Source organism: Taudactylus pleione, unplaced genomic scaffold (genome assembly GCF_031769625.1).
Source record: "Taudactylus pleione unplaced genomic scaffold, aTauple2 ptg002048l, whole genome shotgun sequence".
In the NCBI taxonomy this organism is placed as follows: domain Eukaryota; kingdom Metazoa; phylum Chordata; class Amphibia; order Anura; family Myobatrachidae; genus Taudactylus; species Taudactylus pleione.
In genome coordinates this window covers 1-128,075 of record NW_028286443.1, presented here as the reverse complement: position 1 = coordinate 128,075, position 128,075 = coordinate 1, and the positions used below count along the sequence as shown (strand labels likewise).

The 128,075-nt window shown below is 47.8% G+C and overlaps 1 protein-coding gene and 1 long non-coding RNA gene across 2 annotated transcripts; one reads left to right on the top strand and one right to left on the bottom strand.

Annotated features, from left to right (window-relative positions):
* Positions 1-19,889: 19,889 nt before the first annotated feature.
* On the bottom strand, positions 19,890-78,195 carry INCA1 (inhibitor of CDK, cyclin A1 interacting protein 1). The gene is made up of 7 exons (XM_088465624.1): positions 78,131-78,195; positions 45,827-45,898; positions 44,083-44,199; positions 43,952-43,979; positions 31,281-31,474; positions 26,870-27,056; positions 19,890-20,409 (listed from the first exon to the last, which is right to left on the bottom strand). The coding sequence occupies exons 2-7, from the start codon at positions 45,868-45,870 to the stop codon at positions 20,305-20,307; spliced, it is 675 nt and encodes a 224-aa protein (XP_088321750.1). The 5' UTR covers positions 45,871-45,898; positions 78,131-78,195; the 3' UTR covers positions 19,890-20,304.
* A 168-nt stretch (positions 78,196-78,363) lies between these two features.
* Positions 78,364-100,848, top strand: LOC148435705 (uncharacterized). The gene is made up of 4 exons (XR_015876573.1): positions 78,364-78,564; positions 79,869-80,356; positions 92,452-92,590; positions 100,768-100,848. It is a non-coding gene; the product is annotated as an uncharacterized LOC148435705 (long non-coding RNA).
* The last annotated feature ends 27,227 nt before the right edge of the window (positions 100,849-128,075 follow it).

The window sequence follows — 128,075 nt, the reverse complement described above, 5'->3', positions numbered from 1 at the left end:
GATATAGGGGTATATACAGGGATGGTGGGTGGATGTGTACACATATAGAGGGGAGGTATATACAGATATAGAGGTATATACAGGGATGGTGGGTGGATGTGTACACACATATAGAGGGGAGGTATATACAGATATAGGTGTATATACAGGGATGGTGGGTGGATGTGTAGACACATATAGAGGGGAGGTATATACAGACATAGGGGTATATACAGGGATGGTGGGTGGATGTGTACACACATATAGAGGGGAGGTATATACAGATATAGGGGTATATACAGGGATGGTGGGTGGATGTGTACACACATATAGAGGGGAGGTATATACAGATATAGAAGTATATACAGGGATGGTGGGTGGATGTGTACACACATATGTAGAGGGGAGGTATATACAGATATAGGGGTATATACAGGGATGGTGGGTGGATGTGTACACACATATAGAGGGGAGGTATATACAGATATAGGGGTATATACAGGGATGGTGGGTGGATGTGTACACACATATAGAGGGGAGGTATATACAGATATAGAAGTATATACAGGGATGGTGGGTGGATGTGTACACATATATATATAGAGGGGAGGTACATACAGATATAGGGGTATATACAGGGATGGTGGGTGGATGTGTACACACATATAGAGGGGAGGTATATACAGATATAGGGGTATATACAGGGATGGTGGGTGGATGTGTACACACATATAGAGGGGAGGTATATACAGATATAGGGGTATATACAGGGATGGTGGGTGGATGTGTACACACATATAGAGGGGCGGTATATACAGATATAGGGGTATATACAGGGATGGTGGGTGGATGTGAACACACATATAGAGGGGAGGTATATACAGATATAGGGGTATATACAGGGATGGTGGGTGGATGTGTACACATATAGAGGGGAGGTATATACAGATATAGGGGTATATACAGGGATGGTGGGTGGTTGTATACACATATAGAGGGGAGGTATATACAGATATAGGGGTATATACAGGGATGGTGGGTGGATGTGTACACACATATAGAGGGGAGGTATATACAGATATAGGGGTATATACAGGGATGGTGGGTGAATGTCTACATACATATATAGAGGGGAGGTATATACAGATATAGGGGTATATACAGGGATGGTGGGTGGATGTGTACACACATATAGAGGGGGGGTAAATACAGATATAGGGGTATATACAGGGATGGTGGGTGGATGTGTACACACATATAGAGGGGAGGTATATATAGATATAGAGGTATATACAGGGATGGTGGGTGGATGTGTACACACATATAGCTGGGAGCGGATATATAGATATAGGGGTATATACAGGGATGGTGGGTGGATGTGTACACACATATAGAGGGGAGGTAAATACAGATATAGGGGTATATACAGGGATGGTGGGTGGATGTGTACACCCATATAGATGGGAGGTATATACAGATATAGGGGTATATACAGGGATGGTGGGTGGATGTGTACACATAGAGGGGGGTATATACAGGGATGGTGGATGGATGTGTACACACATATAGATGGGAGGTATATATAGATATAGGGGTATATACAGGGATGGTGGGTGGATGTGTACACATAGAGGGGGGTATATACAGGGATGGTGAGTGGATGTGTTCACACATATACATGGGAGGTATATACAGATATAGGGGTATATACAGGGATGGTGGGTGGATGTGTACATACATATAGAGGGGAGGTATATACAGATATAGGGGTATATACAGGGATGGTGGGTGGATGTGTACACACATATAGAGGGGAGGTATATACAGATATAGGGGTATTTACAGGGATGGTGGGTGGATGTGTACACATATATATAGAGGGGAGGTACATACAGATATAGGGGTATATACAGGGATGGTGGGTGGATGTGTACACACATATAGAGGGGAGGTATATACAGATATAGGGGTATATACAGGGATGGTGGGTGGATGTGTACACACATATAGAGGGGAGGTATATACAGATATAGGGGTATATACAGGGATGGTGGGTGGATGTGTACACACATATAGAGGGGCGGTATATACAGATATAGGGGTATATACAGGGATGGTGGGTGGATGTGTACACACATATAGAGGGGAGGTATATACAGATATAGGGGTATATACAGGGATGGTGGGTGGATGTGTACACATATAGAGGGGAGGTATATACAGATATAGGGGTATATACAGGGATGGTGGGTGGTTGTATACACATATAGAGGGGAGGTATATACAGATATAGGGGTATATACAGGGATGGTGGGTGGATGTGTACACACATATAGAGGGGAGGTATATACAGATATAGGGGTATATACAGGGATGGTGGGTGAATGTCTACATACATATATAGAGGGGAGGTATATACAGATATAGGGGTATATACAGGGATGGTGGGTGGATGTGTACACACATATAGAGGGGGGGTAAATACAGATATAGGGGTATATACAGGGATGGTGGGTGGATGTGTACACACATATAGAGGGGAGGTATATATAGATATAGAGGTATATACAGGGATGGTGGGTGGATGTGTACACACATATAGCTGGGAGCGGATATATAGATATAGGGGTATATACAGGGATGGTGGGTGGATGTGTACACACATATAGAGGGGAGGTAAATACAGATATAGGGGTATATACAGGGATGGTGGGTGGATGTGTACACCCATATAGATGGGAGGTATATACAGATATAGGGGTATATACAGGGATGGTGGGTGGATGTGTACACATTGAGGGGGGTATATACAGGGATGGTGGATGGATGTGTACACACATATAGATGGGAGGTATATATAGATATAGGGGTATATACAGGGATGGTGGGTGGATGTGTACACATAGAGGGGGGTATATACAGGGATGGTGAGTGGATGTGTTCACACATATACATGGGAGGTATATACAGATATAGGGGTATATACAGGGATGGTGGATGTGTACACATATAGAGGGGAGGTATATACAGATATAGGGGTATATACAGGGATGGTGGGTGGATGTGTACATACATATAGAGGGGAGGTATATACAGATATAGGGGTATATACAGGGATGGTGGGTGGATGTGTACACACATATAGAGGGGAGGTATATACAGATATAGGGGTATTTACAGGGATGGTGGGTGGATGTGAACACACATATAGAGGGGAGGTATGCACAGATATAGGGGTATATACAGGGATGGTGGGTGGATGTGTACACACATATAGAGGGGCGGTATGTACAGATATAGGGGTATATACAGGGATGGTGGGTGGATGTGTCCACACATATAGAGGGGAGGTATATACAGGGATGATGGGTGGATGTGTACACACATATATAGAGGGGAGGTAAAAACAGATATAGGGGTATATACAGGGATGGTGGGTGGATGTGTACACACATATAGAGGGGAGGTATATACACATATAGGGGTATATACAGGGATGGTGGGTGGATGTGTACACACATATAGAGGGGAGGTATATACAGATATAGGGGTATATACAGGGATGGTGGGTGGATGTGTACACACATATAGAGGGGAGGTATATACAGATATAGGGGTATATACAGGGATGGTGGGTGGATGTGTACACACATATAGAGGGGAGGTATATACAGGGATGGTGGGTGGATGTGTACACACATATAGAGGGGAGGTATATACAGATATAGGGGTATATACAGGGATGGTGGGTGGATGTGTACACATATATAGAGGGGAGGTAAATACAGATATAGGGGTATATACAGGGATGGTGGGTGGATGTGTACACACATATAGAGGGGAGGTATATACAGTTATAGGGGTACATACAGTGATGGTGGGTGGATGTGTACACATATATAGAGGGGAGGTATATACAGATATAGGGGTATGTACAGGGATGGTGGGTGGATGTGTACACACATATAGAGGGGAGGTATATACAGATATAGGGGTATATACAGGGATGGTGGGTGGATGTGTACACATATAGAGGGGAGGGATATACAGATATAGGGGTATATACAGGGATGGTGGGTGGATGTGTACACACATATAGAGGGGAGGTATATACAGATATAGGGGTATATACAGGGATGATGGGTGGATGTGTACACACATATAGAGGGGAGGTATATACAGATATAGGGGTATATACAGGGATGGTGGGTGGATGTGTACACACATATAGAGGGGCGGTATATACAGATATAGGGGTATATACAGGGATGGTGGGTGGATGTGTACACACATATAGAGGGGAGGTATATACAGATATAGGGGTATATACAGGGATGGTGGGTGGATGTGTACACACATATAGAGTGGAGGTATGTACAGATATAGGGGTATATACAGGGGTGGTGGGTGGTTGTATACACATATAGAGGGGAGGTATATACAGATATAGGGGTATATACAGGGATGGTGGGTGGATGTGTACACACATATAGAGGGGAGGTATATACAGATATAGGGGTATATACAGGGATGGTGGGTGGATGTGTACACACATATAGAGGGGAGGTATATATAGATATAGGGGTATATACAGGGATGGTGGGTGGATGTGTACACATATATAGAGGGGAGGTATATACAGATATAGGGGTATATACAGGGATGGTGGGTGGATGTGTACACACATATAGAGGGGCGGTATGTACAGATATAGGGGTATATACAGGGATGGTGGGTGGATGTGTACACACATATAGAGGGGAGGAATATACAGATATAGGGGTATATACAGGGATGGTGGGTGGATGTGTACACACATATAGAGGGGAGGAATATACAGATATAGGGGTATATACAGGGATGGTGGGTGGATGTATACACATATATAGAGGGGAGGTATATACAGATATAGGGGTATATACAGGGATGGTGGGTGGATGTGTACACACATATAGAGGGGAGGAATATACAGATATAGGGGTATATACAGGGATGGTGGGTGGATGTGTACACACATATAGAGGGGAGGAATATACAGATATAGGGGTATATACAGGGATGGTGGGTGGATGTATACACATATATAGAGGGGAGGTATATACAGATATAGGGGTATATACAGGGGTGGTGGGTGGATGTGTACACATATATAGAGGGGAGGTATATACAGATATAGGGGTATATACAGGGATGGTGGGTGGATGTGTACACATATATAGAGGGGAGGTATATACAGATATAGGGGTATATACAGGGATGGTGGGTGGATGTGTACACACATATAGAGGGGAGGTATATACAGATATAGGGGTATATACAGGGATGGTGGGTGGATGTGTACACACATATAGAGGGGAGGTATATACAGATATAGGGGTATATACAGGGATGGTGGGTGGATGTGTACACATATATAGAGGGGAGGTATATACAGATATAGGGGTATATACAGGGATGGTGGGTGGATGTGTACACACATATAGAGGGGCGGTATGTACAGATATAGGGGTATATACAGGGATGGTGGGTGGATGTGTACACACATATAGAGGGGAGGAATATACAGATATAGGGGTATATACAGGGATGGTGGGTGGATGTGTAGACATATATAGAGGGGAGGTATATACAGATATAGGGGTATATACAGGGGTGGTGGGTGGATGTGTACACATATATAGAGGGGAGGTATATACAGATATAGGGGTATATGCAGGGATGGTGGGTGGATGTGTACACATAGAGGGGAGGTATATACAGATATAGGGGTATATACAGGGATGGTGGGTGGATGTGTACACACATATAGAGGGGAGGTATATACAGATATAGGGGTATATACAGGGATGGTGGGTGGATGTGTACACACATATAGAGGGGAGGTATATACAGATATAGGGGTATATACAGGGGTGGTGGGTGGATGTGTACACACATATAGAGGGGAGGTATATACAGATATAGGGGTATATACAGGGATGGTGGGTGGATGTGTACACACATATAGAGGGGAGGTATATACAGATATAGGGGTATATACAGGGATGGTGGGTGGATGTGTACACATATAGAGGGGAGGTATATACAGATATAGGGGTATATACAGGGATGGTGGGTGGATGTGTACACACATATAGAGGGGAGGTATATACAGATATAGGGGTATATACAGGGATGGTGGGTGGATGTGTACACACATATAGAGGGGAGGTACATACAGATATAGGGGTATATACAGGGATGGTGGGTGGATGTATACACATATATAGAGGGGAGGTATATACAGATATAGGGGTATATACAGGGATGGTGGGTGGATGTATACACATATATAGAGGGGAGGTATATACAGATATAGGGGTATATACAGGGATGGTGGGTGGATGTGTACACACATATAGAGGGGAGGTATATACAGGTATAGGGGTATATACAGGGATGGTGGGTGGATGTATACACATATAGAGGGGAGGTATATACAGATATAGGGTTATATACAGGGATGGTGGGTGGATGTATACAGATATAGAGGGGAGGTATATACAGATATAGGGGTATATACACGGATGGTGGGTGGATGTATACACACATATAGAGGGGAGGTATATACAGATATAGGGGTATATACAGGGATGGTGGGTGGATGTGTACACACATATAGAGGGGAGGTATATACAGATATAGGGGTATATACAGGGATGGTGGGTGGATGTGTACACACATATAGAGGGGAGGTATATACAGATATAGGGGTATATACAGGGATGGTGGGTGGATGTGTACACACATATAGAGGGGAGGTACATACAGATATAGGGGTATATACAGGGATGGTGGGTGGATGTGTACACACATATAGAGGGGAGGTATATACAGATATAGGGGTATATACAGGGATGGTGGGTGGTTGTATACACATATAGAGGGGAGGGATATACAGATATAGGGGTATATACAGGGATGGTGGGTGGATGTGTACACACATATAGAGGGGAGGTATATACAGATATAGAGGTATATACAGGGGTGGTGGGTGGTTGTATACACATATAGAGGGGAGGGATATACAGATATAGGGGTATATACAGGGATGGTGGGTGGATGTGTACACACATATAGAGGGGAGGTATATACAGATATAGGGGTATATACAGGGATGGTGGGTGGATGTATACACACATATAGAGGGGAAGTACATACAGATATAGGGGTATATACAGGGATGGTGGGTGGATGTGTACACACATATAGAGGGGAGGTATATACAGATATAGGGGTATATACAGGGATGGTGGGTGGATGTGTACACACATATAGAGGGGAGGGATATACAGATATAGGGGTATATACAGGGATGGTGGGTGGATGTGTACACACATATAGAGGGGAGGTATATACAGATATAGGGGTATATACAGGGATGGTGGGTGAATGTGTACACACATATAGAGGGGAGGTATATACAGATATAGGGGTATATACAGGGATGGTGGGTGGATGTGTACACACATATAGAGGGGAGGTATATACAGATATAGGGGTATATACAGGGATGGTGGGTGGATGTATACACATATAGAGGGGAGGTATATACAGATATAGGGGTATATACAGGGATGGTGGGTGGATGTGTACACACATATAGAGGGGAGGTATATACAGATATAGGGGTATATACAGGGATGGTGGGTGGATGTATACACACATATAGAGGGGAGGTATATACAGATATAGGGGTATATACAGGGATGGTGGGTGAATGTATACACACATATAGAGGGGAGGTATATACAGATATAGGGGTATATACAGGGATGGTGGGTGGATGTATACACACATATAGAGGGGAGGTATATACAGATATAGGGGTATATACAGGGATGGTGGGTGGATGTGTACACACATATAGAGGGGAGGTATATACAGATATAGGGGTATATACAGGGATGGTGGGTGGATGTGTACACACATATAGAGGGGAGGTATATACAGATATAGGGGTATATACAGGGATGGTGGGTGGATGTGTACACACATATAGAGGGGAGGGATAAACAGATATAGGGGTATATACAGGGATGGTGGGTGGATGTGTACACACATATAGAGGGGAGGTATATACAGATATAGGGGTATATACAGGGATGGTGGGTGGATGTATACACACATATAGAGGGGAAGTAAATACAGATATAGGGGTATATACAGGGATGGTGGGTGGATGTGTACACACATATAGAGGGGAGGTATATACAGATATAGGGGTATATACAGGGATGGTGGGTGGATGTGTACACACATATAGAGGGGAGGTACATACAGATATAGGGGTATATACAGGGATGGTGGGTGATGTGTACACACATATAGAGGGGAGGGATATACAGATATAGGGGTATATACAGGGATGGTGGGTGGATGTGTACACACATATAGAGGGGAGGTATATACAGATATAGGGGTATATACAGGGATGGTGGGTGGATGTATACACACTATAGAGGGGAGGTATATACAGATATAGGGGTATATACAGGGGTGGTGGGTGGTTGTATACACATATAGAGGGGAGGTATATACAGATATAGGGGTATATACAGGGATGGTGGGTGGATGTGTACACACATATAGAGGGGAGGTATATACAGATATAGGGGTATATACAGGGATGGTGGGTGGATGTGTACACATATATAGAGGGGAGGTATATACAGATATAGGGGTATATACAGGGATGGTGGGTGGATGTGTACACACATATAGAGGGGCGGTATGTACAGATATAGGGGTATATACAGGGATGGTGGGTGGATGTGTACACACATATAGAGGGGAGGAATATACAGATATAGGGGTATATACAGGGATGGTGGGTGGATGTATACACATATATAGAGGGGAGGTATATACAGATATAGGGGTATATACAGGGGTGGTGGGTGGATGTGTACACATATATAGAGGGGAGGTATATACAGATATAGGGGTATATGCAGGGATGGTGGGTGGATGTGTACACATATATAGAGGGGAGGTATATACAGATATAGGGGTATATACAGGGATGGTGGGTGGATGTGTACACACATATAGAGGGGAGGTATATACAGATATAGGGGTATATACAGGGATGGTGGGTGGATGTGTACACACATATAGAGGGGAGGTATATACAGATATAGGGGTATATACAGGGATGGTGGGTGGATGTGTACACACATATAGAGGGGAGGTATATACAGATATAGGGGTATATACAGAGATGGTGGGTGGATGTATACACACATATAGAGGGGAGGTATATACAGATATAGGGGTATATACAGGGATGGTGGGTGGATGTGTACACACATATAGAGGGGAGGTATATACAGATATAGGGGTATATACAGAGATGGTGGGTGGATGTATACACATATAGAGGGGAGGTATATACAGATATAGGGGTATATACAGAGATGGTGGGTGGATGTGTACACACATATAGAGGGGAGGTATATACAGATATAGGGGTATATACAGAGATGGTGGGTGGATGTGTACACACATATAGAGGGGAGGTATATACAGATATAGGGGTATATACAGAGATGGTGGGTGGATGTGTACACACATATAGAGGGGAGGTATATACAGATATAGGGGTATATACAGAGATGGTGGGTGGATGTGTACACACATATAGAGGGGAGGTATATACAGATATAGGGGTATATACAGAGATGGTGGGTGGATGTGTACACACATATAGAGGGGAGGTATATACAGATATAGGGGTATATACAGAGATGGTGGGTGGATGTGTACACACATATAGAGGGGAGGTATATACAGATATAGGGGTATATACAGGGATGGTGGGTGGATGTGTACACACATATAGAGGGGAGGTATATACAGATATAGGGGTATATACAGAGATGGTGGGTGGATGTATACACACATATAGAGGGGAGGTATATACAGATATAGGGGTATATACAGGGATGGTGGGTGGATGTGTACACACATATAGAGGGGAGGTATATACAGATATAGGGGTATATACAGAGATGGTGGGTGGATGTATACACACATATAGAGGGGAGGTATATACAGATATAGGGGTATATACAGAGATGGTGGGTGGATGTATACACATATAGAGGGGAGGTATATACAGATATAGGGGTATATACAGAGATGGTGGGTGGATGTGTACACACATATAGAGGGGAGGTATATACAGATATAGGGGTATATACAGAGATGGTGGGTGGATGTGTACACATATAGAGGGGAGGTATATACAGATATAGGGGTATATACAGAGATGGTGGGTGGATGTATACACACATAGAGGGGAGGTATATACAGATATAGGGGTATATACAGGGATGGTGGGTGGATGTGTACACACATATAGAGGGGAGGTATATACAGATATAGGGGTATATACAGAGATGGTGGGTGGATGTATACACATATAGAGGGGAGGTATATACAGATATAGGGGTATATACAGAGATGGTGGGTGGATGTGTACACACATATAGAGGGGAGGTATATACAGATATAGGGGTATATACAGGGATGGTGGGTGGATGTGTACACACATATAGAGGGGAGGTATATACAGATATAGGGGTATATACAGAGATGGTGGGTGGATGTATACACACATATAGAGGGGAGGTATATACAGATATAGGGGTATATACAGAGATGGTGGGTGGATGTATACACATATAGAGGGGAGGTATATACAGATATAGGGGTATATACACAGAGATGGTGGGTGGATGTGTACACACATATAGAGGGGAGGTATATACAGATATAGGGGTATATACAGAGATGGTGGGTGGATGTGTACACATATAGAGGGGAGGTATATACAGATATAGGGGTATATACAGAGATGGTGGGTGGATGTATACACATATAGAGGGGAGGTATATACAGATATAGGGGTATATACAGAGATGGTGGGTGGATGTGTACACACATATAGAGGGGAGGTATATACAGATATAGGGGTATATACAGGGATGGTGGGTGGATGTGTACACACATATAGAGGGGAGGTATATACAGATATAGGGGTATATACAGAGATGGTGGGTGGATGTATACACACATATAGAGGGGAGGTATATACAGATATAGGGGTATATACAGAGATGGTGGGTGGATGTATACACATATAGAGGGGAGGTATATACAGATATAGGGGTATATACAGAGATGGTGGGTGGATGTGTACACACATATAGAGGGGAGGTATATACAGATATAGGGGTATATACAGAGATGGTGGGTGGATGTGTACACATATAGAGGGGAGGTATATACAGATATAGGGGTATATACAGAGATGGTGGGTGGATGTATACACATATAGAGGGGAGGTATATACAGATATAGGGGTATATACAGAGATGGTGGGTGGATGTGTACACACATATAGAGGGGAGGTATATACAGATATAGGGGTATATACAGGGATGGTGGGTGGATGTGTACACACATATAGAGGGGAGGTATATACAGATATAGGGGTATATACAGAGATGGTGGGTGGATGTATACACACATATAGAGGGGAGGTATATACAGATATAGGGGTATATACAGAGATGGTGGGTGGATGTATACACATATAGAGGGGAGGTATATACAGATATAGGGGTATATACAGAGATGGTGGGTGGATGTGTACACACATATAGAGGGGAGGTATATACAGATATAGGGGTATATACAGAGATGGTGGGTGGATGTGTACACATATAGAGGGGAGGTATATACAGATATAGGGGTATATACAGAGATGGTGGGTGGATGTATACACATATAGAGGGGAGGTATATACAGATATAGGGGTATATACAGAGATGGTGGGTGGATGTGTACACACATATAGAGGGGAGGTATATACAGATATAGGGGTATATACAGGGATGGTGGGTGGATGTGTACACACACATAGAGGGGAGGTATATACAGATATAGGGGTATATACAGAGATGGTGGGTGGATGTATACACACATATAGAGGGGAGGTATATACAGATATAGGGGTATATACAGAGATGGTGGGTGGATGTATACACATATAGAGGGGAGGTATATACAGATATAGGGGTATATACAGAGATGGTGGGTGGATGTGTACACACATATAGAGGGGAGGTATATACAGATATAGGGGTATATACAGAGATGGTGGGTGGATGTGTACACATATAGAGGGGAGGTATATACAGATATAGGGGTATATACAGAGATGGTGGGTGGATGTATACACATATAGAGGGGAGGTATATACAGATATAGGGGTATATACAGAGATGGTGGGTGGATGTGTACACACATATAGAGGGGAGGTATATACAGATATAGGGGTATATACAGGGATGGTGGGTGGATGTGTACACACACATAGAGGGGAGGTATATACAGATATAGGGGTATACAGCCGCGGTGACAGATCAGAGACACATGACGCCCCCGGCCCCTCACTCACCTCCCCGGGACCCTCCAGCCGCCATCTTATCACCGAGCCCCCCTCTTCTTACGTCACCGCGCACACAGCGGGAGGGGCTATGACGTCGCCGCGCACTGAACACCCGGAAGAGTCCGAGTGAAGATGACAGGAGGTACACCCGGGTGACGTCATCAGGGGGTGTGACACGTGACAACACGGAGCCAATAGTACACAGTGTCACATTTATTTCTAACCAGGGGCTTCAGCATGGCTAATGGGGTGTGACATGGCTTATTCTACCCCAGGGGGTGTGACATGGCTTATTCTACCCCAGGGGGTGTGACATGGCTTATTCTACCCCAGGGGGTGTGACATGGCTATTCTACCCCAGGGGGTGTGACATGGCTTATTCTACCCCAGGGGGTGTGACATGGCTATTCTACCCCAGGGGGTGTGACATGGCTTATTCTACCCCAGGGGGTGTGACATGGCTTATTCTACCCCAGGGGGTGTGACATGGCTATTCTACCCCAGGGGGTGTGACATGGCTTATTCTACCCCAGGGGGTGTGACATGGCTATTCTACCCCAGGGGGTGTGACATGGCTTATTCTACCCCAGGGGGTGTGACATGGCTATTCTACCCCAGGGGGTGTGACATGGCTTATTCTACCCCAGGGGGTGTGACATGGCTTATTCTACCCCAGGGGGTGTGACATGGCTTATTCTACCCCAGGGGGTGTGACATGGCTTATTCTACCCCAGGGGGTGTGACATGGCTTATTCTACCCCAGGGGGTGTGACATGGCTTATTCTACCCCAGGGGGTGTGACATGGCTATTCTACCCCAGGGGGTGTGACATGGCTATTCTACCCCAGGAGGTGTGACATGGCTTATTCTACCCCAGGAGGTGTGACATGGCTTATTCTACCCCAGGGGGTGTGACATGACTATTCTACCCCAGGGGGTGTGACATGGCTATTCTACCCCAGGGGGTGTGACATGACTATTCTACCCCAGGGGGTGTGACATGACTATTCTACCCCAGGGGGTGTGACATGACTATTCTACCCCAGGGGGTGTGACATGGCTTATTCTACCCCAGGGGGTGTGACATGACTATTCTACCCCAGGGGGTGTGACATGGCTTATTCTACCCCAGGGGGTGTGACATGACTATTCTACCCCAGGGGGTGTGACATGACTATTCTACCCCAGGGGGTGTGACATGGCTTATTCTACCCCAGGGGGTGTGACATGACTATTCTACCCCAGGGGGTGTGACATGGCTTATTCTACCCCAGGGGGTGTGACATGGCTTATTCTACCCCAGGGGGTGTGACATGGCTATTCTACCCCAGGAGGTGTGACATGGCTATTCTACCCCAGGAGGTGTGACATGGCTTATTCTACCCCAGGGGGTGTGACATGGCTATTCTACCCCAGGGGGTGTGACATGGCTTATTCTACCCCAGGGGGTGTGACATGGCTTATTCTACCCCAGGGGGTGTGACATGGCTATTCTACCCCAGGGGGTGTGACATGGCTTATTCTACCCCAGGGGGTGTGACATGGCTTATTCTACCCCAGGGGGTGTGACATGGCTATTCTACCCCAGGGGGTGTGACATGGCTTATTCTACCCCAGGGGGTGTGACATGGCTATTCTACCCCAGGGGGTGTGACATGGCTTATTCTACCCCAGGGGGTGTGACATGGCTATTCTACCCCAGGGGGTGTGACATGGCTTATTCTACCCCAGGGGGTGTGACATGGCTTATTCTACCCCAGGGGGTGTGACATGGCTTATTCTACCCCAGGGGGTGTGACATGGCTTATTCTACCCCAGGGGGTGTGACATGGCTTATTCTACCCCAGGGGGTGTGACATGGCTTATTCTACCCCAGGGGGTGTGACATGGCTATTCTACCCCAGGGGGTGTGACATGGCTATTCTACCCCAGGAGGTGTGACATGGCTTATTCTACCCCAGGAGGTGTGACATGGCTTATTCTACCCCAGGGGGTGTGACATGACTATTCTACCCCAGGGGGTGTGACATGGCTATTCTACCCCAGGGGGTGTGACATGACTATTCTACCCCAGGGGGTGTGACATGACTATTCTACCCCAGGGGGTGTGACATGACTATTCTACCCCAGGGGGTGTGACATGGCTTATTCTACCCCAGGGGGTGTGACATGACTATTCTACCCCAGGGGGTGTGACATGGCTTATTCTACCCCAGGGGGTGTGACATGACTATTCTACCCCAGGGGGTGTGACATGACTATTCTACCCCAGGGGGTGTGACATGACTATTCTACCCCAGGGGGTGTGACATGGCTTATTCTACCCCAGGGGGTGTGACATGACTATTCTACCCCAGGGGGTGTGACATGGCTTATTCTACCCCAGGGGGTGTGACATGGCTATTCTACCCCAGGAGGTGTGACATGGCTATTCTACCCCAGGAGGTGTGACATGGCTTATTCTACCCCAGGGGGTGTGACATGGCTATTCTACCCCAGGGGGTGTGACATGACTATTCTACCCCAGGGGGTGTGACATGGCTATTCTACCCCAGGGGGTGTGACATGGCTATTCTACCCCAGGGGGTGTGACATGGCTATTCTACCCCAGGGGGTGTGACATGGCTTATTCTACCCCAGGGGGTGTGACATGGCTATTCTACCCCAGGGGGTGTGACATGGCTATTCTACCCCAGGGGGTGTGACATGGCTATTCTACCCCAGGGGGTGTGACATGGCTTATTCTACCCCAGGGGGTGTGACATGGCTTATTCTACCCCAGGGGGTGTGACATGGCTATTCTACCCCAGGGGGTGTGACATGACTATTCTACCCCAGGGGGTGTGACATGGCTATTCTACCCCAGGAGGTGTGACATGACTATTCTACCCCAGGAGGTGTGACATGGCTTATTCTACCCCTGGAGGTGTGACATGGCTTATTCTACCCCAGGGGGTGTGACATGGCTTATACTACCCCAGGAGGTGTGACATGGCTTATTCTACCCCAGGAGGTGTGACATGGCTTATTCTACCCCTGGAGGTGTGACATGGCTATTCTACCCCAGGGGGTGTGACATGGCTATTCTACCCCAGGAGGTGTGACATGGCTTATTCTACCCCAGGAGGTGTGACATGGCTTATTCTACCCCTGGAGGTGTGACATGGCTATTCTACCCCAGGGGGTGTGACATGGCTATTCTACCCCAGGGGGTGTGACATGGCTTATTCTACCCCAGGGGGTGTGACATGGCTATTCTACCCCAGGGGGTGTGACATGGCTTATTCTACCCCAGGAGGTGTGACATGGCTATTCTACCCCAGGGGGTGTGACATGGCTTATTCTACCCCAGGGGGTGTGACATGGCTATTCTACCGCAGGGGGTGTGACATGGCTATTCTACCCCAGGGGGTGTGACATGGCTTATTCTACCCCAGGGGGTGTGACATGGCTTATTCTACCCCAGGGGGTGTGACATGGCTATTCTACCCCAGGGGGTGTGACATGGCTATTCTACCCCAGGGGGTGTGACATGACTATTCTACCCCAGGGGGTGTGACATGGCTATTCTACCCCAGGAGGTGTGACATGACTATTCTACCCCAGGGGGTGTGACATGACTTATTCTACCCCAGGAGGTGTGACATGGCTATTCTACCCCAGGGGGTGTGACATGACTTATTCTACCCCAGGAGGTGTGACATGGCTATTCTACCCCAGGAGGTGTGACATGGCTCTTCTACCCCAGGAGGTGTGACATGGCTTATTCTACCCCAGGGGGTGTGACATGACTATTCTACCCCAGGGGGTGTGACATGACTATTCTACCCCAGGGGGTGTGACATGGCTTATTCTACCCCAGGGGGTGTGACATGGCTATTCTACCCCAGGGGGTGTGACATGGCTATTCTACCCCAGGAGGTGTGACATGACTATTCTACCCCAGGAGGTGTGACATGGCTTATTCTACCCCAGGAGGTGTGACATGGCTTATTCTACCCCAGGAGGTGTGACATGACTATTCTACCCCAGGAGGTGTGACATGGCTCTTCTACCCCAGGAGGTGTGACATGGCTTATTCTACCCCAGGAGGTGTGACATGGCTTATTCTACCCCAGGAGGTGTGACATGACTATTCTACCCCAGGAGATGTAACATGACTATTCTACCCCAGGAGATGTAACATGACTAATCTACCCCAGGAAGTGTAACATTGCTAATCTACCGCGGGAGGAATAACACGGGTTATCTGTCCCACGAGGCATAACATGGTACCCCGGGAAGTATAACATGAGTTATCTGTCCCTGGAGATATAACATGGCTAAAATACCCCAAGAGATATAACATGGCTAACCAGCATCGGGAGGTATAACATGGCTAACCAGCCGCAGGAGGTATAACATGGCTAATCAGCCCCAGGAGGTATAACATGGCTAATCAGCCCCAGGAATTCTAAAGTGACTAATCTACCCCAGGAGGTATAACATGGTAATCAGCCCTGGGAGGTATAACATGGCTAATCAGCCCCAGGAGGTATAAAGTGACTAATCTACCCCAGGAGGTATAACATGGGTTGTCTGTCCCAGGAGGTATAATAGGGCTAATATACCTCAGGAGGTATAACATGGGTTGTCTGTCCCAGGAGTTATAATATGGCTAATCTACTTCAGGAGGTATAACCTGAGTTATATGTCCCTGGAGATATAATTTAGCTAATATACCACAAGATATATAACATGGCTAACCAGCATTGGGAGGTATAACATAACATGGCTAATCAGCCCTGGGAGGTATAACCTGGCTAATTAGCCCCAGGAGGTTTAACATGGTTAGTCTACCCGAGGAAGTATAACAAGAATTATCTGTCCCTGGAGATATAACATGGCTAATATACCCCAAGAGATATAACATGGCTAACCAGCATCGGGAGGTATAACATGGCTAACCAGCATCGGGAGATATAACATGGCTAAATCTACCCTGGAAGGTATAACATGGCTAATCAGCCCCAGGAGGTGTAACGTGGCTAATCAGCCCTGGGAGGTGTAACATGGCTAATCAGCCCTGGGAGGTATATCATGGGTTATCTGTCCGAGGAATTATAACATGAGTTATCTGTCCCTGGAGATATAACATGGCTAATATACCCCAAGAGATATAACATGGCTAATCAGCCCCAGGAGGTGTAACGTGGCTAAATCTACCCTGGAAGGTATAACATGGGTTATCTGTCCCAGGTGGTTAACATGAGTTATCTGTCCCTGGAGATATAACTTGGCTAATATACCCCAAGAGATATAACAAGGTTAACCAGCCCCGGGAGATATAACATGGCTAATAAACTCCATGAGGTATAACATGGCTAATAAACCCCATGAGGTATAACATGGCTAATAAACCCCATGAGGTATAACCTGGCTAATAAACCCCATGAGGTATAACATGGCTAATAAACCCCATGAGGTATAACCTGGCTAATAAACCCCATGAGGTATAACATGGCTAATATACCCCAAGAGATATAACATGGCTAACCAGCATCGGGAGGTATAACATGGCTAATAAACCCCATGAGGTATAACCTGGCTAATAAACCCCATGAGGTATAACATGGCTAATAAACCCCATGAGGTATAACCTGGCTAATAAACCCCATGAGGTATAACATGGCTAATAAACCCCATGAGGTATAACCTGGCTAATAAACCCCATGAGGTATAACATGGCTAATATACCCCAAGAGATATAACATGGCTAACCAGCATCGGGAGGTATAACATGGCTAACCAGCATCGGGAGATATAACATGGCTAAATCTACCCTGGAAGGTATAACATGGCTAATCAGCCCCAGGAGGTGTAACGTGGCTAATCAGCCCTGGGAGGTGTAACATGGCTAATCAGCCCTGGGAGGTATATCATGGGTTATCTGTCCGAGGAATTATAACATGAGATATCTGTCCCTGGAGATATAACATGGCTAATATACCCCAAGAGATATAACAAGGTTAACCAGCCCCGGGAGATATAACATGGCTAATAAACTCCATGAGGTATAACATGGCTAATAAACCCCATGAGGTATAACATGGCTAATAAACCCCATGAGGTATAACCTGGCTAATAAACCCCATGAGGTATAACATGGCTAATAAACCCCATGAGGTATAACCTGGCTAATAAACCCCATGAGGTATAACATGGCTAATATACCCCAAGAGATATAACATGGCTAACCAGCATCGGGAGGTATAACATGGCTAATAAACCCCATGAGGTATAACCTGGCTAATAAACCCCATGAGGTATAACATGGCTAATAAACCCCATGAGGTATAACCTGGCTAATAAACCCCATGAGGTATAACATGGCTAATAAACCCCATGAGGTATAACCTGGCTAATAAATCCCATGAGGTATAACATGGCTAATATACCCCAAGAGATATAACATGGCTAACCAGCATCGGGAGGTATAACATGGCTAACCAGCATCGGGAGATATAACATGGCTAAATCTACCCTGGAAGGTATAACATGGCTAATCAGCCCCAGGAGGTGTAACGTGGCTAATCAGCCCTGGGAGGTGTAACATGGCTAATCAGCCCTGGGAGGTATATCATGGGTTATCTGTCCGAGGAATTATAACATGAGTTATCTGTCCCTGGAGATATAACATGGCTAATATACCCCAAGAGATATAACATGGCTAATCAGCCCCAGGAGGTGTAACGTGGCTAAATCTACCCTGATTTATGGGTTATCTGTCCCAGGTGGTTAACATGAGTTATCTGTCCCTGGAGATATAACTTGGCTAATATACCCCAAGAGATATAACAAGGTTAACCAGCCCCGGGAGATATAACATGGCTAATAAACTCCATGAGGTATAACATGGCTAATAAACCCCATGAGGTATAACATGGCTAATAAACCCCATGAGGTATAACCTGGCTAATAAACCCCATGAGGTATAACATGGCTAATAAACCCCATGAGGTATAACCTGGCTAATAAACCCCATGAGGTATAACATGGCTAATAAACCCCATGAGGTATAACATGGCTAATAAACCCCATGAGGTATAACCTGGCTAATAAACCCCATGAGGTATAACCTGGCTAATAAACCCCATGAGGTATAACCTGGCTAATAAACCCCATGAGGTATAACATGGCTAATAAACCCCATGAGGTATAACATGGCTAATAAACCCCATGAGGTATAACATGGCTAATAAACCCCATGAGGTATAACATGGCTAATAAACCCCATGAGGTATAACCTGGCTAATAAACCCCATGAGGTATAACATGGCTAATAAACCCCATGAGGTATAACATGGCTAATAAACCCCATGAGGTATAATATGGCTAATCAGACCAGGGAGTTATAACATGGTCAGTCTGTCCCGGGAGGTATAAAATGGCCAATCTACCTGGGGAGATATAACATGACTAATCTACTCTGGGAGGTATAACATGACTTATTAACCCTGGGTTATAACATTGCTAACCTACAATTGGGGTATAACATGTATAATGTACCCTGGGGATAAAACATGGCTAATCTACCCAAAGAGGTATATCATGGCCCATCTACCCTGAGCACATGACATGGCTAATTTACCTGGGAGGGAAGTACAACATGGCTAACCTACCATGGCGAGGGGGTATAACACAGCATAAATACACCTGGGTGGTATAACATATCTAATCTACCCCCAGGGGGTGTATTTCCTCTGAACGATTCTGGATTATAACAGAACTACCAATAAAACCACACGTATGCATTAAACAGCAGGTAACATGTTCAGTGTCCTCGGCTATTCCTCATAGAAGAGGCCTCTGGCCACACTGTGCTCCTCCAGGTCACTGTCCAGGTAACACGACGAGACATCATCTGCGGGGCTCATCCAGGGGAACACCACCTGCGTGTGTGACAGAGCGTCATCAGGTGTAATTACATCCACAGTCGCTGCATCCCACCAACATCCTACAGATAACGGTCTATTATTATATGTGCTGTATGTACTAATGCACTGATCCCGCCCAGCAGCACATGGAACACGCCTCATCACCTGCTTGGCATGACACAGTGCGGATTGCAGGACACGGCTCTGTGTGGGATAGTCTGTTACATTTTCTGAGTGTCAATGTGCTGGTAAGGTCTGCAATAGCGCTATAATCAGAGGTCGGTGGCATCACATCAGGATAATGACGTGCGTTGTCATAGGACCACGGAATGCCCATACTGCTACACAAAGGAAAGTATCAGGAGTCCAGATCTCTTTTATAGAATCATTCTCATTTTACCTAACCAAAGACCACAGGGAAATACTTAGTGGCTGATTCTTAGTTGGACGCAGCCGTGTCCGCGGTCTGCGTCTTTTGCCGGTCGCATGTCTGCGACATTATGCTAGAAAGCCGAGACGCCCACTGTCAGCGCCTGTAAGCATTTTTAGGCGCCGTCATCGGTCGCACCATTGAGACGCAGTGCCTCCATCCAAGTATGGCCTTTTATGTGAGCGGTTCTGTGTGCGCGACAGTCACTAAGCCACCTCCCTGTCACCGCGCAGGAACGCCCAATACATCTTCAAAGCATTTTCTGAGAATGTGCGTCTATGCCTCTGTGCGCACGATCTGGACGCAGTGCGACTAGGACGCTTTGCACAGAAGGAAGAAAATGGCTCCGTGTCCGACATGGTCGCCGCGACTGACTTAGAATTAGACCCTTCGGGGTGGATTTAATAACACTTCTAGAAATGACAAGTGGTGTTGCCCATAGCAACAGAGTATCAGGGCTCATTTATTGGAAGTGTAAATAAGCAAGTTCAAACCTGTGAAACTAATATTAGTCGGTCCAATTGGAGATATCTGATGCTTATACAATATTAGGCCCTCATTCAGAGCCGCTCGCTAGCAGCAGTACGCTCGTTCCGAGCGATGTTTGCATATCTGCTCATGCGTACGGTTTTTAGTACGCATGCGCGAACCAGTCAGTGCGGCCGAAAATCGTTTGTACGCTATATAGCGAGTGCCTGCTATTTTGAGTGACAGAATGAGGCGTCTGTGGGTGGTAACAGGGGAAGGTGCTTGAAAACGGGGAGTGGAATTCGAACGCAGGCGTGCTTAAAGGTCAAAGCGGGCGTTTTATGGGTGTGCATAATCAATACAGCAGCATCATTGACCACGTCACTTGGTTTTTTTTAACTCAGAACTGCTCGCAAAATAGCGGTTGAAAAAACCAACCACAAGAATAGCGAGCAGTTCATACGCTGTTCGATGTACTCGATTAATCTAATAAATAGCGGACATGACGTATGGTGCGAGCGGCCAGGGGGCGTTTTTATCAAATAAACGAGCGTATATTTTGCTCGCTTGTTCAGACTTAGAGGTGTGAACAGACTGCAATTTGCGAACGGATCATTTGAATAGCCACCCCTTGTTTTTGAACGAACGACCACAAATAGCGAACGGCTCTGAATCAGACCCTTAGTTACCTATCCAATCAGCATTCTCTATACATTATCTGCATATTTCCCATCCACAGTCACTGGTTGTGATTTCCTATGGCAGAGATGCGCAGAATGGGCCTTATTCAGTGGTGGCGCGCTAGTGCACTGCTTATGGTAAATTCCCGATGGTCGGTAACCCGTGCATGCGCCAGACCCGTACAGCGTATGCTCAGTATGAGTCTGCGATGTTGGACGGAGTTGGGCAGCAGGGCGTGTCGCCGTCGTTGGGGGGAGTGGGGAGGCCAGGATCTCTGTCGGCTGATGGAGATTTCCTGGCCTATTTTACTCGTCAGTGGCGGCCGGCCTGCGTGACCCCATGGTCACTCAGCCGGCCGATAGGATCGCAGATGATCCGATGCTGTGCCATTGGACACAGGGCCTGATTCAGACCCGCTCGCGAGCGGGTCGATGGTGGCCCAGTGCACATGCGCACGACGGAGCCGGCTCCGTCATGCGCATGCGCGAGACCCGGATAGTGCCGGCCAAACCGTCGCTTTGCGTCTCATACCAAAGGGGGCGTGCTGTCGATGTTGAGTGACAGCTCGCCCCCTTTGGAGTGGATGCCCAAACGGAGGCGTTCCCATCACGAGTGATGTCAGTGGGAGAGATTTTGGCTCTGTGAGAGCCGAAATCTCTCTGGGGCTTGCGGCAACGAGACCCTACCACAAGGGTCTCGTCGCAAGCCCCGATGGTCGCGATGGTCTTGACCATCGCGACCATCTTCCTGGCCGCTCGCTATAGCTGTGGGTGGTCACCCACAGCTATGCGAGCGGCCAGGAGGCCATGTCTTTGGTTCCTTTAATTTTAGTTTTAGATTTAACTCTGATTTCATCAAACACAGCATTAAACCCTTTCTGGCTGGGAACCCGCCTCTAGATATGATATTTTCCTATATTATCTATGCACTTCCCATCACCAGTGATTGATAATTATATCCCAGGCCAGCGACGCTTTTACCTTTCACTGGGCCCAGATGATCTAAGGCCGTGGTCCGAGCGGCGTCATCTCTCTCCGTTACGATGTATCATTAGAAATCCAAAGTCACGGTACTTACGTTACCCGTCAAAAATGTTTCAGAAAACAGAAATGTTTCCAGTAATTATTGAAATATACAGAGTTTACTATCGTTACTGAAATGAAAGTATATAGAACAAATAAACAATTGTCGATAAAAAAAAAATTCACAGAATCATTTTGTTTAGAAAAAAATGTCATCTATATGTCTGACCCTTGACAGCAGCCGCCTTTCGCAGATATAACCGCGAGCACCCCCGAGGCGTTCTTTCTTTCTGCAGTGGACATCATGTATTGTCTGGGAAGTTCTTCCTGACACTGCTGCAGAAGCTGCCACAGATGTGCTGATCCTGCTGTCGGTGGCTTTGCTATCACCCTGCTGCCCAGTTCTTCCCAAACCAGCTGGATGGGTGTAAGTCTGAAGACAGGGCGGCCAGTCCGTGATTGCCGTCTTGTTCTTCTACTCCGTGGCTGGTTCTGACGAAGCCTGGAGGGAAGGTTTTTGGGTAATTATCTTGCTGTAGGATGAACTCATGACCATCTAGGTGTAGACCAGAGGGCACTGCCCGGCGCTGTAGAATGCTGTGATAAGCTTCTTGATTTATGGTGCCAGTCACTCTGCACCAGTCGCACCACTTAGGATCCAGCAATAGAGCCCCAGACCATCACGCTTCCTCCGCCACGTCTGACAGTTGAGGTATTGAGGTGCCGTCCTTTCGCCTGCTCAATGGCGAACAAAATCTCTGCGTGATGACCCAAAGACTGCACGTCTTGATTACTCAGTCTATAAGACCGTCTTCCAGTCCTCAGTAGCCCACGGGCGTTGCGTCATGGCTCAGGCAGCCTCTTTATCAGCGTTGCAAGCTCCTATCCCCATTACTTGTTCCTTGAAACAGGCCTGAAATTCACATTATTTTTCCATATATTGCTAAGCTATTTCTTTTTTTTTTAACCTCTAGCAGATATTACCGCTTACCTATGTACTATTTCAGGTTATTCAATGGACTTGAATACTTGAATTGTTTAAATTTTACTAAAAAGCTGTAAAAATGGGAGCGGTCTAAAAGTTTTGACTGCTTGTGTGCATTTCATGTTATTCCATTATACCTTGTATAAAGTGATACTTAATAGTAGTACAATTGAAGGTTTAATATATATTTGTTTGCACTATACACTGCCCAGTACGATATTAGTAGAGCCCTTATATGTTGATATCCATGGACCCATGGTCATGTGCTGTGGACTACTATAAAATGGCGCTCCTTTTTACTCATTATAACAGTCCCCACAAAACATCATTACTAATGTTGTTTTGTGAAATTCCAGAAACTGGTGCCTCATCCGAATGGAACGATGAGGTTGATCTTCCTCTCTCACCTCCCTTAATGCACAGCACCTCTGTCCAATTCCCTCCAGAATTCACTTCAAGCTGCTTATCCTCCCCTACAAAACCCTCTTCCCCTTCATACATCGCTACATACATCCCAGCCTGACCTCTCCGCCCCCCCTCTGACCTATGCCTCTCATTACCTCCCTCTCTCCCACCTCCAAGTCTGCTGCTGTTGTGCTGCCCCCCACCGATGGAACTCCCTGCCTCACCTGACTAGACCCTCCCCAACCTACAATATTTTAAGCGCTCCCTCAAAACCTACCTTTTCCGTCTTACCTACCCAACGCTCCCCTAGGCCGCTCCCGATTACACCCTCTGCATTGTTATCTTGCCACGTTCACCTGTGCCTAATTGCCCTACTGTCTACACCTGCCCCATCGCTTCTACATTGTAAGCTATCATGAGCGGGGCCCTCAGTATGTTACATGTTATGTTTACCCTGCTCGTACCTTTTGTTTTATGCTGCAGTATTAATTTGCTACAGTCAGCTTATTCGTGTGTACTTGTTCTGTGCTACTTGTCACTGTTCCTGTGCAACTCACCCTTGCTTTTGTACTACTCATCTTGTCACTTTGCTTCACTTTGCACTTGTGCGTGTATATATCTTGACGTGTATATATCTTGACTGCCCAGCGATGTGGGTTTTTACGGTGCCGCTGAAGCAAACGATATTGATGATGAAGGCTCTGGCAAAACGCGTAGGGTGTCTCTTCCGTGTGAGGCTCTGTCTGAATGCTATATAGACTCTATATACTGTTATATGGGTCTGTGTTGGCACATTTCTTTCAGGAACCAGAGATCTCTTAGACTTCAGATGGATCTCCAGCTCCAAGTATAGGGCTGGTGCAGATAAAAGTGATAACAGCCGAGACCCTACTGGGGGGGCTGTGGTCACATAGACGCACTTGCAAGAGATTATCACTGATACTAAATATTTAATTGTAATATTTGTGTATAAGGGCTGTGTAATAATGGTAAATCAATAAAATGTTATGTGTCTGTATCCCGGATACTTTCCTTTGGTGCAGCATCAGTGGAATATTCTGGTGTGTGTGTCCCCATAAACAAAGATAGAAGATAATAAAGTATAAAATTAATATTTCAGGTTCTTCATAGTTGCTCAGTGCAGGTCTCAGGGTCTCATTCAGACCCGGTCGCAAGCGCCGATGCGCTCGCAACCGGGTCGATGGTCCCCACAGAGTATGTGCACGACGGAGCCGTGCGCAAGACCCGGCTAGCGACGGGCGCTCCGTCGCTAGGGGTCTCGTAACAGACGGGGCGAGCTGTCGATGTTGAGTGACAGCTCGCCCTGTTTGCTGGGCGGGCCGGGGGCGTGCCCGGTCAAACGGAGGCGTTCCAGTCGGAACACTTGCCATTTGGGGGCGGCCCCACTGACATCATTGATGATGTCAGTGGGGAACTTCCTGCTCAAACAGAGCAGGAAGTTCCCTGGGGCTTACGAGAGCCCAGACCCAACCTTAGGGTCTGGTCGTAAGCCCCGATGGTGGCGATGGTGATGACCATCGCAACCATCACCCTGGTCAGTCACTGAGCTGTGGGTGGTAACCCACAGCCTAGCGATCGACCAGAAGGCGGCACTTAAAAAAGTAAGTGGCCGACCTCATTCAGAGCGATCGCTTGCAGCAAGCGATCGACTCTGAATGAGGTCCTCAATCCTTATGCCCTATGGATTTTCCCATAAAACTAAAGCAAGGTGAGGATGAGACACGGGTGTAGTGGCCATTACTGCACCACTGATGGTGCGATGACCTTTACCCTCCCACTGACACCAGTAACATGAATCCTCCGGCTCAGTGTGTGACTCCTTCCTCCACCCTCATACGTGACATGTGATTGCTGGCTCCCTGCAGCCTCCTGAGACCCAAACAAGGCCCTCTCCTGCCACCGCTGTGCCCCTCTTACAGAGAAACCAGGGGCATATCTCTGGTATCCTGTTTCATCATCACCGCTAATTATGGTGGTATCGGGGCAATAAGGCGACTTTGCCGTAGCACGCTGGGGTGACCCCCGGGTAGTTAGCGGTGATGAGGAAACTGTCAGGAAATGCGCTGTCCCTGCAATGGAGGACCACATAAGGAATGTGTGGGTTGGCAGCATGCGCTGTGAAATTGGGCGTTTCAGGGCGGCAACAATGCAAATTTATGGAAGCGCCCTGTCTTGCAGGAATGTCGTTGGCGGGTATCTAATGCTTTGTGCGATACTGAGCCGCGCGTACCGGGAAGGGGAGCCTGATGCTGACGGATCTCTCGCACCTAGTACAGGGCTGGTAGCCGCAGAAAGTGCAAATGAAAATGTCTTTGTAGCGGGTTATTTTCTACTTGCCTTGGTGGAGGTGCCCCATGAAAGCTGTCTCGGTGGTAACATCTATAACAGAGATACTGCGGACCCCAGTGCAGCCTTCAGTGCATCACCCAGATATAAACCAGAAACTCCTGTGAGAACACTCACCCCAAAGGGTCCTTGCTGGGGCGAGGTGCTGAAAACTCTTCTGGCATCCTCTCTATAGCTGCCTGTAATGTCCAGGAAACCGGGCAAATCTTCCTGCTGGTGGTGACTGCTGTCCGCATCTGTCTGCACCTCTTCCTTAATCCTAAAGTCAGAGATCGCATACCCTCCCCACTTCATAGACTTCAACCTGTGAGAGAGAGCAAAGTGTGGGGCTGGGACGATGGACAACACTGAGGGGTAGTTTGCTGTATGGAATCTAGCTGTATGATGGTCTCTACTTGTATCTAAGTTTGTAGTTGTACCATTTTGTATAGCTGTGTAATGGTGTGTATGGTAATACCGATGGTGCACTGTGGGCCTCAATCAGAGATGTACACAAACTCGATGATTTCCATACATTTCCAATGGTGGGTAGCATGCGCATGGCCCGTTCAAAAGGGTCCTGCGCCGTTGCATGCTGTGGGGCTAAGGAGCTTATGCCACAATCCGAATGCCCCAGTGACGGCCTCAGTCCTGGAAAATGGGGGCATCCAGCAGTGATGAATAACAATCATAGTAGCCGCAATGGTAGAGGGGATGCGGTTAATATACCGACACCCGGTATGCCGACTGCCGGGATCCCGACATCGGCATCCCCATCAGCGCGGGAAGACCGGCGACGGAATCTCGACATGGGCCCGTATTCAATTTGGAGCGAAAAGCCGGAATTGGCGAAAAAGTTTCGCCGATGACGTCATTTCGCCAGGCGGAAAAGTATCGCCGTATTCAATTTGAAAGGCTTTCCGCCTAGGCGAAAAGTCAATGCAACGTACTAGGCGGAAAAGTTGGTCCCATGAATGGGAGGTGTAAAAAAGTGCAGAATTGGGGTTTTGGGGTGCAACATTGTGGGAACCCCCGTGCAGCCTTCAGACAGTCCCCCAAAGGTAAACTGCGTCAAAAAAATGTTTTCAAAAAAACTTAAGAACACCCCGAAAAATCACTTTCAATTTGGGGGTGAAAATTTTTTTTTGGGGGGGGACAAAGTTAAAAACTAGTGAAATAGACTCCAGGGGTGTCCCCAAGTATGCCCCAAGTGTTTTTTTTCATTGCAGGTGTTTGCGGCAGGTGGATGTTTCACGTTTTTTTAAACTTAACTTTACCAACCTTTAAATATGCTGACCCCCATTTTCAAGTACCCCAAATTTGCTGGGATAAGTTACTTTCTGCAAAAAAACCTCCTGTATACTATTCTGCATCACGTATACAAAAACGCTATTTAGCAGCTATTGAGCCCGTTTAAAAACACCAAATTCCTTCAGCAAGCCAAATCGGGGGGTACCATAGGGAACCCCCGTGTCAAAGCATCTTTTGGGGGGTGTCAGGCTGATTTCCCCAAATCTGACAGGACTTTCTGCTTGTTTCAGTTTTGCCGGGTCCCGTTTTCGCTTATTTTCAAATTGAATACGGGGATAGATACGCGGGCACGTGCGCGATACTTTTCCGCATGCGAAGTAGGCGAAAAGTCCGGGAGGTGGAAAAGTATCGCAGGTCCGCTCAAATTGAATACGGCTCATGGCTGGAGATGTCGAAATCCCATATGTACAGTCAGGTGCATAAATATTGGGACATTGACAGAATTTTCATATTTTGGCCTCTAGTCACCACCACAATGGCTTTGAAATGAAACAAACAAGATGTTCTTTACTGCAGACTTTCAGATTTAATTTGAGGGTAATTACATCCAAATCAGGTAAACGGTGTAGGAATTACAACGGTTTCTATATGTGCCTCCCACTTTTTAAGGGGCCAAAAGTAATGGGACAAACTAAACAATCCTAAATCTAACTCTCACTTTTTAATACTTTGTTGCAAATCCTTTGCAGGCAATTACAGTCTGAAGTCTGGAACGCATAGACATCACCAGACGCTGGGTTTCATCCCTGGTGATGCTCTGCCAGGCCTCTACTGCAAATGTCTTCAGTTCCTGCTTGTTCTGGGGGCATTTTCCCTTCAGTTTTGTCTTCATCAAGTGAAATGCATGCTCAATCCGATTCAGGTCAGGGGATTGACTTGGCCATTGCATAACATTCCACTTTTTAGCCTTAAAAAACTCCTTGGTTGCTTTTGCAGTATGCTTCGGGTCATTGTCCATCTGCACTGTGAAGCGCCGTCCAATGAGTTCTGAAGCATTTGACTGAATATGAGCATATATTGCCCGAAACACTGTTGTTTGGCAAACACTAATCTGGTCTTCCTGTTTTTGAGGCTCACCAATGGTTTACATCTTGTGGTGAACCCTCTATATTCACTCTTGTGAAGTCTTCTCTTGATTGTTGACTTTGACACATATACATCTACCTCCTGGAGAGTGTTCTTGATTTGGCCAACTGTTGTGAAGGGGTTTTTCTTCACGAGGGAAATAATTCTTCTGTCATCCACCACAGTTGTTTTCCGTGGTCTTCCGGGTCTTTTGGTGTTGCTGAGCTCTCCGGTGCGTTCTTTCTTTTTAAGAATGTTCCAAACAGTTGATTTGGCCACACCTAATGTTTTTGCTATCTCTCTGATAGGTTTGTTTTTATTTTTCAGCCTAATGATGGCTTGCTTCACAGATAGTGACAGCTCTTTGGATCTCATATTGAGAGTCGACAGCAACTGATTCCAAATGCAAATGTCACACCTAGAATCAACTCGACCTTTTACCTGCTTAATTGATAATGAAATAACGAGGGAATAGCCCACACCTGTCCATGAAATAGCTTTTGAGTTGATAGTCCCATTACTTTTGGCCCCTTAAAAAGTGGGAGGCACATATAGAAACCGTTGTAATTCCTACACCGTTCACCTGATTTGGATGTAATTACCCTCAAACTAAATCTGAAAGACTGCACTTAAAGCACATCCTGTTTGTTTCATTTCAAAGCCATTGTGGTGGTGAATAGAGGCCAAAATATGAAAACTCTGTCAATGTCCCAATATTTCTGCACATGACTGTATGTATAGCGGGGCCGGGTAAGTGTTAACCACAGGGGGGAGGGTTAGGTCTAGGCGTCCTGGGGGGAGTTAAGGTTAGGCAGCGGGAGGGGGGAGGTTAGGGTTAGGCTCCAGACAGGGGGGTTAGGGTTCGGCACCACAGGGGGGAGGTTAGGCACTAAGAGGGGAGGGTTAGGTTTAGGCACTTACCGGGAGGGTTAGTATCAGGGTGCAGGAAACGAGGGTTAGGGGATAAATAGAGCAGGGGAACAGTACTTACCGTTCCCCTGGCGGGACTGTAAGCATCGGGATGCCACTGTCAGTATATTGACAGCCGGCATCCCAACTGTCGGGATATCATACCCAACCCTGGTAGAGATAAAATGTAGGTAGAACATTTCCCTGCAAGGTTCTGGTATGTTTCCAAAGCAGGCAGTAGCATTATGGACTGTCCACTCCACCTAAAAATCTCTCCCAGATCCCACGGATCATCCAAAACTGTAGGAAAGGAAGGAGACGTTTAACCCAGATGCTCAGAAATAGACCAAGCCAGAGATTTAGGCTAATATGGTTGTGCCAGGTAAGTGGCACAAACCCCAGGTGCATGCCACATCCAGCCGTCGTCTCGGCTTGTTGCGTAAAGGGCATCCGTTTCAGGCTGAGCCACTTAAGGTGGGTACACACTTGAACGATATCAGCCCGATTTGCTAATTGGAACGACAAATCGGGCATATTGTGCAGTGTGTATGCCCGATTGTGCGCTCCCGCGGGTCGCATTGCGACGTCCTGTGACTGAACTCGCTGCGCGCCCGATCTCACACATGCGGTGCAGTGCATATTAAACGAAGGACATAACAGCACATCGTTCCGTCGTTCGTTAAATCTTCTAGTGTGTACCGGCAATCTTGCATGGTCCGGGGCAAAGGTAAATCTCCCCGATCATTGGCAAGTGTGTACTCGCCCTTAGACTAGTGTCTACTGGTGAGAGGTCTCCAGGGTTAGAACTGGGACCATTCCCTTTATCGAGCATGAGAGATACACAAGAGACAAAAAGTCAGCTACAGAGGACGCAGTATGGGAAAATTAACCCTGAAATGTCAGACCCATAACCCAACAGTAAGTGTGTGATTTTACACCCCACAATGACTTCCCTGCAGCGGCAGATACCGGTGAAAGGAATGGGAGTGTCTGTATTGGCAGGGCTTCAGTGGAGAAAAGCCCACCAATCAGCAGGCACTGTGCTGCCTCGTATTGGAACCTCACACCATTGTCAAGAATGGTCATCTTCTGACCTCCCTGTGCCTACTGTAGATGGTCTATAGCCAAGCTGAACCTACATGCGCACCCTCACCAAACAACCTCATAGGCCCAGGCTGCCATAGGCTGACGGCAACTCTAGAGATGATTCTGTGGTTTCCCCGATGGTTATGCAGCTAGAGTATGAGAATGAACCGTGACTGACTGATCTATGCTGCTCTGCTTCTGCCAGAGCTCCTGGATGTGATGCTGCACTGACATAACTCTCGTCTCATTCACAAGCTTCTTCTTCCGTTTCTTCCCCCGGCACAATTCTGATGGAGGCGGCAGGGTCTCCAGGCCGGGCGCATTCAGGCTGCCCACTTCCGCATCCGCCTTCCATACCGGATAGCTGGAAATCTTAATGGGGGAGAGACAGAGATAAGGAACGGAATAAGTCAATGTAGAGAACTTTCTTCTCCCGTGACAAATCGTTCTGTTCCGTGTGGGCATTTATATTTATCTACTCTAATTATTTCAGTTTTACTTTTATTTATTTTTTTATCATTTGTGATGAAGATTCTCAGTGTTAAATATAACATATGAAAAGGGATAAAGAACCAAATAGCATGTCGGGGGTGGTCACTTTGTGTTGAAGGTATGGAAGATATTAGAAGGCTCACTTTTTGTCATAAGGCATACCGTGCTGCGGGTGGAGGTAACATGAGCTACTATGGCCTTCTTAGAAGTTAGGTCACTGGCTAATAATTCGAAGTCTATGGTGCATGTCACAGTCAGCATCGTGTATCACAGCAGCGTAACACTTATATAGAACCCATGACAATCACTTTGAGCAGTTAGCGCAGTGCTACGATTGTCGGAGATTCTAACCGCACAGGTGTCGCTAGCTAGACAGCCGCTGAAACCACACCCCCTCTGCGCTTGTAGGGCCTAATTCAGAGGTGGACGCAAGTGGTGTCAGTGCAGCGTTTTCGGTAGCAGTGGATCTGAGAAGATAGGTAAATGCAGCAGGTGCCATCTTTAGTAATAAGACGTCGACCTCCAGCATATGAAGAAAACCCAAGAGCGCTCTTCCGGTCCATACCCCTTCCAGTGGGATTGAAGATTCCCTCGTGAGATTCTGGAATCCAGGATTTTCTCAACAACAAATTCCTGACAACCCTGGACAAGAACCGGTGAAGGTCTGGCTGAACATCTAGGAGCAAACCTAGAGGAGAAAAACACCGGCTTCAAGAGTGAACAATGAAATGTGTTGTTAATCCTGAGGGTTCTGGGTAATTTTAAACGAAAGGCCACATGATTAACCTGCGAAATGATTCTGAATGGGCCAATGAACTTGGGACCCAAATTCTGTGATCTCTGGTTAATGTTCCTGGAGGACAGCCAAACCAAATCTCCCACCTTGAAGAACCTTGGAACGACCTGATGCTTGGAGAAGAGAGAGGTGCACCTTCTCTCAGACCGACCATAACCTTAAACAAATGAAGATGATGGAATCCTGGTAGACGCAATCTCAGAGCAATTTACTCTATGATGAGTCCCAAAATTGCAGAAAAACGGAGAAACGGAGGAGGAAGAATGGCAGGAGTTATTGAAGGCAAACTCAGCGAAAGGCAATAGAAAATCCCAGTCATTTTGATACTTGGATACAAAACAGCGGACGTACTGCTCCAAAGACTGATTAGCCTGCTCCGTCTGTCTGTTGGATTGCGGATGGTAGCCTGATGACAGGCTGACATTGATACCCAGGTCAGCACAAAAACATCTCCAAAAATGGGCAATAAATTGAATCCCTCTATCAGAAACAATATCTAACGGAAGCCCATGAAGTCTAAAGACATGTTGAATAAAAAGTACTGACAACTCCTTTGCTGAAGGTAATTTTGCTAGAGTACACAAAATAAGCCATCTTAGAGAATCGGTCAACAATGGTCCATATGACCAAACATCGAGAAGATGAAGGAAGCTCATCCACGAAATCCATAGCAATATGGGTCCAAGGTTATAAGGGAGTAGGCAGAGGACATAGCAGACCTGAAGGAGAGACTTATTCCTGGAGCAAACATCACAAGCCAACACAAACTCACGAACATCCCAAGACATGGACTGCCACCAAGCAGAACGGAAAAGAAAATCAAGAGTTCTAGAGATGACCAGATGACCAACAGACTTGGACAAGTCAAAGTCCTTCAGGACTGCTTTACGAAACTTCTCAGGCACAAAGAGCACAAAGAGAAATCCCGGTGGCTTTTCAGGAGGAGCTTCAGATTGACCGTCCCGGAGAGCGTCTTCCAAAGTTCTAGTCAAGGCTAGATGAATACGGGAAGCCGGAACAAGGGTTTCCACCGAAACAGCAGAAGAGTGGGTAGTGAGAAAACTACGTGAGAGGGCATCTGCCTTCAGATTCTTGGACCCAGGTCGAAAGGAGATGATATAGTTGAAACGGGAGAAGAGGGCCCATTGTGCCTGCCTAGCATTCAGCCTCTTGGTGGCTTCTATATAGGACAGATTATTATGGTCTGTCAAGACTGATATTACATGATTAGCCCCCTCTAACCAGTACCTCCAGTCCTCAAAGGCCCACTTAATAACCAAGAGTTCCCAATTTCCAACATCACAATTTCTGCCGTATCGAAGTTTTGGGAAAAGAAGGCACATGGATGTAACTTGCCATCTTTAAGATACTTCTGAGAAACGATGGCATCCACTCCAATCTCGGAGGCATCCACCTTGACCACAAAGGGAAGATCCGGATTAGGATGTCGCAGAACAGGAGCAGAAACTAAAGCATTCTTGAGCAGACTGAAAGCTTGATTGGTGTTAGTTGGTCAATTAGCAACATCAGTCCCTTTCTTGGTCAATTCGACACTGGGTGAGTCAATGGAAGAGACGGACTTAACAAATCTGCGGTAATAATTCGCAAAGCCAAAAAAACGCTGAATAGCTTTCAGCGAAGTGGGTCACTCACAATAAAGAACGGCCTTCACCTTGTTTGGATACATGGAGAATCCTTAAGAGGAAATGATGTAACCCAAGAAGGAGACCTCCTCCACTTCGAATTCGCATTTCTCCAACTTGGAGTACAATTTGTTTTCCAAGAGCCTGCCTCACATGCTGAAGATGCTGCTGTAGGGACTTAGAATAAATAAGTATATCGTGTAAGTAGACCACCGCAAAGACTCCAAGAAAATCCCTGAGTACCTCTTTAACGAAGTCTTGGAAGACGGCTGGGGCGTTGGAGAGACTGAATGGCATGACAAGGTTTTTGTAATGCCCTGAATGGGTGTTGAATGCCGTCTTCCACTTGTCTCCTTCTCTGATCCGATTATGGCCCCCCCTTTAATCGATTTTAGAAAATATAGAAGCCTCCTGAAGCTGATCAAAGACAGCGGAAATGAGCGGCAAGGGATATGAAGTTTTTATGGTTACCTCGTTTAACCCTCGGAAATGAATGCAGGGACGGAGTGAGACATCCTTTTTCTGGACACCGGAGACTTGGAGGGCCAGATAAATCCCTTCTCCAGGGCCTTTTGGATGTATTCCTGCATCGCTTTACTCTCAGGAATGGACAGGGCGTATAACCTGCCTTTGGGAAGTTTTTAACCAGGTAAGAGATCAATTGCACAGTCATATGATTGATGAGGTGGCAGAATGTCGGCCATTTAAAAAAAAATAAAATACTTCAGCTAGATTACGATATGGAGTGGGGATTGATCATATGGACTCAGACTGGAGAGCAGCAGCAAGATGAATTGGTCGAGAGAGACACTGAGAGAGACAGGAGGATCCCCACCAAAGTTTTTCTCCCATTTGCCAATGAATCACAGGGTTATGTTTTTTAAACCACGGCAATCCGAGCACCACCGGAGCCAGTGGGCACTGAAGTAAGGAGAAAGGTCAACTCTTCGAGATGTAAGACACCAACAGACAAATCGTATAGGAGGGGTATGGAAGCAGACTGGATTCTTGGACAGATTATCGCCATCGAGACCAATAACAGAAACTGGATGTGGTAAGGGCTCAGGAGTTAACCCCAATGTGTTTAAAAAAGGCCATACCCATAAAATTATCTGCGGCTTCGCTGTCCAGGAAGGCAGGAATGGGGATATGAGCATCTTGCAATTGAATTACTGTGGAGACAAGGGGGTATATTTACTAAAGTGCAGGTTTTTACAAGTGGAGATGTTGCCCATAGCAACCAATCAGATTCTACTTTTCATTTATCTAGCACCTTCTAGAAGATAATAGCTAGAGTCTGATTGATTGCTATGGGCAACATCTCCACTTTTAAAAACCCACACTTTAGTAAATATACCCCACGGACTGAATTTTCTGGAGAGATGGATGCAAGGCTTAGATGTAACTCTCCTAATACACCTAGACCTTGCCTTTTCCCAATTTAACAGGACAAACCTGGGCTACATGTCCTTTTACGCCACAGTATAGGCAAAGACCACATGAACGTCTCCAGCGCTTCTCCTCTGATGGAAGGCGAAAGGCCCATAATTGCATTGGCTCTTCCAGTTCAGGTGAAGACATCCAAACTGGAGATCGTGGAGCCAGAGATGGCAAGTTCTTCTCTACTCTGTGCTCCTGGAGTCGTCAGTCGATGCAAATGGCCAGGTTGATAAGGCCATCCAAGTCCCATGGAGAAGGATATTGAACCAGGATATCCTTAAATTGATCAGAGAGACCCCAACGAAACTGACTCCGGAAAGCCGAATCATTCCATCCAGAATCGACAGCCCATTTTCGGAACTCTGTACAATAATCCTCAGCTGTCCTGTTCTCCTGCTTCAGGGACTGGAGGCTAGCCTCTGCCATAGTTGACTTGTCCAGATCGTCGTAAAGCAGCCTAAGTGCTGTGAAGAAGGCATCCACGGTCTGAAGCGCAGCATTAGTGGATGTGAGACCGAAGGCCCAAGTCTGAGGGTCTCCCTGTAACATGGAAATAACAATCCAGACTCGTTGAATCTCCGTTCCAGAGGATCTGAGCCAGAGTCTGAAGAAGAGTTTACAACTCTCTTTGAAATTAAGAAAGTCTTTTCGGTTACCCGAAAACCGATCGAGCAAATTTAATTTGGGCTCAACCACAGCTGCTTGGGTAGGAACAACCCGAGTCTCTTCTACACGTAGGTTCCTGCACCTTTTGGGTAAGAATCTGAATCTGGGCTGCCAAGACTTGAGCAGGATTGTGGGAAGGCTCCATGACTGGCAAGGACCCAAATGAGAACAATACCCCAAATGTCTATGGTCTCTTTTTTGGCCAGTGATAATGTTAAGAAACGGGGGTATCTCAAAAGCAGAAATCTAGCAAGAGCCTTGAGGGCTGATGATGCTTGATTAGATGCGACCTTAGGGCCGTGCAGCAGCCTTGAGGGCTATTGAAGAACAAAATCCAGCAACAGCATTGCGAGCTGGTAATACTTGGCTTGATGCAGCCGTGAGACAGCCTTGAGGGCTGGTGATGCTTGGCGAGATGCGGCTTTTGGGCCGTGTTGCAGCGGGGTTGACACAAGCGATAGGACGCTGAGGTATGGCCAGTGTGGGTGGTGGCCATTAGAGCTGCTGCTATACTCGAGGTGGGCATGATGACTGCTGTGCCCGAGGTCTCCAAGATAACTGCCCAAAATGTATCCAAAATGACTGCCTTGCCCAATCTGCTGCCTTCCAGGCCTGAGGATAACTCTACTGCCCTAGCCTAGGGGCCTAAGAGCGTAGTTATCTTTTCCCTGACCCTGGGTGCATCTTGAGCCTGATCCAGCAGTACCTGTCTCTATACCACAGATATCAGTAATGTTTGTGGCTTCAACTCACTCGGAAGGCTCCAGTGATTCTGACGTTGCTGTTATCCCTTCCACACCATCAGCACTGTGCATTGGTGATGGATTCTGACATGACTTGGAATGTTGGTCTCTCCAGTCTGTAATTGGGATTCCATGCTCCATCCAGATGTCACTGTATCTTAGATGTCTGTGATTCCAACAAGGATCCAATTACCAGTACACAATCCTGAGTTCCTGCCATACCATTACCAGTCTGCAATCCACAGTTCCTGCTCTCCTGTTACCAGCAGTGGTGGTTGCAAGGCAGGGAGCCCCAGCCCTTACCAAAGCTGCCAGCTCACATTGGCTAGTTTTGGCCAATGGGAGCTAGCTGACACGAGTCTGGGGGAGGGCTAAGCCATTACACCTGTCGATCACACCAATTTAATTTTATTGTTTAAACAGCACATCCCCTAGCAGTTTTGGTAAAGGCTGCAGCTCCCACCTTGCAACTGCCACTGTTTACCAGTCTGCAATTCCGAGTTATTGGCATCCTTTTACCAGTATGCAATCCTCCATTACTGGCATACTGTTTTCATATACAATCCTGAGTTCCGGCATTCTGTTACCAGTATGCAATCCTGAGTTCTTGACATCCAGTTACCAGTATTCAACATTTAGTTCCTGGAATTATGTTGCCGATATTTTTTTCTGAGTTTGCTACCTTTCCACAATCTTGAGTTCTTGGCACCTTTGTGCCAGTGTGAAATCCTGAGATTTTGGCATCCGGCTACCAGTGTACAATATTAAGTTCCTGGCACTTTGCTATCTGTGTGTAATTCTAAATTCATGACATCCTGTCACAAGTGCATAATTCTGAGTCCCTGGTATCCTGCTTCCAGAATGCAATCCAGAGTTCTTGAATCCCTGCTAACAATATGCATTCCATGGTTTTATCACTCTGCTACCCATATGTAATCCTGAGTTCTTGACATTCTGCTACCTGTGTGCAATCATGCGTTCCTGACACACTACTTTGTAATTCTTACATGTTGCTATTGTGTACAATCTTGAGTTCTCGCCTGAGTCCTTGGCATCTTTTTATGTGTAGTATCCTGAGCTCTTCAGCTTCTGCTGCCAGTATGCTATGCTGTGTTCTTGCAACTTCTATCAGTGTGCAATCATGAGTTAATGAGACCAAGTCATATGCAGTCCAAGTCTGTACAAGATAGTGAGATAAACCAAGGAGAACAAAACAAATATTGTAGGTTCTCAGTTAGTTTTTAGATTAATCTATGTTGTTTTATTAGATTAAAAAATCTTGCAATGATATAATGAACATCCTCATCATACAAGTACTGTAGTTTGCAGCGGTTAGCTTACAGAGGTGTTGTAAAACCTCTATAATAGTTAGATTAAAGGAAAGAAGGATAAGCAGCACTATGAACTATTGTATAGATATAAAAAGACACTACTGTAAATGGTAGCTAGTGAAAGATAAAAATAAAATTATGATTTTAATAAGCAATTTATCTCATGCATCAAGTCGCAGCAATTTCCCGCGGACTTTGGAGTAATAGTCGCGGAATTTAATAGGAGATGATTTAGAAGGTACTGATGTAATTCATCCATCAGGAGGGTGCAAACTAAAACCTGTGAAAATTAGCCAAAATCAGGGCATTGGGAGGTAGAAGTCGAGCGAGTTGGACATCTTTCGTTCTATACGAGCCTTGTATGTGCATATTCAAGTTTGATAGGTTTGAGAAGGAATTAGGCGAGGTGAGGAAGGCTAAGAGGCTTATTTGTGGAGTATTCCAAAAACATAAAACAAGTTTTTATTGTGACTTAGAGATTAGATTATGTATATGTATTACATTTTTACTTAAGTAAACATTAGTGTGTTTATTCACATTTTGCATTCTTTATTTTTCTAAACAACATATAGATCACACTTTATTTAAAAATAAGTTATGCTTAACTTGAAAATCTAACAGCAATATTACATGCATTACTCTTCAACTGGTAGATTTAATAAATGAAGCTAATACATCGAACATGTTTTACGTCACTCACTCACCAGGCATTTCTCTGAGCACATTTCTTGGGAGTCAATGTCAAACAACATAAAGGGGAGGCTGATGAAGGCTGGCGCTTTACTTTAGAAAAATGGTTTTACGGTCTCTTAGGAATCACTGTGTAAGATCCCAAGAACCACTCTGGCGAGGTCTTCTGCCAATAGCAACCACCCGCTGTTCCCTTAGAACACAACACATTTACCGGTACTTAGGCGGCCCCTTGGTCTTAAAACTCGGGATAGTAGGGGCTTACATGGCTACCCTAAGGCCACAGGATGTTATGCGACTGATAGTGGATCGGACAAGGTGAGGTACCTTCAACAAGGTCTTCAAGGCAAAGCTTGAAGAATTTGAGGAGCGTCTTTGAAAGCCGAGATGTGGCTGGAAGCCGGTTGGAATATAAGTTGTGAGATGCGGCCTAGAAGGCCGGGGTGTGAACTTGAGGTCGAGGTGCAGCTTGGACAGCCGAGATGCGGCTAGAGAGTGCCGAGATGTAGACAGGCTGAGATGCAGCCTTGAGAGCCGAGGTGAGGCCAATGAGCAGGTAGATATTCAGACTGTGATGCGGCCTTGAGGGCCGAGGTGCGGCTAGGACAGACGAGATGTGGCTTTGAGAGCCGAGGTGTAAATTGGCTGTGATGCAGTCTAGTGGGCAGGGGTGTGGCTGGTACAGCCGGGATGCAGCTTTGTGAGCCAAGGTGTTAACAGGCTAATGATGCAGCCTTGAGGGCCGGGGTGTGGCTGGAACAGCCGGGATGCGGTTTAAGGATCTCATTCAGAGTCGGTGGTAGCGGCCGCACGGTCGTAGGGGAAAAGGGGCCGGATATGCAAATGATGCACTCGCAAGTTGCGTCCTTAAGATCGGATCGTTAGCTGGCCGACCAAGGGGAGGATGCGGCCGTAAGACAAAAAATACGCCCCCTTCTCGTACGCATTACACGTCATGTCCGGGCATATAAGGATTAATCGAGACCATCGGAGCTGGTCGTAGAGCTTAAGGTTGACCATACCCTCTCTTAAGCACTACGATCAGGTCAGTGTACAAACCACCCATGTCACGTGTGCCATGACACTACTTTGTTAATTATGCACTCCCATAAAACACTGGCCTCATTCAGAGCCGCTCGTTAGCGGCAGTACGCTCGTTCCGAGCGATGTTTGCACATCTGCGCATGCGTACGGTTTTTAGTACGCATGCGCGAACCAGTCAGTGCGGCCAAAAATCGTTTGTACGCTATATAGCGAGTGCCTGCTATTTTGAGTGACAGAATGAGGCGTATGTGGGTGGTAACAGGGGAAGGTGCTTGAAAATGGGGAGTGGAGATCCGAACGCAGGCGTGCTTAAAGGTCAAAACGGGCGTATTATGGGTGTGCATAATTAATACAGCAGCGTCATTGACCACGTCACTGGGTTATTTTATAGCCAGAACTGCTCGCAAATTTGTGGTAGCAAACACCAACCACAAGAATAGCGAGCAGTTCATACGCTGGTCGATGTACTCGATTAATCTAATAAATAGCGGACATGACGTATGGTGCGAGCGGCCAGGGGGCGTTTTTAACAAATAAACGAGCGTATTTTTTGCTCGCTCGTTCAGACTTAGAGGTGTGAACAGACTGCAATTTGCGAACGGATCATTTGAATAGCCACCCCTTGTTTTTGAACGAACGACCGCAAATAGCGAACGGCTCTGAATGAGGGCCTCTGTTCGCATAATTAGGCACGCCTGCGTCCGGATCTCCACTCCCCCGTTTTCAAGCACCTTCCCCTATTACCACCCACAAACGCCTCAATCTGTCACTCAAACTACCGACCTGGCTGTGTTCAAGGAGAGAGAAATTTCTGATCGTAGCAGTTAGTTTGCACACGAGCATTGCGAACTTAACGCATGCGCAGTTTAGCGAACATCGGTGGCGTACGACCGTGCGGCCGCTACGACCGACTCTGAATGAGGTCCTTTGAGCCGAGGTGTTGACAGGCTGTGAGATGGAAACTGATGGCCGAATAAGCGGCGAGGCCACAAGAACAGCACAACGTGGAGAACTCCGTAGATAGCAGTATATTACTCTCAATGGAGGAAATAGAGATAAGACAAGAGTCAACGAGGCAATGGCAGAACTGACAGACGAGTAGGAACATGACTGACAGGAATCGGAAGGACACGTATAAACACGCTATAGCCGGCAAGCCAGTGATGAACCAGCAGGCTTAAGACAGGGCAGGTGATTAATGAAATCCACAGGTGAGGAGGAAAGATCATCCAGTATTCCCAGTATCACGTGCCACAGTCCAGCGTCCCAATCTCCTAGCAACTAAAAGGTACCATTCCAGTACGGCGTGTACGTTGCACAGGAGCAGAATTCCGGGCATGTGACTGGCGAGAAGGAGGGACCACCGGAGAACAGGTAAGTAACAAGGCGAGCTGGCGACTTGTGACAAATAATAAAACAACTCTATTTGAAAAATGTTTATTAAACTTCAAACACAACAAAAGTGATTTTTTTTTTTTTTGTAAAGAAATATCCTCTGGGCTGGTTTCTATAAGCTGTGAATGTGTTGAAAGAAGACACATATGTCAGCTAATAGGCCTCGAATGTCAGATGCCGTCAGTCTCGAGGACCGTCAGTTGTTTTGCAAATTCTTCTGGTGCATTTCCAGCAGACTAGACCATCGGGCATATTGTATCATTAACATTAGGAACATCGGGGGGACAACTTGTGTTTTGCCTAGATGGTTATTGTGCTTAGTTTGAAAAAATTGCACCCTGTTACATTCCCCCTGTAGCGTTAATACATATAGATCTCGAGTAAACCGTCATAGATATCAGTAGCCAGATTATTTTGTCAGACGTGACTCTATGAGAGCATACTGTACATGGCAGGAATACGTCATTTGTGCTGAATAACTTTGGATAGACAGAAACTTGTGTGCCATATACTCTACAAGCGAATAAAAGTAAAAAGTCACCTCCGTTATTTCATTGAGTAGCAGAATTTCCACAGTGGGCTCACAGCATTGGGATCCTATTCAGGCTTCGTGCGCATGCGCAAGACCTGGATAGCGACGGGCAATCCGTCGCTCCGGGTCTCGCACCAAAGGGGGCGAGCTGTCGATGGTGAGTGACAGCTTGTCCCCTTTGGTAGGCGGGCCGGGGGCATGGCCGGCCAAACGGAGGCGTTCCCGAAGGAACGCCTAACTTTTGGGGGCGGCCCCACTGACATCACAAGCGATGTCAGTGGGAGAGCTTCCGGCTCAATTTGAGCCGAAATCTCTCTGGGGCTTGCGGCCACGAGACCCTACCACAAGGGTCTCATCGCAAGCCCGATGGTCGCGATGGTCTTGACCATCGCGACCATCATCATGGCCGCTCGCTATAGCTGTGGGTGGTCACCCACAGCTATGCGAGCGGCCAGGAGGCCATTCTAAAAAAAACAAACGCCCGGCCCTGATTCAGAGCAAGCGCTCTGTCAGAGCGTCCGGCTCTGAATCAGGCCCTTAGTGCAGGAGCTCTTTATTGCGCCTATCTTGCACGGCTCTCACTGTTTGCCTTGTGATGCAGTATACATACGTAACGCGTTTCTCTGCTTGCTGCCGGCAGTTTCCTCAGAGAGATCCCAAAGTGGTGAGGTCTCATTGGAAAATATGTGACTCTTGGATAAGTAGGTAACGGTACTGCAAAACCTTTGAGCAGGGACTGAATCAGCAAGGGGTTCCGACAGGTGATATTTTGTTTTCCTCCATATGGTGATTTCATAAGGTAAGCTGTAAAGTCTATCTGGAATGCACCTTTACCTAAGCCCACACTCCCTGCTCTGGACTGACATATTGGGGCGGAATCTGGGGTAAATGCAGACAGATGTGCTCTCTGCTTACCGTTTATATATATGCAAAACACTGCAGGAATAACCTGTTTTATTAACGCACACTCAGACATACTTACTGTACTCATCCCTGCTAAAATTACATGTTAATTAAACAATTAAGCATCCGGTTTCACATAAATCATGAGATAGACGGAATATGGAAAACGGACTTTATAATGTATTTGGAAGGTGTAAAGCTCCTCATATTGTAAGGATGACTGGTGGTCAGTATCTACACCCCCTCCAGTCATATTAAAAAGTCAATGGGATGATATATGTTCTGCACAGTCTCACCCTTGTAAATGCATGTTCTCCTCCTCTTGGAGCCTTGTATAATCATCTTGCAATATTGCTGCACCATGGAACCTTGTTCCCGCACGCACCCAGCACCATTCAGCAAGTCATGCACCAAACTGTCCACTTTACACCAGCTCCTCCCATCAGAAGATGCGGTCTTTTCTGTCTCCTGTCTTGGCACTCTCATCCATGTCCCGCATGTCAAAGGATCCACAGGGGAGACAATGGGGGTGTAGGTGGGACTTGGAGGACCCAGACACCAACAGCAAAGCTTTTCAATCCCAGGATGCTCCGGTCCTTCCCCCTATACCCCGCCCACAGCCTGAGAGCAACTCAGTTTTGTTAGTAAAATACATGAAAATAAAAGCTGTTGAAACAGTGACCCAGCTCTTGCCGTACACCAATGAAACTGAGTTGCCCTCAGGCGGTGGGCGGAGTATAGGGGGAAGGACCGTATCATCCTGGGATTGAAACGCTTTGCTGTTGGTGTCCAATGCTCCAAGTCCCACCTACACCCTATCATCTCCCCTGTGGAGCCCTATGGACCCTGAAGTAGAAATTATTATCCTTTTATATGGAGCCACAAGTGGTCTACAGCGCCTTACATAGTGCATAAACAGAAGCAGTGCAAGCAAAACAATAGAAAAAAGTACAAAAGACTAATACTTCTAAGCATTGCAGAGCATGAGATACAAACTATATAACCACATGCAGTCATAATACCCTTAAAAGCAGCATCGGAGGCTCAATGATGGGGCAGTGGGGGGAGATGATGGTGTAAGTGAGGGCAGGAAAAGCACATGAGGGAAGAGGGCCCTGCTCGTGACAGCTTACAATCTTGAGGGAAACACTAACAACGTATTCAATAGACTTACCGCTCCGGAGACCCCAGTTTTGTAAACACTGGAAATAAGAAAACGACTCGTTATTTTACCTGGGATAAGTTAGAGAAAAAGAGGTGACAGGGTTGAGGTGCAGAGGACAGCGGGGGGTGGAGGTATCTTACCTCGGTTGTCTTATCAGTCGCTCCCAGAAATCACGCCCATAGCGCTCTTCAGGCGGAGGTAATGGAGGACTGGAGATAATGGGCTGCGGGAGAAATCGTTTAACTATCTGAGATCGTCTGCAGGAAGGAATACAAGGCAAGGTATGTAGCCATCACTTCGTTACCTATAGACAATTAGCATTCATCATGAAACCCTAAAGATTCCTGGAATGCAGTAGAGCGAGTGTAACACTTATAGCAGAGTGAGTGTAACACTTATAGGACTGATGTGTGCGTAGACCTAAGCCAGTGTTTTATCTTATCTCACAAAACCGATCTATAACTTTGGGTTGTGAGCATATTCCCCCCTGGTCCTGCACTGTGCCGAAATCTGCCCAGCCATACCATGCCCACATCTCTCCTTCTACCCGGGCTGTTTGTCTTCACTGTGGGGAATATCAATAAAGGTTCCCGTTTCGGAGCCCCTTGTTGGGAAGAAATCCAGTGGCACTTCCCCACTAGTTTCTTAAATACAGCCTGCAATATATATGTATCTGTTTTGAACGTGAACCATTCTCTGAAGGAGCTTTGACCATTGTCTGGGTACCATGCCCACAAAAGGACCCTGTCCTCTGTCACCACAAGCAACGGGACTTTCTGCCAGAGCAGTCAACCACCATGGTCAGGACTTGCCGGTCAGCCTGGAGCTCGCAGAGACATTTAGCTAAACTAGGAGGACAGCCCTGCCCCCCCCCATATCTCGTGCATTATGAATCAGTTGTTGTGTAAGGTCCGTGCTCATAGTAAAGGCCACATGTCGCGTTGCAGAGCCATCCACGGCAGAGGGTCCCAGAATACATGAGAAACTGAACCAGGCCCTAGTCCGGCATCGGGGATAATGGGGTACCAATCAGCACAGGAAGAGTATTCAGTTCCCTCCCATACCCACTACTAGGATCCCCAAAAGCAAGGGGGAGGGTTGCAGTTTCTGTTGGACTGGTCAAGAGATGCCCATTTGATAATGGTATCCGGTCATTAGGTCTACAGTAAAAATGTAGACAGTATTTAGGTAGACAATACAAGTTAGCCAGGCAATAGGTCACCAGGGTTTGAAGGTCGACGCACAAATTGTCGACACAGAAATGGTCGACATTTTTTTTTTCAGGGTTAGGCACTTACTCTGACGGTTAAGCAGTAGAAGGGACGGTTAGGGTAAGGCACCTACCCTGACGGTTAGGCACCAGGAGGGACGGTTAGGGTGAAGATTAGAAAAAAAAAAAATGTGTGTCGACCTAATGACCCTGTCAACCTAATTTACCAGTCGACTTTTAGTGTATCAACCTATATGTGTCTTTTAGACTGACGTGCTTACTGTAGGATAGTGTGATTAGTAGTATCTATTGGTATATATCACATAGCCCTAGGCAATTCCAATTTTCTGTTGTCAAAAAGGGATTACGCTTAAGGCCTTACAAGAGTGGACTCGGAAATGTGGACACAAATCCAGACATCTTGTGCTAGTGTTTCCAACTTGGCATAAATCCATACAACTGCATGCTCCTGAACCGAGTACTGTTGAGCACAACACGTTTCATGGGAAGGGGACTGATAGAGCTCAAAACCATGATTAGCTGGTTCTAGAAATCATTACCCGTGTTCTGACCACTGGCCTCACACATGACCAATTGTTGCCCCATTTTTTTTTATCCAGGCAAGTTTTTACCACCATTAGCAGCAATAACAATTCTATATTTCAATAACTTACTTTGCAAATGATATTATATTTTCACTGCCAAATTCATCATCCATCTTCACAATTCAAAATTTCCAAATATTTCTACAGAGAAAAAGAACAAACGAAAACATTGTCACCAATGTCACAATGTGTCTCCTATTGATCGGCTTCATAGGAACAGTTTTACTCCATTGCAAACCTTGTTGTGAATCCAACAATGGGGGCGATTAATTTAACGCAATGTTGAATAGCCGCGGGAGGGAGCTCCCGAAGCTATTTAATACACCACGCTGTTTGGGCGCGCTAAGGATTTTTTCTCGCACCCCCTGGAGATGCGAGAAGAAATCCGACCAAAGTGCCGGGCGCGCCGCTGTTTTTCTGCATAGCGCGGCGCTAACAGCCGCGCGCCCGGCACTTTGGTCAGAGAATGACGGTTAACGCACCTTGACACCCTTGCTAAGGCGTGATAACCGGCATTCTCTGACCACACAGTGCACTGAATTAAATAGCTCTGGGAGCTCGCTCCCGGCGCTATTCAATTTGCGCTGAATTGAATCGCCCCCCAAAGACTTCATATAACTGCTATGTATTAAGGGGTCACTCACAGACAACCTTTTACACATGCACTTTCATCTCCCAAATTTTTCTTGGAAATTTTATTTTTAAAAAGTTACCATTAGGGAGATGCAACAGTCAGACCCCCTTTATGCTCTTTGTACCCGGTTTTCCTGCACAGCTGTCCACTCTAACTGCATACAGTATTGTAGTCATTGGTCTACTTCATTGCTAACAGGTGGAAGGCAGTGGCAAATGCAGGATTTCTAGAGGGGGGTTTCCAAATGCCTGATTTTAGAGTGAGTGTGGCCAGTCCATGAAGAGGGTAGAATTTGCACTTATCCAGCTTTAATAAGCATCATACATAGTGTATTGTGTGTAATAATTCCAGCATATACAGGACCAGAGATCACAGTAACTCATTATATGTGTCATACATAGTGTATTGTGTGTCATTATTCCAGCATATACAGGACCAGCGATCACAGTAACCCATTATATGTGTCATACATAGTGTATTGTGTGTCATAATTCCAGCATATACAGGACCAGCGATCACAGTAACCCATTATATGTGTCATACATAGTGTATTGTGTGTCATAATTCCAGCATATACAGGACCAATGATCACAGTAACCCATTATATGTGTCATACATAGTGTATTGTGTGTCATAATTCCAGCATACACAGGACCAGTGATCACAGTAACCATTATATGTGTCATACATAGTGTATTGTGTGTCATAATTCTACCATATACAGGACCAGTGATCACAGTAACCCATTATATGTGTCATACATAGTGTATTGTGTGTCATAATTCCAGCATATACAGGACCAGTGATCACAGTAACCCATTATATGTGTCATACATAGTGTATTGTGTGTCATAATTCCAGCATATACAGGACCAGTGATCACAGTAAGCCATTATATGTGTCATACATAGTGTATTGTGTGTCATAATTCCAGCATATACAGGACCAGAGATCACAGTAACCCATTATATGTGTCATACATAGTGTATTGTGTGTCATAATTCCAGCATATACAAGACCAGCGATCACAGTAACCCATTATATGTGTCATACATAGTGTATTGTGTGTCATTATTCCAGCATATACAGGACCAGCGATCACAGTAACCCATTATATGTGTCATACATAGTGTATTGTGTGTCATAATTCCAGCATATACAAGACCAGCGATCACAGTAACCCATTATATGTGTCATACATAGTGTATTGTGTGTCATAATTCCAGCATATACAGGACCAATGATCACAGTAACCCATTATATGTGTCATACAAAGTGTATTGTGTGTCATAATTCTACCATATACAGGACCAGTGATCACAGTAACCCATTATATGTGTCATACATAGTGTATTGTGTGTCATAATTCCAGCATGTACAGGACCAGAGATCACAGTAACCCATTATATGTGTCATACATAGTGTATTGTGTGTCATAATTCCAGCATATACAGGACCAGTGATCACAGTAACCATTATATGTCTCATACATAGTGTATTGTGTGTCATAATTCCAGCATATACAGGACCAGTGATCACAGTAACCCATTATATGTGTCATATATAGTGTATTGTGTGTCATAATTCCAGCATATACAGGACCAGCGATTACAGTAACCCATTATATGTGTCATACATAGTGTATTGTGTGTCATAATTCCAGCATACACAGAACCAGTGATCACAGTAACCATTATATGTGTCATACATAGTGTATTGTGTGTCATAATTCCAGCATATACAGGACCAGTGATCACAGTAACCCATTATATGTGTCATATATAGTGTATTGTGTGTCATAATTCCAGCATATACAGGACCAGCGATTACAGTAACCCATTATATGTGTCATACATAGTGTATTGTGTGTCATAATTCCAGCATACACAGAACCAGTGATCACAGTAACCCATTATATGTGTCATACATAGTGTATTGTGTGTCATAATTCCAGCATATACAGGACCAGCGATTACAGTAACCCATTATATGTGTCATACATAGTGTATTGTGTGTCATAATTCCAGCATATACAGGACCAGTGATCACAGTAACCCATTATATGTGTCATACATAGTGTATTGTGTGTCATAATTCCAGCATACACAGAACCAGTGATCACAGTAACCCATTATATGTGTCATACATAGTGTATTGTGTGTCATAATTCCAGCATATACAGGACCAGTGACCACAGTAACCCATTATATGTGTCATACATAGTGTATTGTGTGTCATAATTCCAGCATATACAGGACCAGCGATCACAGTAACCATTATATGTGTCATACATAGTGTATTGTGTGTCATAATTCCAGCATATACAGGACCAGTGACCACAGTAACCCATTATATATGTCATACATAGTGTATTGTGTGTCATAATTCCACCTTATACAGGACCAGTGACCACAGTAACCCATTATATGTGTCATACATAGTGTATTGTGTGTCATAATTCCACCTTATACAGGGCCAGCGATCACAGTAACCCATTATATGTGTCATACATAGTGTATTGTGTGTCATAATTCCAGCATATACAGGACCAGTGATCACAGTAACCCATTATATGTGTCATACATAGTGTATTGTGTCATAATTCCAGCATATACAGGACCAGGGATCACAGTAACCATTATATGTGTCATAATTGCAGCATATACAGAACCAGCAATCACAGTAACCATTATATGTGTCATACATAGTGTATTGTGTATCATAATTCCAGCATATACAGGACCAGCAATCACAGTAACCCATTATATGTGTCATACATAGTGTATTGTGTGTCATAATTCCAGCATATACAGGACCAGAGATCACAGTAACCCATTATATGTGTCATACATAGTGTATTGTGTGTCATAATTCCACCTTATACAGGACCAGTGATCACAGTAACCCATTATATGTGTCATACATAGTGTATTGTGTGTCATAATTCCACCTTATACAGGGCCAGCGATCACAGTAACCCATTATATGTGTCATACATAGTGTATTGTGTGTCATAATTCCACCATATACAGGACCAGTGATCACAGTAACCCATTATATGTGTCATACATAGTGTATTGTGTGTCATAATTCCAGCATATACAGGACCAGTGATCACAGTAACCCATTATATGTGTCATACATAGTGTATTGTGTGTCATAATTCCAGCATATACAGGACCAGTGATCACAGTAACCCATTATATGTGTCATATATAGTGTATTGTGTGTCATAATTCCAGCATATACAGGACCAGTGATCACAGTAACCCATTATATGTGTCATACATAGTGTATTGTGTGTCATAATTCCAGCATATACAGGACCAGTGATCACAGTAACCCATTATATGTGTCATACATAGTGTATTGTGTGTCATAATTCCAGCATATACAGGACCAGTGATCACAGTAACCCATTATATGTGTCATACATAGTGTATTGTGTGTCATAATTCCAGCATATACAGGACCAGTGATCACAGTAACCCATTATATGTGTCATACATAGTGTATTGTGTGTCATAATTCCAGCATATACAGGACCAGGGATCACAGTAACCATTATATGTGTCATAATTGCAGCATATACAGAACCAGCAATCACAGTAACCCATTATATGTGTCATACATAGTGTATTGTGTGTCATAATTCCAGCATATACAGGACCAGCAATCACAGTAACCCATTATATGTGTCATACATAGTGTATTGTGTGTCATAATTCCAGCATATACAGGACCAGAGATCACAGTAACCCATTATATGTGTCATACATAGTGTATTGTGTGTCATAATTCCACCATATACAGGACCAGTGATCACAGTAACCCATTATATGTGTCATACATAGTGTATTGTGTGTCATAATTCCAGCATATACAGGACCAGCAATCACAGTAACCCATTATATGTGTCATACATAGTGTATTGTGTGTCATAATTCCAGCATATACAGGACCAGAGATCACAGTAACCCATTATATGTGTCATACATAGTGTATTGTGTGTCATAATTCCACCATATACAGGACCAGTGATCACAGTAACCCATTATATGTGTCATACATAGTGTATTGTGTGTCATAATTCCAGCATATACAGGACCAGCAATCACAGTAACCCATTATATGTGTCATACATAGTGTATTGTGTGTCATAATTCCAGCATATACAGGACCAGAGATCACAGTAACCCATTATATGTGTCATACATAGTGTATTGTGTGTCATAATTCCACCATATACAGGACCAGTGATCACAGTAACCCATTATGTGTCATACATAGTGTATTGTGTGTCATAATTCCAGCATATACAGGACCAGCAATCACAGTAACCCATTATATGTGTCATACATAGTGTATTGTGTGTCATAATTCCAGCATATACAGGACCAGAGATCACAGTAACCCATTATATGTGTCATACATAGTGTATTGTGTGTCATAATTCCAGCATATACAGGACCAGAGATCACAGTAACCCATTATATGTGTCATACATAGTGTATTGTGTGTCATAATTCCACCATATACAGGACCAGTGATCACAGTAACCCATTATATGTGTCATACATAGTGTATTGTGTGTCATAATTCCAGCATATACAGGACCAGCAATCACAGTAACCCATTATATGTGTCATACATAGTGTATTGTGTGTCATAATTCCAGCATATACAGGACCAGTGATCACAGTAACCCATTATATGTGTCATACATAGTGTATTGTGTGTCATAATTCCACCATATACAGGACCAGTGATCACAGTAACCCATTATATGTGTCATACATAGTGTATTGTGTGTCATAATTCCAGCATATACAGGACCAGCAATCACAGTAACCCATTATATGTGTCATACATAGTGTATTGTGTGTCATAATTCCACCATATACAGGACCAGAGATCACAGTAACCCATTATATGTGTCATACATAGTGTATTGTGTGTCATAATTCCAGCATATACAGGACCAGTGATCACAGTAACCCATTATATGTGTCATACATAGTGTATTGTGTGTCATAATTCCAGCATATACAGGACCAGTGATCACAGTAACCCATTATATGTGTCATACATAGTGTATTGTGTGTCATAATTCCAGCATATACAGGACCAGTGATCACAGTAACCCATTATATGTGTCATACATAGTGTATTGTGTGTCATAATTCCAGCATATACAGGACCAGGGATCACAGTAACCATTATATGTGTCATAATTGCAGCATATACAGAACCAGCAATCACAGTAACCCATTATATGTGTCATACATAGTGTATTGTGTGTCATAATTCCAGCATATACAGGACCAGCAATCACAGTAACCCATTATATGTGTCATACATAGTGTATTGTGTGTCATAATTCCAGCATATACAGGACCAGAGATCACAGTAACCCATTATATGTGTCATACATAGTGTATTGTGTGTCATAATTCCACCATATACAGGACCAGTGATCACAGTAACCCATTATATGTGTCATACATAGTGTATTGTGTGTCATAATTCCAGCATATACAGGACCAGCAATCACAGTAACCCATTATATGTGTCATACATAGTGTATTGTGTGTCATAATTCCAGCATATACAGGACCAGAGATCACAGTAACCCATTATATGTGTCATACATAGTGTATTGTGTGTCATAATTCCACCATATACAGGACCAGTGATCACAGTAACCCATTATATGTGTCATACATAGTGTATTGTGTGTCATAATTCCAGCATATACAGGACCAGCAATCACAGTAACCCATTATATGTGTCATACATAGTGTATTGTGTGTCATAATTCCAGCATATACAGGACCAGAGATCACAGTAACCCATTATATGTGTCATACATAGTGTATTGTGTGTCATAATTCCACCATATACAGGACCAGTGATCACAGTAACCCATTATGTGTCATACATAGTGTATTGTGTGTCATAATTCCAGCATATACAGGACCAGCAATCACAGTAACCCATTATATGTGTCATACATAGTGTATTGTGTGTCATAATTCCAGCATATACAGGACCAGAGATCACAGTAACCCATTATATGTGTCATACATAGTGTATTGTGTGTCATAATTCCAGCATATACAGGACCAGAGATCACAGTAACCCATTATATGTGTCATACATAGTGTATTGTGTGTCATAATTCCACCATATACAGGACCAGTGATCACAGTAACCCATTATATGTGTCATACATAGTGTATTGTGTGTCATAATTCCAGCATATACAGGACCAGCAATCACAGTAACCCATTATATGTGTCATACATAGTGTATTGTGTGTCATAATTCCAGCATATACAGGACCAGTGATCACAGTAACCCATTATATGTGTCATACATAGTGTATTGTGTGTCATAATTCCACCATATACAGGACCAGAGATCACAGTAACCCATTATATGTGTCATACATAGTGTATTGTGTGTCATAATTCCACCATATACAGGACCAGCGATCACAGTAACCCATTATATGTGTCATACATAGTGTATTGTGTGTCATAATTCCAGCATATACAGGACCAGCAATCACAGTAACCCATTATATGTGTCATACATAGTGTATTGTGTGTCATAATTCCACCATATACAGGACCAGAGATCACAGTAACCCATTATATGTGTCATACATAGTGTATTGTGTGTCATAATTCCACCATATACAGGACCAGCGATCACAGTAACCCATTATATGTGTCATACATAGTGTATTGTGTGTCATAATTTCAGCATATACAGGACCAGCGATCACAGTAACCCATTATATGTGTCATACATAGTGTATTGTGTGTCATAATTCCACCATATACAGGACCAGTGATCACAGTAACTCATTTTTTCAGATGTAAGCACCATTTCAGGGCATTGGAGCAAGTCCGGGAGCCTGGAGGAGCAGCAGAAGAACCTAGCACTGCCCTGGACAAATATGTACATATTGGGCTCTATAGCAGCACATACCTAACAGTGAATGTTTTCCAGATCTTCTAGTTGGTGCACAGCTTATTTATTACTGGCTTATACATGTTAGAAGATCCACAGGTGGTGCTAATTATTTCATTTGTGATACTGAAAAGAACATGCAGCACTAGTAACAATCTATTATATTACTATTTCTATTGTGGTCATGGTGTGGGCTGGGGAGGGGGGTTTCCAGGCAGATGGAAACCCCCCCTGCGTTTACCTATAGAAGGGGAACCGCGGATGTTAAGAGCGGTTTATAAAAGTCCCGAAACACGTTTGCTTTAACATCATTGGAAGTTGGAACGTATGCCTTCTGCTGGTTCTGGTCTTTTATCACTTTTGACCACTGCGGATATTGTACAAGTGTGTCGAATGTTTTTTTTATCCTGCAAGTCTGTTATCACTTTGTCTTTATAATAAAATCTAGATTACACAGGTCTGATGGTCCTTTGTCCTGGGGGGGATAGTGAGTGGGGCACAAGCACTGGCTGGAAAAAAACACCAAAATGTGAGCACACTTGGTGGCCTTTTTTTTTTTTTATCACTAAATATTTGTGGTATATTCCATGAAAAACACCCATTTTTGGGGTATACCTGGAAGTATTATCAACGTACGAAAGAGGGACCACGGCTGAGATCACCGATATGTCCTGTTGTCCCTCCGTTTGCATCAGCAGCCTCAACCAGGAAAGGTTTTTTTGCTTTGAACAAAAAATAAACGCTAGGGAGCAGATTCAGATTTGTATGGTATTTTGCAGCCGCAGGTAAGCGCCTGTGCAATAGCGTACAACTAAAATGCAAATTCAGCAGGAACGCCTGTAGAAAATAGAGGCTTCCTGTAATGCATCTATGCAGCTTCGGATTGATGGTCGCAGCCCTCGACTGGTCTGAGTAAGCTGAAGGCGGTGACCAGTTCCTATGGCCAGTCTGAGTAAGCTGAAGGCGGTGACCAGTTCCTATGGCCAGTCTGAGTAAGCTGAAGGCAGTGACCAGTTCCTGTGGCCAGTCTGAGTAAGCTGAAGGCGGTGACCAGTTCCTGTGGCCAGTCTGAGTAAGCTGAAGGCGGTGACCAGTTCCTGTGGCCAGTCTGAGTAAGCTGAAGGCGGTGACCAGTTCCTGTGGCCAGTCTGAGTAAGCTGAAGGCGGTGACCAGTTCCTGTGGCCAGTCTGAGTAAGCTGAAGGCGGTGACCAGTTCCTCTGGCCAGTCTGAGTAAGCTGAAGGCGGTGACCAGTTCCTGTGGCCAGTCTGAGTAAGCTGAAGGGGGTGACCAATTCCTACGGCCAGTCTGGAGTAAGCTGAAGGTGGTGACCAGTTCCTATGGCCAGTCTGAGTAAGCTGAAGGGGGTGACCAATTCCTATGGCCAGTCTGAGTAAGCTGAAGGCGGTGACCAGTTCCTATGGCCAGTCTGAGTCAGCTGAAGGCAGTGACCAGTTCCTATGGCCAGTCTGAGTAAGCTGAAGGCGGTGACCAATTCCTATGGCCAGTCTGAGTAAGCTGAAGGCGGTGACCAATTCCTATGGCCAGTCTGAGTAAGCTGAAGCCGGTGTCCAGTTCCTATGGCCAGACTGAGTAAGCTGAAGGCAGTGACCAGTTCCTATGGCCAGTCTGAGTAAGCTGAAGCCGGTGACCAGTTCCTATGGCCAGACTGAGTAAGCTGAAGCAGTGACCAGTTCCTGTGGCCAGTCTGAGTAAGCTGAAGGGGGTGACCAATTCCTATGGCCAGTCTGAGTCAGCTGAAGGCAGTGACCAGTTCCTATGGCTAGTCTGAGTAAGCTGAAGGCAGTGACCAGTTCCTGTGGCCAGTCTGAGTAAGCTGAAGTGAGACTGGCCATAGGAACTGGTCACCATGGTCCAGGAAGTCTATGTCGGAAGATACAGACCCTGGGCTCGGTCATCCTACAAAACGGGCTGGTCCTGGTGTCTGCCCACTAAATACGGATAAGTTGGGGACTGCGAGCATACACACGGGACTCATTCTGCACATGCGCAGCCTGGGTCTTGCTCATGCTCAGAACCCCAAGCTTCGGATTTGTACATAAATGATCGGGTTTGCGTACAAATCCAAATCAAGCCCTAAATCACAAGTTGTCAATATTTTAAGATGCTTGAAACTGTAATTATACCCGTACAACTGCTGAGGCTGGATATATACGCAAAACGTTCAAGCTACATTTTCCGCTACCAATCCAAAACCAGTCCCAAACTGAGCAGTTCTAGAATGACCATTTTCGCTGTCACACGTGGAAGGTTCTACACGACCGAAGCAGCAGACTATTCTAAACACGCACTTTTTAAATTTCTGTTGCATCATTCAGTTGCTTGTTGAGCCTTTAAAATCAGCACCAACTAGGGGCGTATTAAGAGGACGCCCATGTGCAGTCTCCTGCCGAACCCCCTCCTCCTTAGCCGGCATCAATAGAGTAGACTCTGGAGCTGTTCCAACGTCTTTGACGCATGCGGAGATCGCCAGGATATTGGGGGGGGGGTGGAGGTGACCATTTTCCCAGCGATTTTTCTACTGTGCGTGTGCACATTGCCAGCAAAATTGGACTCCACGACAGTTTCCTGGGGATTTCCACAGCGCTGCTGACGCAGTACTCCGGAGAGGTACAGTGCATCCGGAAAGTATTCACAGCGCTTCACTTTCTCCACATTTTGTTATGTTACAGCCTTATTCCAAAATAGAATTAATTTTTTGCCCTCAAAATTCTACACACAATACCCCATAATGGCGTGTAAAAAGTTTTATTGAGATTTTTGCAAATTTAATTAAAAAAAAAAAAATCACATATACAGAAGTATTCACAGCCTTTGCTCAATACTTTGTTTATGCACCCTTGGCAGCAATTACAGCCTCAAGCCTTTATGAACATGATGCCACAAGCTTGGCACACATCTTTAGGCAGTTTCGCCATTCCTCTTTGCAGCACCTCTCAAGCTCCATCAGGTTGGATGGGAATAGTCGGTGCACAGCCATTTTCACATCTCTCCAGAGATATTCAATCGGATTAATGTCTGGGTTCTGGCTGGGCCACTCAAGGACATTGAGTTGTCCTGAAGCCACTCCTTTGAAATTTTGGCTGTGTGCTTAGGGTCGTTGTCCTGCTGAAAGATGAACCGTAGCCCCAGTCGGTGGTCAAGAGTGCTCTGGAGCAGGTTTTCATCCAGGATGTCTCTGTACATTGCTGCATTCATCTTTCCCTCTATCCTGACTAGTCTCCCAGTTCCTGCCGCTGAAAAACATCCCCACAGCATGATGCTGCCACCCACCATGTAGGGATGGTATTGGCCTGGTGATGAGCGGTGCCTGGTTTCCACCAAACATAACGCCTGGAATTGACGCCAAAGAGTTCAATTTTTGTCTCATCAGACCAGAGAATTTTGTTTCTCATGGTCTGAGAGTCCTTCAGGTGCATTTAGGCAAACTCCAGGCAGGCTGCCATGTGTTTTTTACTAAGGATTGGCTTCCGTCTGGCCACTCTACCATACAGGCCTGATTGGTGGATTGCTGCAGAGATGGTTGTCCTTCTGGAAGGTTCTCCTCTCTCCACAGAGGAATGCTGTAGCTCTGACAGAGTGACCATCGGGTTCTTGGGCACCTCACTGACTAGGGCCCTTCTCCCGATTGCTCAGTTTAGACGGCCGGCCAACTATAGGAAGAGTCCTGGTGGTTCCGAACTTCTTCCATTTACAGATGATGAAGGCCACAGTGCTCATTGGGACCTTCAAAGCAGCAGATATTTTTCTGTACCTTTCCCCAGATTTGTTCCTCGAGACAATTCCTTGGACTTCATTCTTGGTTTGTGCTCTGACATGCACTGTCAAGTGTGGGACCTTATATAGACAGGTGTATGCCTTTCAAAATCATGTCCAAACAACTGAATTTACCACAGGTAGACTCCAATTAAGCTGTAGGAACATCTCAAGCATGATCAGTGGAAACAGGATGCACCTGAGCTCAATTTTGAATACTTATGTACATGTGATTTCTTAGTGGTTTTTTTAATTAAATTTGCAAAAAATCTCAAAAAAACTTTTTACACGTTGTCATTATGGGGTAATGGGGGAGATGTATGAAGCCCCAGAAACGGTATCAGCGCACGTTATGTGCGCTGATACCGCTTCTCCTCAATGTATGATCGGGGGTCTGGCCGGTAAATGACAGGGGCGCTATGCGCCCGTCATTATCGGCGCTGCTATCTACAAGATAGCAGTGCCGACAGTAGGGCCATGTACGAACGGTCATAACGCATGACTGTTCGGCCGGCAGCTACAACCTGGCGCTAGCCTATCCCCACAGCAGGGACAGCGCTGTCCCTGCTGCGGCGGCTGCCGGCTCCACGCGAGGATCTCGCGATACTTGCGAGATCCCGCGCGTGCTCAGTGGAGCCGGCCGGGACAGAGACACATCGCATCAGCACTAGGCTGATGCGCTGCTGTCTCTAGCAGGTAGCGCCAGAGGGGGGAGTTAACGCTCCCCCTCTCCGGCCAATGAGATGTTCTTACATCTCATCGGTAGTGCTTCCTGCTTTGCCTCGGTAAAGAGGCGAAGCGGGAAGTGTTATAGCAGCACAATAAGTGCCGCTATAATACATCTACCCCATTGTGTTTAGTATATTGAAGACAAAAATTTATTTATTCCATTTTGGAATAAGGCTGTAACATAACAAAATGTGGAAAAAGTGAAGCGCTGTGAACTTTCAGGATGCACTGTAAGCACTGAAGGACATGCGTGCACCCAATATAGATTTGCCACTGGCACCCACGCCTCAGTCAGGGAGAAAGTGGAGGCAGGGCTTTGGACTCTTCATCATGACCCTCTGATTTTGCTTAATCAAATTCTTCCACGGGTGTGGTACATTATGTAGACATTAATTCGATCGACATTGAACATGTCGACATATTCATAAAGTTGACACTTCTAAAAAGTATTTGTTCTGCGATTCTATCGCTAACCATAACAGTGACATTAGTCCTAATGGAAATGTCGACACTTCCTGTTCCATAGAAACCTATGGGGGACGTGGCTGCTGTAGACAATGGAGGAACGGCAGCATATACTGGAGATACCTGCCGTGGTCTTTCCTTCACACATTCGGGGAAGCCTTAATATTTGCCGCCTTCACCCGAAAATATTCTGTAAATATTATTTGACAAATAGGCACCTAAGAACCCCTCCGTGGGCCTGATTTAGAGGTGGGCGCGCTGACTATGTCGGATGTAGTGGAGCAGTTCTGTTCTACTGCGCCCCGATTGTGTCTGTGCAGAGTCGCAGTTCTAATTTCAGGCGCACGCAGGCGGAGTGTAGTAAAAAAATGTAGGCGGGCGTTCCTGGGCAGTGACAGGGAGGTGGCTTAGCGCACGCATATGGGAGCGCCGCAGGCTTGTCGGCGAAAGTGGCTGCATACACAGATGCTCATCCGCTCACATGGGGGCCCGTAGGGCTGGTTCAAGTTTCAATGGTGTTACAAATGGTGGCGCCCAATTACTTACCAAATCGGTATTACAGCGTGTACAGACGCGGACAGAGGGTGTCTCAGTCTTTGCAAATTCAGACGCATGAATATATACGAGGGAAGGATTGTGTATTGACATTTGCATAAATTTGCAGACGGGCGCTCGTCAATAGACAATTGTGCGCCCACCTTTGAATCGTCCCTTGTCTTTTTTTTTTGCACCGTTAAGGTCTCAGAGTAATAAAGGATTTATTATTTCCCTAGAGCATGCTTTTTTTTTTTTTTTAGAGCCTCAGTTCATTTTACACCTTTTTTCCCCCATTCGCATTCTTTATAGTGTGCGGTTAGATGAGCGTTGTCTAATTCGCACTCCACTAGTCTGACTCGTGAGGATTCACTTAAACGGAGTCCCTTTCAGTATCAGCGTTTGATGGGATACGGTCTACCCTGTGCGCTTTCTTTCGCTCAGATGGCCCTTTAGACATTCTGTCTGCATTTCCTGACGGTAAGTTTTAGCTTTAAACCCCATCACACGTACAGTAAATGCTGTGACAGCTTTTTCTCTGCTCGGCTTTGCAAAAAAACTCTAAATGGCTACTTTCTTTTCACACTCATCTTATTCCAGATGCTCTTTATTTAAAGTCTGTTTTGTTCATATAACTTTTAAAGGAATACAGCTCTGTTAGAGGTAATAACGGTCCATTGCAGTCCCTATCCTGACGCCTGCAAATGCAGCTATCATTACTATCAGCGCACATTTACACCGTCCCCTTACCTGGTGCAACAGATATCTGCATATAAATATCTGCATACGACCAACTCGCAATGGGATCTACACGCCGAGGACGAGCCCTCAACTTACCCCATGTGTTAAAGTCCATTTAGCCACATGTGCAAATGCATCTGCAAAACGACACTTGCATGCACCGAGAAAAACGACACTGCAACTGAACAATTTCTGTCTCTCCAAAAGACAAAGGCCCTCATTCAGAGCCACTCACTAGCGGCAGTACGCTCGTTCCGAGCGATGTTCGCACATTTGTGCATGCGTACGGTTTTTAGTACGCATGCGCGAACCAGTCAGTGCGGCCGAAAATCGTTTGTACGCTATATAGCGAGTGCCTGCTATTTTGAGTGACAGAATGAGGCGTCTGTGGGTGGTAACAGGGGAAGGTGCTTGAAAACGGGGGAGTGGAATTCGAACGCAGGCGTGCTTAAAGGTCAAAACGGGCGTTTTAAGGGAGTGCATAATTAATACAGCAGCGTCATTGACCACGTCACTTGGTTTTTTTTAACTCAGAACTGCTCGCAAAATAGCGGTTGAAAAAACCAACCACAAGAATAGCGAGCAGTTCATACGCTGTATGATGTACTCGATTAATCTAATAAATAGCGGACATGACGTATGGTGCGAACGGCCAAGGGGCGTTTTTATGAAATAAACGAGCGTATGTTTTGCTCGCTTGTTCAGACTTAGAGGTGTGAACAGACTGCAATGTGTGAACGGATCATTTGAATAACCACCCCTTGTTTTTGAACGAACGACCGCAAATAGCGAACGGCTCTGAATCAGGCCCAAAATGTCCACTTGACACTCACAATTGTAATACTTCTTAAATCTTCATAGAAACCTTTCCCTGGGGTTGTCTAGAGAATTTGCTGGTACATTCTCTCCGTTTGCAATCCAAAAGATCCACTATTGCTACTGCAGAGATTTCAGTTGCTGTGATCCACATTGTGTTTGATAACAGGGGAAGCAGCAAAACGGGGTATAAACAGATTCATAATCGGTTGTTGAAAGGATACACGTACGTTTTCCAGTAGATAACCACACTCTGTGACTGGCTGTAAAGTAGGGAAAAAAAAGAATAGATACAAAGAAGTGATCTCATCGTAATGGTTAATGTGGACGAGTTCTGCCCAGAACAACCGTTCCTCCCAATCTTGACTAATAAAACAAAAATTTCTCCAGTTGACTGGGGGTGATAAACTATAGAAAAAGTTGCATCGAACATTAAAGCCTTTGCATAGGACCCTCCAGAACTGAGGGTCTCATTCTGAGCCGCTCGTAAGCGGCCGTACCCCCTTTCCGAGCGATGTTCGCACATCTGCGCATGCGTACGGTTTGTAATACTCATGTGCGAACCAGTCAGTGCGGCCGAAAATCGTTTGTTCGCTATATAGCGAATGCCTGCTATTTTGAGTGACAGGAGGAGGCGTATGTGGGTGGTAACAGGGAAAGCTGCTTGAAAACGGGGAGTGGAATTCAGAACGCAGGCGTGCTTAAAGGTCAAAACGGGCGTTTTATGGGTGTGCATAATTAATACAGCAGCGTCATCGACCACGTCACTTGGTTGTTTTATAGTCAGAACTGCTCGCAATATAGCGGTAGGAAAAACCAACCACAAGAATAGCGAGCAGTTCATACGCTGTTCGATGTACTCGATTAATCTAATAAATAGCGGACATGACGTATGATGCGAGCGGCCAGGGGGTGTATTTTTCAATAAACGACCGCAAGTTTTGTTCGCTCGTTCAGACATAGAGGCGGCAACAGACCGCAAAGAGCGAACGGGTTCATTTGAATAGCCACCCCCTTTTTCTGAGCGAGCGCTAATAGCGTCCGGCTCTGAATCAGACCATGAATTCCTAGAGCAGAGACATATTTTTTTTTTTTTTTTAGGAGTCTATTACACTTTTTTTTTTTTTTTATGAAAATCAGCAGTGATACAATGTAAAACAAACAAAAAAAACCCCATTAGCGGTCCAAACAGAAGAACTGTGAACAAGGACAGAGGGAGAGAGAAGAACGAGAAACAGGGGTGATGGGCACCAGAATAACAACATTCAGAGCCTATTTCAGGAGGTCATCCATGTAAGCAAAATATACCCTTGACGCAATGGATTAACAAAAAGGAGAAGACCAGAGACCTCAGAGAGCAACAGATTTTTAAAACAGTCCACCACAACCCAAATGGCGTTGACCCTTTTGCACTGGGATAAATCCTGATGATTTCCATTGAGATAGTAGTAAAGGTTACAGAGGACGCTGTTGAGGTGTCTTATGCTGGGCGCGGAGAATACAGGCTGCAATTATTTCCTGCACATGGCGGAAAAGTGGAAGCCACCAGTGGTCCCTGGAAATGAGAACTTGGAAATTTTCCTGACTCAAACATGAATTGCAAAGTGAGAATAGTGAGTCCAATGTTATCTGTAAATTGCTATGTACTTTGCCATCTGTAAACCTTCTTGAAACTGTTCTCATCTGTGTATTGGGCCATAATTAAAGAAAAAAAACATTTTGGAAAATAATTTGCAAACTCTAGTCACTGCAATATTATAAGTCCAATAAATTCCAGTTAATCCACAACCCTGTGTACCTTTTCCTGGTTGGGCTGCAGACCTGTACCTGAGACAATGTAACCAAGGAAGGACATAAGACGTCGTTCAAATACACATTTCTCTAGGTTACATAATTGGTGGTAAGATCTAAGAGTGGTGGGAGCCTCCTATCGCCAAGTTATAGGACAGCGAATTTATAAGAGTAATCTCGAAAAAAAATGTGGGTAAAACAACTGGTTCATTGCAAAACCCAAACGTCATGACTAAGTTTTCATGGTGACCATCAAGGGAGTTAGATGAAGGACAAATGGAAGGCCATCTTCAATCAATAGCTTCCCACAAGACACAGTCGGAAAAAAAAAACAACAGAAATCATGGGTATAGAGTAACAGTAAGGCGATAGATTTATGTCCACAATAATCTATAAATGAGCAAAGACCCCATCTTTCTTATTGGCAAAGGAGAAACCTGCTCCAGCTGGAGTGGAGGATATATGGATGGACGAGTCCTAAACCTTCCATGATGTATGCAGACATAACTTGGGTGTCTGGTAGACAGAAAGGATACATATACACGTGTGGGGGGGTATATGCTAGGAAGACATACTATGGGGCACTTCCACTAATGATGTGGGGAGTAATTCTTCCGCTGTATGTTTGCAAAAGACGTCTTGGGAGGCGGCATCCTGTGAAGGGTAGAAGTGGGTTGCGTGAGGTGACAGACAATGAAAGCTGGCTGGGAGGAGTGACCCTAAGGAGGCATTGTGAAGAACAATGAGGACCCCAGACATTAATAAGTGTAGTTTTACACTCAGGACTGGACAGAGCATTTGCAGCCAGGAAAGACCCAGAACCAAGGGGTTAATGGCTCAAGGCAAAACATAAAAAGATGAGCTCATGTAAAACACCAATTTGTTGGGTCAATGGGGCAGTCCGAATTTTGAAAAGTGTCATTGGTTATCCTACTGCCATTGATGGCAGTCAGTAAAATCGGTACACCCAAAGACATAAAATTCCCTGTTAGCAGCTGAATCCCCCCAAAAAAGTCAGCCAGATAAGTAAAACCCTTGCACAATGGAATAGTAACCATAAGAGAAAAGTTAGCTGAGAAGGGAGAGTAGATGAATGAACCCATCTTGGTCCTGGCTGTACTGCTTATGGCCTGGTGTTGTCCAGATACTTGGGATAGGAAGACAGCAAGTGCCTACACTTGGCATATTATAGACTTACGGTGTTCTTAAAATATCTTTCACATTCTTCCAAGGAAAGGCTGCATGGGTTCTAACTCTGGAAGCAAAGGTGCTTGAAAGTGCAGGGTCATTTTCATAGTGGAATGGCGAGATTGCAGTTTCCAGAGGGTGCACTCTCTGAAGCAGATGTCCACCATTACATAAGGAGATCAGATCGTCTATGGAAAGTGGAAATTGATGTGAGGCCAACGTGCCCTTAACCAATCTGTAACTCTGACGTGGAACTGTGCAACATATACTGTAGGCTCACTGTTGGGGACCTTGCCACAAGAGGCAACAGTTTTTTTAAGATCCTGTGGGAAAGCCTCTGGAAAAGTACTGTTGTGCAACAGGGAATCTTCGCATTCCCAGGGAAGCGAGACCCACGCCAGAGCTTGCTCGGTCAAGATAAAGACAATATAAGCCACTTTGGACTTTTCGAAAGGGTAATTTCCTGATAGCAATACACTATCAATTTAGGCAGGTTAGGGATACACAGCTGGAATTAAAGAAGCTAAATTAACAAAGAATCCTGGAGTGTTCAAACAAGTGAAGACACTGCACAAGTTGGCATTGGTTCACCTCTCGTTTCTCACTTCTTACGGTCATAGGCTGTAAAAGGTCTTGCATAGAATTACCAGTACTATCCATTAGGCAGGTCAGAGTCAGCCATTAATTTCATGCTAGGAAGTTGAAGATCCTATACGGTCAGCTAGGATAGCCATTACAGGTGCAAAGTTGAACATGCCACTTGCAAACAACAGGGACTCCCACAAGGAATTGTCCGCTTCACTGCAAGTGATACGAAGGTCACAGTTCAGGTCCCCAGTGTGACATGTGAATGGTCAGGATGATCAGGTACAGAAGCAAAGCTTCAGGAAAGAGAATTAGGTCAAGGGTAAGGTAGACTAGAAACTGAACAGCAATAAAGCAAAGGGACACTGGAGTAAAGGAGGCCTAAAACCATGGCACCATGTTGTATTCAGAGCTGCATAATATACGCTAGGCAAGGTGGGGGGGGGTGGTAGGTACTATAAACGGCACACAGCCTTCTGAGTCAGCCTCTTGTCAGGGGTTAGGTACGGGATACCGGCAGTAAGAATCCCGACGCCGGCATCCCAACAGGGTTAGGATGCCGCCACCTGTTGGTCAGTATCCTAATCCTCCATTTCTCCCCAACCCTCCCCCCTTAGTGCCTAACCCTGACCCTCCCCCTTTGGTGCCTAACCCTGACCCTCCCCCTAGTGCCTAACCCTTGCCCTAATCCCAGTACTTACAGTCAAGATGCCAGCGCCGGGATTCTGACAGGTGTCGGGGATTCCAGCGCCGGCATCCTAAGCGCCAGTATCCAGACTGTCAGGATTATAAAAACATCCCCTTGTCAGGCCTTCTGCCTGTCAAACAATGGCTTCAGTGGCCTCCATCCTTGGTTGCCAACAGACGTGCTCATGCACCCGTTCTCTACCAGAACAGGTAGACTACCAGTGCCTGCTATCACCACATTTCTACACACGCACACAGTGGTCAAAGTGGGAATTCAGGAGTGGCGGTACGGAAAATGCAAATCTGATTGAATGACATTCGTTTTACAAAGCTACAATTATGATCCTGCTACTTTACATGTCTAGTGTACCGCATACCTCTAGTACTGCAAGCTTATAAAGGAAGGACCATCTTTACCGTGCTTCATGAAATTGCATGTGATCATCCTGTAGGACATCACAGATTCCGTAGTGCCCCTGACATAGTCATACACGTATGACATACAGTAAAACAGCAAGCATAATTAATAACAGGTATATGGTATAATAAATGCCTGAATGCAATTACTAGTATTGCAGAAAAAAATGAATCATAAGACAGGACAGACAAATTGTACTGAGTGGAGAGACATGAGACGTAGGGCCAGATTCAATCTGCTTACAGCAGGCTTGTACTCCAGGCTTCAATGCAAGCCCATTAGCGGTAAGCCCGCAGCTAACGTGCACTATCCCATAGATTCAGGGCTAAGTGCTCGAAGGTATGGGCTACCGCATGTACGGTGGCCACGGTGAGTGCACAAAGCCCTACTTACCGTGGATTTTTGTTCTCACCCCAGGAGGGAGCAACAGACATCAGCGGTAAGTGCAGCCTGAGGCGGCCCTGGATGGCCTAATTGGCCGGGCAGTTCTGTCTCCCGGCACTCTGCTAGACCGGGATACTGACAGACGGGGGAGTGCCGCGAGGCCAGGCCCCCGTGACTCGTGCCACACCCCTGTGAAACTTAACCGAGACTGCCAGGGCTGATCTAGAGCTCCCGTCTGTCCTTACCGGATACAATAATAAACTGTGAAATGCGACAGTGGGTACACTTACTGGATGTATAGAGGGAAAGGGATGGAGAAGACCATGATAATGAGGATGGAAGGTGAATGGTGGGGGACAGACATGGAGAGCCAGTCCAGAGGAAGAAATTAATATATTGGCGCTGTATGAATAATAAAATAATAAAGTGCAAAAAATCCGCTCCACAGACTAAAAGCACCTCTGATCCCGCCATGTGCTCGATTTATGCAAAATGATCGAGATATCTGCTGGAGCTCACATCGAGCGGATATTCTACTATGCAGAGGCAGCTACCACGTACACAGCTAGGCATGTATCTAAGAGATACAAAGCCACATTAGCGGCACTTTGTAAATGACATCCACCATTGGCTGCAGCAGCTTGTCACACGGAAGGCAGCCAGTTGGCCGATCATATGGTGAGTGAATTAGCAGAGGATGCACGTATAGGGCCTGATTCACTAACGATTGCAACTGCGAATGCAATAGCGATTACGCACAGTTGAACTGCGATCGCTATACTGCTGCCGCAGCACTACACGAGGTAGTCAACTTTACCTTACACACATCCATGTTTAGCAAGACTGCGAAAACATTGGTACAATCGAGTACCATCGCAGCCTCACTCACACTTGCACAACAGGCGTTACTCAGAGATTGCTAGCTCCAGCGCGCGCTACGAGTCCTCAGGCTGCAGTGGCTAATTTATGCATGCCCCTGCAATGGCGGTCAGACGCACTGGAATGCCTGCGTTATACCAACCCCCCCCCCCCTCCCACAAATGGCACTTCCTGTCAATTACTCTGCTATGGGTCTGCGTAGTCACTGCGGTCGCAGCCCAATCTCAGTGGCCAGCTCGCACACTGCGATGCATACGCAGAACACAACAATCGGCCGATTGCGTGCGTAATCGCAGTTTCAAACGGTAATGAATCATTCCCATAGTCAGCATACTGTATAGGCATTATTTTACTGCGCAAGACTGTGGGAGATGTAATGGGTATGTAATACCGACAGTCAGGATGCCTCCTGTCAAAATAGGGACAGTGGCACCCCGATGGTCGGTATCCCAACAGGGGTAGGGTAAGTATACTAACCCTCTCTTCTTGTATCCTAACCCTCCCCACCCCTCTCTCTTAGTGCCTAACCCTCCCCCTTAGTCCCCTAACCGGCACTCAGTGGTGCCTAATGCTGCCCATCCACTTAACGATGGCGGGGGACAACGGCACGATTACGATGCCGTCGTCTTCTGCGGGGTGAACTGCATACACTAACGTTCAGTGGGCCCTTCAGAGCCGGACGCTCTGACCAGAGCGCTCGCTCTGAATCAGGGCCCCTCCTACCTAAAAATGGAGCGGCCCTCCTGGACGCTCGCATAGCTGTGGGTTACCACCCACAGCTATAGCAAGCGTCCATGATGGTCGCGATGAGACCCTGCGGTAAGGTCTCGCTGCCGCAAGCCCAGGAGTGATTTTGGCTCTATCAGAGCCAAAATCACTCCCACTGACATCACTAGTGATGTCAGTGGGGCCGGACCCAGACGGTAGGCGTTCCCATTGGAACGCCTCCGTCTGGCAGCCACGCCCCCAGCACGCCCACCAAAGGGGGCGTGCCGCCACTCACCATCGACAGCACGCCCCCTTTGGTGCGAGACCCCGAGCGACGGATTCCCCGTCGCTCGCGCATGCGCACGACGGAGCTCCCTCCGTCGTGCGCATGCGCACTTCGGCACCATCGACCCGCTTGCGAGCGTGTCAGAATCAGGCCCAGTGTATGCAGATCAATCATCCCCGAACATGGCAACCTGACGGCGGTCGTCACGTTGACCGTCATGCTCGGGCGATGATTGATGTTAAAAACGACCAGCGGGCGCGCGCATCGCTGGTCGTTTTTAACCTTTTGCTGCCCGATTTGCGGGCGATTACCAAGCGATAACGACGGTCGTTATCGCTCCATCGCTAGGTTTAATCGCCTAGTGGATGGGCAGCTTAACTCTAACCTCCCCCCCAAAACCTAATCCTGCTATACTGCCTAAACCTAAAGGTGCCCACACACATACCGATCTGCCCACGATCAGCCGATGTGCACGATTTGTGTACGATTTCCCTTGAAACTCTCCCTCTGCACACGATTTGGTGTCCAATCTTCATACGATCTCTCCTGCATCCAGATTTTCACAGTGCATCGCCTCCTAGATTGTCAGATCAGCCCTACTGCACAGCAGATCTGAAGATGCGATGTGCGACCAGCGGGGACGCGCATCGCATCGTGAGTGGGGACTCACGATTTGGCCATATTTTACACGATCTGTCGTTCCAATGCGTCGGAATCGGCCAGATCGTGTAAAATATCGCTATGTGTGTGGGCACCTTTACACTCCCCCCCCCACCTGCACGGCTAACAGCTAATATGCCCCGGTATACTGTACCTCGTTCGGGATGGCGTTTGCCTAGATTCCGGCATCGGGATTAAGATAGGCGTCTTAAGTCCCGTGTCGGGCTTGATTTAGACCGGCAGGATCTCATACGCCGGTCTGCTAACTACATCCCGGTGGAGATATAAAGGACGGAAAAGAGGTTACACTCAGAGTCTGCCAGCTTCCTGTTGCCCCAATACTGTCTCCAGGGACGGACTTGGGCACTAGATCAGCCCTGGCAATCCCGGTCAAGTCACACGGGGGCCTGGCCTCGGAGAATGCCCAGTCTCTCAGTATCCTGGCCTAGCAGAGCACCGGGAGGCAGAGCAGCTCGGCCAGGTTTTAAGACCGGGCCGGCCCATCACCATTAGGCTATCCAGTGCCGTCACAGGTTGGCAGTGCTCCAATGCCGCCACCCCTTCCCTCCCTAGAGCTCATACCATGAACTCCAGCAAATGGGTGGGTGCAGGACGGGGGCAGCTCTGTAGTCGGGCAAGTGAAATACGCCCTGTACAGCCACACTCAAGCCAGCCCTGAGGCACTTGCCAGTCTGGCTCTGACTGTCCCTGGTAGTCCTATGTGTAGGCTGACCACAACCCTACTTTATGTAGTTTTTATTATTTGGAGAATATGTTTCACCAGCTCAGTGATCTAACCCAAGTGTCTAATTGTATAATGTCTTGTCACCTACTCACACCCAGTCCTCGCCCCATCTGTCTCCTCACACGTAGGTCCTGATTCAGAGACAAATGGTAATGCAATCGCAGCTGCATTCTCTCACAGATCTCAGCTGCTAAAATATGCTGCCTTCCAAAGCACAGCCCAGTATAAGGATGCCCACTGCTGACTTCTCATATCCATACGAGGACGTGCAGCAGCGTAAACATCGGTGCCATCGAGGCACATTGTCCAGTCACGCAGCATGTAAGGCCGGTCTGACCAGCCGCAAACACTGCAGCTCTCCTGACATCCAGAGAGCTCTCATGCTGCGAGGGAGATAGCAATGGCTAATTTATGCACGCCCATGGAAAAGCATTTAAATGGTCTGACACGCCTGCGTTTGCCAAGCCACCTCCTGTTACCATCCCCAATCACTGGCTGCCTGTCACTGACTTTGCGTGGTTCCTATGTACGAAAGTCATCGCAATGCAATCGATCCAACTGTGAAAATATCGGCTATGCATAAATCACTGTATCAGGCCCTCAGTGTGCTCCCAGCCTCCCTGTCCTCAACCCATCCACCAGTCTCCTCATACCCTGTCCTCTCCCAGCCTCCCCTCTACGTACATCCTGTCCTTTCCTCAGGCTCCCATCTCATCTGTCCTCTCCCAGCCTCCCTTCTACTCACACCCTGTCACGTCCGCTGCAGAACGTATCCCCCTCACACCCGGTCATATCCAAGCCTCCCCTCTCCTCACTTTTGTCCTCTCCCCAGCCTCCTCACACCCTGTCCTCTACCGACCTCCCCTCTCCTCACACCCTGTTCTCTCCCGGCCTCCCCTGTCCTCTACCGACCTCCCCTCTCCTCACACCCTGTTCTCTCCCGGCCTCCCCTCTCCGCACACCTTGTCCTCCCCTCTCCTCACACCCTGTCCTCTCCCAACCTCTCTTCACATCCTGTCCTCCCAGCCTCCCCTCACACAGCCTCTCTTCTCCTCACATCCTACCCTCTCCCAGTCTCTCTTCTCTTCACACCCTGTCCTCTCCCGGCCTTCCCGCTTCGCACATCCTTTCCTCTCCTCACACCCTGTCCTTTCCCGGCCTCCCATCTCCTCAGACCCTGTCCTCTCCCGGCCTCCCCTCACACCGTGTCCTCTCCCAGCCTCTCTTCTCCTCACACCCTGTCCTCTCCCGCTCCCACACCCTTTCCTCTCACAGCCTCCCCTCTCCTCACACCCTGTCCTCTCCCGGCCTCCCCTCACACCCTGTCCTCTCCCGGCCTCCCCTCTCCTCACACCCTGTCCTCTCCCGGCCTCCCCTCTCCTCACACCCTGCCCTCTCCCGGCCTCCCCTCTCCTCACACCCTGTCCTCTCCCGGCCTCTCCTCAGACCCTGTCCTCTCCCAGCCTCCCTTCTCCTCACACCCAGTCCTCTCCCAGCTTCCCTTCTCCGCACACCCTGTCCTCCCCTCACACCCTGTCCTCTCCCTACCTCCCCTCACACCCTGTCCTCTCCCAGCCTCCCCTCTCCTCACACCCTGTCCTCTCCCAGCCTCTCTTCTCCTCACACCGTCCTCCCCTCACAGCCTCTCTTCTCCTCACACCCTGCCCTCTCTCTGCCTCCCCTCACACTCTGACCTCTCCCGGCCTCCCTCCCCTCACACCCTGTCCTCTCCCGGCCTCCCCTCTCCTCACACCCTGTCCTCTCCCGGCCTCCCCTCTCCTCACACCCTGTCCTCTCTCAGCCTCCCCTCTCCTCACACCCTGTCCTCTCCCAGCCTCCCCTCTCCTCACACCCTGTCCTCTCCTCTCCTCACACCCTGCCCTCAGGCTCTCCCGGCCTCCCCTCTCCTCACACCCTGTCCTCTCCTCTCCTCACACCCTGTCCTCTCTCAGCCTCCCCTCTCCTCACACCCTCTCCTCACACCCTGTCCTCTCCTCTCCTCACACCCTGCCCTCAGGCTCTCCCGGCCTCCCCTCTCCTCACACCATGTCCTCTCCTCTCCTCACACCCTGTCCTCTCCTCTCCTCACACCCTGTCCTCTCCTCTCCTCACACCCTCCCCTGTCCTCTCCTCACACCCTGCCCTCAGGCTCTCCCGGCCTCCCCTCTCCTCACACCCTGTCCTCTCCCAGCCTCCCCTCTCCCGCGTCCTCACACCCTGTCCTCTCCCAGCCTCCCCTCTCCCGCGTCCTCACACCCCGTCCTCTCCTCTCCTCACACCCTGTCCTCTCCCGGCCTCCCCTCTCCTCACACCCTGTCCTCTCCTCTCCTCACACCCTGCCCTCAGGCTCTCCCGGCCTCCCCTCTCCTCACACCCTGTCCTCTCCCAGCCTCCCCTCTCCTCACACCCTGTCCTCTCCCGGCCTCCCCTCACACCCTGTCCTCTCCCGGCCTCCCCTCTCCTCACACCCTGTCCTCTCCCGGCCTCCCCTCCCCTCACACCCTGTCCTCTCCCGGCCTCCCCTCTCCTCACACCCTGTCCTCTCCCGGCCTCCCCTCTCCTCACACCCTGTCCTCTCCCGGCCTCCCCTCCCCTCACACCCTGTCCTCTCCCGGCCTCCCCTCTCCTCACACCCTGTCCTCTCCCGGCCTCCCCTCTCCTCACACCCTGTCCTCTCCCGGCCTCCCCTCCCCTCACACCCTGTCCTCTCCCGGCCTCCCCTCTCCTCACACCCTGTCCTCTCCCGGCCTCCCCTCTCCTCACACCCTGTCCTCTCCCGGCCTCCCCTCTCCTCACACCCTGTCCTCTCCTCTCCTCACACCCTGTCCTCTCCTCTCCTCACACCCTGCCCTCAGGCTCTCCCGGCCTCCCCTCTCCTCACACCCTGTCCTCTCCCGGCCTCCCCTCTCCTCACACCCTGTCCTCTCCCGGCCTCCCCTCCCCTCACACCCTGTCCTCTCCCGGCCTCCCCTCCCCTCACACCCTGTCCTCTCCCGGCCTCCCCTCTCCTCACACCCTGTCCTCTCCCGGCCTCCCCTCCCCTCACACCCTGTCCTCTCCCGGCCTCCCCTCTCCTCACACCCTGTCCTCTCCCGGCCTCCCCTCTCCTCACACCCTGTCCTCTCCCGGCCTCCCCTCTCCTCACACCCTGTCCTCTCCCGGCCTCCCCCTCCCCTCACACCCTGTCCTCTCCCGGCCTCCCCTCTCCTCACACCCTGTCCTCTCCCGGCCTCCCCTCACACCCTGTCCTCTCCCGGCCTCCCCTCTCCTCACACCCTGTCCTCTCCCGGCCTCCCCTCTCCTCACACCCTGTCCTCTCCCGGCCTCCCCTCCCCTCACACCCTGTCCTCTCCCGGCCTCCCCTCCCCTCACACCCTGTCCTCTCCCGGCCTCCCCTCCCCTCACACCCTGTCCTCTCCCGGCCTCCCCTCCCCTCACACCCTGTCCTCTCCCGGCCTCCCCTCCCCTCACACCCTGTCCTCTCCCGGCCTCCCCTCTCCTCACACCCTGTCCTCTCCCGGCCTCCCCTCTCCTCACACCCTGTCCTCTCCCGGCCTCCCCTCCCCTCACACCCTGTCCTCTCCCGGCCTCCCCTCCCCTCACACCCTGTCCTCTCCCGGCCTCCCCTCTCCTCACACCCTGTCCTCTCCCGGCCTCCCCTCTCCTCACACCCTGTCCTCTCCTCTCCTCACACCCATGCCCTCAGGCTCTCCCGGCCTCCCCTCTCCTCACACCCTGTCCTCTCCCGGCCTCCCCTCTCCTCACACCCTGTCCTCTCCCGGCCTCCACTCTCCTCACACCCTGTCCTCTCCCGGCCTCCCCTCTCCTCACACCCTGTCCTCTCCTCTCCTCACACCCTGCCCTCAGGCTCTCCCGGCCTCCCCTCTCCTCACACCCTGTCCTCTCCCGGCCTCCCCTCTCCTCACACCCTGTCCTCTCCCGGCCTCCCCTCCCCTCACACCCTGTCCTCTCCCGGCCTCCCCTCTCCTCACACCCTGTCCTCTCCTGGCCTACCCTCCCCTCACACCCTGTCCTCTCCCGGCCTCCCCTCTCCTCACACCCTGTCCTCTCCCGGCCTCCCCTCTCCTCACACCCTGTCCTCTCCTCTCCTCACACCCTGCCCTCTCCTCTCCTCACACCCTGCCCTCAGGCTCTCCCGGCCTCCCCTCCCCTCACACCCTGTCCTCTCCCGGCCTCCCCTCTCCTCACACCCTGTCCTCTCCCGGCCTCCCCTCCCCTCACACCCTGTCCTCTCCCGGCCTCCCCTCTCCTCACACCCTGTCCTCTCCTGGCCTACCCTCCCCTCACACCCTGTCCTCTCCCGGCCTCCCCTCTCCTCACACCCTGTCCTCTCCCGGCCTCCCCTCTCCTCACACCCTGTCCTCTCCTCTCCTCACACCCTGCCCTCTCCTCTCCTCACACCCTGTCCTCTCCTCTCCTCACACCCTGCCCTCAGGCTCTCCCGGCCTCCCCTCTCCTCACACCCTGTCCTCTCCCGGCCTCCCCTCTCCTCACACCCTGTCCTCTCCCAGCCTCCCCTCTCCTCACACCCTGTCCTCTCCCGGCCTCCCCTCACACCCTGTCCTCTCCCGGCCTCCCCTCTCCTCACACCCTGTCCTCTCCCGGCCTCCCCTCCCCTCACACCCTGTCCTCTCCCGGCCTCCCCTCTCCTCACACCCTGTCCTCTCCCGGCCTCCCCTCTCCTCACACCCTGTCCTCTCCCGGCCTCCCCTCCCCTCACACCCTGTCCTCTCCCGGCCTCCCCTCTCCTCACACCCTGTCCTCTCCCGGCCTCCCCTCTCCTCACACCCTGTCCTCTCCCGGCCTCCCCTCCCCTCACACCCTGTCCTCTCCCGGCCTCCCCTCTCCTCACACCCTGTCCTCTCCCGGCCTCCCCTCTCCTCACACCCTGTCCTCTCCCGGCCTCCCCTCTCCTCACACCCTGTCCTCTCCTCTCCTCACACCCTGTCCTCTCCTCTCCTCACACCCTGCCCTCAGGCTCTCCCGGCCTCCCCTCTCCTCACACCCCTGTCCTCTCCCGGCCTCCCCTCTCCTCACACCCTGTCCTCTCCCGGCCTCCCCTCCCCTCACACCCTGTCCTCTCCCGGCCTCCCCTCTCCTCACACCCTGTCCTCTCCCGGCCTCCCCTCTCCTCACACCCTGTCCTCTCCCGGCCTCCCCTCCCCTCACACCCTGTCCTCTCCCGGCCTCCCCTCTCCTCACACCCTGTCCTCTCCCGGCCTCCCCTCTCCTCACACCCTGTCCTCTCCCGGCCTCCCCTCCCCTCACACCCTGTCCTCTCCCGGCCTCCCCTCTCCTCTCCCGGCCTCCCCTCTCCTCACACCCTGTCCTCTCCCGGCCTCCCCTCTCCTCACACCCTGTCCTCTCCTCTCCTCACACCCTGTCCTCTCCTCTCCTCACACCCTGCCCTCAGGCTCTCCCGGCCTCCCCTCTCCTCACACCCTGTCCTCTCCTCACACCCTGTCCTCTCCCGGCCTCCCCTCCCCTCACACCCTGTCCTCTCCCGGCCTCCCCTCCCCTCACACCCTGTCCTCTCCCGGCCTCCCCTCTCCTCACACCCTGTCCTCTCCCGGCCTCCCCTCCCCTCACACCCTGTCCTCTCCCGGCCTCCCCTCTCCTCACACCCTGTCCTCTCCCGGCCTCCCCTCTCCTCACACCCTGTCCTCTCCCGGCCTCCCCTCTCCTCACACCCTGTCCTCTCCCGGCCTCCCCTCCCCTCACACCCTGTCCTCTCCCGGCCTCCCCTCTCCTCACACCCTGTCCTCTCCCGGCCTCCCCTCCCCTCACACCCTGTCCTCTCCCGGCCTCCCCTCTCCTCACACCCTGTCCTCTCCCGGCCTCCCCTCTCCTCACACCCTGTCCTCTCCCGGCCTCCCCTCCCCTCACACCCTGTCCTCTCCCGGCCTCCCCCTCACACCCTGTCCTCTCCCGGCCTCCCCTCCCCTCACACCCTGTCCCTCTCCCGGCCTCCCCTCCCCTCACACCCTGTCCTCTCCCGGCCTCCCCTCCCCTCACACCCTGTCCTCTCCCGGCCTCCCCTCCCCTCACACCCTGTCCTCTCCCGGCCTCCCCTCCCCCTCACACCCTGTCCTCTCCCGGCCTCCCCCTCCCCTCACACCCTGTCCTCTCCCGGCCTCCCCTCCCCTCACACCCTGTCCTCTCCCGGCCTCCCCTCCCCTCACACCCTGTCCTCTCCCGGCCTCCCCTCCCCTCACACCCTGTCCTCTCCCGGCCTCCCCTCCCCTCACACCCTGTCCTCTCCCGGCCTCCCCTCCCACCCCTGTCCTCTCCCGGCCTCCCCTCCCCTCACACCCTGTCCTCTCCCGGCCTCCCCTCCCCTCACACCCTGTCCTCTCCTCCCCTCACACCCTGTCCTCTCCCGGCCTCCCCTCCCCTCACACCCTGTCCTCTCCCGGCCTCCCCTCCCCTCACACCCTGTCCTCTCCCGGCCTCCCCTCCCCTCACACCCTGTCCTCTCCCGGCCTCCCCTCTCCTCACACCCTGTCCTCTCCCGGCCTCCCCTCTCCTCACACCCTGTCCTCTCCCGGCCTCCCCTCCCCTCACACCCTGTCCTCTCCCGGCCTCCCCTCCCCTCACACCCTGTCCTCTCCCGGCCTCCCCTCCCCTCACACCCTGTCCTCTCCCGGCCTCCCCTCCCCTCACACCCTGTCCCTCTCCCGGCCTCCCCTCCCCTCACACCCTGTCCTCTCCCGGCCTCCCCTCTCCTCACACCCTGTCCTCTCCCGGCCTCCCCTCCCCTCACACCCTGTCCTCTCCCGGCCTCCCCTCTCCTCACACCCTGTCCTCTCCTCTCCTCACACCCTGTCCTCTCCTCTCCTCACACCCTGCCCTCTCCTCACACCCTGCCCTCAGGCTCTCCCGGCCTCCCCTCTCCTCACACCCTGTCCTCTCCCGGCCTCCCCTCTCCTCACACCCTGTCCTCTCCCAGCCTCCCCTCTCCTCACACCCTGTCCTCTCCCGGCCTCCCCCTCACACCCTGTCCTCTCCCGGCCTCCCCTCTCCTCACACCCTGTCCTCTCCCGGCCTCCCCTCCCCTCACACCCTGTCCTCCTCCCGGCCTCCCCTCTCCTCACACCCTGTCCTCTCCCGGCCTCCCCTCTCCTCACACCCTGTCCTCTCCCGGCCTCCCCTCCCCTCACACCCTGTCCTCTCCCGGCCTCCCCTCTCCTCACACCCTGTCCTCTCCCGGCCTCCCCTCTCCTCACACCCTGTCCTCTCCCGGCCTCCCCTCCCCTCACACCGTCCTCTCCCGGCCTCCCCCTCTCCTCACACCCTGTCCTCTCCCCGGCCTCCCCTCTCCTCACACCCTGTCCTCTCCCGGCCTCCCCTCTCCTCACACCCTGTCCTCTCCTCTCCTCACACCCTGTCCTCTCCTCTCCTCACACCCTGCCCTCAGGCTCTCCCAGCCTCCCCTCTCCTCACACCCTGTCCTCTCCCGGCCTCCCCTCTCCTCACACCCTGTCCTCTCCCGGCCTCCCCTCTCCTCACACCCTGTCCTCTCCCGGCCTCCCCTCCCCTCACACCCTGTCCTCTCCCGGCCTCCCCCTCACACCCTGTCCTCTCCCGGCCTCCCCTCCCCTCACACCCTGTCCTCTCCCGGCCTCCCCTCCCCTCACACCCTGTCCTCTCCCGGCCTCCCCTCCCCTCACACCCTGTCCTCTCCCGGCCTCCCCTCTCCTCACACCCTGTCCTCTCCCGGCCTCCCCTCCCCTCACACCCTGTCCTCTCCCGGCCTCCCCTCTCCTCACACCCTGTCCTCTCCTCTCCTCACACCCTGTCCTCTCCTCTCCTCACACCCTGCCCTCAGGCTCTCCCGGCCTCCCCTCTCCTCACACCCTGTCCTCTCCCGGCCTCCCCTCTCCTCACACCCTGTCCTCTCCCAGCCTCCCCTCTCCTCACACCCTGTCCTCTCCCGGCCTCCCCTCACACCCTGTCCTCTCCCGGCCTCCCCTCTCCTCACACCCTGTCCTCTCCCGGCCTCCCCTCCCCTCACACCCTGTCCTCTCCCGGCCTCCCCTCTCCTCACACCCTGTCCTCTCCCGGCCTCCCCTCACACCCTGTCCTCTCCCGGCCTCCCCTCCCCTCACACCCTGTCCTCCCCTCTCCTCACACCCTGTCCTCTCCCGGCCTCCCCTCTCCTCACACCCTGTCCTCTCCCGGCCTCACCTCCCCTCACACCCTGTCCTCTCCCGGCCTCCCCTCTCCTCACACCCTGTCCTCTCCCGGCCTCCCCTCTCCTCACACCCTGTCCTCTCCCGGCCTCCCCTCTCCTCACACCCTGTCCTCTCCTCTCCTCACACCCTGTCCTCTCCTCTCCTCACACCCTGCCCTCAGGCTCTCCCGGCCTCCCCTCTCCTCACACCCTGTCCTCTCCCGGCCTCCCCTCTCCTCACACCCTGTCCTCTCCCGGCCTCCCCTCCCCTCACACCCTGTCCTCTCCCGGCCTCCCCTCCCCTCACACCCTGTCCTCTCCCGGCCTCCCCTCTCCTCACACCCTGTCCTCTCCCGGCCTCCCCTCCCCTCACACCCTGTCCTCTCCCGGCCTCCCCTCTCCTCACACCCTGTCCTCTCCCGGCCTCCCCTCTCCTCACACCCTGTCCTCTCCCGGCCTCCCCTCCCCTCACACCCTGTCCTCTCCCGGCCTCCCCTCTCCTCACACCCTGTCCTCTCCCGGCCTCCCCTCCCCTCACACCCTGTCCTCTCCCGGCCTCCCCTCTCCTCACACCCTGTCCTCTCCCGGCCTCCCCTCTCCTCACACCCTGTCCTCTCCCGGCCTCCCCTCCCCTCACACCCTGTCCTCTCCCGGCCTCCCCTCCCCTCACACCCTGTCCTCTCCCGGCCTCCCCTCCCCTCACACCCTGTCCTCTCCCGGCCTCCCCTCTCCTCACACCCTGTCCTCTCCCGGCCTCCCCTCTCCTCACACCCTGTCCTCTCCCGGCCTCCCCTCCCCTCACACCCTGTCCTCTCCCGGCCTCCCTCTCCTCACACCCTGTCCTCTCCCGGCCTCTCCTCAGACCCTGTCCTCTCCCAGCCTCCCTTCTCCTCACACCCTGTCCTCCCCTCACACCCTGTCCTCTCCCAGCCTCCCCTCTCCTCACACCCTGTCCTCTCCCAGCCTCCCCTCACCCTGTCCTCTCCCAGCCTCTCTTCTCCTCACACCGTCCTCCCCTCACAGCCTCTCTTCTCCTCACACCCTGCCCTCTCTCTGCCTCCCCTCACACCCTGTCCTCTCCCGGCCTCCCCTCTCCTCACACCCTCTCCTCACACCCTGCCCTCAGGCTCTCCCGACCTCCCCTCTCCCGGCCTCTCGTCTGTCTCATCACCTTCTTCTCTTCGGTCTTTTCCTGCCACTGAGCTCTCTCTCCCTCCCGCTTTATTTTTGACTCAGATGACGCAACGGTGGGCGGGGTATAACGGTGACAGACAGATGACGCAATGGTGGGCGGGGTATAACAGTGACAGACAGATGACGCAACGGTGGGCGGGGTATTAGGCTTGAGTGACAGGTGGCGAGGCGGTGGGCGGGGTTATCAGTATTATTGACAGGAATATTGAGAGTGTGGATACGTTCTGGGCGTGGTCCCAGGATGGTTACGTGATGACGGCGGTCAGTGGGCGGGGTTTCCCGGCTCGGTGATGGCGGCTCCCGCCGGGTTAAGCAGCTGATGAGACGAGGAGGAGCCGCCGGGCCTAAGATCAGGAGGAGGCCCCAATTCCCGGGAGATCGGCCCAGGCCCCGTCTCCGGACCGAGCAACGGTACGTGGGGGCCCCTCTCTGCCCATGTACCCCTCACCCGGGTGTAGGGACTGCTGATCCCCTCTATCCTCAACTCACACCCGGGTGTAGGGAGAAATTCTCCTCTAATACCCTATATAGTCTGTATATCCTGGTGTAGGGAGTGTTACTCCTCACTAATACCCTATACTCCCCTTATACCCTGGTGTAGGGAGTGTTACTCCTCACTAATACCCTATGCTCCCCTCATACCCTGTATACCCGGGTGTAGGGAGCGTTACTCCCCACTAATACCCTATGCTCCCCTCATACCCTGTATACCCGGGTGTAGGGAGTGTTACTCCCCACTAATACCCTATGCTCACCTCATATCCTGTATACCCAGGTGTAGGGAGCGTTATTCCCCACTAATACCCTATACTCACCTCATACCCAGTATACCCGGGTGTAGGGAGCACTACTCCCTTTATACTCATCCAGTACTCTGTATACACGGATGTAGCTAGCGGGGGTTTGCTGAGGGGGTGAATGTGATATACATGGTGGAGTTTCTGAGTGTGTGACTATGGCAGGTACATATTGAGGTACTGAGTGTGATCTCAGGGTTGCGCTGTAGGAGGCACATGATGACTGGCAGGTACAGATTGAGGTACTGAGTGAGGGTTGCTCTGTGGGAGGCACAGGTAGACTGGTATTGAGGTACTGAGTGTGATCTCAGGGTTGCGTTGTAGGAGGCACAGGATGACAGGCTGGTACAGATTGAGGTACTGAGTCAGGGTTGCTCTGTGGGAGGCACAGGATGACTGGCATTGAGGTACTGAGTGTGATCTCAGTCATCCTGTGCCTCCTACAGCACAACCCTGAGATCACACTCAGTACCTCAATGTGTACCTACCAGTCATCCTGTGCCTCCCCCCTCAGCGTAACCCTAAGATCACACTCAGTACCTCAATCTACCTGCCACAGTCATCCTGTGCCTCCTACAGCACAACCCTGAGGCAGGTACTGAGTGTGATCTCAGGGTTACGCTGAGGGGGAGGCACAGGATGACTGGTAGGTACTGAGTGTGATCTCAGGGTTACGCTGAGGGGGAGGCACAGGATGATTGGTAGGTACACATTGAGGTACTGAGTGTGATCTCAGGGTTGCGCTGAGGGGGGAGGCACAGGATGACTGTAGTAGGTACAGATTGGTCAGTAAGTGTGATGGTGACACTTTGCCAGTAACTGTGACACACAGGATAAGTAGCACCGGCAGCCGGAGGTCCGTGGATTGATCTGTTCTCGGTGTGATCCGTTCTAACGTCTATTCTCTCACACATGCAGATTCTAAGGCCGATCACAGAAGCCCCATTTTCCCGTCTGAGAAGTGACAGCGCGCACAGTAATGGCGGCCACATGAGTACATACATTGGAAGACACTGTCTGGATTTGTAGCGCTTAATACAGAATATCGGAACAGGAAAGTGAGTGGCCGGCATGTGCTAAATGATGACGGACAGAAATCGCAGGACCTGGGTTGCTTGTGTTGGGAAATCCCATTCCTCCTAATGTAACGGAGGGATAAAGGGTCTTCGCTGGTTGTATATATTTCCCTGACCCTGGATAGGGGCCTGAATAAGTGCTTGTTTTGCGTCTAACAGCGGGTAACGGTCCTAATCTGGCACATGTTATATCGCCTCAGATAAGGATTGAGGTGATCTCTGAGGGATCTAATACAAGGACTTTCTTACCTGGCACCTGGTGATCGCCCACTATAGCAGTCTAGTTGTTCATGGGATAAACTGATGGAGTAACAGAATTTGGATAAAAGGGTAAGACGTACAGAACATTTGTTGCATGGTTTCTGTTTGACAGGTATTTTCTGCGCAAAACAAATTTGTTGTGCTGCAAAGCCTATCCCTTCACTAGTAACCAGTGACATCACTGAGTGCGGCCTGTCCCTTCACTAGTAACCAGTGACATCACTGAGTGCGGCCTGTCCCTTCACTAGTAACCAGTGACATCACTGAGAGTGCAGCCTATCCCTTCACTAGGAACCAGTGACATCACTGAGTGCAGCCTATCCCTTCACTAGTAACCAGTGACATCACTGAGTGCAGCCTATCCCTTCACTAGGAACCAGTGACATCACTGAGAGTGCAGCCTATCCCTTCACTAGGAACCAGTGACATCACTGAGAGTGCTGCCTGTCCCTTCACTAGGAACCAGTGACATCACTGAGAGTGCAGCCTGTCCCTTCACTAGGAACCAGTGACATCACTGAGAGTGCAGCCTGTCCCTTCACTAGGAACCAGTGACATCACTGAGTGCAGCCTATCCCTTCACTAGGAACCAGTGACATCACTGAGAGTGCAGCCTGTCCCTTCACTAGGAACCAGTGACATCACTGAGTGCAGCCTATCCCTTCACTAGGAACCAGTGACATCACTGAGAGTGCAGCCTGCCCCTTCACTAGGAACCAGTGACATCACTGAGAGTGCAGCCTGCCCCTTCACTAGGAACCAGTGACATCACTGAGAGTGCAGCCTGCCCCTTCACTAGGAACCAGTGACATCACTGAGAGTGCAGCCTGCCCCTTCACTAGGAACCAGTGACATCACTGAGAGTGCAGCCTGTCCCTTCACTAGGAACCAGTGACATCACTGAGAGTGCTGCCTGTCCCTTCACTAGGAACCAGTGACATCACTGAGAGTGCAGCCTGTCCCTTCACTAGGAACCAGTGACATCACTGAGAGTGCAGCCTGCCCCTTCACTAGGAACCAGTGACATCACTGAGAGTGCAGCCTGCCCCTTCACTAGGAACCAGTGACATCACTGAGAGTGCAGCCTGTCCCTTCACTAGGAACCAGTGACATCACTGAGAGTGCTGCCTGTCCCTTCACTAGGAACCAGTGACATCACTGAGAGTGCAGCCTGCCCCTTCACTAGGAACCAGTGACATCACTGAGAGTGCAGCCTGCCCCTTCACTAGGAACCAGTGACATCACTGAGAGTGCAGCCTGCCCCTTCACTAGGAACCAGTGACATCACTGAGAGTGCAGCCTGCCCCTTCACTAGGAACCAGTGACATCACTGAGAGTGCAGCCTGCCCCTTCACTAGGAACCAGTGACATCACTGAGAGTGCAGCCTGCCCCTTCACTAGGAACCAGTGACATCACTGAGAGTGCAGCCTGCCCCTTCACTAGGAACCAGTGACATCACTGAGAGTGCAGCCTGCCCCTTCACTAGGAACCAGTGACATCACTGAGAGTGCAGCCTGCCCCTTCACTAGGAACCAGTGACATCACTGAGAGTGCAGCCTGCCCCTTCACTAGGAACCAGTGACATCACTGAGAGTGCAGCCTGCCCCTTCACTAGGAACCAGTGACATCACTGAGAGTGCAGCCTGCCCCTTCACTAGGAACCAGTGACATCACTGAGAGTGCAGCCTGCCCCTTCACTAGGAACCAGTGACATCACTGAGAGTGCAGCCTGCCCCTTCACTAGGAACCAGTGACATCACTGAGAATGCAGCCTGCCCCTTCACTAGGAACCAGTGACATCACAGAGTGCAGGCTATCCCTTCACTAGTGACATCACTGAGAATGGCAGTCCTAATATAAGGTTGCAATACATTGCTGCATCTTGCTGATCCTCCCTCTCACACCATTGTACGTCACTAGTCGTCGCCACAATAAATGGTATTGCAGCTTTTAATAGGCAGCATTATATCATTATTCAGTGGCGATATGGCTGCCTCTGCGTTGCCTGGTGACTAAAGCTACTCTTGTCCTGATGGTGGGGCCACTGCGGTTACTGTTTGTACGGCTACCATTACAGCGCTGGCTGGCACAGCTGATGCGGGCCGTAGGGATTCTCAGCCAAGTAAACGACTTTGTGTTGAGCTACATTGAGCAATACAGATTTGTGCGTTGGACTTTGGCCCGACTCCTGGGCTCTCATTCTGTCCCCCCCCCCCCCTATTGGTAAATGGTGAAAGCTCAGACGCCTTGTGCAATGCGATCGTTGCATAAACGCTCGGAATGGGTGACGATGGCGTCACTGCTGATGTTTGAGTCTTGTCCAGATCTCGGCTCCGATCAGAGGGCACCACAGTCACCGTATCCTCCTGTCCAGTGTTTTGCTTCAGTCCTTCCAAAGAATCCAGACTAAGCTCAGCCAGCTGCTGATAAACAGGCCTTTAAAACAACTTTGAAATATCTCCGATCATGTGCGCAGTGTCCACATGACTGACTGGTGGGGGCCTGGAACAGGTGTCGCCTCTTCACGTGAGGCTAGCGCACAGTGGACCGTGCGTTTTAGAAGAACGGGGTCTGTCGTGGGGGCTTTGACCCAGGGAGAGCCTGCTCGCATGAAGTGGCTTCCTAACTTATTTATAGATGGAAAACTTGCCAGCTGTAATCACAGGATCCCTAATTTACAAGTCACCACCGCTCAAAATGTCAGGTGTCAGATGTTCCCTCTCAGTGTGACACACACAAGATGGTGTTTCATACTTCTCACGCAGACATACGAACGACCATACACCCTGAGCTCCAAGTGCAGTTAGCTGTGAGCAGCGTCAGTAAAGCTTCCAGTGGGTGTTATGGTCTCCGAGGCTTATAGAGGTGCTGAATTTGGCATTTATCCTCCCTGTATAGTCACACCAGGGTGTACTGAACCTCTTGCCTATTTTTGCTATGGAATACATTGGCTTCTGCCCCTTGTGGGTTCATTGTTCATACACTGCGAACCAGAATAAACGTTCTTACTGGTGCCGTTTCCAGGCTCCTTTTTTCAGTATGTGACTATGGCCCTCATTCAGAGCCGCTCGCTATTTGCGGTCGTTCGTTTTCTAAAAAGGGGTGGCTATTCAAATGAACCGTTCGCACTTTGCGGTCTATTCACGCCTCTAAGTCTGAACGAGCGAGCAAAACATGCGAACGTAAATTAGAAAATGTCTACTGATAGTCTTTATAACATTCAATGTTTATCTAAGCCAGTGTTGGCTAACCTTGACACTCCAGCTGTTATGGAACTACATAACCCAGCATGCACTGCTACAGTTTTGCTATTAGGGCATGCTAAAACTGTGGCAGGGCATGCTGGGATATATAGTTCCACAACAGCTGGAGTGTCAAGGTTAGCCAACACTGATCTAGGCGAACCCTATTGAGCAAGCGCATGTACACAGTGGTCTTGCCGTAGGGCACACATCCTTATTTTTTTTTTTTTTAAACAGCGCCCAGATACTGCCCATTAATTGCTTTTTCGACAATAATAATTTGTGTCTAGAGATTGGCCAATTGCTTTTTGGACACAATGTAACAGCACCCAGATACATATTACTGGCTACGATATGGTAATAAACACTTGGTCGCTAAAACGCAGAGAGAGGACGCAGGAGGAGCGCACACTTCACTGTTCACCTGCAAACTGTTCATCCGGCATCCGCACACTTCCTCTTATACAGGGGGAGGGGGTTTTCTTCGCCCTCCAATCTGACGCCGCCCAGCACTGTGGCGCGGCCAGCGACGTGGCCGAAAGCCGCCATGCGCTGACTTTTTTTTCTATACAGGTCGGTGCGGCGTGACTTTCGGCCGCATTACACTGACGGGGCAGCAGGGAATTTCTGCCGGGCGGGCTGCGCAATAAGTAAAGCGCAGGGAGAACACTGATACATGGGTTAGGAAGTCTGTGCAAGAAAACACATTCTAATGCTGTGAGGTAAATAAAGTAGATGCTACGAAGAGACTGATATATTCTGTTTAAGAACCCAGGTGTATGACGGATGCTGGGACTGATACCAGGTGGGATGGAAATTAAATGCTCGTAGTATACTGGGGGATAGGTCATTGGGGGGAGGGGGAGATTTAGGGCAATGGATAAGTTTGGTGGCTCGGAGACATTATGGCCTAATAGGAGGATGGGAAACAGGTGCATTGTGGGAGGGAAGTCGCCATTGCAGTGAGTTGTGTTACATTCAGGGACTTGTTAATTACTCGTAGACCACTAATAGCACTCTAGCTGCGGGGAATGCTGGTTTTTATAGTTCAGTAACAGATTGTCTACCTCTCCTGTCCCTGTGATTACTGCACACCGGAGCGGCACTTCTGCTGGTCTCACTTCATCTCTGGGGATTGGTGTCACACGGAGCAATAATCAGTCACGGTCTTTGTGGCCTCGCGGCCGCATGTTGTCTATAATTGTCCTCCTCCAGGTTCACAATCTGCGTAACCGCACAAAATAATTTCGAAGCGCTGTTTGTTTTGCTGGCGATTCGCTTTGCATTATTGCGAAAACTTGCAGCTGCCAGATTATCACTGGTTTAGTGGGGCGGCTTAATTCAGTGAGAGGGCCACGGTGGGCCGCTCTGGAGCAGCGCATTACGGCCTGCAACATCGCAGGTGTTTCCTCCCATCCCATAGAGGTGCACAGGGATAGGTCTGATGTGCAAGGTGCCGTATATGGCGGATATCTGCGCATGCTGAACTTCATATTGAATCGTATCAGCCCCTTTAGAGTTTTCGCAGTGGGAGTTTCCGGCTCTCCTGGGACTGTGCGCCGTGGACTGTCCCATTGTCCTTCCGATAGTCGTGTCACTCCGATGTTCCCATTCACTTATGGACTCCTAACAGGGCGCTTTCTCGTGAGGCCGTGCAATGGTATAAATATCAGACACCGATCCTGAGTGTCAATCCAAACTTAGGTGCTGCCACACCACTTCCACATCAATGTTCTGACCGGCGTGTGAGAGACATCAGCCGAGTCCAACGATGGGCCAGACTGGCATCTATGTCCTATATCGGCACTGTCCTGCCGTGGTGTACAGTTACAGATTCTGCCTTGTCCCATATTTTGTAGTATAGTCCCGTAGAGCCACGAATATGGAAAATCATGGGTGGCTGAGGAGAAAGTGATTTGGTTGTTTTTTTGCTTCCAATGAATGGGCGCCCAATACTGCAAATCAATTTTTTAGGGCGCCCATTATCGCGCTTTTTGCGCCCCAATTATTTAAGGTGCCCAAAACCTGGACTTATTGCACATTTCTGCTTGCCGCCTCAGGAGGGCGCAAGCAGATATGCTGGCGGCTGTCGTGTCTGAACGGAGCAACCATTAAATTGCTCTGTCGGGAGTCTTAGTCAGAGCCGCCGGTGAAAACTATTAGATCCACCCCCCACTTAGATGTTGCTTTTATTCTCTGGTTCCCTTGATAAGTTGGGATTTCTGATCATCTTCCCACCACCATGCCATGACCCAAAGCTTGGCCCAACCCCAGGATCCTTACCAATATGGCTGCCCGCGTACATTGCTGAGCTTAGGCTGTTATCCTGTTTTACAGTTCTAACCATACAGACTCTATATTGGGCACCTGGCTGTAAAGTGTTACCTGCTGTCAGCCTAAAGGGCAAAAACAGCCTACACTAATGGTTCTTCCGCACAGTGCGGAGGGTCTGATTCAGAGCCAGACGCTCGTTCAGAAAAGGGGGCTGGCTATTTAAATTGAGCGCTCGCTCTTTGCGGTCTGTTGACGCCTCTGTCTGAACGAGCGAACGAAACATGCGCTCGCTATTTTGTAAAAAACGCCCCTTGGCCGCTCGCATCATACGTCATCTCCGCTATTTATTAAATTAATTGAGTACATCGAAAGGCGTATGAACTGCTCGCTATTCTGGTGGTAGCATTTTCCTACCGCAATCATGCGAGCAGTTCAGGCTAAAAGACAACCAAGTGACGTGGTCGATGACGCTGCTTTGTTAATTATGCACACCCTTAAAACGCCCGTTTTGTCCGTTTGGCACGCCTGCTTTCGGATCTCCACTCCCCGTTTTCAAGCACCTTCCCCTGTTACCACCCACAAACGTCTCATCCTGTCACTCAAATTAGCAGGCATTTGCTATTTTGCGAGCACACGATTTCCGACCGCACTGACTGGTTGGCGCATGCGTACTAAAACCCGTACGCATGCGTAGATGTGCGAACATCGCTCGGAGCAAACGAGCGGCCGCTTACGAGTGGCTCTGAATCAGGCCCAGAGTCCCCTGGTTGTTGAGCCCTGTATCAATGCCTTGTCTGCGTTCTGTGCTGTACGCCAGATACCGGCTGTGTAGTCATACGTGTGACCTGTAACCACCACCTTATGGAATGTTAGGTATGTCAGCGTCCATCTCTTCCTGCAATTTCCTGCCAGCTCACTGCGCTGGCATTAAGGTCCTGTCTTTGTACACAGTGACTTTTTACTCGCAGTGTGATTGATGGGGGGGAGGCGATTCAGTTGTTTTATAGGGCGCCTAAAGTAATGGGCTCCCGAAGGAGTAATCAAAATGTTGCTCTGTTCTGGCGCACATAACTGCGGTTAGACACCGCGTCCTGAGGTGGCGGAGCATAAATGTGCGATAAGTCGGCTGTTTGGCCCCCAAAGCAGGACTTTAGAATGGGTTAGCGCCTATACCGCTGCTAAACGCTGTGCTTTTGGGCGTGTATATGCGGCACGGGCGCCCAAACGGAGTAACATTTGAATTGCTCATCTGGGCGCCCGAAAAATTAATTGCGTTGTCCTAGGGGTGCGTTCAGGGGAGGTAACAAAGAATGCAGGAGTCGTGTCCTTTTTGGGACTGCGATTCCCGTACACCACCATAAATATGCAATTTTTCACGTATACAGACGTAACAGGAGCGATATTAGCGTACATCTGTGTGCGTCAGGCCCTTAGACCCTAACCTGAGGGTATAATTTACATCCTTCTCTGCAGAGCTGTCAGACGTCCTTCATCCGGGAAACTTCTGAGCAGGAGAGAAATTCCTGGGATTTTTGGCCAGTAAGGCAGATATGAGAGTGGGACTGGCCATGTACCCCTCCCCGGCCATGTTTAACTCCCAAATTCCTGTCTTCACAGGACACTGCTTCTAGGGTCCTAGCATCTGTTTCTGCCTCTGTAAATGGTCTGATCACTGCGGGAACAGATTACATGATACCTGTCCTGATTAATAAAACTTGCTGCTGTCTCCTTCACCTCTACGGCCAGCTCATCCCTGAAGGGAGTGTGCCGAATTATAGAAACCATTCCAGCGCACCACACCCTGCATAACAATACTATTTCCTGCAGAGAGAGAGTCTAATCTGCAGGATAGGAACCAGTACGGACTGCTGATCCTGTGTACCACGCCTGTGCCACTACATACAGGGAACTGCTCACCCTGTAACTTATAGGTATCCTGTGTACCACGCCTGTGCCACTACATACAGGGAACTGCTCACCCTGTAACGTATAGGTATCCTGTGCACCACGCCTGTGCCACTACATACAGGGAACTGCTCACACTGTAACTTATAGGTATCCTGTGTACCACGCCTGTGCCACTACATACAGGGAACTGCTCACCCTGTAACTTATAGGTATCCTGAGTACCACGCCTGTGCCACTACATACAGGGAACTGCTCACCCTGTAACTTATAGGTATCCTGAGTACCACGCCTGTGCCACTACATACAGGGAACTGCTCACACTAACTTATAGGTATCCTGTGTACCACGCCTGTGCCACTACATACAGGGAACTGCTCACACTGTAACTTATAGGTATCCTGTGTACCACGCCTGTGCCACTACATACAGGGAACTGCTCACACTGTAACTTATAGGTATCCTGTGTACCACGCCTGTGCCACTACATACAGGGAACTGCTCACCCTGTAACGTATAGGTATCCTGTGCACCACGCCTGTGCCACTACATACAGGGAACTGCTCACACTGTAACTTATAGGTATCCTGTGTACCACGCCTGTGCCACTACATACAGGGAACTGCTCACCCTGTAACTTATAGGTATCCTGAGTACCACGCCTGTGCCACTACATACAGGGAACTGCTCACCCTGTAACTTATAGGTATCCTGTGTGCCACGCCTGTGCCACTACATACAGGGAACTGCTCACACTGTAACTTATAGGTATCCTGTGTACCACGTCTGTACCACTACATACAGGGAACTGCTCACCCTGTAACGTATAGGTATCCTGTGTACCACGCCTGTGCCACTACATACAGGGAACTGCTCACACTGTAACTTATAGGTATCCTGTGTACCACGCCTGTGCCACTACATACAGCTAACTGCTCACACTGTAACTTATAGGTATCCTGTGTACTATGCCTGTGCCACTACATACAGGGAACTGCTGACCCTGTAACTTATAGGTATCCTGTGTACTATGCCTGTGCCACTATATACAGGGAACTGCTGACCCTGTAACTTATAGGTATCCTGTGTACCACGCCTGTGCCACTACATACAGGGAACTGCTGACCCTGTAACTTATAGGTATCCTGTGTACTATGCCTGTGCCACTACATACAGGGAACTGCTCACCCTGTAACTTATAGGTATCCTGTGTACTATGCCTGTGCCACTACATACAGGGAACTGCTGACCCTGTAACTTACAGGTATCCTGTGTACTATGCCTGTGCCACTACATACAGGGAACTGCTGACCCTGTAACTTATAGGTGTCCTGTGTACCACGCCTGTGCCACTACTTACAGGGAACTGCTGACCCTGTAACTTATAGGTATCTTGTGTACCACGCCTGTGCCACTACATACAGGGAACTGCTCACCCTGTAACTTCTAGGTATCCTGTGTACCACGCCTGTGCCACTACATTTCCTGCAGAGAGAGAGTCTAATCTGCAGGATAGGAACCAGTACGGACTGCTGATCCTGTGTACCACGCCTGTGCCACTACATACAGGGAACTGCTCACCCTGTAACTTATAGGTATCCTGTGTACCACGCCTGTGCCACTACATACAGGGAACTGCTGACCTGTAACTTATAGGTGTCCTGCGTACCACGTCTGTGCCGCTACATACAGGGAACTGCTGACCCTGTAACTTATAGGTGTCCTGCGTACCACGTCTGTGCCGCTACATACAGGGAGCTGCTGACACTGTAACTTATAGGTGTCCTGCGTACCACGTCTGTGCCGCTACATACAGGGAACTGCTGACCCTGTAACTTATAGGTGTCCTGCGTACCACGCCTGTGCCGCTACATACAGGGAACTGCTGACCCTGTAACTTATAGGTATCCTGCGTACTATGCCTGTGCCACTAAATACAGGGAACTGCTGACCCTGTAACTTATAGGTATCCTGTGTACTATGCCTGTGCCACTAAATACAGGGAACTGCTGACCCTGTAACTTATAGGTATCCTGTGTACTATGCCTGTGCCACTACATACAGGGAACTGCTGATCCTGTAACTTATAGGTATCCTGTGTACTATGCCTGTGCCACTACATACAGGGATCTGCTGACCCTGTAACTTATAGGTGTCCTGTGTACCACGCCTGTGCCACTACATACAGGGAACTGCTGACCCTGTAACTTATAGGTATCCTGTGTACTATGCCTGTGCCATTACATTCAGGGAACTGCTCACCCTGTAACTTATAGGTATCCTGTGTACCACGCCTGTGCCACTACATACAGGGAACTGCTCACCCTGTAACTTATAGGTATCCTGTGTACCACGTCTGTGCCACTACATACAGGGAACTGCTCACCCTGTAACTTATAGGTATCCTGTGTACCACGTCTGTGCCACTACATACAGGGAACTGCTCACCCTGTAACTTGGGTATCCTGTGTACCACGCCTGTGCCACTACATACAGGGAACTGCTCTCCCTGTAACTTATAGGTATCCTGTGTACCACCCCTGTGCCACTACATACAGGGAACTGCTCTCCCTGTAACTTATAGGTATCCTGTGTACCATGTCTCTGCTAACGAAACTGAAGAACCTCTATACACTCCTGGCTATACCTTCTAAAATCCTTCCTATAAACCTCTAAGGATGACGCTATTTTGCGTACGCAGTCATACAGTAAATAAAGACTCCAGACCTAGAACCTGTGGTTCCAAAGCACTAAGTATTCAAGTAAAAGTACAGTCAGTTACACGCTATGATCTAAGTACAATTTATCGCAAATAATTATACAGACCCAAGTATAGTTATACATACGCAGCGCTCTGGACCAGATGTAGGCATCAGCAAGAAACCCCCGTCAATCAGCATTCAGCAAGAAGACTCAGACTGGGGTCACAACACACACATTTATAACCTCACAGAAATAGACAACACAATAGAGGTGTTTGTTTCTAATACCATTTGTCCTAAAGGAGAGGGCATATGTTACAAGGCATCTAACAGGTTGGTTCAAATAGACACAGTCCAGCCTCTAACAACTGGTGGTCTCTGGTTTCCCGCCTCATGCAAACATTCACAGAAATACATTTTGCTGCTTTAAATCTCTTCGGTCCATAAGTTGAGAATGCATGTTGCGATCTTCACACCAACGATACCGGAATGCTGCTGAAAGAATGCAGATCAGTATAATACCAAACATGACTTACTTATCATGTATTAAACCTTAGCTACCAAATAACCTTTATTTCACAGCAATTGTAATAAATGAACATACTTGAATCTTATACCTTAAAGCTTATGAAACCTTTTATGTGAATATGTAATGTGTAAGTATTTGATATAAAGACGCTAGTTAACTTGGGGCAGATGCGTGCGCATGAAGCTAATAAACAGCGTTTTCATACAGGATCTTATGCATTCGCTAATATGCGACTAGTTGACAGCGCAATTGAGCGCATTAATGTGTGTATGAGAAATGATGAAAGATGCAATCGCATGATGCTAATAGTAATATCGCCACATGTACTAAAGTGTGAGTTTACCTAAAATGGCGCTTGGGCGGCCATTCGCAAAATGTCGTCTTGCGATCTAATTTTCTAAAATGGCGTGTTTACAATCTAATTTTAAGCTGATCTTGTCTCCGCCAATTATCCAGCTTCGACAGTGCCACTACATACAGGGAACTGCTGACCCTGTAACTTATAGGTATCCTGTGTACTATGCCTGTGCCACTACATACAGGGAACTGCTGACCCTGTAACTTATAGGTATCCTGTGTACCACGCCTGTGCCACTACATACAGGGAACTGCTGACCCTGTAACTTATAGGTATCCTGTGTACCACGCCTGTGCCACTACATACAGGGAACTGCTGACCCTGTAACTTATAGGTATCCTGTGTACCACGTCTGTGCCACTACATACAGGGAACTGCTGACCCTGTAACTTATAGGTATCCTGTGTACCACGCCTGTGCCACTACATACAGGGAACTGCTGACCCTGTAACTTATAGGTATCCTGTGTACCACGTCTGTGCCACTACATACAGGGAACTGCTGACCCTGTAACTTATAGGTATCCTGTGTACCACGTCTGTGCCACTACATACAGGGAACTGCTGACCCTGTAACTTATAGGTATCCTGTGTACCACGTCTGTGCCACTACATACAGGGAACTGCTGACCCTGTAACTTATAGGTATCCTGTGTACCACGTCTGTGCCACTACATACAGGGAACTGCTGACCCTGTAACTTATAGGTATCCTGTGTGTGTGTGACACTATTATCCCATCAGAGGAGTCACTGACACTATAACTTATAGGTATCCTGTGTGTGTGACACTATTATCCCATCAGAGGAGTCACTGACCCTATAACTTATAGGTATCCTCTGTGTGTGTGACACTATTATCCCATCAGAGGAGACACTGACCCTATAACTTATAGGTATCCTGTGTGTGTGACACTATTATCCCATCAGAGGGGTCACTGACCCTATAACTTATAGGTATCCTGTGTGTGACACTATTATCCCATCAGAGGAGTCACTGACCCTATAACTTATAGGTATCCTGTGTGTGTGTGACACTATTATCCCATCAGAGGAGTCACTGACCCTATAACTTATAGGTATCCTGTGTGTGTGACACTATTATCCCATCAGAGGGGTCACTAATTACTATACATTTATGCTATCTGTCTTTCAGACTCGGCTGCTGTTGGCGTAAAGCGATCTGAAGATGGCCGGAGCCTCGGTGAAGGTCGCTGTCCGTGTCCGGCCATTTAACTCCCGAGAAACTTCCCATGATGCAAAATGTGTGATTCAGATGCAGGGGAACACTACCTGTAAGCATCCGCTGTCTAGCTCCGCATAGGGGCAATCTGTCATGCATGCTGTGATATGTATGCCGAGTCCGCCATGTACATCAGGACAGGAGTCAGAATTGCATGTTGGCCCATTTCCTGTTCTGATGTGAATGAAAACATGAATATGAGCAAATGTACAGTCTGTGATTCATTTATTGGGATGGTAACTCCCATCAGAAGGCGTTTCACCCTGGCAGCTGCGTTTTCCTCAGTATATGGGGTCTGGGTGATGGAATCGGAAGGGTGCGAGCTGTAATCAGCACCAGGTGCTGCATCGGGGATTGTCATAGGTTTATTGCGTGCTTCTAATTGAATAGCTCTATGCACTACGCTACCTGGGAGCAGAGGCTGCACGGTATAACCGATCGGCTATTTGAATCTCCCTTTATATCATGACTGGAGCGGACAGGGGCTACACGGTATCTATATCTAGGTCATGGCCAGAGAGAGCAGGGGCTGCAGGGAGTCTATATCTAGGTCATGGCCAGAGAGAGCAGGGGCTGCAGGGAGTCTATATCTAGGTCATGGCCAGAGAAAGCAGGGGCTGCAGGGAGTCTATATCTAGGTCATGGCCAGAGAGAGCAGGGGCTGCAGGGAGTCTATATCTAGGTCATGGTCAGAGACAGCAGAGGCTGCAGGGAGTCTATATCTAGGTCATGGCCAGAGAGAGCAGGGGCTGCAGCGATTATATATCTAGGTCATGGCCAGAGAGAGCAGGGGCTGCAGGAAGTCTATATCTAGGTCATGTCCAGAGAGAGCAGGGGCTGCAGGGAGTCTATATCTAGGTCATGGCCAGAGAGAGCAGGGGCTGCAGGGAGTCTATATCTAGGTCATGGCCAGAGAAAGCAGGGGCTGCAGGGAGTCTATATCTAGGTCATGGCCAGAGAAAGCAGGGGCTGCAGGGAGTCTATATCTAGGTCATGGCCAGAGAGAGCAGGGGCTGCAGGGAGTCTATATCTAGGTCATGGCCAGAGAGCAGGGGCTGCAGGGAGTCTATATCTAGGTCATGGCCAGAGAGAGCAGGGGCTGCAGGGAGTCTATATCTAGGTCATGGCCAGAGAGAGCAGGGGCTGCAGGGAGTCTATATCTAGGTCATGGCCAGAGAGAGCAGGGGCTGCAGGGAGTCTATATCTAGGTCATGGCCAGAGAGAGCAGGGGCTGCAGGGAGTCTATATCTAGGTCATGACCAGAGAGAGCAGGGGCTGCAGGGAGTCTATATCTAGGTCATGGCCAGAGAGAGCAGGGGCTGCAGGGAGTCTATATCTAGGTCATGGTCAGAGAGAGCAGGGGCTGCAGCGATTATATATCTAGGTCATGGTCAGAGAGAGCAGGGGCTGCAGAGAGTCTGTAGGTCATGGTCAGAGAGAGCAGGGGCTGCAGCGATTATATATCTAGGTCATGGCCAGAGAGAGCAGGGGCTGCAGGGATTATATATCTAGGTCATGGGCAGAGAGAGCAGGGGCTGCAGGGATTATATATCTAGGTCATGGGCAGAGAGAGCAGGGGCTGCAGGGAGTCTATATCTAGGTCATGGGCAGAGAGAGCAGGGGCTGCAGGGAGTCTATATCTAGGTCATGGGCAGAGAGAGCAGGGGCTGCAGGGAGTCTATATCTAGGTCATGGCCAGAGAGAGCAGGGGCTGCAGGGAGTCTATATCTAGGTCATGGTCAGAGAGAGCAGGGGCTGCAGGGAGTCTATATCTAGGTCATGGCCAGATAGAGCAGGGGCTGCAGGGAGTCTATATCTAGGTCATTGCCAGAGAGAGCAGGGGCTGCAGAAAGTCACTAGGTCATGACGGGAGAGAGCAGGGGCTGCAGAATGTCACTAGGTCATGACGGGAGAGAGCAGGGGCTGCAGAATGTCACTAGGTCATGACTGGAGAGAGCAGGGGCTGCAGAAAGTAACTAGGTCATGGCTGACTGCAGGGAGTCTATATGTCATGGTCCGGAGAGAGCAGTGGCTGCAGGGATTCTATATCTAGGTCATGGCCAGAGAGAGCAGGGGCTGCAGGGAGTCTATATCTAGGTCATGGCCAGAGAGAGCAGGGGCTGCAGAGAGTCTGTAGGTCATGGTCAGAGAGAGCAGGGGCTGCAGCAGAGTCTATAGTTCATGGTCCGGAGAGAGCAGGGGCTGCAGCGATTATATATCTATGTCATGGCGAGAGAGCAGGGGCTGCAGAATGTCACTAGGTCATGACTGGAGAGAGCAGGGGCTGCAGAATGTCACTAGGTCATGACTGGAGAGAGCAGGGGCTGCAGAAAGTCACTAGGTCATGGCTGACTGCAGGGAGTCTATATGTCATGGCCGGAGAGAGCAGGGGCTGCGGGGAGTCTCCTACCTCGACCGAAACCATCACCAAACAGAGTGGTCTCCAGCAGTCTCTGTCATACTCTATCTCTAATGGGCTGTCTCACAAGAATAAGGACTATAGCGAATTCCAAGTACGACTAAAGGGCCCGATTCAGACCCGTTTGCTAGGAAGCGTTAGCACGCAGACAGCCAATTTTTGCATTCTGCGCATGTGAACCAGTACGAGCAATCGGGAAGCGTACACCCGCCGCCCATAGACTGCCCTGTAAAATGAGTGACAGGAGAGGCCGTTTGTGGGTGGTGATAGGGGCAGGCCACTAAAAACGGGGGAGTTGAGGTACGAACGCAGGCGTGCCTAAGCGTCTTAACGCAGTTTCAGAGGCATGCATAATTAACAGGCAGCGTCATAGTACACGTCACCTGGTTGTATGTCACACTGAAGTGATCGCAGTGCTTGAGGCAGGCTATAGTCAACCACAAGCGCTGCTTTCGCATCCGATATTACTCGATGTACCGATGGTTGCATGCACTTCCTGGAGATGACATGTGCAAATGGGCGTCTTTAGACTGGCTGGTGGGCGTCTGCATACACAAAGGGATCTCGCGCAAAGACATATTGGGCGTGCTAATGCCTTGCTGTGCGATCGCCTTCCTTGCCGGATTTGCATACACATCTAGCGAGCGGGTCTGAATGAGGTCCAAAATCTATATTGTTCTTTCCGTTCCCCCCATGCATGTTGTTGGGGACGGTGCAGGTCACATTGTGCGAAGCACACCTATAGCACCTACACTCCATGAAGCAGGATACTGCTGTCTATATGGCTAAGCTCGGTGCAGGTCACATTGTGCGATGCACACCTATAACACCTACACTCCATGAAGCAGGGTACTGCTGTCTGTGTGGCTAAGCTCGGTGCAGGTCACATTGTGCGATGCACACCTATAACACCTACACTCCATGAAGCAGGATACTGCTGTTTATATGGCTAAGCTCGGTGCAGGTCACATTGTGCGATGCACACCTATAACACCTACACTCCAAGAAGCAGGGTACTGCTGTTTATATGGCTAAGCTCGGTGCAGGTCACATTGTGCGATGCACACCTATAACACCTACACTCCATGAAGCAGGATACTGCTGTCTGTGTGGCTAAGCTCGGTGCAGGTCACATTGTGCGATGCACACCTATAACACCTACATTCCATGAAGCAGGATACTGCTGTCTGTGTGGCTAAGCTCGGTGCAGGTCACATTGTGCGATGCACACCTATAACACCTACACTCCATGAAGCAGGATACTGCTGTCTATATGGCTAAGCTCAGTGCAGGTCACATTGTGCGATGCACACCTATAACACCTACATTCCATGAAGCAGGATACTGCTGTCTATATGGCTAAGCTCAGTGCAGGTCACACTGTGCGATGCACACCTATAACACCTACATTCCATGAAGCAGGATACTGCTGTCTATATGGCTAAGCTCGGTGCAGGTCACATTGTGCGATGCACACCTATAACACCTACACTCCATGAAGCAGGGTACTGCTGTCTGTGTGGCTAAGCTCGGTGCAGGTCACATTGTGCGATGCACACCTATAACACCTACACTCCATGAAGCAGGATACTGCTGTCTATATGGCTAAGCTCAGTGCAGGTCACATTGTGCGATGCACACCTATAACACCTACATTCCATGAAGCAGGATACTGCTGTCTATATGGCTAAGCTCGGTGCAGGTCACATTGTGCGATGCACACCTATAACACCTACACTCCATGAAGCAGGATACTGCTGTCTATATGGCTAAGCTCGGTGCAGGTCACATTGTGCGATGCACACCTATAACACCTACACTCCATGAAGCAGGGTACTGCTGTCTGTGTGGCTAAGCTCGGTGCAGGTCACATTGTGCGATGCACACCTATAACACCTACACTCCATGAAGCAGGATACTGCTGTCTATATGGCTAAGCTCAGTGCAGGTCACATTGTGAGATGCACACCTATAACACCTACACTCCATGAAGCAGGATACAGCTGTCTATATGGCTAAGCTCGGTGCAGGTCACATTGTGCGATGCACACCTATAACACCTACACTCCATGAAGCAGGATACTGCTGTCTATATGGCTAAGCTCGGTGCAGGTCACATTGTGCGATGCACACCTATAACACCTACATTCCATGAAGCAGGATACTGCTGTCTGTGTGGCTAAGCTCGGTGCAGGTCACATTGTGCGATGCACACCTATAACACCTACACTCCATGAAGCAGGATACTGCTGTCTATATGGCTAAGCTCAGTGCAGGTCACATTGTGCGATGCACACCTATAACACCTACATTCCATGAAGCAGGATACTGCTGTCTATATGGCTAAGCTCGGTGCAGGTCACACTGTGCGATGCACACCTATAACACCTACATTCCATGAAGCAGGATACTGCTGTCTATATGGCTAAGCTCGGTGCAGGTCACATTGTGCGATGCACACCTATAACACCTACACTCCATGAAGCAGGGTACTGCTGTCTGTGTGGCTAAGCTCGGTGCAGGTCACATTGTGCGATGCACACCTATAACACCTACACTCCATGAAGCAGGATACTGCTGTCTATATGGCTAAGCTCAGTGCAGGTCACATTGTGCGATGCACACCTATAACACCTACATTCCATGAAGCAGGATACTGCTGTCTATATGGCTAAGCTCGGTGCAGGTCACATTGTGCGATGCACACCTATAACACCTACACTCCATGAAGCAGGATACTGCTGTCTATATGGCTAAGCTCGGTGCAGGTCACATTGTGCGATGCACACCTATAACACCTACACTCCATGAAGCAGGGTACTGCTGTCTGTGTGGCTAAGCTCGGTGCAGGTCACATTGTGCGATGCACACCTATAACACCTACACTCCATGAAGCAGGATACTGCTGTCTATATGGCTAAGCTCAGTGCAGGTCACATTGTGAGATGCACACCTATAACACCTACACTCCATGAAGCAGGATACAGCTGTCTATATGGCTAAGCTCGGTGCAGGTCACATTGTGCGATGCACACCTATAACACCTACATTCCATGAAGCAGGATACTGCTGTCTATGCGACTAAGCTTGGTGCAGGTCACATTGTGCGATGCACACCTATAACACCTACACTCCATGAAGCAGGATACTGCTGTCTATGTGACTAAGCTTGGTGCAGGTCACATTGTGCGATGCACGCCTATAACACCTACACTCCATGAAGCAGGATACTGCTGTCTATATGGCTAAGCTCAGTGCAGGTCACATTGTGCGATGCACACCTATAGCACCTACACTCCATGAAGCAGGATACTGCTGTCTATATGGCTAAGCTCAGTGCAGGTCACATTGTGCGATGCACACCTATAGCACCTACACTCCATGAAGCAGGATACTGCTGTCTATATGGCTAAGCTCGGTGCAGGTCACATTGTGCGATGCACACCTATAACACCTACACTCCATGAAGCAGGATACTGCTGTCTATATGACTAATCTCGGTGCAGGTCACATTGTGCGACGCACACCTATAGCACCTACACTCCATGAAGCAGGGTACTGCTGTCTATATGGCTAAGCTCTGTGCAAGTCACATTGTGCGATGCACACCTATAGCACCTACACTCCATGAAGCAGGATACTGCTGTCTATATGGCTAAGCTCAGTGCAGGTCACATTGTGCGATGCACACCTATAACACCTACACTCCATGAAGCAGGATACTGCTGTCTATATGGCTAAGCTCAGTGCAGGTCACATTGTGCGATGCACACCTATAACACCTACACTCCATGAAGCGGGATACTGCTGTCTATGTGGCTAAGCTCAGTGCAGGTCACATTGTGCGATGCACACCTATAACACCTACATTCCATGACGCAGGATACTGCTGTCTATGTGACTAAGCTCGGTGCAGGTCACATTGTGCGATGCACGCCTATAACACCTACACTCCATGAAGCAGGATACTGCTGTCTATATGGCTAAGCTCGGTGCAGGTCACATAGTGCGATGCACACCTATAACACCTACACTCCATGAAGCAGGATACTGCTGTCTATATGGCTAAGCTCGGTGCAAGTCACATTGTGCGATGCACACCTATAACACCTACACTCCATGAAGCAGGATACTGCTGTCTATATGGCTAAGCTCGGTGCAGGTCACATTGTGCGATGCACACCTATAACACCTACACTCCATGAAGCAGGATACTGCTGTCTATATGGCTAAGCTCAGTGCAGGTCACATTGTGCGATGCACACCTATAACACCTACATTCCATGAAGCAGGATACTGCTGTCTATATGGCTAAGCTCGGTGCAGGTCACATTGTGCGATGCACACCTATAGCACCTACACTCCATGAAGCAGGATACTGCTGTCTATATGGCTAAGCTCGGTGCAGGTCACATTGTGCGATGCACACCTATAACACCTACACTCCATGAAGCAGGATACTGCTGTCTATATGACTAATCTCGGTGCAGGTCACATTGTGCGACGCACACCTATAGCACCTACACTCCATGAAGCAGGGTACTGCTGTCTATATGGCTAAGCTCTGTGCAAGTCACATTGTGCGATGCACACCTATAGCACCTACACTCCATGAAGCAGGATACTGCTGTCTATATGGCTAAGCTCAGTGCAGGTCACATTGTGCGATGCACACCTATAACACCTACATTCCATGACGCAGGATACTGCTGTCTATGTGACTAAGCTCGGTGCAGGTCACATTGTGCGATGCACGCCTATAACACCTACACTCCATGAAGCAGGATACTGCTGTCTATATGGCTAAGCTCGGTGCAGGTCACATAGTGCGATGCACACCTATAACACCTACACTCCATGAAGCAGGATACTGCTGTCTATATGGCTAAGCTCGGTGCAAGTCACATTGTGCGATGCACACCTATAACACCTACACTCCATGAAGCAGGATACTGCTGTCTATATGGCTAAGCTCGGTGCAGGTCACATTGTGCGATGCACACCTATAACACCTACACTCCATGAAGCAGGATACTGCTGTCTATTTGGCTAAGCTCAGTGCAGGTCACATTGTGCGATGCACACCTATAACACCTACATTCCATGAAGCAGGATACTGCTGTCTATATGGCTAAGCTCGTTGCAGTTCACATTGTGCGATGCACACCTATAACACCTACACTCCATGAAGCAGGATACTGCTGTCTATATGGCTAAGCTCGGTGCAGGTCACATTGTGCGATGCACACCTATAACACCTACACTCCATGAAGCAGGATACTGCTGTCTATATGGCTAAGCTCAGTGCAGGTCACATTGTGCGATGCACACCTATAACACCTACACTCCATGAAGCAGGATACTGCTGTCTATATGGCTAAGCTCAGTGCAGGTCACATTGTGCGATGCACACCTATAACACCTACATTCCATGAAGCAGGATACTGCTGTCTATGTGGCTAAGCTCGGTGCAGGTCACATTGTGCGATGCACACCTATAGCGCCTACACTCCATGAAGCAGGATACTGCTGTCTATGTGACTAAGCTCGGTGCAGGTCACATTGTGCGATGCACATCTATAGCACCTACACTCCATGAAGCAGGATACTGCTGTCTATATGACTAAGCTCGGTGCAGGTCACATTGTGCGATGCACACCTATAACACCTACACTCCATGAAGCAGGGTACTGCTGTCTATATGGCTAAGCTCAGTGCAGGTCACATTGTGCGATGCACACCTATAACACCTACACTCCATGAAGCAGGATACTGCTGTCAGTGACTAAGCTAATTTCTTCATGTTGCAGGTATTTCAAACCCTAAACAGCCCAAAGATGCACCAAAGAACTTCACCTTCGATTACTCGTACTGGTCGCACACTACGGTGAGGACACCACTGCTCGTGTCTTTTTGTTTTGCTCTTTTCCAAGCTCTCTAATCCCTCCTGTGTCCTGCACGTTCCGCCTCCCACTCCTGCTTTTTCCTGATGACTGTCATTGTACACATTGCTGCGACCACGCGGTGGAAATAAATCGCCATCGCAAAGCCGCTCTGCCCACCTCCACCTCTGCTACATGTGCGTCATACGCGGTCACTGGCTACATACGTGGCGGTGCCCGGTCTGATGATCCGACCAGTCAGCATGCAAATAAATCTGACACAGCAATGACTGATGATTCTGATAGATACTGCACATATAATTTTCACATTGATTTGTCATTTATAATTGTTTTCTTCATCAGTCTTTAATCTATAATTGTATAAGTTGCTACTTGGTTATGTTGGACAAAACATTGCCTTATGGTGGCCGCAAGTACAGCGCTAAATCTCTGGGACACAGTTAGGGCTTCAAGACATTCCTCTTCAGGAAGTGGCATAAGAGTGATTGCTCTGTTATCATCGGTGGCCCCTAGGGGGCAGCCCTCTGGCAGTGTCCTAGCTTCTGTGTACCCAGCGGCTCTGTCTGTCTGTAATGTGTCTGGCAGGGCGGTGGAGTCGGTACACCAAACCTTCCACTGACTCCTGGCTTGTCTGACTCCTTCATAAATGGCAAATGAGTAGAGTGCCCACTTCTGCCAACAAGTGATTGATTACTTATTAGTTACTGGAGAAGATAAGACAAGAGCATTAATAAATGTAATATATGACTTCACTAGCATGTATTCTCCAGTAACTAATGCATGGTTCTTCTAATCCTCCTACTGTACCCACATTATTAGTACTCCTCACTGATCTCCTGTACTGTACCACTCCATTACCCACATTATTAGTACGCCCCACCTATCCCCTGTACTGTGCTACTCCACTGCCACATTATTAGTACTCCTCACCTATCCCCTGTACAGTACCACTCCATTGCCAACATTATTAGTACTCCTCGCCTATCCCCTGTACTGTACCACTCCATTACCCACATTATTAGTACTCCTCACTGATCCCCTGTACTGTACCACTCCATTACCCACATTATTAGTACTCCTCACTGATCCCCTGTACTGTACCACTCCATTACCCACATTATTAGTACGCCCCACCTATCCCCTGTACTGTGCTACTCCACTGCCACATTATTAGTACTCCTCACCTATCCCCTGTACTGTACCACTCCATTGCCAACATTATTAGTACCCCTCGCCTATCCCCTGTACTGTACCACTCCATTACCCACATTATTAGTACTCCTCACTGATCCCCTGTACTGTACCACTCCATTACCCACATTATTAGTACTCCTCACTGATCTCCTGTACTGTACCACTCCATTACCCACATTATTAGTACTGCTCACTGATCTCCTGTACTGTACCACTCCATTACCCACATTATTAGTACTCCTCACTGATCTCCTGTACTGTACCACTCCATTACCCACATTATTAGTACTCCTCACTGATCTCCTGTACTGTACCACTCCATTACCCACATTATTAGTACTCCTCACTGATCTCCTGTACTGTACCACTCCATTACCCACATTATTAGTACTACTCACTGATCTCCTGTACTGTACCACTCCATTACCCACATTATTAGTACTCCTCACCTATCCCCTGTACTGTGCTACTCCACTGCCAACATTATTAGTACACCTCACCTATCCCCTGTACTGTGCTACTCCACTGCCAACATTATTAGTACTCCTCACCTATCCCCTGTACTGTACCACTCCACTGCCAACATTATTAGTACACCTCACCTATCCCCTGTACTGTGCTACTCCACTGCCAACATTATTAGTACTCCTCACCTATCCCCTGTACTGTGCTACTCCACTGCCAACATTATTAGTACACCTCACCTATCCCCTGTACTGTGCCATTCCACTGCCAACATTATTAGTACACCTCACCTATCCCCTGTACTGTACCATTCCACTGCCAACATTATTAGTACACCTCACCTATCCCCTGTACTGTGCTACTCCACTGCCAACATTATTAGTACACCTCACCTATCCCTGTACTGTGCTACTCCACTGCCAACATTATTAGTACTCCTCACCTATCCCCTGTACTGTACCATTCCACTGCCAACATTACTAGTACACCTCACCTATCCCCTGTACTGTGCCATTCCACTGCCAACATTATTAGTACACCTCACCTATCCCCTGTACTGTACTGTACCACTCCACTGCCAACATTATTAGTACACCTCACCTATCCCCTGTAATGTGCTACTCCACTGCCAACATTATTAGTACATCTCACCTATCCCCTGTACTGTACCACTCCACTGCCAACATTATTAGTACTCCTCACCTATCCCCTGTACTGCTACTCCACTGCCAACATTATTAGTACACCTCACCTATCCCCTGTACTGTGCCATTCCACTGCCAACATTATTAGTACACCTCACCTATCCCCTGTACAGTACTGTACCACTCCACTGCCAACATTATTAGTACTCCTCACCTATCCCCTGTACTGTGCTACTCCACTGCCAACATTATTAGTACTCCTCACCTATCCCCTGTACTGTACCACTACCAACATTATTAGTACTCCTCACCTATCCCCTGTACTGCTACTCCACTGCCAACATTACTAGTACACCTCACCTATCCCCTGTACTGCTACTCCACTGCCAACATTATTAGTACTCCTCACCTATCCCCTGTACTGTGCTACTCCACTGCCAACATTATTAGTACTCCTCACCTATCCCCTGTACTGTACCACTCCACTGCCAACATTATTAGTACTCCTCACCTATCCCCTGTACTGTGCTACTCCACTGCCAACATTATTAGTACTCCTCACCTATCCCCTGTACTGTGCTACTCCATTACCCACATTATTAGTGCACCTCACCTATCCCCTGTACTGTGCTACTCCACTGCCAACATTATTAGTACACCTCACCTATCCCCTGTACTGTACCATTCCACTGCCAACATTATTAGTACTCCTCACCTATCCCATGTACTGTACCATTCCACTGCCAACATTATTAGTACACCTCACCTATCCCCTGTACTGTGCTACTCCACTGCCAACATTATTAGTACTCCTCACCTATCCCCTGTACTGTGCTACTCCACTGCCAACATTATTAGTACTCCTCACCTATCCCCTGTACTGTGCTACTCCATTACCCACATTATTAGTACTCCTCACCTATCCCTTGTACTGTACCACTACCAACATTATTAGTACACCTCACCTATCCCCTGTACTGTGCTACTCCACTGCCAACATTATTAGTAAACCTCACCTATCCCGTGTACTGCTACTCCACTGCCAACATTATTAATACACCTCACCTATCCCCTGTACTGTGCTACTCCACTGCCAACATTATTAGTAAACCTCACCTATCCCCTGTACTGTACCATTCCACTGCCAACATTACTAGTACACCTCACCTATCCCCTGTACTGTGCTACTACTCTGCCAACATTATTAGTACTCCTCACCTATCCCCTGTACTGTACCATTCCACTGCCAACATTACTAGTACACCTCACCTATTCCCTGTACTGTACCATTCCACTGCCAACATTATTAGTACACCTCACCTATCCCCTGTACTGTGCTACTCCACTGCCAACATTATTAGTACACATCACCTATCCCCTGTACTGTACCACTCCATTACCCACATTATTAGTACTCCTCACCTATCCCCTGTACTGTACCACTCCACTGCCAACATTATTAGTACACCTCACCTATCCCCTGTACTGTGCTACTCCACTGCCAACATTATTAGTACTCCTCGCCTATCCCCTGTACTGTACCATTCCACTGCCAACATTATTAGTACACCTCACCTATCCCCTGTACTGTACCATCCACTGCCAACATTACTAGTACACCTCACCTATCCCCTGTACTATACCACTCCACTGCCAACATTACTAGTACACCTCACCTATCCCCTGTACTGTGCTACTCCACTGGCAACATTACTAGTACACCTCGCCGATCCCCTGTACTGTACTACTACCAACATTATTAGTATCTCACCTATCCCCTGTACTGTACCACTCCTTTACCAACATCATTAGTACTCCTCACCTATCCCCTGTACTGTACCATTCCATTGCCAACATTAATACTCCTCACCTGTCCCCTGTACTGTACCACTACCAACATCATTAGTACTCCTCACCTATCCCTTGTACTGTACCACTACCAACATTATTAGTATCTCTCACCTATCCCCTGTACTGTACTACTACCAACATTATTAGTATCTCACCTATCCCTATCCCCTGTACTGTACCACTCCATTACCAACATCATTAGTACTCCTCACCTATCCCCTGTACTGTACCACTACCAACATTATTAGTACTCCTCACCTATCCCTTGTACTGTACCACTACCAACATTATTAGTACTCCTCACCTATCCCTTGTACTGTACCACTACCAACATTATTAGTACTCCTCACCTATCCCCTGTACTGTACCACTACCAACATTATTAGTACTCCTCACCTATCCCCTGTACTGTACCACTACCAACATCATTAGTACTCCTCACCTATCCCCTGTACTGTACCACTACCAACATTATTAGTACTCCTCACCTATCCACTGTACTGTACCACTACCAACATTATTAGTACTCCTCACCTATCCCCTGTACTGTACCACTACCAACATTAATAGTACTCCTCACCTATCCCCTGTACTGTACCACTACCAACATTATTAGTATCTCACCTATCCCCTGTACTGTGCTACTCCATTACCCACATTATTAGTACTCCTCACCTATCCCCTGTACTGTGCTACTACCAACATTATTAGTACTCCTCACCTATCCCCTGTACTGTACCACTACCAACATCATTAGTACTCCTCACCTATCCCATGTACTGCTACTCCACTACCAACATTATTAGTACACCTCACCTATCCCCTGTACTGCTACTCCACTACCAACATTATTAGGACTCCTCACCTATCCCCTGTACTGTACCACTACCAACATTATTAGTACTCCTCACCTATCCCCTGTACTGTACCACTACCAACATTATTAGTATCTCACCTATCCCCTGTACTGTGCTACTCCATTACCCACATTATTAGTACTCCTCACCTATCCCCTGTACTGTGCTACTACCAACATTATTAGTATCTCACCTATCCCCTGTACTGTACCACTCCATTGCCAACATTAATACTCCTCACCTATCCCCTGTACTGTACCACTACCAACATTATTAGTACTCCTCACCTATCCCCTGTACTGTACCACTACCAACATTATTAGTACTCCTCGCCTATCCCCTGTACTGCACCATTCCACTGCCAACATTATTAGTACACCTCACCTATCCCCTGTACTGTACCACTGCCAACATTATTAGTACTCCTCGCCTATCCCCTGTACTGCACCATTCCACTGCCAACATTATTAGTACACCTCACCTATCCCCTGTACTGTACCATTCCACTGCCAACATTACTAGTACACCTCACCTATCCCCTGTACTATACCACTCCACTGCCAACATTACTAGTACACCTCACCTATCCCCTGTACTGTGCTACTCCACTGGCAACATTACTAGTACACCTCGCCGATCCCCTGTACTGTACTACTACCAACATTATTAGTATCTCACCTATCCCCTGTACTGTACCACTCCATTACCAACATCATTAGTACTCCTCACCTATCCCCTGTACTGTACCATTCCATTGCCAACATTAATACTCCTCACTTGTCCCCTGTACTGTACCACTTCCAACATCATTAGTACTCCTCACCTATCCCCTGTACTGTACCACTACCAACATTATTAGTACTCCTCACCTATCCCCTGTACTGTACCACTACCAACATTATTAGTACTCCTCACCTATCCCCTGTACTGTACCACTACCAACATCATTAGTACTCCTCACCTATCCCCTGTACTGTACCACTACCAACATCATTAGTACTCCTCACCTATCCCCTGTACTGTACCACTACCAACATTATTAGTACTCCTCACCTATCCCCTGTTCTGTACCACTCCATTACCCACATTATTAGTACTCCTCACCTATCCCCTGTACTGTACCACTACCAACATTATTAGTACACCTCACCTATCCCCTGTACTGTACCACTACCAACATTATTAGTACTCCTCACCTATCCCCTGTACTGTACCACTTCCAACATTATTAGTACTCCTCACCTATCCCCTGTACTGTACCACTACCAACATCATTAGTACTCCTCACCTATCCCCTGTACTGTACCACTACCAACATTATTAGTACTCCTCACCTATCCCCTGTACTGTACCACTACCAACATTATTAGTACTCCTCACCTATCCCCTGTACTGTACCACTACCAACATTATTAGTACTCCTCACCTATCCCCTGTACTGTACCACTTCCAACATTATTAGTATCTCACCTATCCCCTGTACTGTGCTACTCCATTACCCACATTATTAGTACTCCTCACCCATCCCCTGTACTGTGCTACTACCAACATTATTAGTATCTCACCTATCCCCTGTACTGTACCACTCCATTACCAACATCATTAGTACTCCTCACCTATCCCCTGTACTGTACCACTCCATTGCCAACATTAATACTCCTCACCTATCCCCTGTACTGTACCACTACCAACATTATTAGTACTCCTCACCTATCCCCTGTACTGTACCACTACCAACATCATTAGTACTCCTCACCTATCCCCTGTACTGCTACTCCACTGCCAACATTATTAGTACACCTCACCTATCCCCTGTACTGCTACTCCACTACCAACATTATTAGTACTCCTCACCTATCCCCTGTACTGTACCACTACCAACATTATTAGTACTCCTCACCTATCCGCTGTACTGTACCACTACCAACATTATTAGTATCTCACCTATCCCCTGTACTGTGCTACTCCATTACCCACATTATTAGTACTCCTCACCTATCCCCTGTACTGTGCTACTACCAACATTATTAGTATCTCACCTATCCCCTGTACTGTACCACTCCATTGCCAACATTAATACTCCTCACCTATCCCCTGTACTGTACCACTACCAACATTATTAGTACTCCTCACCTATCCCCTGTACTGTACCACTACCAACATTATTAGTACACCTCACCTATCCCCTGTACTGTACCACTACCAACATTATTAGTACACCTCACCTATCCCCTGTACTGTACCACTACCAACATTATTAGTACACCTCACCTATCCCCTGTACTGTACCACTTCCAACATTATTAGTATCTCACCTATCCCCTGTACTGTGCTACTCCATTACCCACATTATTAGTACTCCTCACCCATCCCCTGTACTGTGCTACTACCAACATTATTAGTATCTCACCTATCCCCTGTACTGTACCACTCCATTACCAACAGTACTCCTCACCTATCCCCTGTATAGTACCACTCCATTGCCAACATTAATACTCCTCACCTATCCCCTGTACTGTACCACTACCAACATCATTAGTACTCCTCACCTATCCCCTGTACTGCTACTCCACTGCCAACATTATTAGTACACCTCACCTATCCCCTGTACTGCTACTCCACTACCAACATTATTAGTACTCCTCACCTATCTCCTGTACTGTACCACTACCAACATTATTAGTACTCCTCACCTATCCGCTGTACTGTACCACTACCAACATTATTAGTATCTCACCTATCCCCTGTACTGTGCTACTCCATTACCCACATTATTAGTACTCCTCACCTATCCCCTGTACTGTGCTACTACCAACATTATTAGTATCTCACCTATCCCCTGTACTGTACCACTCCATTGCCAACATTAATACTCCTCACCTATCCCCTGTACTGTACCACTACCAACATTATTAGTACTCCTCACCTATCCCCTGTACTGTACCACTACCAACATTATTAGTACTCCTCACCTATCCCCTGTACTGTACCACTACCAACATTATTAGTACACCTCACCTATCCCCTGTACTGTACCACTACCAACATTATTAGTACACCTCACCTATCCCCTGTACTGTACCACTACCAACATTATTAGTACACCTCACCTATCCCCTGTACTGTACCTCTACCAACATTATTAGTACTCCTCACCTATCCCCTGTACTGTACCACTCCATTACCCACATCATTAGTACTCCTCACCTATCCCCTGTACAGTACCATTACCAACATCATTAGTACTCCTGACCTATCCCCTGTACTGTACCACTACCAACATTATTAGTACTCCTCGCCTATCCCCTGTACTGCACCATTCCACTGCCAACATTATTAGTACACCTCACCTATCCCCTGTACTGTACCACTGCCAACATTATTAGTACTCCTCGCCTATCCCCTGTACTGCACCATTCCACTGCCAACATTATTAGTACACCTCACCTATCCCCTGTACTGTACCATTCCACTGCCAACATTACTAGTACACCTCACCTATCCCCTGTACTATACCACTCCACTGCCAACATTACTAGTACACCTCACCTATCCCCTGTACTGTGCTACTCCACTGGCAACATTACTAGTACACCTCGCCGATCCCCTGTACTGTACTACTACCAACATTATTAGTATCTCACCTATCCCCTGTACTGTACCACTCCATTACCAACATCATTAGTACTCCTCACCTATCCCCTGTACTGTACCATTCCATTGCCAACATTAATACTCCTCACTTGTCCCCTGTACTGTACCACTTCCAACATCATTAGTACTCCTCACCTATCCCCTGTACTGTACCACTACCAACATTATTAGTACTCCTCACCTATCCCCTGTACTGTACAACTACCAACATTATTAGTACTCCTCACCTATCCCCTGTACTGTACCACTACCTACATCATTAGTACTCCTCACCTATCCCCTGTACTGTACCACTACCAACATCATTAGTACTCCTCACCTATCCCCTGTACTGTACCACTACCAACATTATTAGTACTCCTCACCTATCCCCTGTACTGTACCACTCCATTACCCACATTATTAGTACTCCTCACCTATCCCCTGTACTGTACCACTACCAACATTATAAGTACACCTCACCTATCCCCTGTACTGTACCACTACCAACATTATTAGTACTCCTCACCTATCCCCTGTACTGTACCACTTCCAACATTATTAGTACTCCTCACCTATCCCCTGTACTGTACCACTACCAACATCATTAGTACTCCTCACCTATCCCCTGTACTGTACCACTACCAACATTATTAGTACTCCTCACCTATCCCCTGTACTGTACCACTACCAACATTATTAGTACTCCTCACCTATCCCCTGTACTGTACCACTACCAACATTATTAGTACTCCTCACCTATCCCCTGTACTGTACCACTTCCAACATTATTAGTATCTCACCTATCCCCTGTACTGTGCTACTCCATTACCCACATTATTAGTACTCCTCACCCATCCCCTGTACTGTGCTACTACCAACATTATTAGTATCTCACCTATCCCCTGTACTGTACCACTCCATTACCAACATCATTAGTACTCCTCACCTATCCCCTGTACTGTACCACTCCATTGCCAACATTAATACTCCTCACCTATCCCCTGTACTGTACCACTACCAACATTATTAGTACTCCTCACCTATCCCCTGTACTGTACCACTACCAACATCATTAGTACTCCTCACCTATCCCCTGTACTGCTACTCCACTGCCAACATTATTAGTACACCTCACCTATCCCCTGTACTGCTACTCCACTACCAACATTATTAGTACTCCTCACCTATCCCCTGTACTGTACCACTACCAACATTATTAGTACTCCTCACCTATCCGCTGTACTGTACCACTACCAACATTATTAGTATCTCACCTATCCCCTGTACTGTGCTACTCCATTACCCACATTATTAGTACTCCTCACCTATCCCCTGTACTGTGCTACTACCAACATTATTAGTATCTCACCTATCCCCTGTACTGTACCACTCCATTGCCAACATTAATACTCCTCACCTATCCCCTGTACTGTACCACTACCAACATTATTAGTACTCCTCACCTATCCCCTGTACTGTACCACTACCAACATTATTAGTACTCCTCACCTATCCCCTGTACTGTACCACTACCAACATTATTAGTACACCTCACCTATCCCCTGTACTGTACCACTACCAACATTATTAGTACACCTCACCTATCCCCTGTACTGTACCACTACCAACATTATTAGTACACCTCACCTATCCCCTGTACTGTACCACTTCCAACATTATTAGTATCTCACCTATCCCCTGTACTGTGCTACTCCATTACCCACATTATTAGTACTCCTCACCCATCCCCTCTACTGTGCTACTACCAACATTATTAGTATCTCACCTATCCCCTGTACTGTACCACTCCATTACCAACATCATTAGTACTCCTCACCTATCCCCTGTATAGTACCACTCCATTGCCAACATTAATACTCCTCACCTATCCCCTGTACTGTACCACTACCAACATCATTAGTACTCCTCACCTATCCCCTGTACTGCTACTCCACTGCCAACATTATTAGTACACCTCACCTATCCCCTGTACTGCTACTCCACTACCAACATTATTAGTACTCCTCACCTATCCCCTGTACTGTACCACTACCAACATTATTAGTACTCCTCACCTATCCGCTGTACTGTACCACTACCAACATTATTAGTATCTCACCTATCCCCTGTACTGTGCTACTCCATTACCCACATTATTAGTACTCCTCACCTATCCCCTGTACTGTGCTACTACCAACATTATTAGTATCTCACCTATCCCCTGTACTGTACCACTCCATTGCCAACATTAATACTCCTCACCTATCCCCTGTACTGTACCACTACCAACATTATTAGTACTCCTCACCTATCCCCTGTACTGTACCACTACCAACATTATTAGTACTCCTCACCTATCCCCTGTACTGTACCACTACCAACATTATTAGTACACCTCACCTATCCCCTGTACTGTACCACTACCAACATTATTAGTACACCTCACCTATCCCCTGTACTGTACCACTACCAACATTATTAGTACACCTCACCTATCCCCTGTACTGTACCTCTACCAACATTATTAGTACTCCTCACCTATCCCCTGTACTGTACCACTCCATTACCCACATTATTAGTACTCCTCACCTATCCCCTGTACTGTACCACTACCAACATTATTAGTACACCTCACCTATCCCCTGTACTGTACCACTACCAACATTATTAGTACTCCTCACCTATCCCCTGTACTGTACCACTTCCAACATTATTAGTACTCCTCACCTATCCCCTGTACTGTACCACTACCAACATCATTAGTACTCCTCACCTATCCCCTGTACTGTACCACTACCAACATTATTAGTACTCCTCACCTATCCCCTGTACTGTACCACTACCAACATTATTAGTACTCCTCACCTATCCCCTGTACTGTACCACTACCAACATTATTAGTACTCCTCACCTATCCCCTGTACTGTACCACTTCCAACATTATTAGTATCTCACCTATCCCCTGTACTGTGCTACTCCATTACCCACATTATTAGTACTCCTCACCCATCCCCTGTACTGTGCTACTACCAACATTATTAGTATCTCACCTATCCCCTGTACTGTACCACTCCATTACCAACATCATTAGTACTCCTCACCTATCCCCTGTACTGTACCACTCCATTGCCAACATTAATACTCCTCACCTATCCCCTGTACTGTACCACTACCAACATTATTAGTACTCCTCACCTATCCCCTGTACTGTACCACTACCAACATCATTAGTACTCCTCACCTATCCCCTGTACTGCTACTCCACTGCCAACATTATTAGTACACCTCACCTATCCCCTGTACTGCTACTCCACTACCAACATTATTAGTACTCCTCACCTATCCCCTGTACTGTACCACTACCAACATTATTAGTACTCCTCACCTATCCGCTGTACTGTACCACTACCAACATTATTAGTATCTCACCTATCCCCTGTACTGTGCTACTCCATTACCCACATTATTAGTACTCCTCACCTATCCCCTGTACTGTGCTACTACCAACATTATTAGTATCTCACCTATCCCCTGTACTGTACCACTCCATTGCCAACATTAATACTCCTCACCTATCCCCTGTACTGTACCACTACCAACATTATTAGTACTCCTCACCTATCCCCTGTACTGTACCACTACCAACATTATTAGTACTCCTCACCTATCCCCTGTACTGTACCACTACCAACATTATTAGTACACCTCACCTATCCCCTGTACTGTACCACTACCAACATTATTAGTACACCTCACCTATCCCCTGTACTGTACCACTACCAACATTATTAGTACACCTCACCTATCCCCTGTACTGTACCACTTCCAACATTATTAGTATCTCACCTATCCCCTGTACTGTGCTACTCCATTACCCACATTATTAGTACTCCTCACCCATCCCCTCTACTGTGCTACTACCAACATTATTAGTATCTCACCTATCCCCTGTACTGTACCACTCCATTACCAACATCATTAGTACTCCTCACCTATCCCCTGTATAGTACCACTCCATTGCCAACATTAATACTCCTCACCTATCCCCTGTACTGTACCACTACCAACATCATTAGTACTCCTCACCTATCCCCTGTACTGCTACTCCACTGCCAACATTATTAGTACACCTCACCTATCCCCTGTACTGCTACTCCACTACCAACATTATTAGTACTCCTCACCTATCCCCTGTACTGTACCACTACCAACATTATTAGTACTCCTCACCTATCCGCTGTACTGTACCACTACCAACATTATTAGTATCTCACCTATCCCCTGTACTGTGCTACTCCATTACCCTCATTATTAGTACTCCTCACCTATCCCCTGTACTGTGCTACTACCAACATTATTAGTATCTCACCTATCCCCTGTACTGTACCACTCCATTGCCAACATTAATACTCCTCACCTATCCCCTGTACTGTACCACTACCAACATTATTAGTACTCCTCACCTATCCCCTGTACTGTACCACTACCAACATTATTAGTACTCCCCACCTATCCCCTGTACTGTACCACTACCAACATTATTAGTACACCTCACCTATCCCCTGTACTGTACCACTACCAACATTATTAGTACACCTCACCTATCCCCTGTACTGTACCACTACCAACATTATTAGTACACCTCACCTATCCCCTGTACTGTACCTCTACCAACATTATTAGTACTCCTCACCTATCCCCTGTACTGTACCACTCCATTACCCACATCATTAGTACTCCTCACCTATCCCCTGTACAGTACCATTACCAACATCATTAGTACTCCTCACCTATCCCCTGTACTGTACCATTACCAACATTATTAGTACTCCTCACCTATCCCCTGTACTGTACCACTACCAACATTATTAGTACTCCTCACCTATCCCCTGTACTGTACCACTACCAACATTATTAGTACACCTCACCTATCCCCTGTACTGTACCACTACCAACATTATTAGTACTTCTCACCTATCCCCTGTACTGTACCACTACCAACATTATTAGTACACCTCACCTATCCCCTGTACTGTACCACTACCAACATTATTAGTACTCCTCACCTATCCCCTGTACTGTACCACTCCATTACCCACATCATTAGGACTCCTCACCTATCCCCTGTACTGTACCATTATCAACATCATTAGTACTCCTCACCTATCCCCTGTACTGTACCACTACCAACATTATTAGTACACCTCACCTATCCCCTGTACTGTACCACTACCAACATTATTAGTACACCTCACCTATCCCCTGTACTGTACCACTACCAACATTATTAGTACACCTCACCTATCCCCTGTACTGTACCATTACCAACATCATTAGTTCTCCTCACCTATCCCCTGTACTGTACCATTACCAACATTATTAGTACTCCTCACCTATCCCCTGTACTGTACCACTACCAACATTATTAGTACTCCTCACCTATCCCCTGTACTGTACCATTACCAACATTATTAGTACTCCTCACCTATCCCTGTAATGTACTACTACCAACATTATTAGTACTCCTCACCTATCCCCTGTACTGTACCACTACCAACATTATTAGTACTCCTCACCTATCCCCTGTACTGTACCACTACCAACATTATTAGTACTCCTCACCTATCCCCTGTACTGTACCACTACCAACATTATTAGTACTCCTCACCTATCCCCTGTACTGTACCACTACCAACATTATTAGTACTCCTCACCTATCCCCTGTACTGTACCATTACCAACATTATTAGTACTCCTCACCTATCCCCTGTACTGTACCACTACCAACATTATTAGTACTCCTCACCTATCCCCTGTACTGTACCACTACCAACATTATTAGTATTCCTCACCTATCCCCTGTACTGTACTACTACCAACATTATTAGTACTCCTCACCTATCCCCTGTACTGTACCACTACCAACATTATTAGTACTCCTCACCTATCCCCTGTACTGTACCATTACCAACATTATTAGTACTCCTCACCTATCCCCTGTACTGTACCACTACCAACATTATTAGTACTCCTCACCTATCCCCTGTACTGTACCACTCCATTACCCACATTATTAGTATTCCTCACCTATCCCCTGTACTGTACCACTCCATTACCCACATTATTAGTACTCCTCACCTATCCCCTGTACTGTACCACTCCATTACCCACATTATTAGTACTCCTCACCTATTCCCTGTACTGTACCACTACCAACATTATTAGTACTCCTCACCTATCCCCTGTACTGTACCATTACCAACATTATTAGTACTCCTCACCTATCCCCTGTACTGTACCACTACCAACATTATTAGTACTCCTCACCTATCCCCTGTACTGTACCACTACCAACATTATTAGTACTCCTCACCTATCCCCTGTACTGTACCACTACCAACATTATTAGTATTCCTCGCCTTTCCCCTGTACTGTACTACTACCAACATTATTAGTACTCCTCGCCTATCCCCTGTACTGTAATACTACCAACATTATTAGTACTCCTCGCCTATCCCCTGTACTGTACCACTACCAACATTATTAGTACTCCTCACCTATCTTCTGTACTGTACCATTACCAACATTATTAGTACTCCTCACCTATCCCCTGTACTGTACCACTACCAACATTATTAGTACTCCTCACCTATCCCCTGTACTGTACCACTCCATTACCCACATTATTAGTACTCCTCACCTATCCCCTGTACTGTACCACTCCATTACCCACATTATTTGTACTCCTCACCTATCCCCTGTACTGTACCACTCCATTACCCACATTATTAGTACTCCTCACCTATCCCCTGTACTGTACCACTCCATTACCCACATTATTAGTACTCCTCACCTATCCCCTGTACTGTACCACTCCATTACCCACATTATTAGTACTCCTCACCTATCCCCTGTACTGTACCACTCCATTACCCACATCATTAGTACTCCTCACCTATCCCCTGTACAGTACCATTACCAACATCATTAGTACTCCTCACCTATCCCCTGTACTGTACCATTACCAACATTATTAGTACTCCTCACCTATCCCCTGTACTGTACCACTACCAACATTATTAGTACTCCTCACCTATCCCCTGTACTGTACCACTACCAACATTATTAGTACTCCTCACCTATCCCCTGTACTGTACCACTACCAACATTATTAGTACACCTCACCTATCCCCTGTACTGTACCACTACCAACATTATTAGTACACCTCACCTATCCCCTGTACTGTACCACTACCAACATTATTAGTACACCTCACCTATCCCCTGTACTGTACCACTACCAACATTATTAGTACTCCTCACCTATCCCCTGTACTGTACCACTCTATTACCCACATCATTAGTACTCCTCACCTATCCCCTGTACTGTACCATTACCAACATCATTAGTACTCCTCACCTATCCCCTGTACTGTACCATTACCAACATTATTAGTACTCCTCACCTATCCTCTGTACTGTACCATTACCAACATTATTAGTACTCCTCACCTATCCCCTGTACTGTACCACTACCAACATTATTAGTACTTCTCACCTATCCCCTGTACTGTACCACTACCAACATTATTAGTACACCTCACCTATCCCCTGTACTGTACCACTACCAACATTATTAGTACTCCTCACCTATCCCCTGTACTGTACCACTCCATTACCCACATCATTAGTACTCCTCACCTATCCCCTGTACTGTACCATTACCAACATCATTAGTACTCCTCACCTATCCCCTGTACTGTACCACTACCAACATCATTAGTACTCCTCACCTATCCCCTGTACTGTACCACTACCAACTTTATTAGTACACCTCACCTATCCCCTGTACTGTACCACTACCAACATTATTAGTACACCTCACCTATCCCCTGTACTGTACCACTACCAACATTATTAGTACACCTCACCTATCCCCTGTACTGTACCATTACCAACATCATTAGTACTCCTCACCTATCCCCTGTACTGTACCATTACCAACATTATTAGTACTCCTCACCTATCCCCTGTACTTTACCACTACCAACATCATTAGTACTCCTCACCTATCCCCTGTTCTGTACCATTACCAACATTATTAGTACTCCTCACCTATCCCCTGTACTGTACCACTACCAACATTATTAGTACTCCTCACCTATCCCCTGTACTGTACCATTACCAACATTATTAGTACTCCTCACCTATCCCTGTAATGTACTACTACCAACATTATTAGTACTCCTCACCTATCCCCTGTACTGTACCACTACCAACATTATTAGTACTCCTCACCTATCCCCTGTACTGTACCACTACCAACATTATTAGTACTCCTCACATATCCCCTGTACTGTACCACTACCAACATTATTAGTACTCCTCACCTATCCCCTGTACTGTACCACTACCAACATTATTAGTACTCCTCACCTATCCCCTGTACTGTACCACTACCAACATTATTAGTACTCCTTACCTATCCAACATTATTAGTACTCCTCACCTATCCCCTGTACTGTACCACTTCCAACATTATTAGTATCTCACCTATCCCCTGTACTGTGCTACTCCATTACCCACCTTATTAGTACTCCTCACCCATCCCCTGTACTGTGCTACTACCAACATTATTAGTATCTCACCTATCCCCTGTACTGTACCACTCCATTACCAACATCATTAGTACTCCTCACCTATCCCCTGTATAGTACCACTCCATTGCCAACATTAATACTCCTCACCTATCCCCTGTACTGTACCACTACCAACATCATTAGTACTCCTCACCTATCCCCTGTACTGCTACTCCACTGCCAACATTATTAGTACACCTCACCTATCCCCTGTACTGCTACTCCACTACCAACATTATTAGTACTCCTCACCTATCCCCTGTACTGTACCACTACCAACATTATTAGTACTCCTCACCTATCCGCTGTACTGTACCACTACCAACATTATTAGTATCTCACCTATCCCCTGTACTGTGCTACTCCATTACCCACATTATTAGTACTCCTCACCTATCCCCTGTACTGTGCTACTACCAACATTATTAGTATCTCACCTATCCCCTGTACTGTACCACTCCATTGCCAACATTAATACTCCTCACCTATCCCCTGTACTGTACCACTACCAACATTATTAGTACTCCTCACCTATCCCCTGTACTGTACCACTACCAACATTATTAGTACTCCTCACCTATCCCCTGTACTGTACCACTACCAACATTATTAGTACACCTCACCTATCCCCTGTACTGTACCACTACCAACATTATTAGTACACCTCACCTATCCCCTGTACTGTACCACTACCAACATTATTAGTACACCTCACCTATCCCCTGTACTGTACCTCTACCAACATTATTAGTACTCCTCACCTATCCCCTGTACTGTACCACTCCATTACCCACATCATTAGTACTCCTCACCTATCCCCTGTACAGTACCATTACCAACATCATTAGTACTCCTCACCTATCCCCTGTACTGTACCATTACCAACATTATTAGTACTCCTCACCTATCCCCTGTACTGTACCACTACCAACATTATTAGTACTCCTCACCTATCCCCTGTACTGTACCATTACCAACATTATTAGTACTCCTCACCTATCCCCTGTACTGTACCACTACCAACATTATTAGTACTCCTCACCTATCCCCTGTACTGTACCACTACCAACATTATTAGTACTCCTCACCTATCCCCTGTACTGTACTACTACCAACATTATTAGTACTCCTCACCTATCCCCTGTACTGTACCATTACCAACATTATTAGTACTCCTCACCTATCCCCTGTACTGTACCACTACCAACATTATTAGTACTCCTCACCTATCCCCTGTACTGTACCACTCCATTACCCACATTATTAGTATTCCTCACCTATCCCCTGTACTGTACCACTCCATTACCCACATTATTAGTACTCCTCACCTATCCCCTGTACTGTACCACTCCATTACCCACATTATTAGTACTCCTCACCTATTCCCTGTACTGTACCACTACCAACATTATTAGTACTCCTCACCTATCCCCTGTACTGTACCATTACCAACATTATTAGTACTCCTCACCTATCCCCTGTACTGTACCACTACCAACATTATTAGTACTCCTCACCTATCCCCTGTACTGTACCACTACCAACATTATTAGTACTCCTCACCTATCCCCTGTACTGTACCACTACCAACATTATTAGTACTCCTCGCCTATCCCCTGTACTGTACTACTACCAACATTATTAGTACTCCTCGCCTATCCCCTGTACTGTAATACTACCAACATTATTAGTTCTCCTCGCCTATCCCCTGTACTGTACCACTACCAACATTATTAGTACTCCTCACCTATCTTCTGTACTGTACCATTACCAACATTATTAGTACTCCTCACCTATCCCCTGTACTGTACCACTACCAACATTATTAGTACTCCTCACCTATCCCCTGTACTGTACCACTCCATTACCCACATTATTAGTACTCCTCACCTATCCCCTGTACTGTACCACTCCATTACCCACATTATTAGTACTCCTCACCTATCCCCTGTACTGTACCACTCCATTACCCACATCATTAGTACTCCTCACCTATCCCCTGTACAGTACCATTACCAACATCATTAGTACTCCTCACCTATCCCCTGTACTGTACCATTACCAACATTATTAGTACTCCTCACCTATCCCCTGTACTGTACCACTACCAACATTATTAGTACTCCTCACCTATCCCCTGTACTGTACCACTACCAACATTATTAGTACACCTCACCTATCCCCTGTACTGTACCACTACCAACATTATTAGTACACCTCACCTATCCCCTGTACTGTACCACTACCAACATTATTAGTACACCTCACCTATCCCCTGTACTGTACCACTACCAACATTATTAGTACTCCTCACCTATCCCCTGTACTGTACCACTCTATTACCCACATCATTAGTACTCCTCACCTATCCCCTGTACTGTACCATTACCAACATCATTAGTACTCCTCACCTATCCCCTGTACTGTACCATTACCAACATTATTAGTACTCCTCACCTATCCTCTGTACTGTACCATTACCAACATTATTAGTACTCCTCACCTATCCCCTGTACTGTACCACTACCAACATTATTAGTACTTCTCACCTATCCCCTGTACTGTACCACTACCAACATTATTAGTACACCTCACCTATCCCCTGTACTGTACCACTACCAACATTATTAGTACTCCTCACCTATCCCCTGTACTGTACCACTCCATTACCCACATCATTAGTACTCCTCACCTATCCCCTGTACTGTACCATTACCAACATCATTAGTACTCCTCACCTATCCCCTGTACTGTACCACTACCAACATCATTAGTACTCCTCACCTATCCCCTGTACTGTACCACTACCAACTTTATTAGTACACCTCACCTATCCCCTGTACTGTACCACTACCAACATTATTAGTACACCTCACCTATCCCCTGTACTGTACCACTACCAACATTATTAGTACACCTCACCTATCCCCTGTACTGTACCATTACCAACATCATTAGTACTCCTCACCTATCCCCTGTACTGTACCATTACCAACATTATTAGTACTCCTCACCTATCCCCTGTACTGTACCACTACCAACATCATTAGTACTCCTCACCTATCCCCTGTTCTGTACCATTACCAACATTATTAGTACTCCTCACCTATCCCCTGTACTGTACCACTACCAACATTATTAGTACTCCTCACCTATCCCCTGTACTGTACCATTACCAACATTATTAGTACTCCTCACCTATCCCTGTAATGTACTACTACCAACATTATTAGTACTCCTCACCTATCCCCTGTACTGTACCACTACCAACATTATTAGTACTCCTCACCTATCCCCTGTACTGTACCACTACCAACATTATTAGTACTCCTCACCTATCCCCTGTACTGTACCACTACCAACATTATTAGTACTCCTCACCTATCCCCTGTACTGTACCACTACCAACATCATTAGTACTCCTCACCTATCCCCTGTTCTGTACCATTACCAACATTATTAGTACTCCTCACCTATCCCCTGTACTGTACCACTACCAACATTATTAGTACTCCTCACCTATCCCCTGTTCTGTACCATTACCAACATTATTAGTACCCTCACCTATCCCCTGTACTGTACCACTACCAACATTATTAGTACTCCTCACCTATCCCCTGTACTGTTCCATTACCAACATTATTAGTACTCCTCACCTATCCCCTGTACTGTACCACTACCAACATTATTAGTACTCCTCACCTATCCCCTGTACTGTACCACTACCAACATTATTAGTACTCCTCACCTATCCCCTGTACTGTACTACTACCAACATTATTAGTACTCCTCACCTATCCCCTGTACTGTACCACTACCAACATTATTAGTACTCCTCACCTATCCCCTGTACTGTACCATTACCAACATTATTAGTACTCCTCACCTATCCCCTGTACTGTACCACTACCAACATTATTAGTACTCCTCACCTATCCCCTGTACTGTACCACTCCATTACCCACATTATTAGTATTCCTCACCTATCCCCTGTACTGTACCACTCCATTACCCACATTATTAGTACTCCTCACCTATCCCCTGTACTGTACCACTCCATTACCCACATTATTAGTACTCCTCACCTATTCCCTGTACTGTACCACTACCAACATTATTAGTACTCCACCTATCCCCTGTACTGTACCATTACCAACATTATTAGTACTCCTCACCTATCCCCTGTACTGTACCACTACCAACATTATTAGTACTCCTCACCTATCCCCTGTACTGTACCACTACCAACATTATTAGTACTCCTCACCTATCCCCTGTACTGTACCACTACCAACATTATTAGTACTCCTCGCCTATCCCCTGTACTGTACTACTACCAACATTATTAGTACTCCTCGCCTATCCCCTGTACTGTAATACTACCAACATTATTAGTACTCCTCGCCTATCCCCTGTACTGTACCACTACCAACATTATTAGTACTCCTCACCTATCTTCTGTACTGTACCATTACCAACATTATTAGTACTCCTCACCTATCCCCTGTACTGTACCACTACCAACATTATTAGTACTCCTCACCTATCCCCTGTACTGTACCACTCCATTACCCACATTATTAGTACTCCTCACCTATCCCCTGTACTGTACCACTCCATTACCCACATTATTAGTACTCCTCACCTATCCCCTGTACTGTACCACTCCATTACCCACATTATTAGTACTCCTCACCTATCCCCTGTACTGTACCACTCCATTATCCACATTATTAGTACTCCTCACCTATCCCCTGTACTGTACCACTCCATTACCCACATTATTAGTACTCCTCACCTATCCCCTGTACTGTACCACTCCATTACCCACATTATTAGTACTCCTCACCTATCCCCTGTACTGTACCACTCCATTACCCACATTATTAGTACTCCTCACCTATCCCCTGTACTGTACCACTCCATTACCCACATTATTAGTACTCCTCACCTATCCCCTGTACTGTACCACTACCAACATTATTAGTACTCCTCACCTATCCCCTGTACTGTACCACTCCATTACCCACATTATTAGTACTCCTCACCTATCCCCTGTACTGTACCACTCCATTACCCACATTATTAGTACTCCTCACCTATCCCCTGTACTGTACCACTACCAACATTATTAGTACTCCTCACCTATCCCCTGTACTGTACCACTACCAACATTATTAGTACACCTCACCTATCCCCTGTACTGTACCACTACCAACATTATTAGTACACCTCACCTATCCCCTGTACTGTACCATTACCAACATCATTAGTACTCCTCACCTATCCCCTGTACTGTACCATTACCAACATTATTAGTACTCCTCACCTATCCCCTGTACTGTACCACTACCAACATCATTAGTACTCCTCACCTATCCCCTGTTCTGTACCATTACCAACATTATTAGTACTCCTCACCTATCCCCTGTACTGTACCACTACCAACATTATTAGTACTCCTCACCTATCCCCTGTACTGTACCATTACCAACATTATTAGTACTCCTCACCTATCCCTGTAATGTACTACTACCAACATTATTAGTACTCCTCACCTATCCCCTGTACTGTACCACTACCAACATTATTAGTACTCCTCACCTATCCCCTGTACTGTACCACTACCAACATTATTAGTACTCCTCACCTATCCCCTGTACTGTACCACTACCAACATTATTAGTACTCCTCACCTATCCCCTGTACTGTACCACTACCAACATCATTAGTACTCCTCACCTATCCCCTGTTCTGTACCATTACCAACATTATTAGTACTCCTCACCTATCCCCTGTACTGTACCACTACCAACATTATTAGTACTCCTCACCTATCCCCTGTTCTGTACCATTACCAACATTATTAGTACCCTCACCTATCCCCTGTACTGTACCACTACCAACATTATTAGTACTCCTCACCTATCCCCTGTACTGTTCCATTACCAACATTATTAGTACTCCTCACCTATCCCCTGTACTGTACCACTACCAACATTATTAGTACTCCTCACCTATCCCCTGTACTGTACCACTACCAACATTATTAGTACTCCTCACCTATCCCCTGTACTGTACTACTACCAACATTATTAGTACTCCTCACCTATCCCCTGTACTGTACCACTACCAACATTATTAGTACTCCTCACCTATCCCCTGTACTGTACCATTACCAACATTATTAGTACTCCTCACCTATCCCCTGTACTGTACCACTACCAACATTATTAGTACTCCTCACCTATCCCCTGTACTGTACCACTCCATTACCCACATTATTAGTATTCCTCACCTATCCCCTGTACTGTACCACTCCATTACCCACATTATTAGTACTCCTCACCTATCCCCTGTACTGTACCACTCCATTACCCACATTATTAGTACTCCTCACCTATTCCCTGTACTGTACCACTACCAACATTATTAGTACTCCTCACCTATCCCCTGTACTGTACCATTACCAACATTATTAGTACTCCTCACCTATCCCCTGTACTGTACCACTACCAACATTATTAGTACTCCTCACCTATCCCCTGTACTGTACCACTACCAACATTATTAGTACTCCTCACCTATCCCCTGTACTGTACCACTACCAACATTATTAGTACTCCTCGCCTATCCCCTGTACTGTACTACTACCAACATTATTAGTACTCCTCGCCTATCCCCTGTACTGTAATACTACCAACATTATTAGTACTCCTCGCCTATCCCCTGTACTGTACCACTACCAACATTATTAGTACTCCTCACCTATCTTCTGTACTGTACCATTACCAACATTATTAGTACTCCTCACCTATCCCCTGTACTGTACCACTACCAACATTATTAGTACTCCTCACCTATCCCCTGTACTGTACCACTCCATTACCCACATTATTAGTACTCCTCACCTATCCCCTGTACTGTACCACTCCATTACCCACATTATTAGTACTCCTCACCTATCCCCTGTACTGTACCACTCCATTACCCACATTATTAGTACTCCTCACCTATCCCCTGTACTGTATCACTCCATTATCCACATTATTAGTACTCCTCACCTATCCCCTGTACTGTACCACTCCATTACCCACATTATTAGTACTCCTCACCTATCCCCTGTACTGTACCACTCCATTACCCACATTATTAGTACTCCTCACCTATCCCCTGTACTGTACCACTCCATTACCCACATTATTAGTACTCCTCACCTATCCCCTGTACTGTACCACTCCATTACCCACATTATTAGTACTCCTCACCTATCCCCTGTACTGTACCACTACCAACATTATTAGTACTCCTCACCTATCCCCTGTACTGTACCACTCCATTACCCACATTATTAGTACTCCTCACCTATCCCCTGTACTGTACCACTACCCACATTATTAGTACTCCTCACCTATCCCCTGTACTGTACCACTACCAAAATTATTAGTACTCCTCACCTATCCCCTGTACTGTACCACTCCATTACCCACATTATTAGTACTCCTCACCTATCCCCTGTACTGTACCACTCCATTACCCACATTATTAGTACTCCTCACCTATCCCCTGTACTGTACCACTCCATTACCCACATTATTAGTACTCCTCACCTATCCCCTGTACTGTACCACTCCATTACCCACATTATTAGTACTCCTCACCTATCCCCTGTACTGTACCACTACCAACATTATTAGTACTCCTCACCTATCCCCTGTACTGTACCACTCCATTACCCACATTATTAGTACTCCTCACCTATCCCCTGTACTGTACCACTCCATTACCCACATTATTAGTACTCCTCACCTATCCCCTGTACTGTACCACTACCAACATTATTAGTACTCCTCACCTATCCCCTGTACTGTACCACTCCATTACCCACATTATTAGTACTCCTCACCTATCCCCTGTACTGTACCACTCCATTACCCACATTATTAGTACTCCTCACCTATCCCCTGTACTGTACCACTCCATTACCCACATCATTAGTACTCCTCACCTATCCCCTGTACAGTACCATTACCAACATCATTAGTACTCCTCACCTATCCCCTGTACTGTACCATTACCAACATTATTAGTACTCCTCACCTATCCCCTGTACTGTACCACTACCAACATTATTAGTACACCTCACCTATCCCCTGTACTGTACCACTACCAACATTATTAGTACACCTCACCTATCCCCTGTACTGTACCACTACCAACATTATTAGTACACCTCACCTATCCCCTGTACTGTACCACTACCAACATTATTAGTACTCCTCACCTATCCCCTGTACTGTACCACTCTATTACCCACATCATTAGTACTCCTCACCTATCCCCTGTACTGTACCATTACCAACATCATTAGTACTCCTCACCTATCCCCTGTACTGTACGATTACCAACATTATTAGTACTCCTCACCTATCCTCTGTACTGTACCATTACCAACATTATTAGTACTCCTCACCTATCCCCTGTACTGTACCACTACCAACATTATTAGTACTTCTCACCTATCCCCTGTACTGTACCACTACCAACATTATTAGTACACCTCACCTATCCCCAGTACTGTACCACTACCAACATTATTAGTACTCCTCACCTATCCCCTGTACTGTACCACTCCATTACCCACATCATTAGTACTCCTCACCTATCCCCTGTACTGTACCATTACCAACATCATTAGTACTCCTCACCTATCCCCTGTACTGTACCACTACCAACATCATTAGTACTCCTCACCTATCCCCTGTACTGTACCACTACCAACTTTATTAGTACACCTCACCTATCCCCTGTACTGTACCACTACCAACATTATTAGTACACCTCACCTATCCCCTGTACTGTACCACTACCAACATTATTAGTACACCTCACCTATCCCCTGTACTGTACCATTACCAACATCATTAGTACTCCTCACCTATCCCCTGTACTGTACCATTACCAACATTATTAGTACTCCTCACCTATCCCCTGTACTGTACCACTACCAACATCATTAGTACTCCTCACCTATCCCCTGTTCTGTACCATTACCAACATTATTAGTACTCCTCACCTATCCCCTGTACTGTACCACTACCAACATTATTAGTACTCCTCACCTATCCCCTGTACTGTACCATTACCAACATTATTAGTACTCCTCACCTATCCCTGTAATGTACTACTACCAACATTATTAGTACTCCTCACCTATCCCCTGTACTGTACCACTACCAACATTATTAGTACTCCTCACCTATCCCCTGTACTGTACCACTCCATTATCCACATTATTAGTACTCCTCACCTATCCCCTGTACTGTACCACTCCATTACCCACATTATTAGTACTCCTCACCTATCCCCTGTACTGTACCACTCCATTACCCACATTATTAGTACTCCTCACCTATCCCCTGTACTGTACCACTCAATTACCCACATTATTAGTACTCCTCACCTATCCCCTGTACTGTACCACTCCATTACCCACATTATTAGTACTCCTCACCTATCCCCTGTACTGTACCACTACCAACATTATTAGTACTCCTCACCTATCCCCTGTACTGTACCACTCCATTACCCACATTATTAGTACTCCTCACCTATCCCCTGTACTGTACCACTACCCACATTATTAGTACTCCTCACCTATCCCCTGTACTGTACCACTACCAACATTATTAGTACTCCTCACCTATCCCCTGTACTGTACCACTCCATTACCCACATTATTAGTACTCCTCACCTATCCCCTGTACTGTACCACTCCATTACCCACATTATTAGTACTCCTCACCTATCCCCTGTACTGTACCACTCCATTACCCACATTATTAGTACTCCTCACCTATCCCCTGTACTGTACCACTCCATTACCCACATTATTAGTACTCCTCACCTATCCCCTGTACTGTACCACT

Excerpts from the sequence above, each read along its gene's own strand:
- INCA1 (XM_088465624.1), bottom strand. The coding sequence starts at position 45,870 with ATGGATGATGAATTTGGCAGTGAAAATATAATATCATTTGCAAA. Across the intron at positions 43,980-44,082 it reads CGACTGATAAGACAACCGAG|TGTTTACAAAACTGGGGTCT; the intron begins GTAAGATACCTC and ends TCTTATTTCCAG. Across the intron at positions 20,410-26,869 it reads CCCAGCAAGGACCCTTTGGG|GTGGTGTTCCCCTGGATGAG; the intron begins GTGAGTGTTCTC and ends TCACACACGCAG.